The 121,896-nt window shown below is 38.7% G+C and overlaps 3 protein-coding genes across 14 annotated transcripts; 1 reads left to right on the top strand and 2 right to left on the bottom strand.

Annotated features, from left to right (window-relative positions):
* Nucleotides 1-8,982: 8,982 nt before the first annotated feature.
* TUBD1 (tubulin delta 1) lies at nucleotides 8,983-34,938 on the bottom strand. Of its 5 annotated transcripts, none has more exons than XM_058560505.1 (9): nucleotides 34,835-34,938; nucleotides 33,485-33,700; nucleotides 31,758-31,905; nucleotides 30,482-30,698; nucleotides 29,278-29,509; nucleotides 22,161-22,325; nucleotides 13,380-13,520; nucleotides 11,504-11,687; nucleotides 8,983-9,729 (listed from the first exon to the last, which is right to left on the bottom strand). In XM_058560505.1, the coding sequence occupies exons 2-9, from the start codon at nucleotides 33,654-33,656 to the stop codon at nucleotides 9,627-9,629; spliced, it is 1,362 nt and encodes a 453-aa protein (XP_058416488.1). In that variant the 5' UTR covers nucleotides 33,657-33,700; nucleotides 34,835-34,938; the 3' UTR covers nucleotides 8,983-9,626. The 5 variants fall into 5 exon arrangements, with proteins under 5 accessions (XP_058416488.1, XP_058416487.1, XP_058416489.1 ...); XM_058560504.1 differs by lacking the exon at nucleotides 34,835-34,938 and adding an exon at nucleotides 34,525-34,789; XM_058560506.1 differs by lacking the exon at nucleotides 34,835-34,938 and adding an exon at nucleotides 34,315-34,385.
* A 27-nt stretch (nucleotides 34,939-34,965) lies between these two features.
* On the top strand, nucleotides 34,966-88,100 carry RPS6KB1 (ribosomal protein S6 kinase B1). 7 transcript variants are annotated; one of them, XM_058560500.1, is made up of 15 exons: nucleotides 34,967-35,155; nucleotides 44,398-44,447; nucleotides 45,993-46,113; nucleotides 47,609-47,677; nucleotides 57,095-57,242; nucleotides 59,520-59,577; nucleotides 61,029-61,129; nucleotides 62,916-63,006; nucleotides 63,193-63,316; nucleotides 63,792-63,899; nucleotides 64,424-64,486; nucleotides 64,937-65,014; nucleotides 67,787-67,894; nucleotides 70,664-70,776; nucleotides 87,753-88,100. In XM_058560500.1, the coding sequence occupies exons 1-15, from the start codon at nucleotides 35,015-35,017 to the stop codon at nucleotides 87,790-87,792; spliced, it is 1,413 nt and encodes a 470-aa protein (XP_058416483.1). In that variant the 5' UTR covers nucleotides 34,967-35,014; the 3' UTR covers nucleotides 87,793-88,100. The 7 variants fall into 7 exon arrangements, with proteins under 7 accessions (XP_058416486.1, XP_058416483.1, XP_058416484.1 ...); XM_058560501.1 differs by lacking the exon at nucleotides 87,753-88,100 and adding an exon at nucleotides 73,852-75,993; XM_058560502.1 differs by lacking the exon at nucleotides 87,753-88,100 and adding an exon at nucleotides 71,976-72,031.
* On the bottom strand, nucleotides 77,539-88,184 carry RNFT1 (ring finger protein, transmembrane 1). 2 transcript variants are annotated; one of them, XM_058560510.1, is made up of 9 exons: nucleotides 88,095-88,184; nucleotides 86,335-86,792; nucleotides 86,056-86,132; nucleotides 84,830-84,930; nucleotides 83,910-84,063; nucleotides 82,833-82,991; nucleotides 82,058-82,123; nucleotides 79,071-79,172; nucleotides 77,539-78,419 (listed from the first exon to the last, which is right to left on the bottom strand). In XM_058560510.1, the coding sequence occupies exons 2-9, from the start codon at nucleotides 86,735-86,737 to the stop codon at nucleotides 78,285-78,287; spliced, it is 1,197 nt and encodes a 398-aa protein (XP_058416493.1). In that variant the 5' UTR covers nucleotides 86,738-86,792; nucleotides 88,095-88,184; the 3' UTR covers nucleotides 77,539-78,284. The 2 variants fall into 2 exon arrangements, with proteins under 2 accessions (XP_058416493.1, XP_058416494.1); XM_058560511.1 differs by lacking the exon at nucleotides 82,833-82,991.
* Nucleotides 88,185-121,896: the final 33,712 nt, after the last annotated feature.

The raw sequence follows: 121,896 nt of genomic DNA, 5'->3' as shown, positions 1-121,896 counted from the left end.
AGTTAAAAAGATGAAAGCCAGAAGTAACCAGAGGAGGCCTTTCTCTGCCTTTCATTTTTCAGTGCACCTCACAGCCTCATGAGAGTCAGTTTCACTTGAGTGACGGTCCTAAATCTCTTACAGCAGCCAAACTTTCTCTACCTAACCTCACGTTGTTTGGCCATACTCTTGAGGCTCTTCAGACACCTCTGCTCCATTCTGCCCATTGCACTAGCCCCTTCCCACTCCCATGTCCCTGCCATGGCATATTCTTTGTACACTGCTACACAACACCAGCAATCACAACACCTGGGAGATTAGCTCCCAGGAACCTCCTCCAGGTACAGTGCCCTGTACCAGGAAGCACAGTGGATTACTATTAACTTTGATAATGATTGCCTGCTTGCTTCGTACCAGGCACTGTCTTCGGTGCTATTTTACGTGTATTGTATTTAATCATTAAATCCTTACAACAACCCCATAAAGGAATTAAGGTAGAGAGGTTCAGTAATTTGCTGGAGGAAGCAAGGAAGTAGCCGAGTAAGGATTCAAAGCTAGGCATTCTGGCTCTTAGCCACTCAGTTCTGCAGAAAAGTCCAGTACAAAAGTCCAAGCTTCTGCGTACTTGTTTGATCTTGTGATCACAGGTAAGGAAGGAGAAAGAGAGACAACAGAAAATCAAGGCCACAGGCTAAAAAGTTTTGCTGTTTAAATAGATGAGCAGCCTTTGTGCTTCCCTATATCACAGGGTTGGAAAAGCCAGCTCCATTCTTAGCCATCCTGTGTGGGCAGGTTCCCAGAGTGGTGTTCACTATAATTATGATTACAAAGCAATTTCTCTTTGTACAGACCTTTTTTCTTTTTCAAAGCACTTTCACATCTTGAATTTTATTTGATCTTCATAACAACCCTATGAAAGAGTTAGAGCCAGTTGTGGCACTAGTCACATTAGGCAAAAAATTTTTTTAACTCATTTTTTAAATCTCTACTGGTTTAGGGTACTGTGGGGAAGGGACAAAACTGTTGAAAAAATATCTTCCTCCAGGAGCATACAGTCTTCTTGGGGGTATTATGCATATATGCAGATAACTACAATGTAGAGTGAGATGAATGCCAGAAGAAAAGACTTGAGAAGAGGGGGAGAATTGCTGACTAGGAAGGATCAGCAAAGGTTTCATGAGGATGTGGCATTTGAATTGCCAGGTAGGGGTGGGGAGAGGGAAGGTATTCCAACTAGAGAAAGCCCTGTGAGAGAGACCCGGAAGGTGCAAGTAGGGGAGCTATGTGTCCAGTAGGTAGAAGAGACAAGACCAATGAGCTATCTAAAGTCAGTCCACCGGGCCGGCCCTGTGGCTTAGCTGTTAAGTGCGCTCACTGCGCTGCTGGCAGCCCGGGTTCGGATCCTGGGCGCGCACCAACGCACCGCTTCTCCAGCCATGCTGAGGCCGCGTCCCACATACAGCAACTAGAAGGATGTGCGACTATGACATACAACTATCTACTGGGGCTTTGGGGGGAAAAATAAATAAATAAATAAAATTATACAGTCCACCTACCTCCTGTGTTCTTCTTTGCCTAGCCCTGTTTTGTTTCCTTTAGAGTACCTACATAATTCACAACTAGTTTGCCTATTTTCTTGGTTTTGCTCTGTTTCCTCCACTAGAACTGAAGTCCCATAAGGGCAGGCACTGTTGTACTCTCCTTTGTTTTCCCAGAACTGTGAGCCTACCTGGCACTTGGTAGGCTCACAGTGAGTATTTGCTGAATGAATATTCCAATAGTCCAGGTGAAGCAGCAGTGGAGATTCAAAGGCAGGTAGGAGGTGCTGCCTAAGTAGAATCCAGGGTCCTGGGCAAAACGAGAGTAAAAGAGGTGGAGTAAGTGTAAAGAAGGAACCAAAGACCCCTGAGAAGACAGCAGTACTGACTGATCACCGAACCAGGAATATAGGAGGAGGAGCAAGTTTGAGGGAGAGACGCTATTCTGTTTTGAACATACAGAGGGAAGATACTGATCAATAGAATGGTGGGGCTTACTATGCGTCTGTATCTCAGGTTTCCTAACTTCTAAGTTCCTAGTGAATGTGCTACCCATTAGACCACTCCATAACTTCTCCCTGTCAGAGAATAAACTGGACTTTTTCAGAAAATTCTCTAGAGTAATATGTCCTCTGTACTTTCCCATAGGTGATTAAGCCTTGACTTGTTATGTAGCACTATTCTTGAAGAGGTGGCACTGTGACTCGACCTTGGGGCCACAGGAAACTGCTTTAAAATTCCTCTCCCCAGTTGTATCCTGCTTGCTTAACCAATGGCTCCTCCCTAGGAGAACTGGGAGCATGGTAATTCCTGGATAGATTGCCTGTCTTTATAAGGAGAAAAGTTTGGCAATGTGATTTCCTGTATATTTCTACTAGAGTCCAAGATCCCAGTAATGCTAGCCTAGACAGCAGTGGCAACCACCTAGAACCCAGATGTCATAAGTATTCCCAAGTAAGTGCAAGGGCATCCTCCCAGCTGCCTTTGCCAAGCCAAAAGGCAGAATCACCGCTTTATTACACCTTCTAGAGCATGTGGTCAAGGCGGCTTTCCATTTGGCTGCTTTGGTGCTGGGGTTGTTTACATGTCTCACTAAATGAGTTATGCTTATTGAAGTTGGCTGGGTAGGAGTTCAGAATAAATGACATATGACCACAATTATAGCACTCACCAGAAGCACCAGAGTTCAGAAAAGGAGAGATTTGCTTGTGTAATAATCCTTTGGAGAAGAGAGGTACAAAACGTGAGTATTCCACTCTCAGGTGGGTGCAGTTTTCGAAGCCTGGGTGAACTGAGGTGTCACTGGCTTTCTGATGGAATCAGACTTAATTAGATGCCTGTCTGGTAAAGCATAAGTGTGGGAGTGCTTTGCACAACTTCAGGAGAAGAAAAAAGCTGAAAAACAGTGCTTTTAGAAAAAATCAAAGAAATTTTCAGATGTCCTGCATTTTCTTCTTCAAAAGTAAAGAATCCATCTGAGCATAAAAGACATCCCTGGTCTCTGCAAGGAGGAAGTAAAAAGTTCTTTCATACACAAAAGCTTTCCTACTTTATACACTTCTTTTTAGGCGACTTCCAGACGTACGTGTGTGTGTGTGTGTGTCATATATTTATTAGTCTTCCCTGGAGCAGACAATGTTCATTAGAAGAACATGTTGAGACAATAAGACCCCAAAGTTAGTCTTTGTGTGTGTGTGTGTGAGGAGGATCAGCCCTGAGCTAACATCCATGCCAATCCTCCTCTTTTTTTTTTGCTGAGGAAGACTGGCCCTAGGCTAACATCCGTGCCCATGCTCCTCCACTTTATATGGTACACCGCCACAGCATGGCCTGACAAGTGGTGCATTGGTGTGCGCCCGGGATCCGAACCCAGGCCACCAGCAGCGGAGCATGCACACTTAACCACTATGCCATGGGGCTGGCCCCCCAAAGTTAGTCTTTAATTTCTCCCTTCCTCCTCTGCTACTTAAGGAACCTGGAGGATCCATAGTTCCTACACCCTCTTTATGTGATAGTTTATAAAACAATGATGCTGCTTACTGTTTCCACCCCTTCTTACTGCCTTCTAACTCACTTGACTTATTCCTCCATTCTTCAGTCTGTCTCTAGGTGTTAACATCCTTTTAAAAATCATTTGAGTTACTATCTTTACATTGGCGGTGGTGGTTGTTTTTTGTTGTTGTTTTTTGCTTGAGGAAGATTCACCCTGAGCTAACATCTGTGCCAATCTTGCTCTATTTTATATGTGGGTTGCCGCCACAGCATGGCTGACGAGTGGCATAGGTCCGCACCCAGAATCTGAACCCGAGAACCCGGGCTGCTGAAGCGGAACACGCCAAACTTAACCACTATGCCATGGGGCTGGCCCTTGTATACCTTGGGTTTTTAAAGCTTTTTTTTAAAGAACAAAAGAAATGCATGATATAAAAAAAAAGAAGGAAATTCCCTGAGAAATTCACTCCCCCAAAGAAATTACTAGGAAATCTAGTGTGTATCCTTTCAGTCCTGCTAAAAAATGCTCTGAGTCTCCCATTCTTCTTGGTCTTGGGGGCCTGGCAGTGGGGGAAAAGCAGGGGCAGGCAGGATCACTGGGGCATGTCTCTCATCTGTATCTTCAGGGGAGTGACAGATTGCTCCATCCCTGTCCTTACTGAACAAAATCAGACATGACCATATGGACAAACAGATGCGTTTTCTGTAACAACATTCAACAGCCCTTTCTGCCTGCCTTGGCTACTACAGCACACCTAAAGGAAACAGTGGAAGACGAGGCCAAACATTGGATGGCTTAGAATTCCGGGACCAGGAGTTTAGATTTTAGGCAAGACTTACAAACAAAGGCAAGTCTTCATTCTCTTAACGTATTGTTTGAATTTATATTGTCTTAAATGGCTTTTAATTATATAAGATGGCTTCAGAGACAAATATTTTTAAAGATTTTATTTATTTATTTTTTCCCCCCAAAGCCCCAGTAGATAGTTGTATGTCATAGCTGCACATCCTTCTAGTTGCTGTATGTGGGACACGGCCTCAGCATGGCCGGAGAAGCAGTGCGTGGGTGTGTGCCCAGATCCGAACCCGGGCCGCCAGCAGCGGAGTGCGCGCACTTAACCGCTAAGCCACGGGGCCGGCCCAGAGACAAATATTTTTAATTATATTTATATTTCCAGGTAGCTTAGTTTCACCTCATAGTTGTGAGATCTGTTGCTAATACGTGAGCTTTAAGGGGCTTCACTGTAGACCTGTAGTTTTGCAGCTTTATATCTCTTCCATGGTTTTTTAGACATTTATATTAATCTGTTCAGTAAACATGGAGTCTCTACCATGAGCCAGGCATAGGCTTTGTAGCAAAGAATATACCAAATGGGGAACTCCTTAAGGATGGGGCTAGGTTTAACTCATTTTTTTACCCCCCTGTCCTAGCACAGTGTCTTTCCTTGCAGGTGTTCAATGGACGTCTGTTGAATCAAGCTCACATCCTGCCTCTTTCATGTTGTTCACATGAGCGGAGCTTAAGCAAAGGCCTCCTTTTTCAAAAAGGAAACTCCCATCTTTTGCCTTATGTCATGTTTCTTACTATCACGTTCCCATGACCTCTCACCTAGTAACGACAAGTGTCGTTCAACTCCAGTTTCTACAATTCCCAGGACTTTGCTCCAGAAATGTCTAGAATAGACCCGTTTAATAGAAATATAATGCAAGCCATATATCTAACTTAAAAAATTTTAGTAGCTACATTTTAAAAAGTAAAAAATGAGTATAACCAATTTGAATAATTTATTTAATATGTCTGAGGTATCATTTCAACTAATTTAAAATATTAATATTTTACATTCTTTTATTCATGTTGCCTTTGAAATCCAATGTGTATTTTACACCTATAGCACCAGCCACATGTGGCTAATGGCTACCTTATTGGACAGCATGGGTATAGAATCTTTGAATTTTTGTGTACTCACCACGTAAATAATTAAATTCAAACAGGACAAGAGAGCCATAAAAGTATCCATCTTATAGGCTCCATCATCATCAAAGGAGATAAATTCGGGTAAGACAAATATTTGCTAAATGACATGTAATTTAGCTTACTATTTCATTTTAAGCTATTCTTAGATTTTTTTTTTTTTTTTTTTTTTTGCTGAGGAAGATTCGCCCTGAGCTAACATCTGTGCCAATCTTCCTCTATTTTGTATGTGGGACGCCGCCATAGCATGGCTGACAAGTGGTGTAGGTCCGCACCTGGGATCCAAACTTGTGAACCCAGGCCGCTGAAGCAGAGTGCACTGAACTTAACGACTACACCACGGGGCCGACCCCTATTCTTAGATTTTTTCATAGTTAGGTAAAGTCCATAATTCAAAAACCATCAAGTTTTTTGGAAATGCTTGTAAGCTATTAGCAGTTCTTTGGGGGCATCATCAGTTCCCCCACCTTCCTTTTCATTTCTTCCTGCTTCAGTGGCTCCCTGGAGTCTAAATGATTAGGATTTTCTACCTTTTCCCTCTTCCCCCTTGAATGCCATATCTTCTCCAATACTGACCTGACACTGTGTTCTCCAGAAACTCGAAATATTTACATTGTTTATCTTAACTTCTTGTGCAAGCATTCCTGCTGGTGGAAATAGGATTCCATTTATTAATAAGGCTAACACTGCATCATCTGAGACATTTCAGAGTGTAGAAGTAGGAAGTTATGTAGTTAAAAATGTAAAGCTAGATTTTTTAGCTCACATTCCTAAAACCCATGGGAAACAATGTAATTGATACAGATGAGCAAATATCTCTTAAATTAAATAACTGATTATTTGCCAAAAATGACAAGTTAGCGAGTAAAGCCATATTTGGTAGGTAAGTGGAAGAACAAGAAAGGGTTGACTGCCAAACCTTGGGCTCATGGGAAGAGAACAGTGGGATGGGAACATATGGAGCATGTTTTAAAACAAAATTTTGGACAAGAATTCAAGTGTGATAAACATGGTGCTCAGGAAAAGAATCACTGGTGTGTACACTGCGGAGTAGAGTCACAGAGCCAGTGAGAAGCTGTTTCAGACAAATTTAAAGCCAAGACTAGAGCTCCCAGCTCATCGTTCTTTCCCTTGTTCCACATCTTTCCTGTAAAAAAGTTGTACATGGACATGGGCAAGATAGTAAGCAATATTTAGGAAGCCAGAATTGTAGCACCACACATCCAAAGAAACTTAACTATGTTGTCAGCTTCATTTAGACTATGTGGTATTGATCCCTATACATCTTGTTCAGTGTCTGGCACTGAATAGATATTGGTTGAATGAGTGAACTGACTTAGAATAGTGAATTGTGGGCACACTTACTGAGTTCCATGTGACGGGTTAAATAAAATAGAAAGATATTGGGGCCGGCCCCGTGGCTTAGCGGTTAAGTGCGCGTGCTCCGCTACCGGCGGCCCGGGTTCGGATCCCGGGTATGCACCAACGCACTGCTTCTCTGGCCATGCTGAGGCGGCGTCCCACATACAGCAACTAGAAGGATGTGCAACTATGACACACAACTATCTACTGGGAATTTGGGGGAAAAAAAAGGAGGAGGATTGGCAATAGATGTTAGCTCAGAGCGGGTCTTCCTCAGCAAAAAGAGGAGGATTGGCATGGATGTTAGCTCAGGGCTGATCTTCCTCACAAAAAAACAAAAAAGAAAGACACTGCAGATAGACTGGATAATACTGGGGGGAGGGGGACCGAAAGCTAGAAACAAGAGGGAATGAATGGGAGGAAACAGGTTCTACAGTTTAAAGAGCTCTTGAGAAAAGCACAAATGGGGGAGAGTGAAAAGGCTTGAAATAAGCAGCAGTTTGAATTTACACTGTATTCCCTGCCCATAGGGGTGCATCCTGGCTCTGTGGGATAATGTCTGAGTGACAACATAGTATGCCAGTTACCCAGTAATCTAAGAAATTACATATCAAAGCTTCTGGATCTCTATGCCCAGGAAGTTAGGATTCTAATGATTGATCATTTTCTCCACACAAATCAAGGTACGTTTCCAACGCCACCCCTTATCTTGAAGCTTTTGCATCAGCTTCTTGTGTTAATTTTTAAGTTAAAATCACAACTCCCTTAGCAAAAATTTTATATTATTCCCAATAGACAAGCAAAAAATATTTTCCATGTTAATGTTTAAAACAAGTTTGCAAATATTTAGGTATCCACACATATCAAATAATGCAGTTGTGGATCATAAAAAAAGGGTTAACTCACATAAGTAAATGGACACACAGCTCTGTCTAGTTGAGATTTACTTCTAATATTCACCCGCCATTGATTTCCATGAGTTGCCAAATTAGAAATATACTCGTCCCCCTTGGTACCTCATGAATTCCCTTCTCAAACAAAATGACGTCAATTTATGACTTTCTTTAAGCTTAACTTCTAGCAAGGTTCCTCAGAATCAGCTTAACTCCCGGTGAGATAATTCAGTTACAGATCTTCATTAATGCTGGTTTAGTTTGAAAAATTGTCTCAGTCTTTGGATCTCTTCAATGCTAAACAGTTACTTTTAACTTTGTTTTATAAAAATTATGATCTAATTATGTTTCAAGTATACTTGGGTTAACAAAATGCAGCAGTGGGGTGTGCCTTTTAGCAGCTCAACAGACCACTTTTTACATTCCTTAGAAATAAGATATGGTTCGGTATTTTAAATCATAGCAACAGTTGATAAGAAAAACAGCAAAAAGGTAATCATTGCCATATGGAAAGAAAAGGAAGAAACCAGTGAAGTTGTGAACTGTCATTTTTCCATATAAAAATAAGTTACCACTGGTAGATTTGGCAGAAGGGGCAAATGTTCCTATTTGTTTCCCATTTAACATGTGCTAAGACATTGCATGTGATGTGTCGTATTGAAATACACCATTCCCCTCAAACTCAGTTGCCAATTTCCAAGTGTGTTTGTCCTTCTGAGTGAAACCCACATCTGTATGCGTCAGTGTCATCAAGCACAGTATTTCCCTTGGTGAGAATTTTCTCAACTTAGCGAAACTTTGGTGAAAGCTCTTACCCCTTTTACTGCAAAACGTATAACCATTTTCCACACTAGCTAAATACCTGTAAGTAATTTTAAAGCACTAGCTGAATAAAATCAGTTTCTGCTCTGGGATTTTAAGATCTAAGGGAAAAACTGACCCAATTTTCTTTCTTTCTTTTTTTTTTTTTTGTGAGGAAGGTCAGCCCTGAGCTAACATCCATGCTGATCCTCCTCTTTTTGCTGAGGAAGACCGGCTCTGAGCTAACATCTATTGTAGATAGTTGTATGTCATAGTTGCACATCCTTCTAGTTGCTGTATGCGGGACGCGGCCTCAGCACGGCCGGAGAAGCGGTGCGTCGGTGTGTTCCTGGGGTTCCGAACCAGGGCTGCCAGTAGCGGAGCGCGCACACTCAACCGCTAAGCCACAGGGCCGGCGCCTGACCCAATTTTCTGATGCCCCACAAAATTTAAGAAAAACAAACAAACTAAACATTTACTTACTTACTTTTGTATTTAAACGTGATATACATTTATTAACAAAATCCTGACATTTATTTTTAAATAGCTGCTTAAAGTGGAAAATCTTACCCTATTATAGAATAAAATATTTGAAGCAGATGTTCACACTGTAGCATTTGACAACAGCTCCCTCTTGTGGTTCAAAGCATTCACTTCAAAGATTAATATATTTAAATACAGTACTGAACTTTCTGAGCTTAAAATTGTGCTGTGAAAGCTAAGCTCATATTTAGTGATCCTTTTTGGAATAAAGAGGGAAGATATAGGAACAAGGGGACAAAACAGAATATTCCCTTTATTGGATAGTTTCAGAGTTCTAATATCTCAGCAAACTGTTTCCCAAGTTCTTTACAGAAGCATCAATTTTTTTTCTTACAAATGAAAATACCAGGTAGATGTTTTCATTGAAAACATGCTATTCTCCATTTAAAAGGTTTTCCTCCTTTTCTGTGGCTATAGTATGCAGAAGGAATCAGCATTCGACTTTGTTACCTTAGCAGACAGAACTTTGAAAACCTTACAGAGAAAGTAGTATTGAAAATATTTTAGTCCAAAAATGACTTGTTACTTTTTCCCCTTTGTTTAAGATCAGAGGTTGCAATAACTGGAAACAACCTGTTCTAACAATGTGAAACTGTCCAAAAAGTCCTCTTCTTCAATTCCAAATTTTGTGTACTGATGAACGTAGGCTCTGGTGAAAGAAAATGTAAAATAAAAAATCTCAGGCAGATGAAGAACTCTCAAAATCAAACAATAAATAGACTTTTCCTAGCTCGTGAACATTTGACAATGGCAGAATTTCTTAAAAGTCTTATATTTGCTTCAGTATTTACTCCAAAGAGTAGCAAATTTTCAAAGTTTATGCAAGCTCCCTGTCTTTGTAGTGTCCAAGAGAGTGACAATAAGAAGCACACAGGAAAAAGAAGCACGTTCAGATTTGGTTGTCCACTCAGCACCTATTCCACACCCTAGAGGAGATAACCGGGTTCAATGCAAACTCTAAAAAGTGCCTGGGAAGTTTTATCTAAGGCTTCAAACCGTAGAAACACATTGCTCCAGTTCTAGCAATGAAGCGAAGCCTCCCAAGTTTTTTTCAGACATTTAATGTGTAGTTATGCCAGGTGGTCCTCTTCATGCTCCCTACCCCCAGAATGTTCTGAGGTGGGAAAAGTCATGTTAAAAAGAATATCAAGGGCAGACATGAATTAAATTGATGTAATAATGGCTGCTACCATTTAATGAGAGTGGGAAGAGAACGATACCAGAAAAGCACAGAGAGTTCCCAGCCTTGGGGAGTGAGGGTTTATGGAACGCCCAGGAGGAGAGGGTGCCTTGGGAACCCTAGCTAATCAAAGTAGAGGCGTTGTCCAATCATTTGAGAAATTTTCCTTTGACATTAAATAATTGTGGCAGAGGTCAAGAAACCTGATAACACATTTCTTAGTATCAAGTAGACAGTTCTTAGTATCGAGTGGAGTTGAACACAGTATTTCTCACTGAGCAAGATCAGGATCTCTTCCATTCTTCCAAGGATCTTATTTTGGAAAACTATCTTACTGTCCCTGCCTTATAATGAAATTTCTACTTTAATTTCATTTCATTTAGAAACTATTCATTTAGTCAACAATAATAATGATATCGAACAATTATTGAGCATTTACTAGTCAGGCACTGTACTAGGTATTTTTTACATAATTATCTCATTTAATCCTCACCCCATACCCTCTCAGTTTGGATCCATTGTACAGATGGGGAAATGAAGCCTGAAGTAACATGCCCAAAGTCTCATGCCTAAGTGGTAAGTGGTAGCCGTGCTTACTCCATGCTATGGACTGAATGTTTGTGTTCCTCCAAAATTCATATGTTGCAGTCCTAACCCCCAAGGTGATGGTATTAGGTGAGGCCTTTGGGAGGTGATAAGTTTATGAGGGTGGAGCCCTCATGAATGGGATTAGTGCCCTTATAAAAGAGGCCCATGAAAGCTCCTTTTCTCTTTCTGCCATTTGAGGACACAGTGAAAAGACATCACCTATGAACCAGGAAGTAGGTCTTCACCAGACATCAAAGCTGCCAGCACCTTAATCTTAGACTTCTCAGCCTCCAGAACTGTGAGAAATAAATTTGTTTCTTATAAGCTACCCAGTCTATGCTATTTTTGTTAGAGCAGCCCAAACAGACTAAGACACTCTAGGTCCTGCCCGGTATTTTTTGTTTGTGTGAGGAAGATTAGCCCTGAGCTAACATCTGTTGCCAATCTTCCTCTATTTTATATGTGGGACGCCGCCACAGCATGGCTTGATAAGCAGTGCGTAGGTCTATGCCCAGGAACCCATGAACCCTGGGCCACCAAAGCGGAGTATGCGAACTTAACCACTACGCCACATGGCTTGGCCCCTGCCTGGTGTTTTAACATTATATTATCTGCCTAAGATGAGAAAGGTTTGTAGATTTATTTTTTTACTTACTTTGAAGCAAACATATTCCATGCTTTGCCCACAATCTTATCAAGTGGTTTTACTAAGAACTGGCTATTGGTGACCAATGCTGCAGACTTCTCATATTTGTTAAAGGATCGCTGGGTTTTCCACACATTGAAAGCATTAACAGGCTCTAACCAGGAAGTATAGAGAGCTGGATCTTTAAATCCTCCTAGAGTAACACAACAAAAGCCATTGTTTACATCATAAATCATTACTTTTGGAAACAAATTAATAAATGGATATTTTCTTATCCATTTCACCAGAAATCTCCTTTTGTTTTGCCTTTTAAAACTAACTTTATATTGCTTTTGGATAAATGAACCATATTCATCATAAAAAAAGTAATAATTCACACCATTCAGAAAAGTATTAAGGGGCCGGCCCCATGGCTTAGCGGTTAAGTGTGTGTGCTCTGCTACTGGCGGCCCGGGTTCGGATCCTGGGCGCGCACCAACGCACCGCTTCTCCGGCCCTGCTGAGGCCGCGACCCACATACAGCAACTAGAAGGATGTGCAACTATGACGTACAACTATCTACTGGGGCTTTGGGGAAAAAAAAAAAAAGGAGGAGGATTGGCAATAGATGTTAGCTCAGAGCCGGTTTTCCTCAGCAAAAAGAGGAGGATTAGCATGGATGTTAGCTCAGGGCTGATCTTCCTCACAAAAACAAAAACAAAGAAAAAAAGAAAAGTATTAAGAAGAAAATTTAAAAGTCAACTGAACAGCTGACATACCACCACCCAGAGATAATGACTATGAACATTTTGCAGACTCTCTTGTATATATAATTTTATATTTTTTGCTCATTCCTATGTGATTCCTATGCTCTTCTGTAATCAGCATTTTTCATTCACCAATATGTTGTGAACCTCTTTTCCATGTCAATAAATATTACTCATATTTAAAGGCTCTTTATATGAATATACCATAATTTATTGGACACATTTCCTACTGTCGGGCATTTAGGTTGTTTCCATATTTTTGTTAGGGTGAAAGATATTGCAATGAATATCTCTGCAAGAACACCTCTATGTACCTGTGTCATTTGCTATGTGTAAATTTTTGGAAGTTCGCTTACTTTATATACCTTTTATTAATTCTCTTATTTTAAAATCTAAAATGAAGAATATGAAGAAAGTATACCATCTGATTGACTTGAAATGATCTCTTTTTAATTATTACTAGCTTTTTATTAAGGGGTATTACAGGTTTTCTTTATATCACAGCTAGATGCAGCCAATTTGATACTGCTGAAAGCATCAAATAAGGATAATATAAACCTAGACACCTGCCATAGAAACACAAAGCTTATTAATAAGAGTACTTCTCTTTAAACTTCCTGAAAATTTTGTAACAAAATGCTGTCACAGAGACCCCTAGTTCCACAACATGCGTTCTCCCCTTCTTCTTTAGTAATAGAACCCCCAAATTTTAACTGTGCTCATCGCCACCCTTGCAACTAGGTGTGGCATAGGACGCAGTCCCCATCAGAGATGTAAAAACAAGTGTGGTGTGTGATCCTAGGAGGAGGCGGCTTGCCCTTCTTTGCTCATTCCTATGTGATCTGATGGCTGAAGCTCAAACAGATGTTTTGGACTAGAAGGAGGAAGCCACAAGGTGAGGACCACAGAGCAACCAGATTCAGGAAGAAAGAATTAAACTTTTATCTTGTTTAAACCACTTCTATTTTGGTGTCCAGTCACATATTAACTGATACAATGGTTACATTTTGCTACTAAAACACATAGTTGTTATTTTCCTTTCTCTAAGAATAAATTCAAGGACTTTTTTTTTTTTTACCGTGTGTACCACGTACATGTGCAAAATATTCATCTTAATTTTCACATTAACTTCTGCTTACCCAGATCTGCACTGTGCACATCTTTCCCACGAAGGATGAGCAAGTTAGCAATGGAAGTGTTAAAATGAAGCTCCTTGTTGAGAGACATTTTACCAAGAGTAGGAAGTCGTGATACAGGAGGCCGTACCTGCCAGTCAATACCTGCCAAAAGGAAAAAAAGCAAGAGATTTTATAAATGGCTTTGAACAAGAAGGGGAAAATATATTATAGTATGTGTAATTTACATAAATTTTTATTTGATATGTAGAAGTTGTTTTTTTCTGCTAAAAGTTTAAAAATTCTTATCTGGTTGACCTAAAGTGATTCCAACTACTCAATCCTAAAAAGGGCATGAAATATTCTTCATTGAATATTGAAGAATGGTGGTAGGTGCATATGATGGAATCCTACTCAGCAATAAAAAGAAACTAACTACTGATACACGTAACAACATGGATAAATTTCAAAAGCATTATGCTAAGTGAAACAAGCTTGACTCAAAAGATTACATACTGTATGATTTTCATTTATAGGACATTCTGGAAAAGGCAAAACCATAGGAATGAAAGTGAGATCAGGAGTTGCTAGGGGCCAGGGGTGGAGGGAAGAGACTGCCTACAAAGGGGTATGAGGAAACTTTTTGCGATGATGGAAATATGCTATCTCAATTGTGGTGGTAGTTACACACTGTATAAGTTTGTCAAAATTCACAGAACTATACACCTAAAAAGCCTAAACTTTACTGTATATACCTTTATGAACAAACAAACAAAATATACACAAAAATGTTAAGGGATGTAGAAATACAAAAAAAATAGGATTGAAAATTGACTAGCATATCGAAATTATACACAGGATAGAGATAAAATTCAGTGCTGGTAAAAGATTGATTTTCAACAAAAATAGAAATACAACAAATCAAAAATTTTGGCACACTAAACTCAATAATAATAAGACAAACATGCCAGTTTAAAAATTGGGAAGATGTTTGAATAGAAATTTCACCAAAGAAGATAAACAAATGGCTAATAAGCACCTGAAAAGATGCTCAATATCACTATTAGGAAAATGCAAATTGAAACCACAGGGAGACACTACTTCGCACCTATTAGAATGGCTATAGTCAAAAAGACTAACAATATCAGATGTTGGCAAAGATGTGGAAAAACTAAAATCCTCTTTAACTGCTTGTGAGAATGTAAAATGGTGCAGCCACTTTGGAAAAGAGGTTAGCAGTTTTTTAAAAGGTTAAACATAGACTTACCCTTTGACCCAGCAATGCTATTCCTAGGTATACACTCAAAAGATTGAAAACATGTCCACACAAAGACTTGCACAAATGTTCATAGCAGCATTATTCATAATAGCCACAAAGTGAAAACAATCTAAATGTCCACCAACTGTTGGATATATAACCAATATGTGGCATATCCATTCAGTGGAATACTATTCAGCAACACAAAGGATTGAACTACTGACATATACTACATATGGATGAACCTCAAAAAGATTATGTTAAGTGAAAGAAATAAGACACAAAAGACTAGGGCCGGCCTGTGGCTTAGCGGTTAAGTGCGCGTGCTCCGCTGCTGGTGGCCCGGGTTCGGATCCCAGGTGCGCACCGACGCACCGCTTCTCCGGCCATGCTGAGGCCACGTCCCACATACAGCAACTAGAAGGATGTGCAACTATGACATACAACTATCTACTGGGGCTTTGGGGATAAAAAGGAGGAGGACTGGCAGTGGATGTTAGCTCAGAGCCGGTCTTCCTCAGCAAAAAGAGGAGGATTAGCATGGATGTTAGCTCAGGGCTGATCTTCCACAGGAAAAAAAAAAAAAATTATTAAAAAAAAAGACACAAGGGGCCGGCCCGGTGGCGCAAGCGGTTAAGTGCGCGCGCTCCGCTGCGGAGGCCCGGGGTTCGCTGGTTCGGATCCCGGGCGCACACCGACGCACTGCTTGGTAAGCCATGCTGTGGGGGCGTCCCATATAAAGTGGAGGAAGATAGGCACTGATGTTAGCCCAGGGCCGTCTTCCTCAGCGAAAAAAAAAAGAGGAGGATTGGCGGATGTTAGCTCAGGGCTGATCTCCTCACAAAAAAAAAAAAAAAAAAAAGACACAAAAGACTATATGTTGTATAATTCCATTTATATGAAATGTCCAAAATAGGCAAATCTACAGAGACAGAAAGTACATCAGTGGTTGTTTGGGGCTAGAAATAAAAATGGGGATTGAGGGCCGGCCCTGTGGCTTAGTGGTTAAGTGTGCACGCTCCGCTACTGGTGGCCCGGGTTCGGATCCCGGGCGTGCACCAACGCACCGCTTCTCCGGCCATGCTGAGGCTGCATCCCACATACAGCAACTAGAAGGATGTGCAACTATGACATACAACTATCTACTGGGGCTTTGGGGAAGGAAAAAAAGGAGGAGGACTGGCAATAGACGTTAGCTCAGAGCTGGTCTTCCTCAGCAAAAAGAGGAGGATTAGCATGGATGTTAGCTCAGGGCTGATCTTCCTCACAAAAAAAAAAAAAATGGGGATTGATTTACTGCAAATGGACACAAGTGAACTTTCTGGAGTAATGGAAATGTTCTAAAACTGGCTTGTGATCACAGTTGCACAACTCTGTAAATTTACTAAAAATTCATTGAATTGTACTCTTATACTAGGTGAAGTATATGGTATGCAAATTATACCTCAGTAAAACTATTAAAAACTTATGCTATCAAAGCTGAACTTGTTAGATAATTTATCACTCTGTTCAAAAATGTTTGAAAACGAAAAAGCTAAGCAAATAAAATTTAATATGGGAAAGGAAGTAAGTAACAAAAAGGCATTATCAAAAATAAAAATAGGGGCCGGCATGGTGGCATAGTGGCTAAGTTCGTGCATTCCGCTTTGGCGGCCCAGGGGTCATGGGTTCAGATCCCGGGCGTGGACCCACACACCACTCATCAAGGCATGCTGTGGCAGGCGTCCCACATACAAAATGGAGGAAGATTGGCACAGATGCTAGCTTAGGGCCAATCTTCCTCAGCAAAAAGAGAAAGATTGGCAACAGATGTTAGCTCAGGGCCACTCTTCCTCACCAAAAAATAAATAAATAATTTATTTATTTATTTAAATACTAAACATAAAACTATAAAAAATACTGGGAAATAATAGAGAATATTTTTATATCTTTGGGATAGGCAAGACTCAGAATCTATAAAGGAAGATTTACAGGTTTGCTCACATAAAAATGTAAAACTTCCATATGGTGAAAAATGACATACAAAAGACAAAAATGATGGACAAAAATATGTGCAATCTTTTTAATAAAAAAGGGGTATAGATCCATAATAATATATTTCCTTCCGTCTAGGACACCATTGATTATAAGAAAAAAATTGTTGTCAAATTATTCACTTAGACTATTAAATTGTATACGTATTGAAAGTTCTTTTAAATTAGACTTATATTTTTAAAAATCATATATCATTCTTGAGCAGACATAAAAAGATATATAACAAAATAAATTGGTTAAGGTTTTCCAAAAGTGTTTTCACATTCAGTGACTTTCTCATTTTTTGTACTCAGCATTAATGATGCCCATATTTTTTCACACAATATTGTCCTCTGTGCCTCCAGAACATCAGTGATGCAGCATTCCTTCACGGAATCTGCGAAAACACTAAGTTGTTGGCTTTTAAACTGGCTTTACAATCATGTAGAGCACATCTACCTTTGACTCCTGCTTAAGGAATGTTGCTAAACTTGTCTGTTTACCATGATGGCTGCCTCTTCCCTACTCTAGCAGAAAACTAAAGGTTTATTTTCTGGAGAGAATATGATTGAGGGTCTCTGGTCTGGAGAATACCAGGCAGAGTTAAGGGCAGGGTACATACTGAAACCAGAGATCAAGTGAAAACCAGGAAAGCCATGGCCTCTCCCTCAACTTCCCCCAGATCACTGGGCTTTGTCTAAATCCTTTAAGCAGAATACCCAACACAGGAGACAGGCAAAGAGAATATCCAGGATGACAAATGCACACTGGGTGGAGGGGGCAAAAAGTCTAGATTGAAGCAGGTCAGAGGGCTCTAGGAGAGATTTCTTAAAGAAGATAAAACTGATAGAATACTTGAATATATCAGAAAACATTTAGACAAGTAGAGAAACATTTGGGTTGAAAAATTGACAGGTGCATAGAAAAAGTAAGCAAACAAGAAAGCAAGGCAATTATTAACTCCAAAGAAAATAAAAAATTATACAGGAAAGGAAAAGTAATCACAGGATACTACGTGGCTCAGCTGTGAACAGCATGTACTTGGTCATGATGAGGTAAAGCTGAATACTGCTTTAACCCAATGATGACGCTACTACATTGGAAGGAGGAGGAGACAGAAGGGTGTTTGCTGGGCCGAGGGGCCAGTGTGGGCAAAAAGCCGAATCCTAACCCTCCACTTGGGAAGTAAATAGGTAATACCTAAATAACTGAAAAATCAATAAATGGCAGTGAATAAATAAAAACAGTAAAAAGAACCAGCAAAAGAGTTTTGAAAAATGGTTGCCTCTGGGAAGGAGAAAATAGAAGAAGGTTATGGACCGAGAGTTTTAACAACCAGCTTTGTAGAATTACCTGACTCTTTAGTCTCTGTGCATATAATAAATTACAGCACATATATAGTAGAAAACTATGTAGCTATTAAAAAGAATAAGGCATGTCTAATGTATTGAATTGGAAAGAAAGCCGTAAAATATGTTACCTTGAAAAAAAATTGCAGAACAAAAAAATACATGTAATGTGATGCCAGTTTTTTTTAAGAAGTCTGTTTATATATACCCTCAGAACTCTGACTCTCTAGTTCTCACATGCATAAATTAATCCAAACAAGCAAAAATAAATCAATAAAATAAAATGTTAAAATAAAATGTCTTAAATAAAACTTAAAAATAAATAAACAAGTAAAATTATAATTTAGCTTGGTTCAGAAGGCCAAGCCAAAAGCCATGGAAAATTATTCCCAGGCCTTACATTTTAATCAAGAAACTGCCAGCATGTACCCTGCTGAATCGTTATGGACCAATGACCCCCGTGTGCCTTTCATTTGCCCCCTTTTTTATTTTTTTTTAAATTTTTTATTTATTTATTTTTTCCCCCCAAAGCCCCAGTAGATAGTTGTATGTCATAGTTGCACAGCCTTCTAGTTGCTGTATGTGGGACGTGGCCTCAACATGGCTGGAGAAGCGGTGTGTCGGTGCACTCCCGGGATCCGAACCCGGGCCGCCAGCAGCGGAGCGCGTGCACTTAACCGCTAAGCCATGGGGCCGGCCCTCCATTTACCCTTTTGAAAGCGGTATCTACCAGTTATCCTATGCTTGTTCCACCATGGTCTGCTGGGAAGAGGGGAACTACACTCAAAGAGCTATACTCAAGAAATCTCACCTGAGAAGTATAAATCCACACTTGCTTTTAGATGACAAGATTCTGGACTTTAGGCTGATGTGTTAATGGGAAAAAACTTTTGGGGACCTTGGGAGGGGTTAAGTACATTCTGCATATAGGAGGACATGATTCATTATGGGACAGAGGGCAGAGAGTGGTAGCCAGCCTCCAAGATGAACCCCAATGGTTCAGGGTATTCAGGCCCTTGTGTGGTCCCCTCTCACATGGGATAGGCTGACCTTAAGAACCAAAAGGATGTTGCAGAAATGATGGTGTGTGACTTCCAAAGCTGGGTCATAAAAGACATTGTAACATCTCCCTGGCTCCCTCTTGGATCACTCACGCCGCCTGTTGCTCGGACACGTGGAAATAGATACATCGCTGATGGCGATATTAATGGGGTCAATCTTCACACAGAGCAGTCTGAGCATATGAAGAGTTTTAAAACTATATCCTTCAACCTGGTTAGTGATATAAATATATTTATTCATATGTATCGTTCATATATTAATATATATATGAAAATATTTATATGCTCAAAGCTCTATCTACAACTGTGAAAAATGTTGCCACTCTAATGTCCTGCATGGGAAAATGACTAAGCCAACTGCAGTTTATTGATCTAAGAGAGCTCAGAGCAGCATGTCTCACACTACCCTGAGGAACATTGTGTTCCTTGAGATATTAACAGGTATTGCTAGAAAAACAGGTACTATGGCAAAAAAATTGGGAAAGCGTTACTTTAAGATGTGAACTTTCTACTTATTTCCAAACCTCAAGCACTATAATCTAAAATCCATAAGGTATACAAGTAAATGTAGAGGAAATCCACTTTCACAGTATTGAAAGTTATTGTAATTTGTGGTAAAATATATACTACTAAAATAATACATAGTAGTGATATCCAGTTAAACATGACAGACTGAACATACCAGTTTACTGCCACTCTTTCCCCAAATCTCATTAACAAGACAGTACAGGGATTCTTTTTAAAGGCATAAACAAGAAAAAAGGGAATGGGAAACAAGATAATGGCAACAAAATTTTGGAAGTATGAAAGCAATAAAAAAAAAAACAATAGTGGTTACTGACTTAGTAACCAGGGAAAGCTGAAGCTTCTGCCCACAGTGGAGGTCCTGGAAGCAGACCACGCACTTTTAAAAGAGGAAGAAACAGGGCCGGCCCCGTGGCTTAGGGGTTAAGTTTGCGCGCTCCGCTGCTGGCGGCCCAGGTTGGGATCCCGGGCGCGCACCGTCGCACCGCTTCTCTGGCCATGCTGAGGCCGCGTCCCACATACAGCAACTAGAAGGATGTGCAACTATGACGTACAACTATCTACTGGGGCTTTGAGGACAAAAAAAGGAGGAGGATTGGCAATAGATGTTAGCTCAGAGCCGGTCTTCCTCAGCAAAAAGAGGAGGATTAGCAAGGATGTTAGCTCAGGGCTGATCTTCCTCACCAAAAAAAAAAAAAAAAAAAAGAGGAAGAAACAGGAGAATTAATTAAAAATTAAAAATCTGTATGAGAAGCAGTGAGAGTCCCAGAGCCGTCCCCACCCCCTGCAGCAGGGGGAGTGCGCCCTCCATCATAGAAGGTTTCCGCTCAGAAAAGGCCAAACCAGTGAGGCTCTGGCCTCAGCCACATGACATGCTGGGCCACTGTTTCAGGCTCTGAAGATACAGCAGTAAACAAAACAGACAAAAATCTCTGCCCTCATAAATCTTATATTCTACCAAGATAAATGAAAGATCCAAACTAAGGAAGTCCAGAATTCTAGTGACAAAGAGAAAATCCTAAAAGATGCAAGAGAGAACAAAACGGGAGTAGAAATCAGATTGACGTGGGACTTTTCAACAGCAACACTGGAAGCAACGCCTGCGAAATACTTCGAAATACCCAAATACTTCGGATAAAAATGATTCCCAACCTGAAATCCTATACTTGGCCGAACTATCAATTAAATGTAAGGGCAGAATAATGACATTTGCAGCCTTAAAATTTTTACCTTCCCTGTAGTCTTTCTTAGGAAGCTCCTGGAGGGTATGGTCTATTAATATGAGGGAATAAAGGAAAAAAGTGGAAGATGTGAAATCTAGGAAACAGAGGACAGAATACAGAATGAGGCAGAGATGCCAGTGCTGGCTGCTTATCAAGCCTGGGGAGCAACCAGTGCAGACTGGAGAGGAGAATGAAGGGCTGCTAAAGGGACATCTCCAAGCAGATAATGAAAGTAATAGATTACCAACGGGTTTGAACATGTTGAGAAAGGGCTCATTTTTACGGAAGTTTAGGGATAGATTAGTGATAGGTACATAGAATATCGACCAAATAAATATAATTATTAACTCTAGGAGGAAGAAATAAACTGTACATGAAATAAAATGTAACCTGTGTATATAGTATACCACTCAACTGTGAATAATATTTATATAGCAAAAGTATTATAAACACTGAAAACTGATCTAACCCAAAAGTATGTAATAACTATACTGGGAGAAAGAAGGGAGATGACGTGTGTACTTGTGTGCATGCGTGTGTGCATATGTGTGTGTGTGTGTGTGTGTGTGTGTGTGTGTAGAGGGGGTGTAAGATTTAATCCTCAAGTTTCACATTAGGAAGGCTATTGATAATATCTACACCTGGAAAATAAAACAACAGTATAAGCAAGATATTTAGAAATATGGAGGTAAATTCCAGAAGAAACAGCTAAAAACACTGAATGTAGTTTCAGCTGGGCAGTGGGGAAGTATAGGACAGGGGACTGATCTTTTCCTCACTATAAATTCATACTGGAAATTACTTGAGTTCTAAAAAAAGCTGAGATATAATTTACATACAATGCAATATACAGATTTAAGTATACAGTTCAATGAGTTTTGACTACGTACTTGATTTTTTAAAAACTATGGTCATATAACACAACAAAATGTTCAACAAAAAAAATAAAAATAAATGTCACAATCATCTGAAATTTTGGGGGGAAATGAAACTGTGTGATTAAGAAGCCCTCCTGGAGGGGCCGGCCCCGTGGCTTAGCAGTTGAGTGCATGTGCTCCGCTGCAGGCGGCCCGGGTTCGGATCCCGGGCGTGCACCAACGCACCGCTTCTCCGGCCATGCTGAGGCCGTGTCCCACATACAGCAACTAGAAGGCTGTGCAACTATGACATACAACTATCTACTGGGGCTTTGGGGGAAAAAAAATAAAATAAAATTAAGAAGCCCTCCTGGGATGTCCTGGTGAGTTTCTGCAGGAGCCTCCCTGGCCAGAAGAAGGGACCATTATTTCAAGTGACCCAAGCCAGTTTATATTGACAACTCCAGTACAGGCATTTTTCCCACCTTGTGGGCTGCATATTTTTAAAATACCCTTTACCTTCTTCCATTTTCGCATTAGAAATGAGCATCTGTCTCAAATGCTTGAGGAGGCCAGCCCAAGTAAATGTGCTGTACGCCAGTGAGTTCTCAGACATTTGAGGAATGTTACGCACACCCAGCATCTTGAATTCAGGATGGGGAACTAAATTCTCCATTAAATCTCCTGTAAAGAAAAAAAAAATCGCGACTAAATTTTAAAATTTCACATTGTTCCCATTGGCCTCCACACAGCCATGATTTGACGGTTTTGGGGGCCAAATGTGTTTTCTCTTCCAAGGCCAGAATTGCTTAAACTTTAAAATATAAATAAAATTTCAGAGTCAATGTCCATTACAGACCACATATTTGCTTCATTTTGGCGCCTGTTTTAGCATAAGTGATAAAACATGCTTTGCCAAAAAGGAAACAAGAGTACAGAAGCTAAGTAACTGGAAATGTGAACGAAATACTTAGCTAAACCCCAGGAAAACAAAGTAAGCATGCAATCTAATACGCTTTTATTGTCATTCTGTGTTAATATTCCTTTAGAAATTTTCCTAGTAGAGCCAGCCCCGTGGCCTAGTGGTTAAGTTCGGTGCGCTCTGCTTCGGCAGCCCAGGTTCAGTTCCCAGGCACAGACCTACACCACTTGTTGGTGGCCATGCTGTGGTGGCAACCCACACATAAGATAGAGGAAGAATGGCACAGATATTAGCTCAGGGCAAATCTTGCTCATCAAAAAAAAAAAAAGAAATTTTCCTAGATCTATTTTCCTAGATTTATTTAATCTGGCCAAATGATAATTAGAAACTGTTAGCATCAAATTCTACTAGGAAAGAAGACAGGATTAGTAATTCCTGAAGACAGGAATATACCTTGTATTTATGCTGAAACAGAATTAAGGAGAAAAGGCTAAATTGCTTTGCATTCAGGGCTGTTTTATATATTTATAGAAAATACTTAGAGAAGAGAGAAAAATATATTACTATAACATGAAATGTAAATTTTATGATAACATTGAATGCAAATTCATATCCTATCTTCTAATGAAAAGAACAAATTTTGACACAAACATCTACAAAATGCTGCACAAACGATCTTATGGTTAGTGAAGTTTCCTCTAAACTAAGAATTCTTTTCTGTAAAATATCTAGAGCTGAATTCTATTGCATAGCATGAATATAAACAAACAGTTAGCAAATAACTCCTGCGCACTAACACATGAATGATCAATTGTCACAATCTGCTTTCCCCTCCAGCTTTCTTGTTCAGTTACTCTCATCTTAACCATTCTTAGACCTGGTTGAGACCCTGTTATGGACTGAAGGTTTGCGTCCCCACAAAATTCTTATATTGAAATCCTAACCCCCAAGGTGATGGTATCAGGAGGTGAGGCCTTTGGGAGGTGATTAGGTCATGAGTGTGGAGCCTGCATGAGTCTGTGCCCTTGTAAAAGAGACCCCACAGAGCTCTCTAACCCTTTCTGCCATGTGAGGCCGCAGTGAGAAGATGGCCATCTATGAACCAGGAAGTGGTCTATCACCAGACAATGAACCTACTGGTGCCCTTATCTTGGACTTTCCAGTCTCCACAACTGTGAGAAATAAATTTATGTTGTTTATAAGCCACCCAGTCTATGGTTTATAGCAGCCTGAACAGACTAAGATAGACTCTAATCCATGGACCTCCTGCCCTCTCAATCCATCAGTCTTCCCCGTTCTTCACTTCCCTCCTTATCCAGCTTCTTACCCCTCTGTCTCTTCAACAAATCTTTCTGGTGAAAATCCAATCTTGGATCAGCCCCACTAATTACATTCTCTGTGCCTGGCAGAACATAGCTATAGAAAGTCACCCCACATGGCAGACTGGGACCCCTAGGAATTCACAGTCCCCAAACACTGATGCCCATTGATGCTGATGCTTTGTTGAGAGGGGACGTCTCCTCTAACACCTGAGTGGAGTCACATGGATATCTGAGGTCACTTAATGCAGCGACTCTGGGGCACACAACAGGAATACGTGAGGAATAGTGTGGAGGCCAACGTGTCTGGAAGAGAGTGAGTGAAGGAGAGAGTAGTAGGATATAAGATCAGGAAAGTAATGGGAGGCCAGATAGAGCAAAGCCTTATATGTGACTGCAAGGACTTTGGCTTTAACTCTGCGAGAGATGGGAAACCTCTGGAAGATTTTGAGTAGAAGAGTAACAGGATCTGAGTTAACCTTTTAAATACCGTAAGGCCAGAGTTCAGTCTGGCTGCTTCACTTAAGAAAAGGCTGTGGGTTGGCGAAGGTGGAAGTGGGAAGACCAGGTAAGCTGTTCTCCAGCTAACTGCCCACGTGACATCTCCATGAAGATATGGCAAAGGCACCTAGAGCATGAATTACACTCTACACCTCCTCTCTCTCATTTTTCAGATCTAACCCAGGGCTTAGTCCTGTCCATTTTATGCCACCCCCCAATCTCTCTCAAATCCATCCTCTGTACTCTATCTCCATTTGTTTAGTCTCATTTAGCAAGGACCTGCTATACGACAGGCACAGCTCTGAGGATGGGGACACAATGGTGAACGAGACAGACAAGGCCTTGCCTTCATGGAGCTTCTACTTTAGTGGTTAGAAACAAAGAATAAAAAAGGTAATAAATGAACAAATCAATGTCAGAGAGTGATAAATGCTGGGAAAGAAAGAAACAGGATGATATTATAGGCACTTATTTCTCAAACAGGATAATCATGAAAGGCCATTTTAAGGAGATAACAGTGAGCTGAGACTTGAAAGATCAAAAGGCAAATGGTCAGGAGAACATTCCTGGTAGAGGGAGCAGGAAAGTAATGAGGACAGTAAGACTAGACCCCCTTTGAGGATGTTTGTTCTAAAGAATAACAGAGAAATGGGACTAGAGGTGATGTCAAGGGAGGGTGAGAATGAGCTGGGCTATACAGAAAAAATGAGGAGGCCCTGAGGCTGCAGCTCGTGAACAATGGGAGAATGGCAAGAGAGAAAGGAAACTGTAAGACGGAAGAGAGATCACATACAACTGAGGCAATTGTAGGCTTTATTGTAAGAAATCTGGACCTAAGTTTTCAAAATTGAGCAATTGAGGGATTGAGGAAGAAACAGGCTTCTAAGGAAAAGCCAAGAGATCTCTCCTAGACACATTATGTTCGGGATGTCCATGAAATGTGTACATCCAGATGTCAGCAAGGCTGGTGGATACAGAAATCTGGAGCTTGGGGAATTGGTCAGAGTTGGAGAGAAATGGGCAGGCTGGAGAATACAAATGGTGTTTAAAGCCATGGAACTGGCCCAGTCACCTGGGGAGAGGGTCCAACACCAGCATTTAGAGCTCGGAAAAAGGAGGAAGAACCAAAAAAAGGAGAAAAAGAGGGAGTAAAAGAGGTAGTCATTGAGATAAGAGGAAAATCAAGAGAGGGACTGTCACAAAGGACAAAGAGGAGGCTTGGGAGACAAGGGGTCAGCCATGCCAAATTCTACCGAGAGGCCGATGGAAATGAAGACAGCAAAGTGCCCACTGAATTTGGCAACGTAGACATACTTGTGACTTATAAAAAGCAATTCAGAAAAACAACGGGGAAGAAACTAAATCAGAGTGGGTTGAAGAGTGAATAGATGGTGAGGAAATGAGAACAAGAACAGACACCCCTTTGAGGATGTTTGTTCTAAAGAATAACAGAGAAATGGGACAATCACTAGAGGTGACATCAAGGGAGGGTTTTTTAAGTGTGAGAGATGCCAGAGAGTAGTTGTACTGGGAGAAACCCAGGAAAAAGGCATAGGTAAATGACATGGAAGGATAAGAGATGAGTGAGGAATCAAGCCCCTGAGAAGGGAGAGGGAATGGGACCCAGAACCCAAGTGAGAGGTTGGCTTTTGATAGGAGCAGGACACTTCTCCCACTGTGACACAAGGTGAAGTGCAAATGCGGGCTCAGCGCAGTCAAGTTTGTAGACATGGTGGCTGGAGTCAAGGGAGCTCCCATCAACTAACTGCCTTTATGTTCTCAGAGCAGTTCCGTGAGTTCAAGCCATCACAATCTCTCCAGGGAATGAGTGGAACAGACTGCAAACTCAACCTGCAATCAGCCCTCCACAGGCAGTCCAGTGGATCTTTTCAAAACTAAAAGTGATTATGTCACCAACCTGCTTCAGTGGCTTTCCCCTGTTCTAAGGTTAACAAAGAAAGCCTTTAAATGTCTTATAGGACCTGCAAGGTCTGCCCCTGTTCACCATTCACCCTCAAAGTCCAATCATTCCCTATACCATTCTCTGTGTTCTAGAGACATCGGATTTCTCTCTCTTGATGTGCCATGCTTCCTTCTGCCACAGGGACTTTGAACACGCTATTCCCTCTGCACACGCTATTCCATTCTCCCTCCCTTTGCTTAGTCAACTCCAAGTCCTCATCAGCTCTTGGCTCAAGTGTTATTTCCTCAGGGCAGCCTTCTCTGCTCCTTCAGCCTAAATCTGGTTTCATCATGACACATTTTCTTGGAACTGGACTCCTTTCCTTCAGAGCATTTAACTCAGTTTTTAATTATACATTCTTGATGTAATTATTTGTTTAATGTCTCTCTTTCACAGTGAACATTGTGAATGTCTGTGTTGGTTCCCCACCGAATCCCCAACATTTAGCATAGTGCCTGGCAAATAACAGGAAGTCAATAAATATTGGTTGAATGAGCAGATATGCAATATGGTAAGTACTGTGGAATGCACAGAATTAACAAGACACGTCTCCAAGAAAGCTACAAATTAGTGGGGACTACAAAACATGCACATGACAGAATCCCTCTCTAAGGAGGCACATGGTGCTAGTTACAGTGGTTACATCTGGGAAGTGGTGGAAGGAAGACTCAATTTTGATTGCATACTTTTGTACTCCTTGAATAAATGTGTGTGTATTACTTTTAAAGATAAGTAAACACACTCAAAGAAATAATAAAGGCAAAAAACATTAAGTTACCTAAAAGAGATAATGCCACAAGAGTTCAGAGAAAAGAGGGTTACTTCTAGGTAAAGGCCTCAGTAGGAAAGCTTTATGGAAAAAATTATCACTTGACTTGAACTTTGCAAGATGAGTAAGGTTTCAATAGAGGTGAAGAAGGGAGGGAGGAAGTGATTTCTAACGAGAGGGAACTCTAAGCAAAGAGACCAGGGCAGGAAAACAGTGGAGACAGGATGAAAAGGAGGTGGGGATCCATGCAGAGGAGGCAGTAGGTGATGAAGCTAGAAAGTTTGGGTTCAGGACATAGTGTGGAGGCCAGGCTAAGGAATTCTGACAAATCTGGCAGGTAACGCATGAGCCACAGAATAATCGTTTAAGACTACAAAGGGGGCCAGCGCCGTGGCTGAGCGGTTAAGTTCTCACGCTCCGCTACTGGCGGCCCGGGTTCGGATCCCGGGCGCGCACTGACGCACCGCTTCTCCAGCCATGCTGAGGCCACGTCCCACATACAGCAACTAGAAGGATGTGCAACTATGACATACAACTATCTACTGGCACTTTGGGGGAAAAAATTAAAAAAGGAGGAGGATTGGCCATAGATGTTAGCTCAGAGCCGGTCTTCCTCAGCAAAAAGAGGAGGATTGGCATGGATGTTAGCTCAGGGTTGATCTTCCTCACAAAAAAAAAAAAAGACCACAAAGGTTAGATCTGTGCATTGGGGAGGCACATTTGGGATCAGTGTGCAAGACAGACTATAGGGGGAAGAGGTAGGCAACAGGAAGGAAAGCAGGATTAGGACCACTTAAGACAAGTATGTCCATGTAGATGTAAGCTTCTGTTTTTTGTTTTTTTTTTTAAGAATTTTATTTATTTATTTTTTCCCCCAAAGCCCCAGTAGATAGTTGTACGTCATAGTTGCACATCCTTCTAGTTGCTGCATGTGGGATGCGGCCTCAGCATGGCCAGAGAAGCGGTGTGTCGGTGCGCACCCGGGATCCGAACCCGGGCCGCCAGCAGCGGAGCGTGTGCACTTAACCACTAAGCCACGGGGCCGGCCCCTGTAAGCTTCTGTTTTTATGCCAAAAAAAAGTGTGTGTGTGGGGGAGAATACAAACTGGTTTGCTTTGTATTCAGAGAGAGTACGCAATATTAATTGAAAGATATTGACACTTTGAATCAGTATCACAGAGACAGGGAAGTAGGGAAAGAATGCAGGCAGACAGATGGCAGAGATGGCACCAACAGGTGTAAGCATACTGATGAGATATGAGGACAGTGGGAGAAATCCAGGTGATAGGATTGAGGAAGATGGGGAAGGGGAGAGAAGGCAGGAAAAAAATGGTGAATCCATTCAGAACATGATAAATTTGAAGAAGCAGAAGGCAACTAAGAAAACTGCGATAGGCAACATTTTGGGAAAGAGATTAGGACTACAGGATATGATTACAGAGTCATTTGCGTCTAGATGATTTGAATTGATAAGGCACCACTTGAAGAATAAACTGAAAAAAGAACAGTGGGTTTCTTTAAGGGGTGATGAAAAATGATGGTTGTAAAACTTTGTGAATATGCTGAAAAACACTGAATTGTATACTTTAAATGGGTGAATTGTATGGTATGTGAATTATATCTGAAAGTTGTTGTAAAAAAAAAAAGATGAGAAAGGATCCTGAAGAATGGAGTCAGTGGGTATTCATTACTCTTTTTTTTTTGTTTGTTTGTGTTTTGTTTTGTTATTTTGTGAGGAAGATCAGCCCTGAGCTAACATCTGCTAATCCTCCTCTTTTTGCTGAGGGAGATTGGCCCTGGGCTAACATCTGTGCCCATCTTCCTCCACTTTATATGGGACACCGCCACAGCATGGCTTGACAAGTGGTGCGTCGATGCACGCCCGAGATTCGAACCCCGGCCGCCGCAGCAGAGCACGTGCACTTAACCGCTATGCCACCAAGCCGGCCCCGGTATCCATTACTCTTTTAAGAAATTTAGCAACTTCTCAAAACTTTTCCATAAGACAGTTTGGAGAGCTAAGCAGCTCTTTAGGAAGGTTTTTGAGATGAGGGAGACCTGAGTGTACCTTCAGGCAGAGGGGAGGAGCAAATGAAGAACAACTTTGAGGCTTTCAGAACACAAGACTTTCCTACAAATAACATATATAGCGTGACAAATACCTAATGGATTTCTTCTGTAGTGAAATGAGCCTTCTGCAGAATAAGTGGGCTGGAACACACTTCCCAGCTGATGTGCAAGGACTTGATTTATATCGCTGAAGGAGATCTGCTTGATATTCATCAGTTTTGCACAGATCTTATGAACAGCATCATTCTCATGAACAAGGAGGGCGTCTGAAGATCGGTACAAGTGAGAAAGAGTCAAAATGGAGTTGTAGTTCTGAACAATAATCTGGAGAGAAAAAGGTCAGAGAGAAGAAAGACAGAAGAGAATAGTGGTTAGGAGGGTAGATTCTAAAGGCGTCCTGCCTGGGTTCAAATCCTGACTCTGTCACTTTCTAGCTATATGATCTTGGACAAGTTATTTAATCTCTCCACGCCTCAGTTTCCTCATTTGTAAAATGGGGATAATTATTACTCCAGCCTCCTAGAGCTGTAAGGATTAATGATAGAATCCAAGTAAAGCACTTAGAACAGTGCCCTACATATAGTGAGGGCTTAATAAACAGTGACTATTACTATCACGCTTTCTTCCTACATCTTTGCCTATGGTACTTATCTCACCTCCGTTTTATCATTTCCCCTACTAGGCTGATCAACAGGAAAATGGCCTGTATAGAAATTTCCTCTCAAGGGAAAGAAATGAAAATTCTTTGAAGGTTGGCAACGGACACCATGAACCCCCAAATGAGGTAAAGGTCCTTGCTTACATATTGTAGCCAGAGGGACTAACCCAGGAATGGGTTTTTTTTTTTTTTTTAATCTTTTTTTTTGTGAGGCAGATTGGCCCTGAGCTAACATCTGTGCCAATCTTCCTCTACTTTGCATGTGGGACGCAGCCACGGCATGGCTTGATGTGTGGTATGTAGGTCCGCGACTGAGATCTGAACCCGTGAACCCTGGGTGGCAGAAGCAGAGCGCATGAACCTAACCACTATGCCACTGGGCCAGCCCCTAGGAATGGGTTCTTAAGAGAAGATACACATCCGTCTTCTTTGGAATTTTTAAAAACAAGGACACCCCATTTATTTGGAAAAGTTTAAGCAAAGTTAAATGAATTGTTCGTGAAAGTACCATATTGTATAATCACTCCTGATGCAGTACCTTAACATTTCCAAAGAAAGGGTGAGATCAATCTTTTACCTACATTTATTTCACCTGCAAAGAATACAAAATATAAAATTTTCGATTAATATGTTCATACCTCGCCAGTTCCATAAGGCCATATAATCTGATTCATTTTCAAAGAGTGTGAGTACTGGTCTTGTAAATTCTGTGTAACGAAGGCTCCTAGCCCTGATCCTGTGCCCCCAGCCATACTCATTATGATAAAAAAACCACTCAGGGAGTCACATTTCTCGACTTCCTTCCGGATTAGGTTCATTATAGATTCTTCATGCCTGGGTCCATGAACAGAGTAACTGGGCAATGCAAAAGAAACAAATACAAATACCTTTCAATTTAACCAGAGAGATGCAATACAGAGAGAAAGATATAGGATAAATAAGGCTTTTTAAACCTATAGAAGTGGCCGGCTCCGTGGCTTAGCGGTTAAGTGCGCGCGCTCTGATGCTGGCGGCCCGGGTTCGGATCCCGGGCGCGCCCCGAGGCACCGCTTCTCCGTCCAACCCGGGGCCGGGTCCCACGTACAGCAACTAGAAGGATATGAACCTATGACATGTAACTGTCTGCTGGGGCTTTGGGGGGAAAAAAAATGAATAAATAAAATCTTTAAAAAAAAATAAATAAATAAACCTATAGAGGTGAACTAACGCTCATGAAAGGTACAGGTACCCTGATAGACAAAAATTAAAATACACAAGTTAAATATATTTAATAGGTGAACAGGACTGCCAGGAGAGTGAATTTACTGGGTACAGAAAATTCTCTTTTATAAACCATTCCTATAAAATGGAGACTTACCTGGAGACTTCAACTACCAGATAGTTTTGGAAGTTTATGGTACAATATAATATTCAATATTCATAATAATACTCCTAAAGCAGTGGTTCTCAAACTTTGCTGCACATTACAATCATCTAGGGAAACTTTGAAAAATCTCAACATCTAGGTTTCATCCAAAACCAATTAAGCCAGAATTTCTGGAAGTAAGCCAGAAATTGGAATTGGAATTTTCCAAAGAACTCTAGGAAATACTACCACCTTGTTGTATTCCCTATTAGCTGGAATACCTGCCAGATAAAGATATTGTATTGATAACAAATTAGTTGGCAGAATGACAGTGAAGAAGTGGAAAACACTGCTGCAAGAGATGCAAGTTTCATCATTAAGTGGACCTGAGCACAGACATACGTGAGACAGAATGAGAGTTTCTTCTGGGTGAAGTCATACTTTAAATTTTAAAACAGCAATTTCATGATTATGTGCTCGGTGTATCAACTGTGCCACTGTAACTACACTGTGTATTAATCAACTATGTAACTGTATCTAAACAGAAAATCATGAGGAATTATTCTTACCCATATGCCCAGTTGTTTCCTGAACCTTGTTTTTGACAGAAGCATGAATGCTGGCCATATTTCCATCGGCCAGACTGGGCAGCCTTTGATAGTGTTTGATTGATAACTTTAGGTTCCATGTCAACGAGTACAGCCCGGGCAATTGGAACTAGAGAGGGAAAAGAATCAAAAGAAAAATATTTCATATGTCTTCTTTGGGTTAACTCAGAGCATAAACTTCTAGGTCCAAAAAAAAAATAAAAAAACAACCCAAAGGTTGAGGATAGAAAGATCTGTCATACTGCTTTACTGTTTAGAAATCAAGGTGGGCAGCAGCAGGTACATGCAGATGGTTCATAATGCCTAGCATTCTGCTAAGCAGGATGAATCAATGTGGGCTAAAATGATCACTGGGTCAGGTCTACAAACATCTATTAAGTGCCTACAATACGCCAAGTACTGTGCTGGGAACACAGAGATGAAGACAACATCAATTCAGTCCTAGAAGGACTAGAGGGAGAGATAAAACACATCAACACTCAATCAGAGTATGATGTGATATGACCCATGACAAATCCATACTAACGGAGTAGCATATTCAGAGGTACAAAATACCAGGGGCATAACAAGCAACTCAGGATTGTTGAAGCTAAAGATGGGGGTGGAAGAAGTGATGGATAGGGATGGAAAGCGGGCAGGGCTCAGATCTTGGAAGTCCTTGGATGCAATGCTAAAAAGCTTAAAATTTGTCTTTTAGGCAATGCAAAACCAGCGAAAATGTTCAAGCAGGGAGGGAACAGGTAGATGTCTTTTTTAATACACCAGTGTAGAGGACAGATGTGATAAATACAACAGTCTAGGCAGGGAAACTCAGAAGGAGTATTGTGAAACAGTCCAGGTGAGAGAGGACAAAAGCCAGAACTAAGGCAATGACAGTGAAGATGGAAAGCGGAGAACAGTTTCAAGACATATGCAGGAGGTAAATTAAGCAGATCTTGATGTTTGATGGTTTTGGGCAATAAGAGCCTAAGTTTTAAAGGAAAGATAATGAATGCCCTTGGGTATGGTGAGGTTGAGTTTCAGGTGTACATGGTAGATACAGGTGGAGATGTCTAGTAATCAGTGTGCAGCCTGGAAGAGAGGCTAGGCTAGAGATTTGATAGTCACTGGTGTAAAAATGAAGCAAATTATGAGAGGGACTAAAATCACCCAGAGAGAATTACACAAATGAAGACAGAGGAGAGCTTGAGATGCAACCACTGGAGAACAAAAGTTCAGAGATTAAGGAGGGAGTTTTATAGTTAATGTCATCAAATCCAGTAAAGAAGTTAAGTGAATTAAGAAAAGAAAAACAGTCACTGGATCTGATAATTAGGAGATCACTGGAAACTTTCTTAGAGCAGCTTCAGTGGTGTTGTAGGGAGGAAGCAGGTTTATAGTTGGTTCAAGAGGGTTCTCCTTTGAGAATCTTGGATGAGAAGGCAAAGAGATAAGAAGGGAAAAAAAGCTATACTCAAGAGGTAAGTTTTATTTGTTTGTTTGGTTGGTTTTAGACTGGTGAGCTCTGAGCATGCTCACGTGCTGAGGGGAAGATGCCACTGGAGAGGCAAAAGTTCTTAACATAGAAACAAAGGGCAGAGAGCATTCCCTAGTAAGATGGGAAGGGGTGAGGTTCAGACACTGGAGGGTTTGGCCTTGAAGAGGTTGGTTATGTCAGAGTAAAGGAGGAGACTGTGGACCAAACATACCTCCATTTTCCTCCTCACTGAAGAATCTTTCTTTGCAAGATGCTTGATACGCTTCATTCTCTCTTTTAGAGCAGAGTCCCTGGGGACAGTGTGAGTCTCTAAATAAAGCATCAAACACTTCAAAACCAATCTGATTGCCACACTGACCAAGTTGCACTGTTACTATTGACATGCTGAGACACAAATGAGGCCTGTTTCCTGAAAAAAGTGAGCAACCTGTAATAGAAAAATATAGGTTCTGAGAACCACTACATTACTAAAAAATAACGAACAAATAAAATGCCATATGTGTTAATATACATCAATACAAAAACAATTTTAAAATGCCACATATGTATATGGTGTTATAGATTAAATAGCTACGCTGTCTAAGGAGACAAGCATTCAAGGAATTTGTTCTGTTTCTCTATATGGTTTCGGGATTTGGGTTTACTGTACCCAAATCCAATGATACACAGCTCAATAGTTTCCAAAATCTGATTTGTAATTGCTCTTTTCCTAAGCATGCAGTTAAAACAAAATAAAATAAAATGAATGCTGGTTGAAGGAATTCATAGTATACACTTCACACCACAGGGACACATAGAAGGCAGAAGTTAGCTCAACAATCCCACATTTAATTAACATTAATTTTCTCTCCTCTAAATAATGACTCTCTCTCTCCATCAACCACCTTTCTGGTCTGGTAACTATAGTAACACTTATAACAAAGACTGTGTTTAGCTCAGGTAGGACAGGAAGATGAAACTTGGAAAAAGAAAACCAGATGAAACATTAGAGCAAGTCTTCACTATTTTTAACAATGAAAAGAGACAATTTTTGATAAAGACCTCACACCAGGTCTATGCAGCACTGGAAAGGAGCAGTGGCTTGTGAGCCAATTTTCAAGCAACCCTGCAAAATAGGTATCATTATTCTCATTTTACAGAAAAGGAAACTGAGGCTCTGAAAAATTATGTGACTTTTGTAGGGGCACTGAAATAATAAATAGCAAAGCCAAGACTCTCCCTCTCCCCACTAGCCCCATTAACCCCACTCACTGACAGCCCCAGGACCAGCGGTTTCCGTCCTGTTCAAATGTCGGAGGGCCAACCCTCTCACTATGCGCATGCTCATTTTCAAAACTCAAAAAGCTACGGAGAACGAATGCGCATGTTCCACAAACGAAGAGTTTTGTTGTGTATTTTTTTTCCTATTCAGAAAGGTTAATTACGCATGTTCAAATTCAATTTATCAACTTCAGACATGGTACGCATGCTCACTGTCTATCAAAGATTTAGCAGAAAATGCGCATGATCTAGCTCCCAAGAGAGGCTTCGGCTGGGGTTCTGCGCATGTTTCCGCCAGTACCTGGCTCCTGGCGATAATTCTACGCATGTTCATTGCCCACAGTTCGGCTTCACAGAGCCCTGTACGCATGCTCTAGCGCTGAACTTGAGGAGCCAGTCTAGGGCCTAGGCGCAGACGCATTGAGCCCAAGCAGCCGGTGATGGCGGCAGCGGCGGCGGTGGCTGCGGCGGGTCCGGGCCCATGAGGCGACGACGGAGGCGGGACGGCTTTTACCCAGCGCCGGACTTCCGAGACAGGGAAGCTGAGGACATGGCAGGAGTGTTCGACATAGACCTGGACCAGCCAGAGGACGCAGGCTCTGAGGATGAGCTGGAGGAGGGGGTGAGGCCCGGGGTCCCGGGGGGCCCGAGGTGACAGGGCCAGGGCGGCAGCGCGGGCCCTGGAAGCCGGGCGCGTCCAAGAGCGTGGAGACCCCGGGGGGCGCCAGTAGTCTCCAGGAGGAGCTGAGGCGCCGCGCGGCCCGAGGCAGGGGAGCGGGCGGGGCGGACCTGGCCCTAGGTGTGAGGCCGCTGAGGGGCTCGCAGGTGCAGGTCGCGCCCCTAGCCCCAGATCAGCGCAGCCTGGAGCAGTCTGTCTGTGGAGGGAACGAGAAAGGGCGTGTGTTGCATTTCCCGAGCTGTTGGACTGGAGTGTGGCGGGGCGCGAGTGGTGTAAGCATGTGTTGGGGGGAGGGGGACTGCGCTTGCTGGGTGTCCCGTAAGTGCAGGTGAAGTGCGGAAGGGTTTCCCTTGGAGTATAAGATTTCAAGTATTAAATCTTCAGACCTCCCACAACCACCTCTCTTCTCGGCCTGTCGCTTCTCTCCTAGGAAGCGCTCAGCTGTTAGAAGTGACAGCTGAAAACTTCTGTCGGGAGTAGCGCTGCCGCTGCTGTTACAGCCACCAGGAGTTTTATTTCGGGAGCAAGGGGGCTCTGCTGCATCTTCCAGGGTTTGTTTGTTTGCTTTTGTTTTTTTTTTTAACCCCCTTCCGTGTGACTTTTTTAAAAAAACGCATTTATAACGACACACGGCATTTGTAATTTACTTTTCCCCTAGTTGAAGATGTCTACGTTTTTTCAAAATACTTTATGTAATTTTGGGGTGCAAAAAAAACAGCGTTGACAGCTGTGATTTGACTTGCCAAAAATAAATTGCTTGAATTGAGACTTGTGAATGGTGGTGTGAGGGCTTTCCTTGCTTTAATTTAGGGTGCCAAATTTAGAATTGTTTTTCCTAATGCATAGCTTGGTTTTACCTTTGCTGTCTTAGTAGTCTGTTATTCTTTACGGAATGTCTTTTGTCAAGATAAATTTATTGAAAAATCACAGTTGCACCTGACGTTAAAAAATGGTGTTGTCATACTAAATCACTGATTCTGGGTAAATGATCATCAATGATAACCTCATGGTAATTTAGATTCCGTTGTCTAGATGAGTGCATGGGTTAATGACTGATGTCAGAAATTTGCTTTTAACTACATAAGAAGCTTCCCTTTTTTTCCTTCATTTGATTTTCCTCCTCTGGCAAGTAAGTTGTACTCTGCTTGTTGACAAAAGATTGAGATGCTATGTTTAAAGAACTTGGAACACTTTAAGAAACTAAGTGGGCTAAAATAATACTGTTCTTTTCATAATCAAATGAATCTAAATCAAAATCACACAGTTTGGAAGTTGGGTATGAGATGTGTACTTTTTAATAATGTTTGCTGTGGAATTCCAGTTAGCCTCTGAATTGAACATGGGATACACTAAAGATAGAAACAAACGTGAGATTACTTTCATTACATATAGCTTACTCTCATCAGTTATATTGGTTCCATATGGCAGTGGCTTTGGAGCAGGGCAGGGGAGAAAACTGGATAGGAAGGATGTTTTATAAAATCTTCATCAGTTGAACTAGTAGAATTTCCAGATCATGGGTTTATTAGAAGTTAAAGGAGTTGGAAGTAAAATACCATATTAAGATTTGTTATGAACTGGGACCTCGTTGGTGTGTGTTTTGGCCTACTCCTGGACAGTTTGTTTTGCTGGGTACAAGGAAATAGAATCTTGAGAAAATGTGGAGATGAGGCCAGAGAAATTGGTGGAAATAGGAAAGAGAAAGAAATGTGGCTACTACCCTGGGGGGAAGAACTTTGGGGAAAGAGCAAAGATAAAAGAGGATTTTAAGGAAGAGCCTTCAGCAAAATATATCTTACTTAGCAATGCTTTTGGAGTTGAAAATATTTCTTTGGGTGTGTCATTCTAAGAGGTGCCTCAAGGTAGACAAGCGGAAAGAGTTGGAGTGGGATTGGTTTGGCCACTCAAGGAGATTCAGTGACATCCAGTTTTCTCTAAGTTAAATTTAAAAATTCTGAAAAATGAGAGAAGTTTAGATTCTCGGAAAATCTAGCTATTGTGAATTTATAAATAAAGTTAATATTCTATTTGTGAGTTTATAACCTTTAGTGCACAAACTTTTAAAACATTGCTGCGTACCAGAGTAGCCTCACTTTTTCATTTTATAGTAAGGAAAGTGAGGCATTGGCCAGAGAGATGAGTGCCCAAGACCGCATAGATAACTAGTAATGTGTCTTCTGACTCAATTCAGCAAGCTTCATTGCACAGCTTCTTCATTGCCTTTACTAGTCTTGTTCATACTGTACCTCTGTGTTGTGTCAAAAATGAATTCAAATCCCTCCAGCCATGCTGTGACCTAGAATAAATAAATCTCTCTGACACTTTTTTCTTCTCTATAAAATGAGGATTACATGAGATAAAGTATATGAAATACTCTCAAAATATCTTGGCATATTAAGCGGTTAGCTAGTTCATGCAAATATACCTTGTCAGTGTTACTCATTGCCCGGGAACCAATTATTCAAGTTTACCCTCATCTATACATAGAGACTTAATAATAAATGCAGTTATACTAGAAGTGCTGCATTTTTAGAACTGTAGTATCTTCTTTTTTTATCATTGGTCCTATTTAGAGATATATGCCTTTTTAAGTATGTTACACTGAGTGAATCTGTATTAGTAAATAAATATGTATTAGTAAATAAATAGGTATTAGTAAATAAATATGTAAATATATTTACATAGCATAGTTAATTCTTCAGTGAGTAGAAGATGAGAATAAATGAATACATTTAGGTAAAGCTGAATGTGTGCTACCTAACTAAAAAAAGACCCTGATTTAATACCTCCGAGGACTATATTAAAAGCAATGGGTGAGAGGGTTTTTGTGGGGGCGGGAGGAAGGTTGGGGTTGGATCTTTTTTGTTTTGCTGGTGATGATATAATTTGGGGACAGTGAGTTGAAACTAAGGGAAAGTTTTCTTCTAGAGGTTTTCATTAGATTATGAAAATGTTGGAAACCTCTGCTTTCTGTGGAGACAAAGTTAAAAGAGTAATAGAAAATTGTAATGCAATTTTAAAAATACTTAATTTTTACTAATTCAAAATTTGAAATAGTCACAGAGGCTTACTACATGAGTTTCGGATTGGGATATCAGACTTTTATTGAGCAAAAGGTGTAAAATTTTTTAGTGTTTTGAAAAGCAAAGTGCTGTATAAATAGTATTATTCAAATATTCATGATTATGAAAAATTATAGAAACATCTCATTATCAATGCTTCTCTTGCATTGTAGTAGATACTGTAAAGCATTTATTTTTTATTTTTTTTTATTTTATTGAGGTCATATTGGCCTATAACATTGTGTAATTTCAGGTGTACATTATTATATATCAGTTTCTGTATAGACTGCATCGTGCTCACCACCAATAGTCTAGTTTTTATCATTCACCCTACATATATGCCCCTTTACTCCTTTCGCCCACCCCCCCTTCCCCTTCCCCTCTGGTAACCACTAATCTGTTCTTTTTATCCATTTGTTTGTTTATCTTCCACATATGAGTGAAATCATACGATGTTTGTCTTTCTCTGTCTGGCTTATTTTGCTTAACAGAATACCCTCAAGGTTCATCCACATTATCGCAAATGGGACAATTTTGTCTTTTTTTGTAGCTGAGTAGTATTCCATTGTATGTATAAACCACATCTTCTTTATCCATTCATCAGTTGATGGGCATTTGGGTTGCTTCCACATCTTGGCTATTGTGAATAATGCTGCAATGAACATAGGAGTGCATAGATTTCTTTGTATTGTTGATTTCATGTTCTTTGGATAAATACCCAGTAGTGAGATAGCTGGATCATATGGTATTTCTATTTTTAATTTTTTGAGAAATCTGTTTCCATACTGTTTTCCATGGTGGCTGCACCCAGTTTGCATTCCCCCCAGCAGTGTATGAGGGTTCCGTTTTCTCCACATCCTCTCCAACGCTTATTATCTCTTTTCTTGTTAATTATAGCCATTCTGACGGGTGTGAGGTGACATCTCATTGTAGTTTTGATTTGTATTTCCCTAATAATTAGTGCATTGAACATCTTTTCGTGTGCCTGAAGGCCATCTGTATATCTTCTTTGGAAAAATGTCTGTGCATATCCTCTGCCCATTTTTTTGATTGAGTTGTTTGTCTTTTTGTTGTTGAGTTGTATGAGTTCTCTATAGATTTTGGAAATTAATGTAAAGCATTTTTAAATAGCCCAAGATTTGGGGCAAAGTTTACCCCCTTTTCCCCCAATTCATCTGAATTACTGAATCTTATTTTATAAGGAAATGTCTTTGAACAGCCAGGCAAGTGAATAAATGATTTAATGAATCTCTAGATTAAGGGTATTTCACCCAGTCTGTAACAGTTTATTTAAATTTTTATAAAATGTGCTCTCTTTCATTGGGATTTAGGCGTATTCACTTGAATTTATATACAATTTTAATTTAAAACTTTGTGAATAGTTATTCTGGTGGGCTAGTTTGAAACAGTGTATCTTGTACAGTTCCTTAGATGAGTAGGATTCCACTTGGTCAATCATAGTGGCACACACAAAAAAGCATTGAATGGATTATAAAGCTTAAGGCAGCAGAAAAAAATCTGAATAAAGTTTCCTGTGAAAGAGAATTATCAGTGTGTGTTATATAATGTTAGCTTGATGCTTCTGGTGTGAGACTTTTCTAAAGGTAATATTAAGTAGCAGAAAAGAATTGTGCCTCAAATGCGTCAACAGTAGGAAGTTATAAGCAAAGATGCAGGTGGTAATACAGGCCTGGCTGGCTCCGGAAATGAAACAGAGCCACAGGGCATATCTTTCTAGGTGGCTTCAAAGTTATAGTTCAGTGTTAACTACTCTGTGGTCTTTAATTAAGAATTAAGTAAAACTAGCATTAAAGAAAAAACAATTATATAATACCAGTTTTATCACATTTGAGAGAAGTTAGTCTTTTGTCTTTAAATTGAAGCCATCATAGGTGCTTATATGAAGCATCACAGACAAAAAACCTTTAACCATAACCACCTCTACCCCCCCCCACTCCCAAGAAACTGTATCAAGTTGAAACTGCAAGAATTTTTTTCCCCTTGATACTGTCCCATCCATTTGCCTCAGTCTAATCATGAAACATGCATCCCTGGTGTTAAACATCTTCCTGGCTTGTTCATACCATGAGCAAGTTATGACTAAAAACTTGTGTTTTCTTGGGCATTTGAGCATCCATTGTGTGAGAATGCTATCAGTTTTGTCTGTGTATCTTGACTGTGAAGAAAGATGTGTTCACATAAATATTTTTTGAATAATTCTAAAATTTTCAATAAAAACTTCTAAATTTTTATTTATATTTATTTATTTTTTTGGGTGAGGAAGATCAGCCCTGAGCTAACATCCGATGCCAATCCTCCTCTTTTTTGCTGAGGAGGATTGGCCCTGGGCTAACATCTGTGACCATCTTCCTCTACTTTATATGGGATGCTGCCACAGCATGGCTTGAGAAGCGGTGCACTGGTGCGTGCCTGGGCTCCGAACCTTCGAACCCCCGGGCTGCCGAAGCCGAGTGCTCGCACTTAACCGATGCGCCACCAGGCCGGCCCCAAAAACTTCTAATTTTGTAGAGCCTATTTTCAATTAAGTGATATCCTTTTGTTTAAATTGAAAGAGTTCATAATCAGACTGTATTCAAGAATACTCATTTTAAAGCTGTATTTTGTAATATTAATAACTAAATTTCTGCTGCTTGGTTATTATTTTTTTTTTACAATTCAGTGATTTTTAGTATATTTATGGAGTTTTATAATCATCACCACAATTTAGTTTTAGAACATTTCTATCACCCTAAAAGGAAACTTTGGGCCATTTACAGTCACTCCTCATTGCCACCCCTAGCCCTAGGCAACCACTGGTCTACTTCCCATCTCTGTAAATTTGCCTTTTCTGGACCTTCCATATAAATGGCATTATATAATATGTGGCCTTTTGTGTTTTTGAGGGTCATCTATATTGTAGTATGTATCAGCACTACATTCCTTTTTATGGCCAAATAGTATTCCATTGTATGGATCAACCACATTTTATTTTTCAATTCACCATTTGATGTTCATTTCAGTTGTTTCCATTTGTTGGCTATTGGAATAATGCTGCTATGAACATTTGTGCCCAAGTCTTTGTGGAACATATATTTTCATCCCTCTTGAGTAGATACCTTGGAGTAGATTTGCTGGATCATATGGTAAGTCTATGTTTAAATTTTTTTTTTTGTGAGGAAGATCAGCCCTGAGCTAACATCCATTGCCAATCCTCCTCCTTTTTTTTTTCCCCCAAAGCCCCAGCAGATAGTTGTATGTCATAGTTGCACATCTTTCTAGTTGCTGTATGTGGGACGCGGCCTCAGCATGGCCGGAGAAGCGGTGCGTCGGTGCGCGCCCGGGATCCGAACCCAGGCCGCCAGTAGCAGAGCTCAGGCACTTAACCGCTAAGCCACAGGGCCAGCCCTATGTTTAATTTTTGAAGAAACTGCCAAATTGTTTTCCAAAGTGGTTGCACCATCTTACATTCCCGCCAGCAGTGTATGAGGATTCTAATTTCTCTACATCTTTGCCAAACTTGTTATTTTTCCTTTTTTTCCTTTCTTTCTTTTTTTTTTTGTGAGGAAGATCAGCCCTGAGCTAACATCTATTGCCAATCCTCCTCATTTTTTTTCCCCAAAGCCCCGGTAGATAGTTGCACGTCATAGCTGCACATCCTTCTAGTTGCTGTACGTGGGATGCGGCCTCAGCATGGCTGGACAAGCAGTGCGTCAGTGTGCACCTGGGATCCAAACCTGGGCCGCCAGTAGTGGACCACAAGCACTTAACCGCTAAGCCACGGGGCCAGGCCCAAACTTGTTATTTTTCTGTCTTTTTAATTATAGCCATCCTAGTGGATATGAAGTGGTGTCTCAGTGAGGTTTTGGTTTGCATTTCCCTAATGGCTAATGATATTGAATGTCTTTTCATGTGCTTATTGGCCATTTGTATATGTTCTTTGGAGAAATGTCTATTCAGATCCTAACCCATTTTTTAAAAATTGGGTTTTTTTTTATTATTGAGTTGTACAAGTTCTTTATATATATATATTTTTATATATAAATAAATAAATAAATATATATTTTTATATATATGGTTTTTTGTGAGGAAGATCAGCCCTGAGCTAACATCCATGCTAATCCTCCTCTTTTTGCTGAGGAAGACCGGCTCTGAGCTAACATCTATTGCCAGTCCTCCTCCTTTTTTTTTTCCCCCCAAAGCCCCAGTAGATAGTTGTATGTCATAGTTGCACATCCTTCTAGTTGCTGTATGTGGGACGCGGCCTCAGCATGGCCAGAGAAGCGGTGCGTGGGTGCGCGCCCAGGATCTGAACCCGGGCCGCCAGTAGTGGAGCGCGCACACTTAACTGCTCAACCATGGGGCTGGCCCTCTTTATGTATTTTTATTCTGTGGGTTTTCTTTTCACTTTCTTGACAGAGTTTTTTGAAGTGCAAAAGTTTTAAATTTTGAATAAGTCCAGTGTATTGATTTTTTTCTTTAATCATTTGTTCCTTTATTAGTGATGTGTCTTAAGAAATTATTGCTGACTCCAAGACTTGAAGATTTACTCCCTCCTAGGTTTCTTCTAAGAGTTTTATAGTTTTAGCTCTTACATTTAGGTCTGTGATCCATTTTGAGTTAATTTTTGTGTATGATGTAAAGTAGGGGTCCAAAGTAATTTTTTTGCATGTGGATATCCAGTTGTCCTAGCACCATTTATTGAAAGACTGAGTCTTTCTCACTGAATTTTCTTGGGATCTTTGTCAAAAATCAATTAACTGTAAATGTAAGCGTTTATTTCTGGGCTCTCAATTCTGTTTCATTGATCTATATGTCTGTCCTTAAGACAGTACCACATTGTCTTGATTGCTGTTGCTTTGTAGTACATTTTGAAATCAGAATGTGTCAATCCTCCAACTTTGTTCTCCTTTTTTAAGATTGTTTTGGTTATTTTGGGTTCCTTGCATTTCTGTATGAATTTTAGGATCAGCTTGTCAATTTCTGCAAGAAAGGAACCTGGGATTTTGATAGGATTGAGTTGAATCTGTAGACCAATTTGGTTAGTATTGCCATCTTAACAATATTAAGTCGTCTGATCCATGAACATGGAATGTCTTTTGCTTTATTTAGGTCTTCTTTAATTTCTTTCAGCAATGTTTTATAGTTACTAAGTGTACAAGTCTCACACTTCTTTTGTTAAGTTTTTTCTAAGTATTTTATTCTTATTGATGCTATTATGAACAGAGTTATCTTAATTTCATTTTTGAATTGTTCATTGCTAGTGTACAGAAGGTTAATTAAATTTTGAACCCATTTATGCTATGGTCAGAATAAATGTTTCGCCAGCATGACTCCTAACAATTTGAGAGTGTTGCTTAATTATTTTGCTTTGATCAACTACATGGTACACTACAATATCTTGGACTGGGGTGGTTACCTTAGGCTTTTAGTTAGGTTGTAGTTACATAAGGCTTATAGCATTATGTTAGTCTTGTGTTTTGTCTTACTTTTTTTTTTTTTTCTGAGGAGATCAGCCCTGAGCTAACATCCATGCCGATCCTCCTCTTTTTGCTGAGGAAGACTGGCGCTGAGCTAACATCCGGCCAATCTTCCTCCACTTTATGTGGGACGCCTCCACAGCATGGCCTGACAAGCGGTGTGTCTGTGCGCCCAGGGATCCGAACCCAGGCCGCCAGCAGCGGAGCGCGTGCACTTAACCGCTACGCCAGGGGGCCGGCCCCATATTCTTGTGTTTTGGAAGCATGTCAGAATGGCTTTTTGTGTAAATAATTTGATTTAGTAACTCATACTTATAATGTAGTGCCTTTTTAGTTTCATAATACACAAAATATATTTTTTGAATATATGTAATTTTTGAAGGAAAAATCACCTGATTTTGTTTGTAGATCATTGATGAGTAGCATCTGTAGCCTAGTTGTCGTATAAAATTAAAAGTGAAATCCCCATGGTATTGTTTGTGTACCTTATTTTGTTCATTACTGAGTTTGCCTGTTATTAAAGTATAGAGAATTTTTGTGCTGGTTTATTTAATTCATTCTTCTTAAGTAATGGGGTGAAGCATTAAACATTTTTATTTTATGTTTATGAGATTATTTATTTTTAAAACTTTAACATATTTTTCAGGGTCAGTTAAATGAAAGCATGGACCATGGGGGAGTTGGACCATATGAACTGTAAGTTTATATGAAAAGATTTTATTGTGCTGTCTCTTACAAGTAGGTTATATCAGCTCCAGGCCATAGCCATCATGTGATTCCAATAACCTGTTCTTAAATATCTAGTCATATATATAGACTTGGTTTGAGTTTGGTACTAATAAAGTAACATGTCTGTGGTTTTGAGATCATGTATGAATTTTGAGAAAAAGATATTCATTCAAATTCAGTATACTGAATGTGAGCCTGAATGGGTTAGGAATTTTTATTAGTTTAATATAGAGGATCACCTTTTCTTACTGAAATATAAAATTTTTAGAAATGCCTCCAAAAGTCAAATGCTTCTTGTTTTGCTTGTAATACATCATTCAAACCGAGGTTTGTGCGTTCTTAAGTCATTTTAGGAAAGCTCCATTAGGTGAGTATGGTGATTAATCTCTGTGCCTCACCCTCAAGTAAAAAGCCTTGAGTTGGGAGCAAGACTGGAAAGATCACTCATATAGAAAGCATTTAGGGGCCGGCCCCGTGGCTTAGCGATTAAGTGCGTGCACTCCACTGCTGGCGGCCCGGGTTCGGATCCCGGGCGTGCAGAGACGCACCGCTTCTCTGGCCACGCTGAGGCTGCATCCCACATACAGCAACTAGAAGGTTGTGCAGCTATGACATACAACTATCTACTGGGGCTTTGGGGGGAAAAAATAAATAAACAAAATCTTTAAAAAAAAAAAAAGAAAAAAAAAGAAAGCATTTAAGTGACAGACAAAATTGCCATCCTTTTTTTAGTCTTTAAATCAAGCTAACAGCAGATATGAAAAGATGCGTGGGTGTGTATATATATATATTTTTGTGTGTGTGTGAGGAGATCAGCCCTGTGCTAACATCTGCCAATCCTCCTCTTTTTTTTTTTTTGCTGAGGAAGACTGGCTCTGGGCTAACATCCGTGCCCATCTTCCTCCACTTTATATGGGACGCCACCGCAGCATGGCTTGCCAAGCAGTGCGTCGGTGCCCACCTGGGATCCGAACCTACGAACCCCAGGCTGCTGCAACGGAGTGCGCGCACTTAACCGCTTGTGCCACCAGGCTGGCCCCTGGATATATTTTATTAGTGAGAATTTTTGTGCCATAAAGACTTGAACTAATTGGGTACTTTTAGAAAGCTCCCAGATTTTCTGTTGAAGTTGCCAAATGAGGTTGGATAATACCTAATCTAATAGACATTTTAAATGAACTAAATTTGAATAACTAGAAGACTTTTTTCCTTTGTCAACTTAATAAACTTGTTCTGATTTATGTTAGTTTGGGAATGCTCGATGCTTACAAAAATAAATAATCAATAGCACATTCTGTAAATGAGGATAAACAATTATCAAGCCACCCTAATCTTTACCTACCATGTCATTGACTCATTAGTTTACTTAGAGCACAGATACTAAATTTGCTATCATGTACTTTTTTCCTTTTGCTTAATTGGATTACATTTCTCTTTCTCCTCTTTCTAACAATATGCTGAAGGTAATTTAACTTTTTGCAAATTTACTTTTGGTTTTGCTTTTCTCCTCAGTGGCATGGAACATTGTGAGAAATTTGAAATCTCAGAAACTAGTGTGAACAGAGGGCCAGAAAAAATCAGACCAGAATGTTTTGAGCTACTTCGGGTACTTGGTAAAGGGGGCTATGGAAAGGTAGGAAGTATTTTTGAAATGAGAGCTGTTGTCTGTCTTGGGTAGATTAATTTTATACCCTTGTTCCAGCAGTCCTCTTCAGTCTTTGTTTGCTAGCTGTCAGCAAAGGATATGATTACTTACCTGGTATTATTTGAGGGATGTACAGAAGTTCTTCTCTTCCTACGACCATACACTTAAAAACCTGGCACAAAATAGACAGTCAATATTTGTTGAATGAATAGGCAACTGTGCCAGGCAATGTCTATTATTAGAGGATTCATTCCTTCCTTTGGTTAAATGGTATCCTCTTAAAAAAACAAACAAATCACTCCTTACTTTGAAGAGGCGTGGCACAGTAAGTTGTTATCTGTTACTGAGACGTTAATCTGAATTGGTTTTCTTTGACCTGCAGTATCTGGAGCAATAGAGTTAGAGAAGCTGAAGAATATAAGAAGGGAGAAGAAAAATGAAGAGAACTTCTTAGTTTCATAGTTTTTCCCAAGGCTTTCTATTTTTTTTTTGTTTTTTTTTTTGTTGGGAAGATCAGCCCTGTGCTAACATCTGCCAATCCTCCTCTTTTTTTGCTGAGGAAGACTGGCCCTGGGCTAACATCGGTGCCCATCTTCCTCCAGTTTATATGGGAGGCCACCACAGCATGGCTTGCCAAGCGGTGCGTCGGTGTGCACCCGGGATCCGAACCAGCGAACCCCAGGCCGCTGCAGCGGAACGCGTGCACTTAACTGCTTGTGCCACCGGGCCAGCCCCCAAGGCTTTCTAATTTAAGACCTCACCTTTGCATGTTCTGCCCAAGAAAATTTATATCTAGCCATTTTCTATCAAAAGACAGAATTTGGATGTCATTTTAATAGTTAGGATTAAGTTTAAGAATTATTTATGCTATTGTGTAATGTTAATTTTTACAAAGCTTGACATTTGTCATTCTTAGGCTTAAGGACACATTCTAATATGTTCTGATCATCTTGAATGTGTAACACATGCACTTTGAGTCTCACATATTTGAGTTGTTGCATGAAAATGTCTTATAGCTAGCCATTTTAAGGAATGGGTAAATGGTAATTCCTGTCAACTATTATTAAATAGTTTTATGTGAAGCAAGAAGAGTGGCATGCCTGAAAGAAATTTATTAAATATTTTCTAATTTTTATGTTTGGTATTATGCTTCTGGGAACCCTGATTGTAGTAAGCAAACTTGGATTTTATGCATAGAGTAACACGGAGTACTCATCGTTAGACAGTCATTGCCCAACTTTGCCACCAGATGTCAGCAGACCAAACAGGAAAGTCCCATGTTATGTAGTAGTTTTTACTGCTAAATCTTTAATAGAGTCTGCTCTTTTAGATCATCATTTTTGCACACAGTCCTTTGTGGTACTAAGTTTTTATGAGAATATAAACTACTGTATCATTTGTTTCTTATAAACAGGAATTAAGGGAATGTGACTAGTATAGTTTAGCTTTTAATAACAAACAAATACTTTTGTTTTTCATCCAGGTTTTTCAAGTACGAAAAGTAACAGGAGCAAATACTGGGAAAATATTTGCTATGAAAGTGCTTAAAAAGGTGATTCTTTCCCCCCTTCTGTTTCTCCCCCAAACTATATTCTTCTTCATTTTTTTTTTTAATTGAGGTAACATTATATGGGTTTCAGGTGTACATTATAATTCAACATCTGTATATACTACAGCATGCTTACCACCAAAAGTGTAATTTCCATCTGTCACCATATAATTGACCCCCTTTACCTTTTTCTCTCTCTCCCTACCCTCTTCCCCTCTGGTAACCACCAATCTATTGTCTGCTTCTGTAACCCAAACTATATTCTTAATTGCTATAAAAATCCACATTTCAGCCTAAAATAAGTTCTCTTAGAATGTGAGATTTGTTTCATTATTGTTATTCCTGTTCTATTTCTGCTTGGTGAAGGTGCAAAGGAGAGCTCTTTCAATTCTCCTCAGAGGTAACTCTTCTAGCTCTTTGTTCTGGTCTCCATATTTCTAAGTAATAAGCATATTCTGCTCTCACTTAATTCAGCAGTTTTAGAATTATGTATTGACTTTGTATTTTACTCTTTTACTACTTCTTTCCTTCTCCCCATCCTCTCATTTTGCTTCATTTTTTTTGAATCTATTATTATCTCCCCACACCTTCCAACAACTCTGTAAAACACCTTTCAGGCCTATGTTGTGTGGTCACGCTTATTAGATAATATGTGAGTTCCATTTATTTTCCTAGAAACATCCCATAGGAACCTTCTATCCCCCTGTTTCCATCTGTACTGGCAACTCTCTGGGCATAGCTGTCATTGCAGAACATTCCCTTTACCATAATCTTTGGAATCCTCTTGGTTCCTTCATTGTTGGATCCTTTATTTCTTGGATCCCATATCTTCCTTTTTCTCAGTGTATACCCTTGCTGTCTTGTTTTGGTGACCATCTACTAATGGCTTCCTGAGAAAGGGTGCATGAAGGTAAATTTTTTTGGAAATACTGTATTTTTGAAAATTTCCTTATTATGCCCTTATACTTGTTTGATTGTTTGAGTGTGGTTTTGAAATTGAAAATTCACTCAGGATTTTGCTCCATTTTCATCTAGCTTTGAGTGTTTCTGTTGACAAGTCCCTTGCCATTCTGATTCCCAATCTGTTATAGATCTGTTTTTCTTTGAAGATATTTAAGATTTTCTTTTTATTTCTGATGTTCTAAATTTTTACGGTCATGTGTCTTGCTTTAATTCTTACTATTTTATTTATTTTTACACTTTCAATCTTAAAACTTTCAGTCCTTCAGCTCTAGGAAATTTTCTTGTGTGATCTCTGATAATTTCCCCCTCTACTGTTTTCTCTTCTTGGAATTGTAGTTAGATGTTGGACCTCCTGGACTGATCATCTATTTTTCTTATCTTTTCTATTTGTCCATTTCTTTGTCTTTTTATTTACTTTCTGAAATTTTTCTAGAAATATATTTCCTAATCCTTTTGCTGTTTTTTTTTTTTTAGCTGTCCCATTTGTGGTTTCCCAGAGCTCTTTCTGTTGTTTTTTCTTTTTAAAGCAACGTATTTTATGAGTACAGTATCGTCTCTTATCTCTCTGGGGGTTTTAATTATAATTCTTTTAAATATTCTTTTGTTCCATGCACTGTGTCTCTTTTCGAAGTTCCTATTTTCTTTGACTTTGATTTAGTCTCTTTCTTCCATCTCAGAGGCCATCTTTAGATGTTTAGTGTCCTTCATTGATTGTTTATATTTAAGAGTGGAACTCTGAAAAGCTGAATAGCAGTTCTGTGTGTGTAGGCTTCCCTGTAGGGCAATCATGTGGTTAGCTGGCAGTTGACTGAGAACTTCCAGATATCGGTGTCTGTAGGTCTTTTTTCTAGTATGGATCAGTTAATGTTGAGAAAGATCCTCTATTCTTTTGCTTAGAAAAAGAATTCTGGAGCTGGTTGACAGAGAGGAGATGGAGATCTCACCTTCCAACATGCAGACTGTATCTGATTCTTCACTTGTTTTTTTTCTGAAGAGTGCCCTCTCCAGGCAGTAGTTCCCTGGCTAGTTAGTGTGGGGTTGGGAACCTTGTTGGTCTATCTTGTTCCGTATACAGATTTTCAGATAATCTCCCTGTTTTTAGTCCTCTGCCTTCTGCAGTCCCTAATGACTCTAATTTTTTTCCTTTCTTTTTTTTTATTTTTGCCTCTAATTTTTGAACCCTGCTAGAGTTCTATAGATGGAATCAACTTCTTTTGAGTTATTCCTCTTTGCAGGCATTTAGGTTTAATCATACCCCACTCTACTAAGTCACGTACCATTGTTTTATCCCTGCTCTGTCTTCACCTTTTGAGGGCTAGAGTTACATGTGTTTCCTAGTTTTATTGAAGAGGAATTATGTGTGTTTGGTTTCTTGTTCTTTTAGTTTCGATCTTAAAAGATCCCACTAGGGCCAGCCCCGTGGCTTAGTGGTTAAGTGCGCGCACTCCGCTGCTGGCGGCCCGGGTTCGGATCCTGGGCGCGCACCAACGCACCGCTTCTCCGGCCATGCTGAGGCTGCGTCCCACATACACCAACTAGAAGGATGTGCAACTATGACATACAACTATCTACTGGGGCTTTGGCGGGGAAAAAAAGGAGGAGGATTGGCAATAGATGTTAGCTCAGAGCCGGTCTTCCTCAGCAAAAAGAGGAGGATTAGCATGGATGTTACCTCAGGGCTGATCTTCCTCACAAAAACATAAATAAATAAATAAATAAAACTTAAAAAAAAAAAAAAAAGATCCCACTATCTTAAAGCAAGTCTCAGTAGAAAACTATAATAAAAGATAATCAAAATGATTTTTTAAAAAAATTATAGGGTTTGTAATACTTTGGTCCGTACCTTCTTCCTGATTTTCACTTAAGCAGTATAAATGACTTCTTAATTTAAAAGCTGAGGAACAAATACTATGACCACAGCTTTATTGGTGATTGTCTTAAAGAAGCAATTTAGGTATTCTAAATACCAATTTCTGCATCAATAAGTCAGGATTAATCTGCTATGTGACTTTCCCATTAGAATCATTTGAGATTAATGATTTTTTGTTTGCAAAATATGTTACGTGTAGAATTGGAGACAATATAATGCTTGTTCTAGAAATGTTGAAAGAAGTACTGGTTGAGATTTTTAGAGTAATCCATTCCTTTTGATATGTTGCTTACTCATGCCTGATAATCAGGGCTGACCATAATTAGTCATAGTTAAATCCTGAGTAAAGTACATTTCTGGCACAGTTATCTTCAGTGGAAAGAAGAGGGTGTTGTTTTTTTCACTGATGATGAGTGGGCATGGTGTATTGGGAAGTCCATATACTTAATTACTGCCAAATGTCAGGCCTCCTTTTTGGCCCAGGCATCTAAGATCTAGCTTGCTTGCCTCTCCTTTTGCTTAGTTACCACTCCTTCCCACTCTCAGGGTTTTTCTTTCTCCAAGCCTGTCTAGAGAATCAGATACTGCCTCATTCTTTTCCTTGCGGTCCCTGAAAATAAGCTCACAGTAAAAAATTATGAAGGTGAAGAAGTTGCTAGGGTTAAGTCCAGGGTTTTAATTTTTAAATCCCTAGGTAAGATGACTGTATGCTCCCTTTGAGTTTCTTCCTTCTGATTTTATTTTTCTGGGAGCAGAGAGTGATAACCCTCTTGACCTGAGTGTGTGGTAAGAATAAACCTCTTTTTAGCCTTGAAGATGAAATCCATAGAACCAGGTGCCCCCTTATCTTAAATGAGTTGTCTGCATCTGGACAGTCTATCTGGATTTATCAGTTCTCCTGGGATTGTTTACTCCTTACAGGAATGGTCCCATTTGGGTGTTTGCTCCTGGTGGAATGTTGAGTAAAGACTATTTCCAGCACCTATCTCTCTACCCTACCGGTTGCAACAAAAATGTACTCTGGAAGCAAAATACTATTACTGCCCCTGGCATTAGTTCAGCCCACACTATAAAATTTAGAGCCTTTGGCCAAAGGCTTGTGGCTCACAAATTGGTCATACTTCTTTCATTCTTTCTTTTGTTGAACCAGGTGAAAACCTGCAATGTGCCAGGCATTATGCTAGATACTAGGATTTAGCATTTGAAACAAATATAGTCTCTGCTTCTCACTCTGGTTACTGTATATTCAGGGGAAGAACTGACAAACTTATTCTTAAAATTACTCTTCTACCTGTGTCAAAACCCTTTCTACTTTGAGGTTTAAGCCTGTACCACTCTCTCACCTTTTATCAATCTTTTTTCCCCACTCCCAAGTCTTGTCATCCTGGGTATTAAATTGTATTAAATAATCAATAGCCTAGCCTTCTAATTCCTTGATAATCTCGACTCCATCAGCCCTCACCTCCATTCCACTTCACCAGCCCCCATGGCTGTATCCTCCACCTCTGAAATATTGGACTATACATGAACAATAACTTTCTCACTTCTTTATTCCCACAATGCCTGGTCTTTGGCCCTAAGCCCTTTATTTCTTTGATCTTTCTGTTTTTTTATAAAGTTCTTAGCCCTGTTCTTATTTCACTTTATTCTGAATCCAGCCTAATCAACATGATCTGGCATTTTAGTCACTTGCTAGCTCCATTGACCTTATGTTCAGGAAAGTCTTAATGTTAATCAATTTAGTTGTTAATGCTACTTTATCTGTATCTCAGCTACTAAGCATTACTGGCAGAAATCACACAAACTTGTAGATTGCTGCTGGGCAATTTAATAGTCCCCAACTCATTCGGACCCTCAGTGTTTACCAGTCATTTTTCAACATGTCCCTAGACAACTCCTTCCATTCTCTACAACTGTTAGAGCCTTTGCTATCAATCCCTCTACTCCTTTTAGCAGACTACCTCTCTTTCTGTTTGAGGCTGTCACATGTGATTCCCTTTGACTTCCTGTTCTAATCCCTACCCCCAATACCATATTAATCTTCATTTTCACCTATCTTCACTTCCTTCTCTCCAGTCTTAGTGGGAGATATGTTCCTCCTTTTTTCCAAGGCTAAGCCCTCTCTTTATGTTTTGGATCCTGTCCCTTTCTGGTTGTTTAGGGTCTTTTCTCTGTCACTTCTTTCTCTTTTTCCAAATTTCTTTCTTTCTTTTTTTTTTTTTGTGAGGGGATCAGCCCTGTGCTAACATCTGCCAATCCTCCCCTTATTTTTTTGCTGAGCAAGACTGGCCCTGGGCTAACATCCATGCCCATCTTCCTCCACTTTATATGGGACGCCGCCACAGCATGGCTTGACAAGCGGTGCATCGGTGCACGCCTGGGATCCGAACCTGCGAACACTGGGCCGCCGGAGCAGAGCGTGCACACTTAACCACTTGTGCCACTGGGCCGGCCCCTCTTTCTTTCTTTTTTTTTTTCCCTGAGGAAGATTTGCCCTGAGCTAACATCCATTGCCAATCCTCTTCTTTTTTTGCTTGAGGAAGCTTAGCCTTGAGCTAACATCTGTTCCCGTCTTCCTCTATTGTGTATGTGGGTCACTCCCACAGCATGGCTGACAAATGGTGTAGCTCCACACCTGGGATCCAAACCCACGGACCCAGGCTGCTGAAGTGGAGCACACCAAAATTAACCACTACGCCATGGGACCAGCCCCTTACTTCTTTCTTTATTTAAATATATTCATGTCTTTGCCATATTTATCAAAACAAATCCTTCACTTGAGGTTTCCCTGTAGCTTCCACCCTCTTTGCCTTTCATAGCTGAATTTCTTGAGAAGCCATGTTTTATTCTTTTTTTCACTTACTATATTTTGACTTAATGACTCTACTATTTCAGTGAAAATCTTGTCCGCTAATTGTCCCCAGTCTCCTAATTGCTGAATCCAATGGTCTTTACTTAATTCATCCTTAACTTGCCTCTCTGTTGCATTGAAGCTATCGACCACAGCATTTTGAAACTCTGTTCCTGTGACTTCGGTGATTCTACTTTACTAATTTTTTATCTTATCTCTTAGTCCCTTGCTTCTCAGACTCTCTCAAAATTACTTATTTAAAAAATTTAAACCTCCTGAGCAGTTAAAATATAATATCTCTGAAATTTTTCAAACTTTCCAAAGATTTGCAAGACTAGTTCAGTGATCACCAATTGTTAACTTCGCCATATTTTCTGTCTACCCCTCCCTCTCTCCATCCTGCCTCTCTATATATAAATGTATGTATATTAAAATTTTTTATTTTTTTGCTGTACAATTTGAAAGTTAGTTGTAGACATCATGGCACTTCGCCCTTAAATTCATTAGTATGTATCTCTTAAGAATAAGGGCATTTTCATACATAACCACAGTATAATTATCAACTTGAGAAATTTAACATTGATATACAATACTGTTTTCTAGTACATTGTCCATTCTCAGACTTCTCCAATTGTGTCAGTAGTATATTTAAGCTATTTTGTTTTGTTTTTAACATCCAGGATTTAATCAAGGATCACACATTGCATTGAGTTGCCCTGTCTCTAGTTTCCTTTACTTGGGAGCCATTTCCCACCCTTTTTTTGTCTGTCTTTTTTTTTTTTTTTAGGTTTTTTTTTTTTTTATTTATTCATTTTTTTCCCCCCAAAGCCCCAGTAGATAGTTGCATGTCATAGGTTCACATCCTTCTAGTTGCTGTACGTGGGACTCGGCCTCGGGTTGGACGGAGAAGTGGTGCCTCGGGGCGCACCCGGGATCCGAACCCAGGCCGCCAGCATCAGAGCGCGTGCACTTAACCACCAAGTCACGGAGCCGGCCCCATGTCTTTCTTGACATTGACGTTTTTTGAAGAGTCCAGGCCAGTTGTTTTGCAGAGTATCTCTCAATTTGGATGTGTTTCATTGTTTCCTCCTGAAAACATGTAAATTTTAAATTTAGGTTAAATACGTTTTGCAGAAGTATTGTGTCCTCAGTGCATGGGCTCAGGAAGCACAGTGTGTCAGTCTGTCCCATTATTTGGCGAGATTGAGTTTGATAACTTGGTTAAGGTGGTGTCTTCCAGACTTTCCATTGTACAGATACCTTTTTCCCTTTGTAATTAATAAGTATCTGTGGAATGATAGATACTATGTGAATATTCTGTCCTAATAATCTTTTACCCAATAGTTTTATCATCCATTCTTTCTTATACAAATCAAATATTACTATGGTGATTATAAAATGGAGACTTTTCTATTTTTATCATCTTTTTTCTATATTAGTTGTCATTCTTCTGTAAAGAAGAGCTTTTCATACTTATTTTTTTTAATTTAATTTCTTAAAAGTCACTATGGACTTTTTTTTCAATGTGTTATTCATTTCTTTCTTGATTCATTTTGGTCCTCAAATTGTCCCAAATTTTGCTAGAGAGAGCTCTAGTGAGATGGCTTCTATGTCCTTTTAGCATATTCCTGTCAGTTTTTGAGTAATTCCTTACTTTCTGGTACAGTAGAGTGCTCCAGGTTTACCTTGCACTTTCCTTGACCCTGGCCTAGAACCATCCATTTCTCCAGGGAACGCTGGTTTCTTTGGGTAGAGAAACCAAGATCTGGGTGCCAGCTACTAAACTGTCCTCTTTCAGTGGACAGAGCTAGGAAGTTTTTCTTTTAAATCATGGCTTCATACTGATACCCCTAATTCCAGTCTAATTCCATAGGGTTCTTCTTCCCTCAGTCCATATTTGCATCTTTGTTTTTCCACAGTGGGAAGCCAGGTAACATCATCAACAAATTTACTCATTTGCTCAGTTGTACAATCTATATGTAATAGTTTGAGGATAATACCAATACTACTAGCAGCTACAAACCTACTGAGTGTGGTTTAAGATTTCTTTGCAATTTTTGTTATGCTTACATATATGCCACTAAGAATGTGCAGTATCAAGTTATTTAAATATCTTTTTTCTCCTTCTGTGGTAAAATTATCAATGTAATATTCAATTACATTTCTGTTTTTCTGTTGTATTCAATTTGATTTTCCTCCCCATTCTTGTTGATTTAATTTTATTTTTGGAATGTATAAAATATTAACATGGTTCAGAATTCAAAATCTCCATTTTATAGTCACAATAATAATATTTAGGTAAGGAAAAAAATGAATGATAAAGCCATTGAGGTTTTATTCAGAAAGATAGACTCAAAAGTCCCATTCCCTCTCCCACCTCTCCACTGTTCTTAGCTTTTGGTTTATCCTAGTTGTGTTCATTATTGCATATATAAGCAGATATGTATATATTCTTACTTCCCCTTTATTACACAAAAAGTAGCATACTCTGTATACTGCTGTGCCATATACTCTCTTTTGTGTCTTGCTTTCATAGAGATGTTCCTCATTCTTTTTATAGCTTTTTTACACATTGCATAGACAGGCCATAGGTTTTCAGCCAGTATCCTATGCATGGGCATTTAGGTTGTTTCTGATGTTTCACTTTTATAAATAATATTGCAACTAATAACCTTGTGTATATGCTTTTTCATGTTACTGGAGGTGTACCAGAACTTAGTCCTAGAACTTAGATTTAACATGTCTAAAACAATGCATCATTTTCCCAAACTTTTTTCTTTGCTTCCATTCCCTGTTATTGAATGACATCATTATCTTCCCTATTACTTAAGCAGAAACTGTGGTATCATCATTTCTTCTCTTATTAGCAAGTGCTAATAATGGACCTTTTCCCTTTCTTTTTTTCTTTCCACCTTCATTTTCTTAGTTACACGTCTTACTTCTTGCTTAGTTTACTGTACTAGCCTCCTAACTGGTCTCATTTCATCCCTAAAACTCTGCACTGCCACTAGAACTGTCTTTCTTAAAGCCAAGAGTTACTCATTTCCCTTACCTCAACATTTCTTCTCGGCCCCTAAGATAAGATTTAAACACCTTTGCCTAGATGCACAGGCCTTCCATTTCCTGGTCTCCACCTACATCACCAGCCTCATCTCTAACCACTCCTAACCATACTGAACTACTTAGGGAGTCTCTAGACATGTCCTCTTCTGTCAAGCCTTTTTTGCACTGGAATGCCTTTTTTTACCCTCCATATTTCATCTTAATAACTTTTCATGATACAGCTTCGGTATCACCACCTCCAGGAAGACTTCTTGCCAGGTCAGATGCAGTTCCCCTGTTCACCCATATAGCACCTTGTGCTTACCTTCATTGACTTATCTCTTCCCTGAGACTTTGGCCTCCTATGGGCTAGAGACTCCTGTTAGTTCTGCTTTCTTGTTACAGAGCCTGGAGCATAACAGACATTCAGCAGTTAATAATGTATGAATAAATTTGATCTGTTTACATTAAAAAAAATCTTTACGTTTTTATTCACATGTTCACTGCAAAAAATCCAGACAATGCAGACGTATATGAGAAGTGAATGTCTTCCATTACCCCATCTCAAACTCGCTTGGGAACTATGATTAATAGTTTAATATTGGCAAGAAAAGCACAAAATAGATTTTCCAGTTAACTGTAGAATAAAAATGTCTACTATTTTGTTCTTATAGATCATCTCTTTTTCCTTTAGGCAATGATAGTAAGAAATGCTAAAGATACAGCTCATACAAAAGCAGAACGGAATATTCTGGAGGAAGTAAAGCATCCCTTCATTGTGGATTTAATTTATGCCTTTCAGACTGGTGGAAAACTCTACCTCATCCTTGAGTATCTCAGCGGTCAGTACACACAGTTGGGTGAATTTATTTGCATTTGCTCCAGAAACTGGGTCAAAACATTATTTTCTAATGGAAAAATGCTTTTTCCCAATGTGATCAAATAGTTCTTAAAATTGATAAATACATTGACATAAGGAATTCAGATGTGACCAAATGTTTTTTTTTGCAGACAAACATGAAGGAAACTTTAAAGGTTAAGTTTTTTTCCCCCATCTGTAAAATTTTCCCTTAATCCCTTTATAATCAATTACTTAGTAAAATAATGAACACCTTATTGCTACAGAGCCATCAAATTGACTGCACTTGGGTAAGATACTATAAATAAACCATTAAAGTATTTCTTTCTAAAATGAAAAGGAAAACTTACTGAGAGTATTGTTTATTTTCGGAATTGCATCTTTAAACAGAAGAGTAAAATGTAGCCTTATTGGTAGATTATGTAGTTTACATTGCAAATCATACTCTCTAGGGTTTACCACCTCTTAGGAACTTGTTGCTCCCCATCTCATTTCTAGATCACAGGTATCTATTTCCAGCGAACACACTTGAGTTTTCTGAAAAACAGTTTTACAATAGCCTGTAACATGGAACAGAACGCTGCAGAATTTTGTAACTTTTTTGTGACCGTTGCTATTTTTTTCTTGTAACTTTATTTTGACATAATTTCAGATTTACACAAAAAAGTTGCAAGGATAGTTCAAAGAATTCCCACATACCCTTCACCTAAATCCCCTGTTATCATTTTACCATAAATGTTTTATTTCTTCCTTCTCTTTCTTTCCCTCTCTATGTATATGTGTATATATGTATCTGTGTATATATGTGTATATACAGACATGTATACATATATATGTAATTTTTTTCTGAACTGTTTTATAAAAGTGTTGCAGACATTTCTCTTTACCTCTCAATATTTCAGTGTATATTTTCTAAAATCACTGACAGCATCTTACATAACTCTACTAAAATTATCAAAAATAGGAAGTTAACATTGAAACAATAATATCTCTCCTTAGTTTCCTTTAATCTGGAACAGTTCCTCAGTCTTTCTTTGTCTTTCATGACCTTGACATTTTTGGAGAGTACAGACCAGTTATTTGTAGAATGTTAATTTGGGCTTATCTGATATTTCCTCAGGATTAGATTCAGGTTATGCGTTTTTGGGAGGACCATCGGAGTGACATTGTGTCCTTCTCTGTGTGTTGGATCAGGAGGTACAGGATAGTTATATCTTTATCTCATTACTGTCGGTGTTAACTTTGATCACAAGTATAAGGTGCTGTCTGCCAGTTTTTTCCCTGCTGAAGTTTTCCGTTTATAAGTATCTTGAGGAGATATTTAAATAATCTCAAAGTATCTCGTGTCATCAAACTTTCACATACAGTTTTAGTATCCATTGATTCTTGCCTGAGACAATTATGATGGTTGCCAAGTGATTTTTCTTATTCCATCATGCCTCTTTCATTTATTATTTGGCATTCTACGGTAATGAAGAACTTTTTCTTTTCCCCCATTTTAAAATGTATTTATCTATTCATTGATCTACATTATTGTAGACTCATGGATTCTAAGATTATTCAGTGGGATATAACTTTATTATCATTATTTATTTTGATACTCAAATCATGCCATGCATCTTCTAAGACCGTTGCCAGCTTCATCCAGTTTAAGAGTTCTGAAAATATGGAAAATATGGGCCGGCCCCGTGGCTTAGTGGTTAAGTGCGCGCGCTCCGCTGCTGGCGGCCCGGGTTTGGATCCCAGGCGCGCACCGATGCAGCGCTTCTCCAGCCATGCTGAGGCCGCGTCCCATATACAGCAACTAGAAGGATGTGCAGCTAGAATACAACTATCTACTGGGGCTTTGGGGGAAAAAATAAATAAATAAATAAAATTATGAAAACATGGAATATGGACATTCGCTAATTTGCAAGGGTGGTTTAATTATATACTAACATTTTTCTACTTATGGGTAAAATGTTAGAGAAGCTTAATCAAAAATTTTTTTCACTTCAGGTCTGGAATCTATAAATATTTGAAGTTGAGAGATGTAAAACCTGGAATTCCAAAACTCATATATTTTACATAAGAATAAGAGCACTACTACAAATAGAATCCTGAGGACTTAGTTTTAAACCTATAATTTTTAGGATCTGTTTTTTATTTTTAAGGGGCTGATGTCTTTTAATTATGGTTATAGGAAGGCACAAACCCGCATTAGAAATGGGTTACAAATAAAGATTGTTTTATTTCTAATGTCTTTTTCTTTTCTTTACAGGAGGGGAATTATTTATGCAGTTAGAAAGAGAGGGAATATTTATGGAAGACACAGCCTGGTAAGTGAAATTTTTGTGTTTGCATGGATTCAGGTAATAATTTACATAATTAAAAGCAAAGCCCTATTCCCATTGTGGGCAGCCAAATGATTCAATAAATTATTCTGGAGCCAGTCAGTCACTCAGGACTTCAAGGGGGAGAAGCAGCTTTGGGACTGGGCAGTTATTGGAGGTCACATCATTCCTTTGCCCCCAGGCCTTGGGTGGAACGCTGTTCACGCCAGTTCCTAACAGAACCATTCTCATTGGGGCTTTCTTTCCTTGAATTGGTAAGCTGTCTGCCTTGGCTATGGGTGAGTGTGGTTTTCCACTGAAACTTTATGTGTGGAACAATGGAAAGTATCAGAAATCATCTCCTCTTTTTTTTAGACTTTCCAGTTCCCAAGGTGCTGTCGTAGGGAGGTGATAAACCTGCACACATCATCTGTGGATTGATTCTATGGCCAGGATGGGATCTACCCTCCTATTTCTTAAGATGGCATCTACTTCAAATTAAAAATATACACATCCTTTTGTGAGATGACAGTATTGGGTAACAATAAATCAGTTTATCTGACACATTAATTGAATAGAAAACACTTAAATGTTTTTTCTACCTTAATTACCAAACTGCATTCCATTGTTTAATTTCAGGCCTTTTCTAACACAGAAGCTGCATTTAAGAGCCTTAGGGATGAAGTGCCCTTTTTTGGAGGAGGCTCTCTGAGCTGTGTTGGAGGCTGTGTTTGTGGTGGTGCTGGCTGTGAAACTGCCTCAGTCCTCTAGGACACACCCTCTCCATCCTGGAGTAATCCCTGCAGGATTGCAACATTGTTATGCAGCCAGTATTGCAGTGCCTTGTGCTTTTCGAATCCAGACAGGGTTGACTCAGCCCTTTATTCTTTTGAGGTAGATAAATTTGAGTGTCACACAGTTTATAGTTGTGGGCTGGCTGGCAAGAGGGAGGGCAGATACTGTGGGCATGAGCTGTATATAAATATGCAACTATATTAAGTAAGGGATAGTGGGTTTCTAAGGGTCAGGTTATAAGGTAGCTTTTGAAACTAACACTGTTGATTTTTGAGAATGACAAAGTTCCTATTTCCTATGGGATTTTAAAATTGGGAGTGGGTGGGAGAAATTTGCTTTGATCTGAATGACTATTGGCCCACGTCCTACACGACAGAACAAAACATGACCAGTGACAGTTTGGCATATTCTGGACTTCTTTGCAATTTTAGCAATATGTTCTAATGATGAAATAAAACATTATATAGTTTCACTAAATAAGTGAAAGAAATGTCTCCATGCCTTTTGGCAGCATCCTGTGCCATCTCTTTCCCCCATAGCCTCCCCACTCCCATGAATTTGGTCTTTGGTGCATGTCTGTTTCTTTCAAGGAATTTTGCTCCATACATAAACTGCTTTGAGTAGATTACTCTTTAATTTTATTAAATCACTTTTGTTTCCAGCTTTTACTTGGCAGAAATCTCCATGGCTTTGGGGCATTTACATCAAAAGGGGATCATCTACAGAGACCTGAAGCCGGAGAATATCATGCTTAATCACCAAGGTGGAGATAAACTGTAAACAATTCTATAGTAAATAATCATCTTAAAATCCTCCCACACAGGTCATGGTCATTTTCAAAAACCCATATTCATGTGTTTATTATTATACATTTCTCCCTCAGAATTTATGGCATCATGATACTTGCTGAGATTTAAGTATTTAGGTACTTATGGTTGATGAGATTAGAGGGAGTTGAGGATAACTGGCCACTCAACTGCCTTTTTTGGTTTAATCATTACTCTTCATAGCTTGTCATTCTTTTGAAATCCTTACATAAAACGTGGTGAGCCAAAAGCCAGTCCAAACACTAATTTCACTAAAGTGAATCTTAAGTTTATAAACTAAATTTTCTTTAATGATGAAAATACATAAATATTAGAAGCAGTACTTTTTATGATAAATTTTATTAATGCTGTAAAAAAGGAAAGGATTAGAATTGAACGAAAATATTTGATGTAGCCTTGGAAATAAAATATTTAGTAGGCATCAGTTTATTCTTGCTGTTTGTTTGTGACAAACATAAAAATCAGACGGATATTCTATACAGCTATAGGTACAGCAAAGTGAGCCTTGATTACAACTGCATGCTACTACAAACAGTTCAATTTTTGTGAGAGTAATCTGGGCTGAGTAGATTTGGCAGTTCATTCACACCCCAAAGCAGCAACCAGCCAACTAGGTATCTGGGGGGCTGGTAGCAGCTGCTGATCCTTAGATGTCTACAAAATGATGCATGACATAGTTAATGGTTTTAAATTCTTAGACAGAAAATGGTATATGGACAACTGATGCCAGTATAAATGTTTCAAATTGTGCTTTTTTTTTTCTTTTTATTTTTTTAGGAGAAATGCTATACTTAACCAAGTACATCATGGGAATCTATGTATCTCCTTTCCTCCCAGTTCTGCCGCCTTCCCCCAAACCTGGATTCTGATTCTGAATTCTAAAGCATAAGATAGAATAGGGAAGTGACTAGTTAACTTCTTTGATCCATAAGCTTGAGTGTGTCAGGTGGTTCTGTGAAAATAAAGATCATATTTCTTCTTTGTCAGAGTACACATTTACATTGGAATCAATAGGCCATTGCCTTTTCTTTTTTCTGAAATAAACCTGGAATAGTAGGATTCCTGGAGTTGTTGAACCCCTGGATATCTAATGACAGTTCAGTAAAGCTAAACGTGAACTGAAATGTTCTTTTGTGTTATGTGGTGTTTTTTTCACTTTCTGGATCAGAGATGATGGTCCCATGCCATGTAGCAATTTCATTTCTTTTTCCAAACTGGTAGCAATCGACAGAATAAGCTAACTTGTTATAGTGACTTTCTGAGACTATTTTAAGAACTGTCAAGCCACAGTTCACTGTGATAAAAGCTATATATTTGAAGTACAGAGTCACACCTTTGGTTAAAAGGTGCAGAATATCTTTATTAGGGTCTGTGTACTTAAACCAGACTTCATGAAGTTTTCCCAGGACTGACTTTCTCAGGATGGTAGAGGATTCTAAGTATAGGTAAAGCTAGAGTCTTAGACAAGCTGTTTCACTTTTCCCCTCATCTTTATTTTCCTTGTACTAGATATATCATTGGCAAAAGATGACTCTGCTCTAGCCTTAAAAGAGTTACCATTCCATTTTATGGGTGGCATCTCACTAGTTCTTGATATCTTCAAAAAAAATTTAAGGCAGAAAAAGTTAAATGGAAGGATAGATTATTGTCTTGTATGATATGTTCAAACACTGCATGTACTTAGAATTCTCAGAATAACCATGCTATAATCTTTCATTGTAGGTCATGTGAAATTAACAGACTTTGGACTATGCAAAGAATCTATTCATGATGGAACAGTCACACACACATTTTGTGGAACAATAGAATACATGTGAGCTGCATGTTGAAAGATATATAACTGGTTTGGGGGGAATAGCTAACTTTTACCTGGTTTAAGTAATAGTGTGCTAAATTTATTCTGTAGCATCATTTGGCTCTGTATATTGTTTTTAAAATTCTAATTCAGGTGATATGCAAATAGGTGAATTTTTTAGGCATATTATTTTTCTCATTGTAGGGCCCCTGAAATTTTGATGAGAAGTGGCCACAATCGTGCTGTGGATTGGTGGAGTTTGGGAGCATTAATGTATGACATGCTGACTGGAGCAGTAGGTGCACAGTTAAAAGCTGCATGTATTATGGTCTGTGCTGAGTAGTTATTAAATCACTATAGCAAGAGACCTTTCCTGTGCTTTTTGAAAATGTTACCAATGGAGTTATTTTGAAAAATTTAACACTAATAATGCTTTATAGTAGTAGTATAGGCCCCCAATACTTTTAAAAACATTTTCATTTAAATGATCTATTTCATGGCAGTCCTGTGAAACAATTGTAAAATAGATACTGCCTTTATTTTATAAATGGAGAAAGTGAAGCATAGAATCACATGGCTCACTCATTATCACACAATTAATGCTGGAAACCCAGTTCTTTCCAGGACATTGCTATTTCTTCTGTCCCACTGCAGAGAACCTAGAGGTCTTGAGCAGTGAGCCCATATCACAGCATACATTTCTGATCTCTATGCATAACTGACTAATTCAGAAAATGGAAATTCTGTTATTTAAAATTTGATTATTTTATGTGCTAATTTTTCTCACTCTCTTCTACTCTTAGCCCCCGTTCACTGGGGAGAATAGAAAGAAAACAATTGACAAAATCCTCAAATGTAAACTCAATTTGCCTCCCTACCTCACACAAGAAGCCAGAGATCTGCTTAAAAAGGTAGGGTTCTTAAATAGGCACTCGAACTGTAAGCCTCAACTTACTAGGATTTAAATAGATAGAATTGAACATACATTTTGAATAAAGAATCTTATACAGATATTGAACAAAAAAGCCTACAATTTTTGCAGGCGAAGTATAAATTTGTTTATAGATTTTTTTTTTTTAAAGATTTTATTTATTTATTTTTTCCCCCCAAAGCCACAGTAGATAGTTGTATGTCATAGTTGCACATCCTTCTTAGTTGCTGTATGTGGGACGCGGCCTCAGCATGGCCGGAGAAGCGGTGTGTCAGTGTGCGCCCGGGGTTCCGAACCCGGGCCGCCAGCAGCGGAGCGCGCACACTTAACCGCTAAGCCACGGGGCCGGCCCTGTTTATAGATTTTTTTCTTTTTATTCCCAAACCATATTTAGTAGTAATTAATAAATCATATTTTCTCAAGGCAAAATAGACAAAATTCTATAAAGAAAAAATAATCAATTTGACTAAGTAATATTCATCAATGTTTTTTTCCTCCCTAAAGCTGCTGAAAAGAAATGCTGCTTCTCGTCTTGGAGCTGGTCCTGGGGACGCTGGAGAAGTTCAAGTAGGGATTGGCACGTTTGGTGGTTTGAGGGGAAGATAATGCTAATTTTATGTATTTGCGAATATTGTATGTCGTTGCTTTTATTTTTTATTTATTTATTTATTTATTTTTTTTGTGAGGAGATCAGCCCTGTGCTAACATCTCCCAATCCTCCTCTTTTTTTTTTGCTGAGGAAGACTGGCCCTGGGCTAACATCCGTGCCCATCTTCCTCCACTTTATACGGGACGCCGCCACAGCATGGCTTGCCCAGCAGTGCGTTGGTGCGCGCCCGGGATCCGAACCGGCGAACCCCGGGCCACCGCAGCAGAGCGCACACACTTAACCACTTGCACCACCGGGCCGGCCCCTGTCGTTGCTTTTAAGTATAGCTTATTTTGTGATTGGTAACTTCAATTAGGCAGTTAATTTATCAGTCCAGTGAAGTCTTTTCTTCTGCTCTTTTTTCCTAGGCTCATCCGTTCTTCAGACATATTAACTGGGAAGAACTGCTGGCTCGGAAGGTGGAGCCCCCCTTTAAACCTCTGTTGGTATGTATTCATGAAAGCCTATAATTTGAGGGACCTGGTACTTTTTTAGAATCAGAAAATCTCAGAGCGGTCAGAAACATTATATTTATTAACAGTTCAAAAAGCTTTGGTCTATCCTCTCTTCTCTTTAGAATCTTTATTCTGTACAGTCTTTTCAAGAACTACTGCCAGCAGCAACTGATGACTACATTAAATATTTTTAAGTTGGTTGCCCAAGACAATTAAATATTTCAAGTAGTTGGGACTTGTGTTTTCTTTTGCTTAATTCAACCCTATTTTAAATTTGATTTTCCTGGAAATTTTTTTCTTCAAAATATAGAATATAGGTGTATTAGTTTGCTAGGGGTGCTGTAACAAAGTGCCACAAACTAGTGGCTTAAACAACAGAAATTTATTGTGTCATAGTTCTGGAGGGTAGAATTCTGAGATCAAGATGTTGGCAGGGTTGGTTCCTTGTGAAGGCTGTGAGAAAGACTGTTCCATGCCTCTCTCTTAGCTTCTGGTGGTTTGCTGGCAATCTTTGGGGTTCCTTGGCTTTACAGGCACATCACCCGATCTCTGCCTTCATATACACATGGCATTCTCCTTGTGTGCAGGTCTGTGTCCAAATTTTCCCTTTTTATAAGGACACCAGTCATATTGGGTTAAGATCCCTCCCTACTCCAGTATGACCTCATCTTAAATAATTACATCTGCAATGACCCTCATTCCAAATAAGGTCACGTTCTGAGGTACTGCGGATTAAACGTATGAATGTTAGGGGAACACAACTCAAACCATGACAATATGTTTATGAGTAAATGAGTTAGTGTGTTAGTTCTTTTCTTTCTGCTATCTCAGAATTTGAGAAAATATAGTGTCTTTTTCTATTTCTTGAGATGAAGGTGGAGAAGGAGGAGGATAATGATGATGATTATTTGGTCCTGGAGCACAAGGTGACTTGCTTTAAAATTTCGCCATATATAATTGTAAGGATAATTAGCCCTCATGTACCAACTACCCAGCTTCAAAAATTATCAAGTCATGCACTGCTTGTCAGGCCACACTGTGGCGGCGTCCCATATAAAGTGGAGGAAGATGGGCACGGATGTTAGCCCAGGGCCAGTCTTCCTCAGCAAAAGAGGAAGATTGACATGGATGTTAGCTCAGGGCTGATCTTCCTCACACACACAAAAAAATTATCAAGTCATCTTGTTTAAACATAAACAGAACCACTAAAAAGCTATCATCACAACTAAAAAGCTGACAGTTTCCCCAGTTGTTTCTTTTTTTTCCTGCTGGTTTGTTTCAATAAGGATTCAGTCAAGGTCTGTACAGTTTGGTTACTATGTCTCTTAGGTCTCTTTCCATCTATAGGTGTCCCCTCTCAATTCCTCCCCTGGGGACTTATTGAAGAAACTGGACCATTTGTCCTGTGGAGTTCCTCACATTTTGATTTTGCTGATTTTAACACCATGGTGTCATTGACCATGTTCATCTCTTCCCTATATTTCCAAAAACTGGTAGTTAGATTTAGATACTTGATCTGATTCAGATTAAACTTTTGATGTTGTATATTTTGATCAGGAGATATAATGTGTATTTGTGTTTCTTTTAGTGATGTTAGTGGTCATTGATCATTGCCTACATCAGTGGTTCTCAGGCAGGGTCAATTTGGCAATGTCTGATACAAGTTGTCACAGCTTGGGGAGGGGTGCTACTGATACATAGGAGTGGGTAGAGGCCAGAGATGCTGCTAAACATGCTATAATACATAAGACAGCCCCCTACAAAAAGAATTATCAGGCCCAAAATGTCAATAGTGCTGACATTGAGAAACTCTGGGCTAGTTCCAGGATTTCATTAGGGGTTTGCAAAATCATCTTATTCTAATACTGTTATTCATTCTTCATTTATTACCCAGAATTCTCCCATAAAGAGAAACTCTTACATTAGTTTTTTGGTTACCTGAGGTACAGGTCATACAGGAAAGGCAGGATAAATGTTTGTTTCTTTCCCAATTTTCAAAATAATGAATTAGTTCCCTAGCATCTTCCAAAATTGACCACTGAATTGTGTGATCTTTTAGCATATTTATGTTTCAGTCCATTGCAGTTATTTTTATTGATGTTCAGTTTTTCCCATCTTTGGACACTGGGTGCTTCTTCATGTTGGTTCCTGAGTTCTTTTGACATGACCACATGGTCTGATGTTGTTCCGGAGAGAAGGAATTAAACAGATCTGGTGGTTAGATTTAGGTGATAATATTCTTTCACAAGAAAATACACTCATGCAGAATAGAATAATAGAATATTATTTTTGCTCCTTGAGAAATCTGAAGGAATGAAATAAGCTATGGGAAGAAACTTCAACTAGAGCATCTTACAAATGTCTTTTGTGTTTAAACTCTGCTTCAATAGTTTTTCAGGTTTATTACAAACCTCCATTGGCCAGCTGAGCAAATTATCTCTAAAAAGGGATATAGCCAGTGGACTAGGCACACTGAAGCTTTGTGACAGGGAAAGATTGATATTCAGATTTTTAATAGGAATGATAACTGTACTAAAATCTATTTTATTATATGTTTAAAATTTGAGGATGTAATTTGACATTTGATACTTTCCACCTGTATTCATTCTTCAGTCTGTGCCCGCTAAGACAATTCTGGTATTACAGTCAAACCCTGTGGAAAAAACGCTTATCCAGAGCTTTCTCTAATGTATGTAATGTGTTTGATTGATATGTATAATATAGACTATTCATCATTTTCTAATCATTTTGTTTTTTATAAAGCAATCCGAAGAGGATGTGAGTCAGTTTGATTCAAAGTTTACACGTCAGACACCTGTTGACAGCCCAGATGACTCAACTCTCAGTGAAAGTGCCAACCAGGTCTTTCTGGTAAGTGAAAGAATTTCCATGTAGCCATGGGAAATTCAGGTATGAGGATGGGCCCTTTTCATTAAGAAAAGCCATTTTCAATAAGAAAATTCAATTTGTTTTCTTTACAGTCCATGTTAGATAGTCTGGGGTGCTATTTTTTTTTTTAAGTTATCCCTTTATAACTTATTGATAAGTTAGAAAATTGATTCCCATGATCTGACATTCCATTTTAGCAATTAGAGTAGGAATGTATGATTAATTTTTTGGATGGGCCACTGACTTAAAATGATGGTTGGCATAGCATCTCAACCGAAAGCCACACAGCCAGAGCAGTAGGAGAAGAGCCATTTTAACTATTCCTGAAACAGCTACAGATTTTTGGTACTCTTAAGTCTGTAGGGGATTTTTAACCTGTTAATTGTAAATATTTGGCATCAAAATATATTGGTTCATATGTGATAGTAAATAAATTAGTCCTTGTAGAAGTATCTGTATTGATTTATACCTTGTCTCCTCAGATAGAAAAGCAAAGCTTTGAGATTTTGATCAACAAGATGATAGATTTATATCTGATGACCATCGTTGCATATTATTTTGCCTAAGTATCATATATGCTTATGTTTATTTTATTACTATACTTATGTCAGGTGAACATCTGCTTCATTTTGTAACCTTTGTTTTCTTTGTCATTATCCTTTGTCACTTCTTTTTGGACTACTTCTAGGGAGAATGGAATATGGGGAAAGTAATTATTTGGAAGTTTTTTTCTCCCCCCATTTGTTTCTGAGTTCACTGGATTTGTCATTAACTTAATTCTCAAACTACCTTTTTTTTTTTTTTTTGTAAGGAAGATTAGCTCAGGACTAATCTGTTAAGATCTGTTGCCAATCCTCCTCTTTTTGCTGAGGAAGATTGGCCCTGAGCTAACATCTGTGCCCATCTTCCTCTATTGTATATGTGAGATGCCTGCCACAGCATGGCTTGATAAGCAGTGCATAGGTCCATGCCTGGGATCCAAACCTGTGAACCCTGGGCTGTGAAGCGGAGCATGTGAACTTAACCACTACGCCACCGGGCCGGCCCCTCAAACTTTTTTTTTTATACTGCTCACAGTATAATACACAGTAGTGTTGTATCTTTTGGAGTGGGGAGGGTTAAGTTCTAAAGTTAGCATAGAATGCAAAAATTGTGTATGGTCAAAATTACTCTTAAATCATCGTAGTACAGTGTAGTTTTGAGTAAACACTGAATAGTAATACTATTAATGTATGATTATATCATGATATAATAGAGCATATGTACAAAATATAATTTTACAGTATTTTTAATTACATAAGAGATGAAAGATGAATGCATGTTGTTAAGTTTATGTCTACATGATGCAAAGTCAGTGTATCCCCCATAGTAAAATCTCTCATGTTCAGTTAGGGAAGTATGCATGATTCATTTTAATTCTGGCATTGCTTTCTTTTTTTCTCTGTGATGTAGAATTTTGTTTTCTACCAATGTGGAATTTATACTTTTGATTTAACATAGAGACCTTTTCTTCAGTTGGGTATTAGAGAGTTTCAACTAGTTTGACAATTTTTTCCCCATAAAAAACAGTCTGGAAACATGTTACCTATCTACAAAGAAATCCCAACTTGTGGTGGCAAAAGTTACATAGTTAAGCTTTCATTGCCAGTTCAAGTATTGTTAACTTTTCTTAATATTGTTAACTTTTCATAATTCATAGCCAATTAAATTGGCTAACTAATGAACACAAGAACAATTAATTGGTTAGGTTGTAGCCAGAATTCTATACATAAAGTGGATCTCCTTAAAAATTAATAAAATATTGTAACATCCCACTTAGCTGGAGATTGTGGTTGTAGCAACTTCTGTTCAATAAATATTTAAATTCCTATCACAGAATTTAGGAAATTAAAAGATGATTAAGGCACAGCCTGGTCCTCTTGGAACTTAGAACTTTAGCCCATGAGAACATGTCGGGAAATGGCCTCTGAAGTCCACATGTAGCTGTCACAAAGCATATTCTCTATAGAATTGCACCTCACTCTTTAGGACTTCACCCAGAGCCTTATTGAGTCTTTTTACTGTAATTCATAATGCCTACTCATAGGTGACTAGAATAATAAAGAGAAGGGAAGATAAGTGGAGGACTGATTTTTAAAGGGATGAACATTAACAGCAAGAGAAATGACAGCTGGTAGCCTAAGAGCAAGATCCAAGAAAAAGCTAAAGCTAACAAAACTGCATTATTGCCTATTACAATTGAGGATTTTCACAATGCTGACCCTTATTCATCAAGAAAATACCAAATTTATCCAATCATTGGTGTAAAACCAGAAAGATCACATATGCCAAGTTAGAGAATTCTATTTTTACTTTGGCCTAATCATGAGAAACTTTTGAGGGGATGATAATCTTAGTTGCTTATATGCATGTGGCTAGAAACACTAAAATTTTCTTTGCATTTATCTTCGTATTTAACATTTTAATGTGGGGCCTACATTTTCCGGTTTTTTTCTATTCCTTTCAATAGAGTGGAATTTTGTTTGCCAGCATATGGGGCTCAATAGAATTCTGCTTTCTTGAGGTTTGTGCCCCAAGAAATGGCTGGAAAGAAGTTAACAGATGTGTAATGAGATTGAGGAGATGGGAGAGCATACAGACTGGTGATTTTAGGTGTGCATTGTTGTGTTGGGGTGTCAGAGAATGAACAAACCACATTTGCTTGATGTATGACAAAATGCCATTCTGTAGTCCATTCTTACTATCTTCCAGGGTTTTACATATGTGGCTCCATCTGTACTTGAAAGCGTGAAAGAAAAGTTTTCCTTTGAACCAAAAATCCGATCACCTCGAAGATTTATTGGCAGCCCACGAACACCTGTCAGGTATTCAGATTTTGTTTTTCTTTTTTTTTTTTAAACCTAGAAGAGCATTGCTTAAGATTTATGCCAAGTTATATAAATGCAAGATCTGTCATATTCTCTTTGGTTGACATAAGCACAGCATCTACACCTTCTTATATTGCAAGTGACTTGTCTGTGAGTAATCTATGATAATATGCTGTGTAGTTTATCTTCCGTCCTGAAAGTAAGCTGCTGCACTGGCAAATGTCCTCTTTACCCATTCTTTCAACATTTTTATTGTGTACCAGGGGCTGTGCTGCATGCTGAGGTTGCATGATTAACACAGGAATTGTCCTTGTCCTGATGAACCTTATAATTTAGTGAGAGAGAGTCACAATAAACAAAGAAGGAAATACAAAAAATGTAATTCCAGGGCCTGGCCCGGTGGCCTAGCAGTTAAGCATGCGTGCTCCGCTGTGGCAGCCCAGGGTTCAGAGCCCGGGCGTGCACCAACGCGTTGCTTGTCAAGCCATGCTGTGGCAGAGTCCCATATATAGTAGAGAAAGATGGACACGGATGTTAGCCCAGGGCCAGTCTTCCTCAGCAAAAAGAGGAGGATTGGCAATGGATATTAGCTCAGGGCTGATCTTCCTCACTAAAAAAATATAAAGAAAAGCCTGGAATATTAAAAAAAAAAAAAAAAATGTAATTCCAAGTAGTATCAAGTGTTATAGTAAAAAAAAAAAGAGTGTTGTGGTAGAGAGCAAAGTATAAAAAGGGTACTCCTATTGATGGTGGTCAGAGAAAGGCCTCCCTGGTGAAGTAACATCTAAGAATGAAGAGAACGAGCCAGCTATACCAGAAATAGAAGTACAAGGGTGTTATAGGTAGAACAGCCAGTGCAAAACCCCTAAGGGAGGTTTCTTGGAAATGAAAGGGACATCACTGTTCCTGAAGCGTGGTGAGTGAGGAAGAGAATGGCAAAGGTTTGGAGAAGCAATGGGAAGCTGTTTTAAGTGGGGGAGTAAAATGATTAAAAAAAAAAAGTATCATTAAGGGTTTTATAGAGGCAAATGTAGAAGTTTAGAGACCAGTTAGGAAGAGATGGTTCAACTTTTGCCTTTGTGCTAATCCACACAAAAATAAAATTAAATGAAAATAAATGTCATATTACCACACTCCCTTTAAATGTAAGGAAAATATTTCTTGTTGAGATAGTCCTTGAGACAAATGAATGATAGCTCTTCCTTGTCTTAAAGCCCAGTCAAATTTTCTCCTGGGGATTTCTGGGGAAGAGGTGCTTCAGCCAGCACAGCAAATCCTCAGACGCCTGTGGAATACCCAATGGAAACAAGTGGAATAGAGCAGATGGATGTGACAATGAGTGGAGAAGCTTCAGCACCACTTCCAATACGACAGCCGAACTCCGGGCCATACAAAAAACAGGCTTTTCCCATGATCTCCAAACGACCAGAGCACCTGCGTATGAATCTATGACAGAGCAAGGCTTTTAATGAATTTAAGGCAAAAAAGGTGGGGAGGGGATGTGTGAGCATCCTGCAAGGTGAAACAAGAAGACTCAAAATGACAGTCTTGAAAGAGTCAGTGTCATTACATAGAACACTTTGGACAGAGGAAAAATAAACATGGATTTTTAAAAATCAATCAATGGTGCAAAAAAAAAGACTTAAGCAAAATAGTATTGCCGAACTCTAAGGCACATCAATTAATTGATTCCTAGCAACATCTTCTCAACCTTATCAAGGATTTTCATGTTGATGGCTCGAAACTGACAGTATTAAGGGTAGGATGTTGCTTCTGAATCACTGTTGAGTTCTGAGTGTTGAAGAAGGGTTATCCTTTCATTAGGCAAAGTATGAAATTGCCTGTAATACTTGCAACTAAGGACAAATTAGCATGCAAGCTTGGTCAAACTTTTTCCAGCAACATGGAATCAAAGACAAAAGAAACTTATCAATTGATGTTTTACGTGCAAACAACCTGAATCTTTTTTTTATATAAATATATATTTTTCAAATAGATTTTTGATTCAGCCCATTATGGAAAACATCCCAAACTTTAAAATGCGAAATTATTGGTTGGTGTGAAGAAAGCCAGACAACTTCTGTTTCTTCTCTTGGTGAAATAATAAAAATGCAAATGAATCATTGTTAACCACAGCTGTGGCTCGTTGGAGGGATTGGGGTGGACCTGGGGTTTATTTTCAGTAACCCAGCTGCAATACCTGTCTGTAATACTAGGAAAAAAAAAAAAGAATCTATTTAATCATTTCTACTTGCAGTACTGCTATGTGCTAAGCTTAACTGGAAGCCTTGGAATGGGCATAAGTTGTATGTCCTACATTTCATCCTTGTCCTGGGCCTGCATTGCACTGGAGAAATATCACCATCTGTTTTTATACCAGTATTTGGTTCAAGACGCCAAATGTGTTCAGCCCATGGCTGAAGAAGGACGGAAGAGAGTCAGGATAAAATGCACACTGAGGGCGGCAAAGTGAGGGAGATAGGGAGATCCAGGGGAAGAGGGTGTTCCCATGATTCACTCTGTCTAGTCTCTACAGCAAATTGGTAAGGTTTTAAGTTTTACTTCTTTTTACTGCTTTTGCTGTCTACCTTCCTTACATTTTTTCCTTAACAGTTTCAAAAGGAAAAAAGGTATTTTTTTCCTCCTATACTGGGGCTACATTTCTTGATTGTAAAAATATTTGATGGCCTTTTGATGAATGTCTTCCACAGTGAATACGAAAACTTAGTGGCTTAATTTAGGAAACATGTTAACAAGACACTGTGTTTTTGAAATTGTAACAAAATCTACATAAGTAATTTACAGGTACAAAGAATAAAAATAAAGGTAACTTTACCTTTCTTAAATACTTCCTGCCTTAAAGAGAGCATTGCCATGACTTTAGCTGGTGAAAGGGTTTAATATCTGCAGAGCTTTATAAAAATATATTTCAGTGCATACTGGTATAATAGATGATCATGCAGATGCAGTTGAGTCTTATCACTTCTTTTTGTTTGTCTTTTATAATGTCTTCAGTCTGAGTGTGCAAAGGCAGTTTGTAATATTTTGCAACCCTATGATTTTTTTAAACAGATGCTGCTTGCTATGTTCTCCAAACCTTTTTGAGCCATAGGATCCAAGCCATAAAATTCTTTATGCATGTTGATTTTAGTCAGAAAAGAGCAAAGCTTTGCTTAAATGGCAAGTCAAGTGAGATGAGATGGAATCCTGACATTAAGCAAAAATAGAACCATGAAAAATGATTGGAAATATACCTTTTCAATTGTGGCAATAAATGAAAGATTTAATAACAGTTCTTCTTTGGACAGAAAGCCTTCTTTTTTTTTTTTAAATCACTCCCTCTAGACCCCCTTCTCCCTTATTGCAGCAGCCTACTGAGAACTTTATAGCTAGTAAATTAGAAGCTACAATAATAAGGGCAGAAATTGTACTTAAAGTGCAGATCTTTGTTCTCTGACAGTTTATGATGTCTGAAAAAACAGAACCCAAAAAGCTATGGTGATATGTACAGGCTCTATGTCAGACTGTCAATGGCTTGTGCTACTCTGATACTTGTTTTCAAATGTGTTTACTAACTGTAGTGTTGACTGCCTGACCAAATTCCAGTGAAATTTTACACCAAAATATTGTTCCTCAGTCCTATTGGCTAGTAACATTTGCACTGTGATTGGCTGGCTATTAACCACCCCATAGTTAAACCGTTTTCATAATTAGTACTGCCAGCAATAGTGGCAAACACTGCAACTTTTCTGCATAAAAAGCATTAATTGCACACCTACCATCCACACAAATACAGTTTTTCAAACTTAACATGAAGTGAAATAATTTCCTATGCTGTGGCAAGTTACTGAGAAATTGTATTTCATAAATGATATCCCTACTATGACTGTGAAAACATGTCAAGTGTCACTTTAGTGTCACAGACAGAAAGCACACACCTATGCAATATGGCTTACCCTATATTTATTTGTAAAAATCCAAGTATAGTTTAAAATATATGATGTCAATATTACTAGTCTTGAGTTTTTAAGAGGGTTCTTTATGATTATTCCAGGTAAGTGTATAATAAAGAGATTAAGTGCTTTTCTTTCATCACTTGATTATTTTCTTTAAAATCAGCTATTACAAGATATTTTTTTATTTTATACATGTTGTTTTTTAATTGAAATATAATCACTGAGAACTGAAGTTTACTAATTTTGATTTTATAAGGTTTATAGCATTACAGAATAAACTGGGATTTATAAACCAGCTGTGATTAACAATGTAAAGTATTAATGATTGAACCTGAACCAGATTTTTAGGAAAATTATGTTATGTCTTTTTCCCCTTTATGGTCTTAACTAGTTTGAATCCTTCAAGGATTTTTCCATACTATTTTTTGAGATAGAAGATAATTGTGGGGAGAAGAATGCATGTATGATACTCCATAAATTCAACATTCTTTAAGTAATAAATGATTATAAATAAAATGTCTTCCATATTAATATACTGAGCCTTGGATTTTTTATTTAATATAGGACCTAAAAATTTTGGTTACTCAGTTAAGTCATATGGTTCCTAGCTTCTAAGGGCTAGATCTAAGATTACTCCCATGAGAAATGTTGAATTTATGAAGACTGGATTTTGAGGCTTTGAAAAATGGTTAATTTCTCAAAAACATCAGTGTCCAAACATCTACCTTTTTTCATAGGAGTAGACACTAGCAAGTTGGACAAAACAATCAAAAGTATTTGTCACACCATGACCTGTGGTCTGTTGCTGATTGATACAAAACTTTTCTTGCGTGATTCTTAATTTACCACTACAGCACAAGTATTACCTCAGTGGATTATCTGAAGTAACATCTGAAAGATGGGTTCATCTGTGTTTGCTCTTTAAACTATTATTTTTTTTCTATCCCAAGTTGGCTTTGCATCTATCAGAGTAAATAATTTCTTCAGCTGCCTTATTAGGAGTGCTATGAGGGTAACACCTTTTCTGCTTTTCATCTTGTATTTAGTTTACTGTATTAAGTATTTGATTTCGGATTGATGAATGTAAATAGAAATTAAATACAAATTTGAATGAACATAAAACAGAAGTGATTTTTTTTATTATCCTAAGATAGGAAGAAATAACCATCAGGTGCACAAATGGTTTCAATAATTTTTTTCAATATGTCAGATGTGTTCAGGTTCTCATATTTAATAAACTGCATACATATATGAGGAATGACAACTGTAAAACTGTTTTTGCTGAGAAATTGAAGCTACATAAATATATAACAGTTTTAGTACTGATTTTATATATTAGATTTTACCCATCTGTGATTTCCAAGTTCTGTCAAATAGAATTGAATTGGTTGCTTAAAAAAAAGTTCATGTGAAAAGTTATGTGAAAGCTAGCTTCATATAAAAACATGAAGACTTTCTTGTGCTAACAATCAACAGTTCAGCCACACTTGTCAACTACATTTGATTATTTGATGTGTATGCACAAAATAATGTAGTGCACAAATCTGTTTTTTAAGTAATGTCTCAATATATCTAGTGTAGGTTGGTTGTTTTGTATAAGCCACTTTTTATTTGAGGTAATTCTATCACACTTGCCAAGATTTCCCTATAGAAGTTCTCAAACTGACTTAACTTTTTTATAAAACCTAGTAGCAATTCTTAATGCTGATAAAACAGTCTTTGAGGGTGTGATCTGAATTCACAGAATAAATGGGTTTTTGAATCCCTATTCCCCTGTTTTTGAGGTGAAGGAATAGAAGTAGAGAAATGCTTCCAGTTCATCAGCATTGTTAGTGGATGGCATAGGTCTCCTATTACATTTTCCCCCTTTTAAATTCATATGCGAACTGTTTCTTGTTCATAAAAAAAAACAACCCCACTGTCCATGGACCTCCTTTGTTATTAAACCATATTAAGAAACAAAGCTATCCATATAGCCATAGGGTAGGCCGGTATTGTAATAGGGCTGAAGTAACTCACATCGTTAGATGCCATTCTTGTGTTTTTAATAAGAAGTCAGCACATCTATCTTTTACACCCCAATTCTAATCCCAAATTGCCTTTCTCACCCATCCCCTGCTGTATACGTAAGTATTAGCTTCACCACAGCCAGGAAGGTGATTTAAGGCCAAGTAAGCTTGTTTCAACATCTGCACTGGTTCTCAAGGTAGATAATAGAGTTAAAGACTATATCATTGCTGAATGAATAGAAACAGTTGTACTTATAACCTGGCAATAGTTAGCTGGGAAAAAAGTTACAGGCTTTCTAATGTTCTTTTGTCAATAAATGACTTAACCTGTAGCTGATTGGCCATATCCTTGTTAATCCATATGCTGGCTTAGCCTTTTCTTATCAACACTGCAAATTTGTTTTCTACCTCTACCTCCTAACTTCTCCTTCCCCCTATCTTTTCCTTGTGTGCAAACTGATAGATGGTAATAGAGAAAATGGGCCGAGGCTTTGTACTCTAAACTTAGAACCAGTCCTTCAGACTTCTGTTATATACTTCCCCTTCGAGTTTTCAAGGGGAGAGAGGAAGTGCCTCACTCCTTTTTCCACCACCCTGCACAAATACCTAGAGGCAAACAAACCACACTATCCAAAGCTTTTGGTTGCCTCTGAGTGCAAGCTTTAATTTCCCAAGTAATGGTGATTCAAGCATAAGATTCCAAAACTTCTGGAGAAGACTCGTTATAAGGGGAATTCTTTTCTAAGAGTTTGAGTTGGTCTTGTCATACTATTCAAATCATCAGTGAAGCCAGCTGTTTGTAATCCATGTGAATTATTTTAATAGTTACTTCAAGATAGTCCATGGCACTATACAAAAAGCAAGATCATGAACGTTAAAGCTGACAGCAGAATTGTACTATAAGGTCCACAAACACAATGAATTTAAATCATCTATTTTCATTGATTCCTAATCATAGTACAGAGAATAATAGAATACTAAAATATATCATCCTCAGTAAATTAATCTTCACTTAGAAAATCTGATTGTTACAGGTAAAATATAGCATTTAGAACTTTCATTTAAAAATACAAATTTTAAGAATGGCAATTATAAAAGTCAATGCTAAAGAAAATTCTACTTTCAGATTTTGTGTATCTTAAAATACTATGAAAAATATTCTTTATTCTAAAAACAATGTCAGGAAAGAATACCTGAGTTCCTCTGAAACCACTAGTTCTAGTTATCCAATTGCTATTTTGGTAGCATTAACCAGAAACACATTTACAATTTAACACTGCAATGACCTGTCAAATAGGATAGAATAAATGTTGCATATGCATTAGGTTGAACATTACTTATATATTTTTTTAAACACAGGATTCTTTCATTTAATCTTTTGATAAATTGGACTACACTCTTAAGTCTTATTATATATTCTAAAACCATTTGGAAACATTTTCTTTAACTTCTAGCACTGAAAATCCATTCTAATATCTTTATCAATAATCACTATAACCAAAAGAAATTAGTGTTTTGTGGTCTTAATAGTTTATACAGCTTAATATATTTGAAGGTGTGATGAAGTAGCTCCATCTTTCCATTTGTTTATATGGTCTGAAATCACAGTTCTGCACAGCGGACATGTTTTCTCTCTGTTAAACCATAAAGTAATGCACTCTTCACAAAATATATGCTGTAAGGGAATTAAGAACTAGATTTTATACTTGGTAACATTTTAATTTTAAATTCATCACATTGCAGAGAATCATACTCTTTAGAGCTGAAAGGGATTTGGAAATCACTAATCCCTTCATTTTACAAATGAGAAAACAAAGTATGACATTCAGGAACACAAAGAGTGGTGTTAGTGGTAGAGCCACTAGTGTTCTTTTGACTGTGCTATCTGTTTAACCACTTTTAATAAAATATAAGCTCTCCCTAGGTGATAACTTTAAGATCAAGTATAATGGCTTAATAGTCTTTGAGAGTAACTGCCATAAAGTCTACGAAAGGGCATTATATAATTCAATAACAAATGCTGGTATTCTAAAAGATTAGTATCTAACTATTAAAAATAGCCTGTTTTCCAATCACTTTGGTATCCAATCTGCCATTTGAAATTTTTCCCCATCATACACTCTGCATAAATATCATTAGAACATAAGAGACAAGATTTAGCTAATCTACCAAGTCCCTAAATCACAAATAAGAAATTACTAGTATATGCCCTGAATGCTACTTTCTGCTAAACATTATAGATTTTTTTTCCTTATAACCAACATAAATGTGACTTCTGCGAGTCAGGGAGAAGTGTTGTATTTACGTTGCTTAAAAATATAATTACCTGACAGGTGAGAAGAATTGGCTTTTGAAATTCAGCTTGACATATTGAACAAATATCATCCACATCTGAACACTGTCTCTTGCTGGCAGCCACTCCGTAAGTCTATGAAGATAATAAGTTCTGTTCATCTACAAATTTCTTTCTTTCCTGTTCTTCAAATACATAGGTGATGCTGTATTTCTCAAATCTCCCTGGAACCAGGCATTTGAAAACTCTCCCAAAGGATACAAACATTTCAAAGCTCAACTACATATGCAGAACCACGTTTTGATGGACTGCATCAAGGTGAACTCACTAAATAATACATAATAGGATCTTGGAAGATTATTAGATTCACTAGATTCCTAAATAATGATAGTGTTTCAAATTTAGCTGGCTTAAGAGACTAAGCAATCTGAAATATAACTAGTATTATAAAATCTATATTCATGTATTATATGACCTAGTATTGTCAAATTAAGCCCATTTATTACCTATGGCAGTGGTTCAAAAAAGTCAATCCAGAGCTTGGCTGGCTGAATGTAACTGATGTGGAGAAACTGCTTTAAAAATAGATTGCTGTGCTCCACACTGGAGATTGAGTCAATAGGTCCAGACACACTGGGATGTGACCCAGGAATCAGTAATTTTTGAAAGCTCTCCAGGTGAGTGCAATGTGACAAGGGTTTGGGGACCACTGAATAGTGTCCTGCCACTAAATCTAAAAATAATTTTAATTATCCTTAACTATCACAAAAGTCAGAGCATTTAGTACTAGGAAAGAATGATAAACAAGATTTTACAAAAGAACTGCAGTTGCAAAACGTAACTTGGGTAGAGTTACACTGTCAAAACTAACTGAACAATAATGCAATTCTTTGAATTTCCTTTTCCTCGAAAGTCCTAAAAAAAAGTTTCTGATCTAAGATCTTAATAACTTCCTCACCAAAATCAGGAGAATTTTGTCATTAACTAGATGTGACAAAATATTATAAATTAGATCAGCTTTCTGTAGAAATGATGGGGAAAAGGTGGCTGAAGAGAAGTAAGAACACCCAAGTTCAGGGCTGGCCCCGTAGTTTAGCAGTTAAGTGCTCGCGCTCCGCTGCTGGCGGCCCGGGTTCGGATCCCGGGCGCGCACTGATGCACCGCTTCTCCGGCCATGCTGAGGCCATGTCCCACATACAGCAACTAGAAGGATGTGCAGCTATGACATACAACTATCTACTGGGCATTTGGGGGGAAAATAAATAAATAAATAAAATCTTTAAAAAAAAAAAAGAACACCCAAGTTCAGTCATGGTAATGACAGCAAAGCATGACTTGACTCAACACCCTGAAGCTATGATCTAAACTTCTTGTACTAAATATCAAGGGTTAACAAAATCAAACTAAGACTCAATGGATAAAAATATAAAAAGATTTTTTGAGACTAGTGATGTTCAAGATTCCAGAACCAAATCGGGATACTGATGGATGATCTTGGTGCTGATTTCCCTTCATTAAAGTGTTATTTAGCAGAGTACACTGCAGATACTTATGATGACAAGCTTTTAAAACAGTACTTTTGTCTAGCATTTTGCACACTCCCTTCAGGTGAAGACTTATCCTGATGGTGACTGCCTGGCAAAGTTAAGGGACATGTATATACACGTCAAGGCTAGGTATATATTCCTGAGAGACTCAGCAATAAATCAAAGAGTGTTGATGACTGTGATCTTCTCTCTCTGCCTCACAGAGAAAGAATATCAAAGTATTTTAGCACAAGCCTTACTAGATTAATGCTGATTATCACATAATAAATTGAATAAACTTGACCAAAGCTGACTCTCAATTTTATTATGTCTTGTCTAAAGAAGTCTGAATAGGATGAAGCAAAACTTGTTACTACGTTACTAACTCTATCTTAGGGAAAGGGTGCCCTGGCCAGTTAGTTTGGTCCACTTTAGATATAATCCTTTTTTTTTTGCATACAGACATTATTGGTATTCTTGTCAGATCCTGTGAGTTCTGACCAAGTAATTGTTTAAGTACCAAATGGACTGCAAAATTGAGGATCAAACTCTGATATCTGGTGGCCACACCTAAGTACTAAGAACCTTTGAGGCTACTAAATAGCAAATGAGCTGATGATACCCTTTCTCTGCAGTTTGTAACATCAGCAGAATCACATAATAATCAAGTTTATAACTGACATTGGAGCCTCAATTTATTGTTAAATTCCATGCCATGAACTTACTTATGCATAAAGAATTGAGTATGGGTGAGGAAGTTTTTCCAGTAAGAAAATTTCAAGAGAGATAATTTTTGGTAATGAGCTTTCTTCATATAAATAAATTACAGTGGAAGCACTTTCATAGAAGCTGAATAATAAGTTAATAGATATACACCAAGCTACCATTTGTGGATTAAAAAAAAGAAGAGAAACAAAAGTTCATGATAAGATTTTTTTTTTTTTTGCTGAGGAAGATTGGCCTTGAGCTACCATCTCTTGCCAATCTTCCTCTTTTTGCTGAGGAAGATTGGCTCTGAGCTCACATCTGTGCCAATCCTCTTCTATTTTATATGTTTGATGCTGCCACAGCATGGCTTGATGAGTGATGTGTTGGTCCGTGCCCAGGATTTGAACCTGTGAACTCCGAGCCGCTGAAGCAGAGCGCACGAACTTAACCACTACGCCACCGGCTGGCCCCCATGTCAAGATTTTTAAGGGAATGTTTATAAACTCTTAAGAATGTCAAGTGATTTGGAGGGGCAAGAAGCACATTCAAATACGTAAGCACTGCATCAACTATCAGGGAGGTGGCTGGCAATGTGCAAGAAACTGATCATTGAAATAAAACTCCAAAATCATTATCAGAGCCCTAAGTGCCAAAGTACTAGAAAAGTTTAAAAAAATCAAGTAATTATGAAATCAACACTTGTAAAATTACTGAAATAAAACAATTTTTATAATGAAGAAAGAGAGGTAAAAAAGTGTTTTTTCTTAACTCATAAAAAGTACTTACTGGTCGTGTAAAAAATATTCTCAAAACCCGTTTGAAAGTTCTTAGATGTCCAAAAAAGTCCAAAAGCTGAAAGAGGAAATAAATGAGAGAATTCATTAATTCAAAGAGCCCTATCTGCTAAACCTAGAGATCAAAGCTAAAATCCCACATCATCAAATACTGATGTTAACTTAATGCTTATTGCATATTACAACTAATCATTTCATTTTATTTAAAGTCTAATTATGGAATATTTTAATTTATAGATTTCAGCCAACTCTTAACCAAAATGAAGTATATTTGAATACCGAGAGTTACAATTTGGTCAAGACAAATATAAACTTATGTATGTAAAAGACAAGGCAATTTTACCTGGTTCACATGTTCTTAACATATTTAGATTTTAAAGTTTCATAAGTAATTAAGTTGAGGGGAGCAGGCATAGAGGCAACAGAACAAGATACTCCACTAGTTTGGGAATTAAATATGTATGACAGACGCTATTGTTGGGGATGGGTATGTTCTATTCTACTTGTCCTCCCGCCTCCCCACCTTTAGATAATCCATGCTTTGTGGAGGTCCAATCCCCTAATAAAATCTGAGAACCACTGGATTAAAATAAAGATATATATTTCTGTTTCTCCATTTCTAAGTAGATAGAGAACCTGCCATTACTTCAAACTAGTGATATGAAGATAAACTATAAAACAGTTAAAGAGAAAAGCAGTGGTATATAAAATCTGTAATCATCATCATATGAATCATTATGCATGACAAGATTTATAATGTTACCTACTTTTAGTATGAGGTAGAGTAAAGCCAGCAATATCCCAAGACTCCATCTAGTTACATTACCAAACTCCCCATAGCTTATAAGGTAACGAAACCAAACTGGTATGGGAACAAAAGTTCGGTAGTACTGACATAATTCTTCTAAAAGCATATACCAGTAACCCTAAAAAGGAAGGGAAAAGAAAACAAACAGAGCTACCCAAGCTATTTACATACACAGCACAAAACTTCATATTGGATGAAGAACATCCTAAGTGTATGAATAACACATGACTATAAAATTATTCTCCATAACAATAATGGTCTTTGCATATTACAGAGTGGTTTGTTTTCACAGAATTCCTAAGAATGACAAAGTGAAAATGTTTTATGTATACTACAAGTAAAACATATATGTTTGTTTTTGCTGATTATAAAAATTTAAAGTTTTTATTGAACACGGGAAAAACACTGAATAACTGCAGACAGTTGGTTATCACTTACCAGTTGATAATACCCTGGAGGAGAACAGAAGTACAAATCTAAATAATATTTTTCCATATAACGTGGGGACTGATTTTTTTTTAATTTAATTAATTAATTAATTAATTTTTGTGAGCAAGAACAGCCCTGAGCTAACATCTGTGCTAATCCTCCTCTTTTTTTTGCTGAGGAAGACCGGCTCTGAGCTAACATCTATTGCCAATCCTCCTCCTTTTTGTTCCCCAAAGCCCCAGTAGATAGTTGTATGTCATAGCTGTACATCCTTCTAGTTGCTGTATGTGGGACGCAGCCTCAGCATGGCCGGAGAAGCGGTGCGTCAGTGGGCACCCGGGATCCGAACCCAGGCCGCCAGTAGCGGAGTGCACGCACTTAACTGCTAAGCCACAGGGTTGGCCCAGGGGACTGATTTTTAGATTGTTCTGAAGCAAATATAATTCTGATTTTATTGGAATAGATTAACTTCAAGTTGCCAGTTTAAAATAATAAAATTAGGTTATTTAGAAAACTGAAAAATTATAAAAGGAGTCATTTAAACAAAAACTAAATAGCATTAATGTGGTTAGCTAACATTGTCCAATAAAACATGTTAGTTTCTTACCTTGGATTTAAAAGGCATGATGAAAGAAGGCACCAATAAAATAAGGCATTTTAAGCCCATGAAGAGGAATTTCAGAATGAAGTCTGTAATTCCAACAATCCAGAGTACTTCCCAGAAGCTTGAATAGTCCAAAGTAGGATTCAAAAAAATTAAGCTACCAAGAGAAAAACATCAAAACTTACCAGAGCAACACATAAAGGTAAAGTATTGATAGGGGTTTTAAATTTGCTACCAGATATTTTACTTTAATTTGATGTGTAGAAACTATGAATTTGGCAAGATGTTAGAGTTCATGTAAACAGAATGGAAGACCATTTTGCTTATTTTAAAGAGACTTTTTAAATGTTTGAATTTCAAATCTTTCCTCCGTAGAATAAAGAAAAAGAACAGTCTTTTCAGAACATTTCCATCTGACATGGAAATTTAGCAACTACTGTCCTTCAGCAAGTCTTCTCCTTACTTCTAGAAACAAAGATCCAGTGTTCTCATTACACACACACAAGCTAACTAAGGGAGGTGATGGCTATGTTAATTAGCTTGATTGTGGTAATCATTTCACACTGTATATCAAAACATCACATGTACATCTTAAATATATACAATTTTTATTTATCAAAAATCAAAATTAAAAAACAATAAAAGACCACCACCAACAACCTAATGGTATTTAATAATGATTGATTATATAAGTAAAAATTTAAGTAGCAAAAATTAAATATTTATTGAGCACCTGTTTTGAGCCAAGGCACTGGGTATACAAATCTGAATAAGTCACTTAGAGCTCTAAATCTTGGAATAAGACAGATAGGTAAAAATTGAACTCTAACAATAATAAGTATGTACAAGTAAGATAAATGCGAAGTGCTATGAAATATATGATTACATAAAAAATGTGATTGTGTACTTGGACCTCTAATTACCTGTAATAAAGTGACTGAGAATGAAAGGTGTAATATAAAAGAACAGAAGATCCTGCTAAGAATACCAGTAACCAAGCACACTGAATCTTTGAGCACCTTTCCTGAAAAATAAACAATTTTATAATTTGTTATTTTGAATTATGCCAGAATTTTAAGTATCATTAAACTATTTTACTTTAATGACTAATTTAACTTAAAACGTTTTAATAGATGAATCTTAATAAAAACATAGAATACGTGTTAAATTGTACATCATCACACTCTATTTTATGTATCTTTAGTAAACCCAACTCAAACAAATTTTTAAAATACAAATTTCTTCATTGTATAAAAACATTATCTATGTTTCAAAGAAGCCAAATCTTCTACAAGCTGACATAAAGGACCTACCCAAATGCAAACTTCACCTCTGCAGCTCCCTATTTTTGCCTCCCTGGCAAAATCATTTTAAAAAATGCATTTCAGTTATCAGAGTTTATAAGTATAATTTTTAAAATTCTCAGACCATTCAATAAGAATTTAATAAGGTAAGTTGTTTTTAATTTCACTTAAAGTTTTAATTACTAGTTTTCAATTGAAAGTCTTACTAGTTTTAAAGCCTGAATTAAATTTTTATGGTTTGATAGGTTCTAACTACAAATTTCCAGGTCAGAATGCATGATTCTTTACACAGCTATAGCCCTTTAAAGTTGCTTGAAGGAGAAATTTTATAAACTAATCCTGTTTTCCCCAATAATTTGTATGAATAGGACTCTTATAACTTATGTAAAAACTTCTTGGGTTTAATGTTTTTTAAATAAGAGAGCTCTAAATAGTTCAATATCCATTTAGTCAATGTATATTTTTTAAAACTATTTTAAATCTTACAGTGTAACAGCTGAAGTTTTTAATGATTATATTACTTAGTATGGTCAAATTAACTGATAAAACATGAAGGCACTTGACAAATCAGATCAAATAGTGCATTCTCAATGTTTTAATCCTTCTGTCTAGTTTTTCTTTATCAGGAACCCGACATACAAAGAAAATAAGGTGAAACAATCAGCATTAGGACAGATCATTTATTCTAGGTCATTTAGGTAATAAAATTTAATATATCATGAATGTTACAATATATATACTTAAATAATTGTCAAACTATCTCAATTCCTATTTCTCTCAAAAGTGAGTATATAATTCTACAGAGAGAAACATTTAATGACTTTTTAGTTGTTTATTATACTTACTCTTAGAAAAACCTGATTTACAATGCTTTTGTTTGCATACATAAAAGTTGTAAGCAGCCCAATTCCAAGAGAAATTCCTGTTAGAAAATAAGTTCTAGTTAATTGAAAGAAAAAAAATCAAAGACCTAACATAATGACATAAATTTAAAGGAAATATATACAATTTTAAAAGCTAACAGAAAATAAGTAACTGAAATACACAGGTTAAAGTAGATTACCAAAAAAGAAATAAAATTAACTGAATTTACAAATGAAACTCAATGTTTTATTATACTCTACCTGTTATATGCTGCATAATAAGTTTGACACCCAGAATTAAAATATATGGAAGACTTTTTTGCAACCACTTGAAGAGATACCGGAATTCTGAGAAGGAGCTACCACCATGATCTCCAGACTCCGTGGCAGGATCATCAGGCTGCCTTGCTTCATTGTGGGAGTGACTTCGTAAGCGACTATGTACACATCCATGGGTACGGCTATGGACACCTGACCTTATATTTCTGGAGCTTGGATTTTCAGCACATTCTTTAGGTATGGAGTTTATCTGAATATGAACATCTCCAGAATGAAGACAAGAATTTTCTCCTGTCAATCTTGTATGGACACACTGGGAGGCTGAGGCATCCTCACTGCCTGCAGCTCCTGGAGGACTGTGCAGTTGGCTACAGTTGGCTTGCATGACCTTTGAATACTTTTTCTGTGATCCAGATTTCTTTGCTTCAGGGCTCTGTCTCCTAAAAATCGAAGAGCAGAAAATATTCTAAGTAAATAGTTAAATACAGGCAATATATTGCTCACTAGGAATCCTTTATTCACTAAAGGAGAGGCTGATAATCACAGATGAATTATTTTCAGGTTATCTATCACTTGTACTGGACTCCTTCCTCCTCCCTTAATGCCAAGGTTCTGCTGCCCTACACAAACTATCTTTTAGGGAACATAATGCTACAAAAAAAAAAAACAACAACAAAACTGAGCTTCTGATGCCTCCGGTTCTCTAATGACAGAAGGAATCAGCAAAATAGTCAAAGTATGGGTGCCTAGCAGATGACAATAATGTGAGTACTAGTACTCATTCATACTTCAATACATTTATTCTGCCCAACTGAAGCAGTTTCATCTCTGATTTAGACTGTACATTTCATAAGAGTGAGTCAGTATTTTTTAATGCTTGGTAAGGCTAGGAAGAAAAAAACATTAAATCTTAATGCCTTATTATGTATCATCATGGAGAACTAATAATAAATATTTCACTTAAGTGACCTACAAATTTCGTTTTATGCTGGAACAGCTTTCCCAAAGCTAATAAAAAGGTTTCCAATAATTAATACCAGGAGTATTACCTCCTCCCAAAAAAGAATGTTACCTAAATACCTTTAACATAGGGAAATTCGAGGAGTCACCACGTAATTGCTAGGTGATTCTCTAGTCTGAATAAGGATAGTTACATAGTCTGCCCATTAACAATGCCACCATCGGTTGCGGAGGGAGGTCAGAAAAGAGGATACTGGCAGGGAAAGATCCCTAAATGACCGGTGTGGGCGGCCGTCAAGGATGCCAGAGTCAGAATCCCAGCTGAGAAAACGCAGACCTTATCCCAGATTGCCATTTCTGTGGGAGGAAGCTAAGGTTAACATCAGGGCATGTTCTGTGTCATTCTATTTCACGCCTAGGTTTGAATTTTTTTTTTTCAGTGACTGTACGGCGGTTTGGTTTTTAGTGCCTTTCAATTAAAGGCTTTCACCGATGCTCCGACGCCACGGGTGCTACGTATTTCCTCAAACCTCTGAAGACGGATGTGGTACGGGACGTTTCAGTATCTTTTCCATAAATTAAAATATAGAACCCTCCCACTTTCCTCCATGCACGAACAAGAAAGGGGAGAAAAAAGGGAGAAAAGTAAACGCAAACAACTCTTCCGGAACCCCTAGGACAGTTTTCCTCCCACGTTCGAGCTTCGAGTGCCTCAGTTCTTCTCCCCAGAGCCCATTCGCCGCGGCCCCTCGCCTCCTCCGCCCGCTTTCCCCAGGCCTGACCTCTCATGACGATGAGCGGACCGACGCCTCGGCAGAGACTGCAGGAACAGCGAGCGACGGCACCACAAGGCCTGCAGTCAGGGCCATCACCTTCAAATCCCACTACCGGCAACTCCAGCCCAGCCTGGTGGTGGGGGCGGCGGCGGGGGCGGCGCGCGCGCTCCCCGGACGTCCTCACGCGCGCGTGCCCGCCCCCGCGCGACGCCCCGAGGGATGGGCTGCGACGAGGGTGCCCGGCGCGCGCGAGGCCGCCTGGGGGTGTTGGCTGTGGAAGGGAGTGGGCTGCGCCTGAGAACGGCCTGCTGGCGTCTGCAGTAAACAATAAACCGCCGTCACGTATGTGCGTATATACGTGTAATCCGCCACACGCCTCAGAGATCTGAACGTTTTGGGATTAAATGTTTTGGCTTCGGATCCTGCCCTCGGAGGAGGGGCGTGAAGCTGGAGGCTGTCTTGGTCCCGCCCTCGGCTCGCCCAGCTGGGTCCTGGGCGCCTTCCGGGTGGAGTCTGCCCATCCCCCTGGTCTCGATTCATGCTCATCGGCCGGGACCGAGTTGGAGGAGCCAAGCTGGCGAGGGGTTCGGCGCGTCCCTGGAAGAGCGGGGCTGGGCTGGGCGAGAGCGTTAGGGTTTCCGCGTTCGGGTTTCGCGAGCTTAACTCTTGACCCAGTCGTGGCCGGGCGGTGAAGTTTTAACTGAACAGGGTTTTCGTACAATCCTCAACTTGCACTGTGTGAAGTAGGCCCTGCCTAAACGTGAAGAGATCAGAAGCAAAGAGAAGTAGGGGAGAGTTTAGGTAGGGGTGGAAGTAGAAGTTAGATTTTAACAACCTTGTCTTGTATGGGCTATAGGGAAGGCTGTACTGTCTTCGCTATAATTCTGTTAACCCAAAACTGTTCTAAAATAAGTTTACTAAGAAAAAGTTTAAACAATAGACAAAAACCCTGCCTCTTGGTCTCCTGCTAAAATAGATTTTAAATGATACTAAATGTATTCCATGAATCTCCCCCATCCACCACAGCCAGCGATAGCCTTTCCATTATGAACCGCAAGCTTTTTTACCTTTAACTGATAGAAATTGACGTCAACTAAATAACTCCTGATAGTCTTCCTACAGTTCTTGAAATTATTCCATGCCATTTCGACCAAACTAACTTGGGCGTGTCTTTGCTCACTTGAGAGGATAAATTTGCATACATGTACACACGTGTATGAGTTGAATGAATATCTGGTGGAAAAAGTGATAATTTGTCTTTTTATTGGTCACTACCTGATTTGAAACCATTCACAACAACTTAGCCTGAGTTAGTTTGCTGGTGTGTTATTTTTGAGGCTCCTTAACCATGAAATTGTTTGCACTTTATTTTCTCCTGTATCACAACTAAATCTACTGTTTAATGTCAATTATCCACTTTGAGGCTGTACTTGGATTAGTTCCATTACCAAACTATTTCCCTTGGTGAGAAAGGCACTTACATCCCCGGCCCCCCTTCTCGCTGTGGATTAAAATATTGGCTTTTTTTTTTTTTTTTTTTTGTATTCATAACTCTCTGTGAGCATGACTAATGTAAGTCTTCCTGACAAATTAGGTTTCTGGGTCAGTAAGCTGTCTTAGTCTGTTGGGCTGCAATTCTATAGACTGAGTGGCTTATAAACAACAGACATTTCTCACAGTTCAGGAACTTGTGAAGTCCAAGATCAAGGCGCTGGCAGATTTGGTGTATGGTGAGTACCTGCTTGTTGGTTCATAGACAAACATTGTCTTCTCAGCTGTGACCTCACTTGGGGGAAGGGTGGAGGAATCTCTTTGGAATCTCTTTTATAAAGGCACGAATCTCACCCCCCCATCCCCACCTCCTAATACTACATGTTGGGGGTTAGGATTTCAAAATACAATTTTTGTAGGGGACACAAACATTCAGTCTGTAGCAAAGGCTGAGGATCAAGATCTGGATTGTAATGAATTATTCAAGGAGACTTATTTATCTTCTACCAATCCAACTACAACATGGATTTTTTGTTTTTTGCTTCTGTTTTTCTTTTTTAATTTATTTAATTGATGTCATAATAGTTTATAACATTGTGAGATTCCAGTTGTGCATTATTATTTGTCAGTCACCATATAAATGCGCCCCTTCACCCCTCGTGCCCACCCCCCAACTCCCTTCCCCCTGGTAACCACCAACCCATTCTCTCTGTCCGTGTGTCAGTTATATTCCAGATATGAGTGAAGTCATACGGTGTTTGTCTGTCTCTGTCTGGGTTATTTCACTTGACATAATACCCTCCAGGTCCAATAACATGGATTTTTTTGTGTGTGTGTGAGGAAGATTAGCCCTGAGCTAATCCAATGCCAGTCCTCCTCTTTTTGCTGAGGAAGATTGGCCCTGGGCTAACATCTGTGCCCATCTTCCTCTACTTTGTATGGAACGCTGCCACAGCATGGCTTGACAAGTAGGGCATCAGTGGGATCCGAACCTGTGAACCCTGGGCCACCGAAGCAGAGCGCACTGGTACTTAACTGCTGTGCCACCGGCCTGGCCCAGATGTTTTTATTTGAAACTTTGAAATGTATGAGAATTTAGGAAACAGAAATAAGAGACTCAATTTCAGATAATCCAGCTATAGCCATGATGGGCTATCAGTATGTTTTATTTTTTTAAATTTTTATTTATTTATTTTTCCCCCCAAAGCCCCAGTAGATAGTTGTATGTCATAGCTGCACATCCTTCTAGTTGCTGTATGTGGGACGCGGCCTCAGCATGGCCAGAGAAGCGGTGTGTCGGTGTGCGCCCGGGATCCGAACCCGGGCCGTCAGCAGTGGAGTGCGCGCACTTAACGACTAAGCCACGGGGCCGGCCCTATCAGTATGTTTTAGTACATTGATAATTTTAGTACATTTATAAATTTAATACGTTTATACACCTTAAATGTAATGTTTAAATTCTCATTTTAACATATTCATAACATAAATTGAAGGAATATTGGTGCATATTGAAAGTTTATTAGTACACTTGGAACTGCATTCCACTCAAATAACTTGACAGAAAAGTAACATTTGAAGAAGAGTACTGAGTTGATGACAAGATTTGACAGTGACAGACTTATCCGATCAATTTTCTTTCTAGTGGCATCTAGAATGTTGGAAATGAACATTTTAATTGATTGATTCAAAAAGCATTTGCCGAGTATTTACTAAGTGTCAGGGTATTAGATGTTGGAGAGATAGACATTAAGAGAGACAGAATCCCCATCCCACAGTGAAATAAGTGGTTAGACAGGTCTCCAAAAAAATAATTATGGTATGTTGGAATAAACACTATAATTGAAGGTTGTATGAGATGCAATGGAAGCAAGAAGTGGGAGCATTTAACTTTGTCAGGCAAGAAATGCTTCATCAAATTTGTGGCATTTGAGGTGAATCTTGAAGAATAAGTTGAAATTTGCCAGGACACAAGCAGTAGTAGTACATTCCAGATAGAAACAACATTAAGTGGAAAGTTGTAGTATTGAAATACCATGGTCCTTTGAAGGACTTAGTTTTTTGTTTCTGAAAGAGTAGAGTGCATATGAGGGAACAGTAGGAGTAAGAATAATTAGGAGTTAGAAATGAAAAAGAAATGGATTTTTTTTTTTTTTTTTTGCTGAGGAAGATTCACCCTGAGCTAACATCTGTGCCAGTCTTCCTCTGTTTTTTTGTATGTGGGTCGCTGCCACAGCATGGCGGCTGATGAGTGGTGCAGGTCCAAACTTAACCACTAGGCCATGGCGCCAGTCCCAAGAAATGGATCTTATTTAGGAACCTAATAGTTTATTCTAATAGCCAAAGGGAAGCTATTGAGTTTTAGGCAGCAGAGTTATGTGACCAGATTTGTATATCCAGAAAATTTGTGTGCTAATAGCTTACAGCAGTGCAAGGTCAATTAGGAGACTACAGTCATGCATCACTTAACATGGGAATATGTTCTGAGAAATTCGTCATTAGGTGATTTTTTCATTGTGTGAACATCATAGAGTATACCTACACAAACCTAGATGGTATTGCCTACTGCACACCTAGGCTATATGGTACTAATCTTATAGGACCACCATCATATATGCGGTCCATCATTGATGGAAATGTTATGCAGCACATGACTGTATTACAAGTAGTTGAGGTAGGAAATGAGAAGTTCTCAAACTCCTCAGTGAAGTGGGATTCAAGAGGAAGAATGAGATTCAGAGGTTATAAGGAGATAGAATCAATAGGATTAAGTGTGGTAGATTGTTGCAGTTATGCCCCCCTTCTCAAGCCAATTTTTCACACCTACCTGTATCCATACCCTTTGGTAGTCTGCTCCCAAACTGACTAAATTCATGTGACTTGCTTTGGCCGTTGGGATAATAGTAATTGTAATTTAGCAGAGGCTTGAAAAATGTTTGTATTCTGGGCCTTGCCCTTTTATTGCTGGCAGCCGTTCTGCCACTATGGAATCAAATCAGGGCTAGCCTCCTAGAAGATGAGGGACCACTTGGAGAGAGGCCCCAGGTGTCCTAAGCACCTCAGTCTTCCCAGTTGAGGCCCCTAACACATATGTGAGGCCATCCTAGACCATCCAGCCCCAGCTGAGTTAGTTCAGACCAGAAGAATCAGCCAGTCAACCCACAGAATCACAGGAAATAATGTTTTGTTTTAAGCCTCCAGATTTGGAGCAGTTTGTTTCCATAACAGAGGTTAACTGATACCCTAAGTGACCTAGTAGTTGTGGAGTGGATAAGAGAACTTCTAAGATGAATCTCCATTTTATAGCTTGGGTGAATGGATAAATCAATATTGGAAAGCTATAAATATTAGAACGAGTAAATTGGGGGCATTACCAAAGAAAATAGGGAATATATTTTTTAAAGACCAAGTTTAGAGGGATAACAATAAATTCAACTTTGGAAATATTGAGTCTTAGGAGTTCTTGGGACACACAGGTGAAGATATCCAGTTGGCAGTTTGATATAAAGATCTGGAGATAGAAAATTTGGAGTAAAAGCTGTGGCTTTCAGTGACATTGCCCATTTCTCATTTATTAGTTTTTGGAGCTTTTTTTGTAGATTCCTTGGTATTTTACACTTCGACAGTGTTGTCTACAAATAGAGACTGCCTCTTCCTTTCCCATCTGTATTCCTTTTCTTTCTTTTCTTATTGTATTGGCTAGAACTGCAGTAACATGTTGAATAGGAATGGTGAGAGTAGACATCCTTGCCTTGTTTCTGATTTTAGGGAGAAAACATTCAGTCTTTCACTATTAAGTGTTAGCTATAGTTTTCCTTTTGTAGATGTAATTTTTCAGGTTAGTTAAGCTCCCTTCTTTTCCTGGTTTACTGAGAGTTGTTATCATGAATAGATATTGAATTTTGTCAAGTGCTGTTCCTGCCTTTATTGAGAAATCATAATTTTTTCCTTCTTTAGTTTTAATATGGTGAATTATGTCAATTAATTTTTAAATCTTGAACCAGCCTTGCATTTCCAGGATAAACCTCACTGTGTTGTAGTGTATTATCTTTTTTATACGTTGCATTTGATTTACTAATATTTTGTGGTGGATTTTTGCATTGATGTTTATGGGAGATACTGTTTTTCTTATAATGTCTTTGTCTGGCTTTGGTAACAGGGTCATGCTAGCCTGAATTGGAAATGTTTCCTCCCTTTCTGTTTTCAGAAAAGATTGTACAGGGGCTGGCCCGGTGGCATGGTGGTTAAGTTTGGTGTGCTCCGCTTCAGCAGCCCAGGGTTCGCAGGTTTGGATCCTGGGCACGTACCTACACCATTCGTCATCAAGCCATGCTGTGGCAGCAACCCACATACAAAATAGAGGAAGATTGGCACAAGTGTTAGCTCAGGGTCAATCTTCCTTGCCAAAAAAAAAAAAAAAAAAGAAAAGATTGTATAGAATTAGTATGATTGGGCCGGCCCCGTGGGTTAGCGGTTAGGTGCCTGCGCTCTGCTACTGGCGGCCCGGGTTTGGATCCCAGGCGCGCACCGACACACTGCTTCTCCGGCCATGCTGAGGCCACGTCCCACATACAACAACTAGAAAGATGTGCAGCTATGACCTACAACTGTCTACTGAGGCTTTGGGGGAAAAATAAATAAACAAATGAAAAAAAAAATTTAAAAAAAAAAGAATTAGTATGATTTCTTACTCTATGATTTGTTAGAATTTGGCAGTGAGGCCTTCTGGCCTAGAATTTTCTTTATGAAAAGATTTATTTATTTATTTATTTATTTATTTTTTTTGATTTTTATTGATATTTTAATGGTTTCTAACATTGTGAAATTTTGGGTTGTACATTTTTGTTTGTCCATCACCCCATATATGACTCCCTTCACCCCTTGTGCCCACCCCCCACCCCCACTTCCCGGGTAACCACAGTCCAGTTTTCTCTGTCCATGTGTTGGTTTATATTCCACATATGAGTGAGATCATACAGTGTTTGTCTTTCTCTTTCTGGCTTATTTCACTTAACATAATACGCTCCAGGCCCATCCATGTTGTTGCAAATGGGACGATTTTGTCTTTTTTTATGGCTGAGTAGTATTCCATTGTATATATATATACCACATTTTCTTAATCCAATCGTCAGTCGAGGGACACTTAGGTTGCTTCCACTTCTTGGCTATGGTGAATAATGCTGCAGTGAACATAGGGGTGCATAAGCCTCTTTGGATTGTTGATTTCAGGTGCGTTGGATAGATTCCCAGTAGTGGGATGGGGGATTTATTTTTTTTAAATAATTTTATTTATTTATTTTTTTCCCCCAAAGCCCCTGTAGATAGTTGTATGTTATAGCTGCACATCCTTCTAGTTGCTGTATGTGGGACGTGGCCTCAGCATGGCCGGAGAAGCGGTGCGTCGGTGCGCGCCTGGGATCCGAATCCAGGCCGCCAGCAGCAGAGTGCACACACTTAACTGCTAAGCCATGGCGCCGGCCCAATGAGAAGATTTTAAACTACAAATTTAATTTCTTTAATAGATATAGGATTATTCAGGTTATATATTTCTTCTTGAGTGAGCTTTGGTAGTTTGTGCCTGTGGATGATTGGCATAAAGTTGTTCATAATGTTCCTTGATTATCTTTTAAATATCTGTAGCATCTGTGATGATGTTACCTCTTTTATTCCTGATCTTGGTAATTTGTGTCATCTTTGTTTTTTTTTCTTGATTAGTATGGCTATAAGTTTATAGATTTTATTGATATTTTCTGTGAAATTTGGTTTCGTCTATTTTGGTTTTATTTATTTTTCTCTGTTTTCCTTTTTTAAATTTTATTTTTCTGATCTTTATTATTTCCTTTTTTGTTTGCTTTGGATTTAATTTGCTCTTCTTTATCTGGTTTCTATAGGTAGAAGTTTAGAGATTTGAGCCCTTTATTTTTTTCTAATATAAGCATATAATTTTAGGGGCCAGCCCTGTAGCTTGGTGGTTAAGTGTGCGTGCTCCGCTGCTGGCGGCCCGGGTTCAGATCCCGGGCGTGCACCAATGCACTGCTTGTCTGACCGTGCTGAGGTGGCGTTCCACATACAGCAACTAGAAGGATGTGCAACTATGACATACAACTATCTACTGGGGCTTTGGGGAGAAAGGGGGGAATAAAGGGAGGAGGATTGGCAATAAATGTTAGCTCAGGGCCGGTCTTCTTCAGCAAAAAGAGGAGGATTGGCATGGATGTTAGCTCAGGGCTGATCTTCCTCACACACACACACAAAAAAAAGCATATAATTTTATACATTTCTCTCTAAGCACTGCTTTGGCTGAATCTCATACATTTTGATATGTTGTATTTTTTGTGTATGTGTATGAGGAAGATTGGCCTTGGGCTAACATCTGTTGGCAATCTTCCCCTTTTTGCTTGAGGAAGATTGTCCCTGGACTAAGATCCTTGCCCGTCTTCCTCTATATTGCATGTGGGACACTGCCACAGCATGGCTTCGTGAGCGGTGTGTAGGTCTGTGCCCAGGATCCGAACCTGTGAACCCCGAACTGTCGAAGCGGAGCACACAAACTTAACCACTACGCTGCTGGGCCAGCCCCTGTATTTTTCATCTTGCAAAACTGAAACTCTATACCTATTAAGCAACAACTCCCTATTCTCCCTCCCTCCAGCTCTACTTTCTGTTTCTATGAATTTGACTACTCTAGATACCTCATATAAGTGAAATCATACAGTATTTGTCTTTGTGATTGGCGTACTTCACTTAGCATAATGTCTTCAGAGTTCTTCCATGTTGTAGCATGTATCAGAATTTCCTGCCTTTTTTAGGCTAAATAATATTCCATTGTATGTATATACCACATTTTGTTTATCCATTCATCTGTCGATGGACACTTAGGTTGCTTCCATCTTTAGGTTATTGTGAACACTCTGCTATAAACCTGGGTATACAAATATTCTTTGAGACCCTGCTTTTAATTCTTTTGAAAGTGAAAGTGGAAATAGAATTGCTGTATCAATTTTTAATTTTTGGAGAAACTGCCATACTGTTGTAGCAGCTGCACCATTTTACATTCCCACCAACAGTGTACAAGGGTCCTAATTTCTCCCCATCCTCACCAACATGTTATTTTCTTTTTCTCTTCCTTCCTCCCTCCCTCCCTTCTTCCCTTCCTTCCTTCCTTTCTTTCTTTTTGATAGTAGCCATCCTGATGGATATGAGGTGATATCTCGTTGTGGTGTTTTTTTTGTTGTTGTCATTGTTATTTTTGTGTGGTGGTTTTTTTTTTTGTTTATTTATTTATTTATTTTTCCCCCAAAGCCCCAGTAGATAGTTGTATGTCATAGCTGCACATCCTTCTAGTTGCTGTATGTGGGATGTGGCCTCAGCATGGCTGGAGAAGCGGTGCGTCAGTGCACGCCCGGGATCCGAACCCGGGCCGCCAACAGTGGAGCGCACGCACTTAACCGCTAAGCCACGGGGCCGGCCCGTGGTGGGTTTTTTTAATCAAACTTTATTGAGATATCATTGACATGTACTCATTGTGGTTTTGACTTGCATTTCCATAATGATTAGTCCTGTTGAGCATCTTTTTATATGCTTGTTGGCCATTTGTATATCTTCTTGGAGATGTCTTATTTTTTAATGGTTACTCTAAGGATTATAATATACTTCCCTAACCTTTCACAGTCTACTTGGAGCTAATCTTCTATAACTTCAGGTAAATTGTCAAAGTCTTATATCCAAGTAAGTCCCTTTGTTTTCCTCCCGTCTGTTATAATTGTCATGTTTATTACATTTATGTCCTTTGAGAACCACATTAGACAATGTTATAGTCTTTGCTTATAGCAGCTATAAATATTGTAAAGAACTTAAGAGAAGAAAAATAGTCTTTTATATTTATCTAGATATTTACATTTATTTTGCTTTGCTTTCACTCCTAAAGTTCCAGGTTTTCCTCTGATATCATTTCCCTTCATCCTGAAGAACCTCCTTTAGGATTTCTATTAGGCCAGGTCTGCTGGCAATGTATTCTTTTCGTTTTCCTTCATCTGATAATATCTTTATTTTACTTTCATTAATGAAGGCTATTTTGATTGATATCTAATTCTGGGTAGACAAGTTTCTTTCAGCATTTTACAGACATTCCACTGTTTTTACTCTCCAAGGTTTCTAATGAGAAATTCAGTCATTCAAATCATTGTTCCCTTATATGTAGTGTATTATTTTCATTTATCTGCTCTCAAGATTTCTTCTTTCCCTTTTTTTTTTTTTTGGTGAGGAAGATCAGCCCTGAGCTAACATCCGAAGCCAATCCTCCTCTTTTTTTTTTTTCTGAGTAAGATTGGCCCTGAGCTAACTTCTGTGCCCATCTTCCTCTACTTTATATGGGACGCCGCTACGGCATGGCTTGACAAGCGGTGTGTCGGTGCGCGCCCGGGATCTGAACCTGTGAACCCTGGGCCCCTGAAGCGGAGCATGCACACTTAACTGCTTGTGCCACTGGGCTGGCCCCAAGATTTCTTCTTTATCTTGGGGGGTCTCCAGCAGTTTTCTCTTTCTTTTAATTGAGGTATGATTGACATACCATATTAGAATAGTTTCAGATATACAACATTATGACTCGATATTTGTATATTGAGCAGTTTTATTATGATGTCTTTGGGAGTGGTTTTTTATGAATTTTTCCTGTTTGAGATTCGCTGAGCTTCTTGAATCTCAGCATATCTGTAAATTTATGCTTTCACCAAATATGGGAACTTTTTGGTTATTATTGCTTCAAATATTTTGTATGTGTGTGTACTAAACTCTTTTGCTTGTAGTAAGTTGAATAATGGCTACCCAGAGATATCAAGACTTAATCCTAGAGTTCGTAAGTATTACCTTATTTGGAAAACGAGTCTTTGCTAATGTAGTTAAGTCAAGGATTTTGAGATGAGGCAATTACCCTGGATTTTCCAGGTGGGCCCTAAATGCCATCACAAGTGTCCCTATAAGAGAGAGCCAAAAGGAGATAACACAGAGACACAGAGGAGAAGGCTGTGTGAAGATGGAGCAGAAGGAGATAGAACCACAAGCCAAGGAATGCTGACAGCCACTGGAAGCTGGAGGAAGACGAAGAATAGATTCTCCCCTAGAGCCTCCTGAGGGATTACAGCCCTACTGACACCTTAATTTCAGGCTTCTGGCCTCCAGAACTGTGAGAGAATGAATTTCTGTTGTTTTAAGCTGCCATGTTTGTGGTAATTTGATACAACATCCACAGGAAATTAATATACCTCTCTTTCTGGAATGCCAATGACGTGAATGTTAGATCATCTGATATTGTCCCATAGGTCCCTGACACTCTCCTCGTTTTCTTTTCAGTCTTTTTCTCTGTTCTTCAGACTGGATAATTTCTATTGATCTATCTTCATGTTCACTGACTCTTGCCTCTATCATTCTGTTATTGATCTCATCTAGTGAAATTTTTAATTTCAGCTATTTCTCAGTTTTAAAATTTCTCTTTCTTCTCCATAGTTTCTTTTTCTCTGCTGAGAACTTATATCTTTCCATTCTTTATAAGCATGTTCACTTTTACCTTATGGAGCATAATGATAATATCTGTGTGACATAGTAAGAAATATATATTTGGTCTCAGCCCCTGGTTCCTAACACAGAGTTTTCTGAGACCCTCGTAATTTCTTGAATTATGGGGGTGATAGGAGCATCTTACATAGAGGTCCTAGGCCCCTTGGAATTTCCTGGATGATAGGAGTATCTTTTGTTCTAATGAGATGACTCTGATCAGCTCCTGGATAGCTCCTGGATAGCTTCAGAATGGGGGCTGGTCACCAGAAATACCAAGCCATGATTAGTAGCTGGGAACTTTCAGTCCTACCCTCCATCCTCTAGAGAGTGGAGAGGGTATGGAGATTGAGGTGATGATCGATTATGCCTACATGATGAAGCCTCCATAAAAATTCCTTAACTATATGGTTTGGAGAGCTTCTGGGTTGATGAACACATCCACATTGCCAGGAGGGTGATGCATCCGACTCCATGGGAACAGATGCTCCTATACATGGGCCCTTTTACATTTCACCCTGTGTACCTCTTCATCTGGCTGTTCATCTGTATCCTTTACAATATCCTATATAAGAAACTGGTAAATGTAAGTAAATGTTTCCCTGAGTTTTGCAAGCCATTCTAGCAAATTATCGAACCTGAGGGGGTGGGTATGGGAACTCCTGACTTTGTAGCCTAGTTGGACAAAGGTGGGGGCACTCTGGGGACCCAATACTTGTGATTGGCATCCAAATTGAGGGCAGTCTCACAGACCGAGTCCTTAAGTCTGTGGAGTCTGACACTAACCACGTGGAGTAGAATTGAATTAAATTATAGAACACCCAGTTGGTGTCCAGAGAGTTGGAAAGTTGTATAGTTGTATGTGTGGTGTATGGTGAGAAAACCCCACACACTTGGTGTCAGAAGTGTTCTGTGGGTGGAGAAACAGTTCTCCTTTAATTGGTGTCAGAGAAATGGGGTTTGCTAGAACAGCCCCTGGCTCAAGGAAAAGTGGTTTGTGAAGAGAAAGGATGGGGGATGAGGAAGCTCTGATCCCTGGATGGCTTCCTAATCACCCATGGTATGAAACTGCAGCTGCACTGCAATCAGTTACTAAAGGTAGAAATTACCAGTGGAATTTAGAAATGATGGTAGACCCGACTCCTGAGGAGTTGGCTTGTTTGTTATGTAAGGAAATGCAAAACAAGAAGCATGCTAACCATGCAATCCCTTGGTTATTGTTATTGGTAATAGCTAAAATGAAAGAAAGTGCTAGGTCAGGCCTCGATGCTGGATCAAGCTCAAATTTTGTTCCGTCTGAGCTTTAGCCACTAGGCTCGAAGCTGCCCACAAAGGGAAAAATTATGCCAGAACAGCAGAAATTACATCTAATACCTCTGGTCACCAAGAAAGTAGTCAGCATGGGGGGAGGGCAAAACCAAGAAACTGTTGAAACCAGGGGATATAGCATGAAAGAGCTGTCTCATTTTGTAGATCAGTATCATCAACTTCCTGAAGAACTTTACTAAAATGGATCACAAAAATAACTAAATTAGGAGCAGTATCTTTGGTTTTAAATGCTACAGAGTAGAAGAGTTTTTTGGGTTGATACAGGACATGAAGCTCACTATTGAGCAATCACAGATGGCTGTATGTGATCCAGACACACAGGAGGTTATTCCCTAGGGAACAGCCAGCCTGGTGTGCACTGGGTAAAAAAAGCCCTTGTAAAGTGTGTTTATCCTGAGAAGGGGGACTGCCCAACTATAATGACCAAGTGGAATACTCCAGATGAAGCAGCTGCTATGTATGCAGATCACATGGGACTGGCTTTATGATGACTGGGATATTCACCCGCTGAGTATGCCCTTTACTCAGGTTATGGTAGATGCTATGATGAAGGGGACTGCTGTTGCATGGGCACCCGGTGTAACTTTACTGCTGCAAAATCAAACAGTCTTGAGAAATCCTATCAGATTTGCTGTCTCAGCTTCCCAGTATGGGTCTTACTGAAACCAAGATCATTGAAGTAATTAACAAGAAAGTGAGGGAGAGACAGAGGGGAGAGTAAAGGGACTTGTTTCAGCAGAGTGGAAATTTTTAAGTGGTTACTAAGAAATGGGATGAATGTGGCGGACATTGATGATGTTGAAACGAAAGTGTTTATACAGCACTGTCAAGGTTGGGTGGACCAGTGGAACCCCCTACTACTCCCCCAACATTTAAAGACTCCAAAAATTCAGTTTCATTTACTCCAGTTTGGAGGAATTTAAAAAGCCAGAAGGCATACATTACTATGAGAAACCCTACCCAGAATTGCCTGGGGTGATGGTTAGGTAGGTTAGTCAAGGTAAAGACTTACCAAGGGGCCAGGATCTTCTGGCCCAACCCCTGATGCCATATGTACTTGTATGAATAAAATGGTCAGGGGGTAGAGAAATTTCTGAGCCTCCCTTACAACAAAGCCCCATGCAGTGTGGTATGGAAACCCATTTATGTAGCCCTAACTTGTACTATAGTCAGATTGAGAAAATATAGAAATGTAAGAGTTGATAGGATTATAAAAATTGGAATGTTTAAACAGGCTTTATGTAAAGAAATTGTCTTTCCTTTATCTGAATGTTTTAGGGGAATGATTATTATCCATTTGGGGAATGCCTCCCCTGGCTAGTATTGTGAAACCAGAACCTGTTGATGAAGTCCTAATGGAGGCTACAGCTAGGAATGTAAGAGTTGATGAGATGAAGGTGCAAGTTTGGAGGAGAATTGGTATGTTTGAACAGGCTTTATGTGAAGTGGTTGTCTTTTACCTGATTGTATCATGGGGATGAACATTGTATCTGACTGGGGAACATGTCACCTACCTAGTACATTCTTCTCTCTGTATCTGCCGGGGACGGTTCCAGGACCCCCTCCACCCCGCCTCAGATACCAAAATCAAGTCCCTTATATAAAATGGCGTAGTATTTGCATATAGCCTATGCACATCCTCTCATATACTTTAAATTATCTCTAGATTACTTATAATACCTAATACAATGTAAATATTGTGTAAATAGTTGCTATATTGTATTGTTTAGAGAATAACGACAAGAAAAATGTCTGTACATATTCAGTACAGACACAACCATCATAGGCCTAACTACATAGTACACATCAGCAATACTGTAACATTTACTTTCTTTCAACACTTACACGTTGCTTTCATTTAATGACTTGAAAGAGGAATACATAGAAAACACAGAATATTTAAAATACAAGTACATATAGAAAATATAAATAGAGAAAATATAATTTCATTCTCTCTTTCCCTCTCTCTCTCTCTCACTCGTACGCGTGCGCGCATGCTCACACACACACTGTGTTAACACTCTCACCAAAACCCTGGTTCTTCTCTCTTGATAACCTTTGTATGGTGATGATGATGACAATCATGCAATGGTGTATGGTGCCTACAGTGCCAATGTGGTGAGGCAACAAGGTGTGTGGCACTGTGGGTAAGCAGTGAGATAACAGGCTAACTTGAACCTTCTGACGGATCATCTGTGTTCATCTGTGTTGGAAGAAACAGGTTCTGACTGCAGACATTGACGCTTAGGAGGAGGCTCAATAATACTAATGTCAGGATTTGTGGAGGTTACAGGTCGAGGATCTTCAAGCGTTGAAGGTTGAGGCTTCACAATTGCCCGTGCTTAAGTTAGAAACATTGTTAAAGGGAGCTGTTTCTTCTTTTTCTTTGCATCATCAAACAAATCTCACAGTGGTTGTAGGCATGTTGTTATCCCTCGGGTGACACAGAGGGATAACAAAGGATCATACTCAAGGATCATATCCTTTAACACTTGTGCCTGTTGGAAAACTGCCGCAGATTTTTCAAGTGTTCAGATTGATAGCTCTGCCTCCTCTAAATCTACATTATCATCATCATCTGTAGAGGATTTCAGCAGATCTTCAAGTTCCTCATTGGTAAGGGTTTCTCTGTGCTCTTCTGTGTGTTCCTTGACATTGTCCTCGATCATGTCAGAGAAGCCTTCTCCACCAACTTCCCTTGCAATATTCAAGATATTCCTGAATTCTGCATCAGTGGTGTGGAAGCTCCTGAAATCATTGACTACCTCATTCCGTACTGGCTTCCAACATGCATTGACTGGCTGGGGCTTTAGCATATCTATAGCCTCTGCAGTAAGCACAATTGCATCTGCGACTGTGAAGCTCTTGCATAAATCCATGATGTTGCAGCCAGGGTTAGCATCAAGGGCAGCACGAGTCCTCCCGAAAGTGAGGCGGGTTTAAGTCACCTTAATGCACTTGATGGTGCCTTGATCAAGTGGCTGCAGCAGTGACATAGTGTTAGGAGGCAGGATTATCACTTCCACATTCTCCTTGGCAAAGCAGAGAGATTGGGGATCACCAGGAGCATTGCCAGTTATGAGGAGGACCTCGAACGGCAGCCCCTTCTCTTCAGGTATTTCTTCACGTCAGGAATGAAGCACTAGTAGAACCATTCCAACAACAAAGTGGCTGTCACTCAAGTCTTCTTGTGTTACCAGACGTGGGCAGGCAATTTTTGTTTTTGTTCTTAAGGGTCCGGGGATTGTTTGCTTAGTAGGTGAGGCCTGGCTTGATCATGTGATCTGCTGCGTTGCCACACAACACCACAATAAGGCACTTTTACTAGGCCTTGAACCCCAGGGCCTGCTTGGCACTCTTATGGTTGTAGGTACTATTGGGCATCTTCCAGAACAAGCCCGTTTCATCACAACTGAAGACTTGCTCTAGAAGGTAGCTTTTCTCTTCTGTGAGTTTCTTGAGTTCTTCTGGGAACGCTGTTGCTGCCTCGGCATCAGCCGATGCCGATTCCCCCGTGATCTTGAAGTTCTTGAGGCTGTAGCGCTTTACATAGCTGGCCAGCCAGCCATTACTAGCCTTAAACTTTTTCCTCTCACTCTCCTCAGCCCCTTCAGAGTAGTGCTCAAAGAGGCTAAATGCTTTTTCATGCATAATTTTTCCATCAGCAGGGATATGCTTCTGTGACATGTCCTCTAGCTACACACTTAATGCTTTCTCAGTCTGTGCGAGCACTTTATTGTCAACCAGAGAGACCATTTTTGCTGTTGTAGGGGCAGCACTAACACTGCCACGAATTTCAGCTTCTTTCTGCTTTCTTGTCTGAATGCTCGATTTGTTCTTACTGACCTTACTTGGCCCATTTTGGCAAGCAACATGCCACTTTTCAAAAGATCTAAGATTTTTATTTTCTTGTTGAGAGATAGCATTTTACGATCTCTCTTAGCCTTTGAAGGATTGCTTTGACTACTTTGTTGCTTTTTAGGAGCCATTTTTTCACAGAAACAAAGGGTGCACACAACACAAGTAGTGAACAAATGAGACACAAAGCAAACAATGCTCAGACAGTGAGTGCTGGAGAGAGACTGAGGGTCTGTGAAATGGTGGGAGGCTACACAGAATGCCTGGCCATCACTTGATTTGCATGAGTTCATTGTAGTGCTTGGTGCGTGGCAAACTCAAGTTTTACTTTTTGAAACTTTCTGGAATTTTTTTTTCAAATATTTTTGATCCACAGTTGGTTGAATCTGCAGATGTGGAACTCACGTATACAGAGGGCTAACTGAATTTTAAAACAGAAGGCATAAAATCTGCTGCCCCTCAAGCAATATTAATTGGATATGCTAAGTGGGAACCGATAAGATTGCCTGAGTCGGAATAGTATAGAGTAGAAGCTGAAGTGTTGAAATGGAGAACTTCTTTGTGTGGTAGCTGTATGTGGAACATAGACGAAGGCTTATTGCAAAAGCACCTCCCAGCATCGACTACTGGGACTTTGGTCTAGAGAAGTCCCATTTGAGGAGCAATTACTAGCTTGCTATCAGACATTAATTAAAACTGCCCCTATGACCAAAGGACGTAAGATAATCTTGAAACCTGTAATACCTGTGATGTCTTGGGTGATGTCAGAAAAACACTCTAATGGGGAGGCCAATGCCCAGAAGAGTTCCGTAATGAAGTGGAAATGGTTTATATAGGATCGTGCTACCCCAGGAATGCAAGGATGATGTACTTACTCACAAGCAGTGAGCCTCTTTTCGCCTAGGACTGACTTTGAAACTGTGTGAGGAGCTGCCAAGTTCTGTCATCACTTGGACAGTGTGCCCTATAAACAGCTCTCAGCTGACCCACAAAGAGCTGCTTGGTTTATTGATGGCGGTTGTAAGGTAAACGGACAACATCCTCTTTGGAAGGCCACCACTCTGATCCAAGAAGGTAAAAACAAATCAGCTTGGTGGGCTGAATCGCATGCTGTTTTCCTAGCAGTGATGGAAGAATTGAACAATGATAAAAGCCCCTGTGTTTTGATTTTTACCACCTCATGGACGATGGCCAATGAAGGGCAGTGAAAACCTGGCCTATTCAAGGAATGCGTGTATGGGACACAGCTCTGTGGAGATCACTATGGAAATCTGAGGGGTACATTAAAGTAGGACATATCGATGCCCATCAGAAAAACCCCCTTCTTGGATATTATAGTGTGATACTCAGGATCCTATTAAAATCTTCTGAAGAATGTTGATTTTTGTTGTTGTTTTCAGCAATCAGTCATCCTGGTTGGATTGAGACTGCAAGGTCTATCTTGCCTTTTTTTCCTGTGTGGCTTCCAATGTCAGGACAGTTTTCAAAGCCTATGCTGTATTGCTTTGGTTCTGTCCTACATCTCTGCTACTCAGGGCTTAGTCTTGGACTTGTGCTTTGCTTTATATTGTTGTTCAGTTCTCAAGGTCTTTGCTATGCTGCTTTGGAGTGTTCTTTGTATGTGTACCTCAGAAATGAGCCCTGGACGTATGCTGATTCATACACAGAAATAGGAGAACCCTTTTTCCAGCTCTCTCTTCTCTGGAATCCTCCTCAACTTCCTGCCTCTGTCCTATAGCTAGAATGATGGAGTTTCTCTAGGAGTTTTAGTTGCCTGTGCTACAGCAAGAGAAAAAGAGAGAAGAAGAAAGGATTTCTCCTCCACACCTCTCTGAACTCCAGGAACCAATTTTCTCTGTCTCTAGGAGTTTTAGCTATCTGGGCTGCCACTGCCACAACTTTACTGGGCCCCTGCTCTCAAGTCAAACTCACACACACACACACACACACACACACGCTCATACACTCACACACAAAGGGACACTCATTCCTGTATGGGCACCTTCTCCAAGTTTGCCTCTTCTACTCAATACTGCTTTTGTTTACTTTTCAGAGTGCTCAAGTAGTTGCTTTTTGTATTTCATCCAGACTATGTGGTTATAATCAGCAATAGAGACAGGCTTTAGTGGACTACTTCATGGCTGGCTCTGAAATCTCTAAATACTTATTTCTTAAATTAGCTATTTAATGTCTGTCTCTTCCACTGTACTCAATGTCAGCAGGGACTATTTTGGTTTTGTTTATTATTGTGTCGCCGTGCCTAATAGTTTTTGGCATATACTAGGTAGCCAATAAATATTTATTGAATAAATGAATGAATGGACACTTGTCAGATCTCATCTTACTTGGTATTTTTGCAGCATTCTATACTGTAGATTGTTCTCACCTGGAGTCTTTCTTCCCTAGGCTTCCATATTACTCTATTCTACTGGTTTCCTCACTTCTCTAGCTTTCCTTTATTAGCAAGTTTCTGTTTCTTTATGAACCTTACAGTTTCAGAAATTGCTTTTGAAAGGGGGACACCTACATAGTCAGCCCACATAGGCACAAGTACAACCTTAGTAATAAATGCTCAGTCACCATTTCTTCATCCTAGAACGGAGTAAACATTTAACTGCATGTGGCATTCCTTTGCTGTCCTCTTGTTAACTGCTGTTAGGTCCTCTACAACTCTTTTTTACCACTTATCTAGCTTATTATTACTTTCCTATATGAACTCTTGCTAGAATATAATTTTCAAAAAGTTAAAAACATGACTGTTATTCAAATATAAAAGAAAAATATTTCAAGTATTTTATTCAACTTATTAATTAATGAGAACATATAAGATATTAAGACTGGTTCAAAGAAAGATTCAAGGAACAGAGAATTTATATAGTCAAAGGAATGCTGAAATAAATTTGTCAATAGATGCAAATTCCTGCAAGGCAAAAGACATAATATTTGGGGTTATGTTTGTCACCAGATGGAAAACAATTAAATCTCTACCAGGAGATTTGTATTTGCATTGCTAAGGACAGGAATAATTTGCACTGCTGTCTGACAGGAAGAATAGTTGCCTGGTTATCAGTTCTCTACATGTTAACCACTACCCCTATCAAGTTGTAAAATAGCCCAGTCAATGGAAAGTCAAGTTAAGATGCACACCCCTATATAATGAGATAATCCCCAGAGAGTCTGCTGAATTACATCCTGCATTCCATTGAAAGGACCCCCGTAATCTCTTCTGCGTATTTCTACGTTTTGGATATTTTTTCTTAATTTTCTTTACCCTGGACAAGAAAACTTTAATTTCTGCAGGGGAGCAAAATTTGCCACCCCAGAATGTGTCTCTTTGGCATGAGGATTATTTTAAGCTGATTATTTTTAATGAACAGAAAGACTCAGGAAGTTTTATTTTTTACCTCCTCCTTAACTGCCTAAAAGAATTTCAATCAAAGGCCTGTTCCAGGAAGAAGAGCTATCACCAGAGATATCTACAAAGAATATGAGCTAGATTTGGTACACTGGGGAAAATTTAGCAAGGCCTGTTTGATCAAAGTCCTCTCTGTGTCCCATTGTTTCTGCATAGCACAGCAAACTTTTGTTTACCAAACATTTGCTTTTCCCATCTTCTTGTAAATTGTCTTCCTCCCCTTTGAAGTCTCAGACCCCTACCCCACCTTCTCCTTAGCTAAGGACAGCATATAAGCCTCAATTGCCTGAATGTCTGGGAACCTCATATCTTTGGAGTTCCTGTACGTTCGTAATTAAATGTGATTTTCTCCTGTTAACCTGTCTCAAGTCAATTTAATTCTTAGACCAGCCAGAAGAACTTAGAAAGGGGGAAGGAAAAATTTCTTCTCCTCCACCATTTCTCTTTTCCTTTGTACCTTTCCCCCTTCGCTCATAGAATGTTTTTTCCTGTCCTCATGCCCAGTTATATCTCTTACTTTGTTTAAATCTTGGCTTCAGCTTGCTTCCTTTGAACACAAATTTTTGTTTTTTCCTTCTTTCACCCTCATGCAATGTGGCTGATCCTCAGTTGTTCATTCCCTAAACATTTGGAGAGTAATTTGGAATGTTATTTTTTCACTTATTGGGATAATAAGATGGTATTATTTTTATTAAAAATGGTCGTTATTGGTTTGGCATATGTATATTATATTCCTAGTTTTACTTTAAGCTCCAGGTATAAACTACAATTGATCTTTTTTTTTTTTTTACAGAAATTGTATACACTAATTCAGGGATGGTAAATATATGTCACTTGTGCTACCACTCTACTTGCCCATACCTATGACAGATATTGACAATTGATATCAAACTCATTCTTGGTTAGCCTGAACTCAGCCTCAGATTCCTTCTTAACACAGAATTCCAGGCATTCACTATCAATCAGTTGAAGTTGGCACAAGGTGGACATGTTTTAAATAAATGCTTTTAGGAAAAATGTCATAGAACAGTCTGGTTGTGGAGCTGGTGTATAAGGAAGCAATTTTTGTCTCTCTCCACAAAATAAAAATGTCTTTTGGGAATTGTTCTAAGGTAATTAGTTGTATGAAGCCGATTATCTTTATAATCTTAGAAAGTGTGTTTTCCTTTGCTTTTGTTTAGCTTAAAATCCAAATTATCAAAGTAGATTAATTTATTATATAAAAATTTATTTCTGTCATGTGGCTCAGTGGCTAACTATCTGGAAAATAAAGATATGGATTTCTTAATCTATTTTCAGTGCTTTTTTTTTTTGCAACTTCACAACTTTTATTTGTGGTGCCTGTGCTTTGTCTCAAAAATACCTTCTCTCTCTGCCCCAACAGTGGGCAGGGAGGGGGTAGCAAAAAATAGAAGACATCCCTCCCTATTGCACAGGTACCCCACCTGACCGAGCCTGGGGGGACATGTAGTACATTCTCAGATCCCCGTTCAGGAGGGGGATGGATGACTGGGATGGCGTCACACGTGAGAGGGGGACCTCCAGGGCAGCCACTCTGGTCCTGGCGCTTCTTGGTCTTTGGTGCCTTCTTGGTCCCGCCTCCAGCCCCAGTTTTCCCTCATTGATGTCTCCAATGCATCTTTTTAAATGTATTTACATTAGATCCTAAAGAACTGTGCTTTAGATTGAAAATTTGTTTGGATTCATTAAATCTGGAAAGTTTGTCCTAGATCAAAGTGAGTTCAAACACAGAAATTAGTTACATCCTTTCTTGTAGAAGAACTTTACAATAAACTTTAGATGTATCATATGTCCAAAGGAAGCACTTGCTGTCTTATAGAGGGCAGTTCACAACAGGCGGTACAAGGGATCTCTTAGCTTGTTTAATATTCTCCTCAGAGCTCTTGATATATAGAGAGTAATTATTAAAAACGTGAATTGTGGTGCTAAACTCCCTGGATTCAGCTTGAACAAATTGCTTAACCTTGGTCTGTCTCAATTTCCTCATCTTAATGGGGTGGTTGTGCAGATTTTTAAATTATTTATTTACATAATTGTGAGTAACACACATATCAATATTCATATACACACACTCATGTATAGCATTTAGAACAGTCTAAAAACAGTAAGCACTGTACATCTTAGTTATTATTTATCTTTGTGAATTAAACTTAATACCATTTCTCAAATGCTTACCAGTTCCAGATCTTTTCTCATGAAAGAGTATTAAAATTTATTTTAAATGTTTATATCATAATTACATAAATTTTGTTTCCTTTTGTAAATAGATTTCTTGCAAGAGCTGTTTGCTCAAGAAAAGAAACTCTCAATTTGTTCAAATCCAGAAAGAATAGATCAATGTGAAATATTCTTCATACAATAGCTATAAGAGGCAGCAGTGTTAAGAAAAATAAATTTATGAACATAGCCACATGCTTTTTTTCCTTTCAGTTTGATTTAAATTTAATATCCTCCCACAATGGAAAATGATTTACAGTAAAGAGATGAAATGGAAGGAATAGGAAAATGGAAACAAGATGTCATTTCTTTTTACTATCCAACAGATTTACCAACTCTTTTAAAATGATGTTTGACCGTCTACAGTAAATGAAACAAAATGCTTTTTAAAAATAATGTAACACTTTAAACTATTTTTACTACCCAACTCTGCCTCCCCTGTGAACACATTCATCTTACTGAGCAAAGGTTTATTTAAGCTCCACTTACATCTATGTTGTTTTTAGCTCATTTCCTTTTTGAAAAAGCAATTGGTGAGTTTATTTCCCAGTTTAGCTGTTATAATAAAATATAAAAGGCATTTTTGTTTTGGCCTATAGTATAGCATTATTGAAAGCAACAAAAGTCACAGCAAAATATAGGACAGTATAAAATTAGAAACTGCTGGTGTTTCTTTAGTAGCAGTTACTGCACTTGGAGTTTCTTCCCCGTCTTGGTACTAGCACAAATCTGCAAGTCACCACTGTGTACCAGACAACACACCCTAAGTGTTTTTTTAATAACAGCTTTATTGAATTATTATTCACGTAGCATAAAATTTACCTTTTTTTTTTTGGTGAGGAAGACCAGCCCTGAGCTAACATCCAATGCCAATCCTCCTCTTTTTTGCTGAGGAAGACTGGCCCTGGGCTAACATCCGTGCCCATCTTCCTCTACTTTATATGAGACGCTGGCACAGCATGGCTTAACAAGCGGTGCCTCAGTGTGTGCCCGGGATCTGAACTGGCGATCCCTGGGCTGCCGCAGCGGAGTGCATGCACTTAACCACTTGCGCCACCGGGCTGGCCCCAAAATTTACCCTTTTAAAGTATACAATTCAGTGAATTTTAGTACATTCACAGAGTTGTATAATCATCATCATTATAAATTTAGAACATTTTCTTCAAAAAGAAACTCAGTGGCCATTAATAATTGTTTCTCATTGCCCATCCTCCCAGCCACTAGCAACTATTAATCTACTTTCTTTCTCTATGGATTTGCCTATTCTGGACATTCCAAATAAATGGAATCATATAATATGTGGCCTTTTGTGACTGGCTTCTTTCACTTAGCATAGTGTTTTCAAGGTTTATCCATGTTGAAGCATGTATCAGTACGTCATTCCTTTTTGGTCAGTAATATTCCATTCTATGGATATGCCACATTTGTTTATCCATTTACCAGCTGATGGACATTTGACTTGTTTTCATTTTTCTTAAGTGTATACATAGTAGTGAAATTGCTGTCATATGATAACTCCATGTTTAACCTTTCGAAGAACTGCAAGACTATTTTCCAAAGTGACTATACTGTTTTACATTCCGACCAGCAATGTGTTGAGGGTTCCAATTTCTTCACATCCTCTCCAACACTGTCTTTTTGACTGTAGCTATCCTAGTGTGTGTGAAGTGGTATCTCATTGTGGTTTTGATTTGCATTTCCCTGGTGGCTAATGATGTTGAGCATTTTTTCATGTTCTTATTGTCCATTTGTATATCTTCTTTGGAGAAATGTCTTTTCAGGTGCTTTTTTTAAAAATTGGGTTTTTCGTCGTCTTATTGAGTTTGACTTCTTTATATATTCTGGATACAAGTTCCATATCAGATATATGATTTGCAAATATTTTCTCCCATTCTGTAGGTTGTCTTTCACTTTCTTGATGGATTTTTGAAGCATTAAAATTTGTTATATTGATGAAGTCCAATTTATCTATTTTTTTCCTTTAGTTGCTTGTGCTTTTAATGTCGTATCTAAGAAACTATTCCCTAATGTAAGGTCATGAAAAAAGACTTATATTTTTTTTTTCCTAAGAGTTTTACAGTTTTAGCTCTTAAATTTAAGTCTGTGATCCATTTTGAGTTAATTTTTGTATATGGTGTGAGGTAAGAGTCCAAATTAACTTTTTTTGCATGTGGATATCCAGTTTATTTGAAAGACTCTCTCTTTCCCATTGAATTTTCTTGACATCTTTTAAATTTTTTTCCCCCCAAGCCCCAGTAGATAGTTGTATGTCATAGTTGCACATCCTTCTAGTTGCTGTATGTGGGATGCAGCCTCAGCATGGCCAGAGAAGTGGTGCGTCGGTGTGCACCCGGGATCCGAACCCGGGCCGCCAGCAGCGGAGCACACGCACTTAACCGCTAAGCCACGGCGCCGGCCCTTCTTGACATCTTTATTGAAAATCAGTCAACCATAAATGTAAGGATTTATTTCTGGGCTCTAATTCCGTTCCATTGATCTGTATGTCTGTCCTTATACCAGTACCACACTGTCCTGATTGCTGTAGCTTTGTGATATGTTTTGAAATCAGAAAGTGTCACTTCTCCAACTTTGTTTTTCTTTTTCAAGATCGTTTTGGCTCTTTTGGGCCTCTTGTATTTCCATATGAATTTTAGGATCAGCTTGACAATTTCTGCAATTGTGTGTAGCTTTCATATCTTTATTTATGTATATATAAATATATCCTCTACAAGACACATTATATTTTTCAAAATTACAATAATATTATGTTTGTCTGCAACTTTCTTCCCTCCACCAACATTTTATTATGAAAAATTTCATATATAGAGATAAGTTGAAAGAATTATGTGGTAAACACCCATGTACCCCTCACCCCCTTGGTCTATATTCTACAGGTAACATTTTGGTATATTTGCTTTATCATGTAACTAGCCATTCCTTGCCATAACCAGCTAGTCTGTCTATCCATCAAACCATCTTACCATTTTGTGCATTTCAAAGCAAACTGCATATATCAGTACACTTCACCTTTAAACACTTCAGCATATATATTGTTAACTAGGGTTCAATTTTTTTTTTTTTTTGTGAGGAGATCAGCCCTGAGCTAACATCCGCCAATCCTCCTCCTTTTTTGCTGAGGAAGACGGCCCTGGGCTAACATCGGTGCCTATCTTCCTCCACTTTATATGGGACGCCGCCACAGCATGGCTTACCAAGCAGTGCGTCGGTGCGCGCCCGGGATCCGAACCAGCGAACCCTGGGCCGCCGCAGCGGAGCGCGCGCACTTAACCGCTTGCGCCACCGGGCCGGCCCCTAGGGTTCAATTTTTTTTTACAACTTTTTAATATAAAGCAAAATGCAGAAATCTTAAGTATACGTTCGGTGAGTTTTGACAAATACATTCGTTTATGTAGCCCTAACCCTTATCAAGATGTAGAACATTCTCATCATCCCAGAAAGTTCTGTGTGCTCCTTCCCAGTCAATTCCTGTCCCTAGCCCTTGCCAAAAACAATCATTGTTCTGATTTTTTCACCATGGATTTAGTTGTTATAGAACTTCGTACTCTTGTGCAAGGCTTCTTTCATTCAGCATAACGTTTTTGAGATTCATTCATACTATTCATTCATGCATACTGTTTGAGATTCATTCATACTGTTGTGTATCAGTAGTTTGCTTCTTTTTATTGGTGAGTAGTATCCGTTGTATGGATACCCCACAGTTTATTTGTTCAATCTTCTCTTGATGAATAAATTTCCACTTATTTATACCACCACAAAGTTCAGATAACTGGCTTTTGTTTACATTAAAAGTTATGATTGTAATAATAATTGTGATAATAATCATCTGGAAGCTTTGTAAATGTAGAAGTACTTTCTGAATTAAATAAATGCTTTTGTCAGAGTCCTTAAGTAACATGCTAGAGATTATGCAGACTAGTTGTGTTCATTTACCACAAAGGACTGAAATCTAAAACTAAAACAGCAGAGGAGTCTTATTGACCTCCTTAACTTTATCACTTTCTCTTCCTTTACAGCAGGACTTCTCAAACTTTCATGTGCATATGAATAACCCCAGTCACTAGGGAATCTTGTTAAAATGTAGATTCTAATGTGGTAAATTTGGGGCACAGCCCAAGATTTTGCATTTCTAATAAGCTCCTGGGTGATGCCAGTGATGGTAGTCCATGGAATAGCAAATATCTCTAGCCAATCTGCACTGCTTATCTTTCTCTGAACGTATCGTAAATTCCCATTTTCATGCCTTAAAATAAGTATGTTTAAAATATTCAAGGATAGAAAGGAAAAGAATCCATAAGACGAGAATAGGACATTATGATAAAAGAACAGGCAGAGTTTTAAAAGTATCAGGTATTCTATAAATGAAAAACATTTCCATTAAAGTTAAAAAATAAAACCTCAATAGAAGGGATTGAATCTTCTCCATTTATTTATCCATATTACTCATTTAGGACTTAAAATGTTACCTAAATTATTACATAATATTTTTATAAATCTGTCCTCTTTAATTAGATCCTAAGTCTCTTCAGAGAAGGACAATGGCTTATACTTCTTTCTTTGTTCATTGCCGTATATAATGGGTACTAAATAATGTTTGATAATGAAGAAGATGAGGATGTTTTAGACTGCAAATAACAGAAAATCTACCTCAAAGTGGTGTAAACAATTTGGGAATTTATTATCTTTCTTATGTTACACAAGAATTCTAATATGATCAGCATGCTGGCTCTATTTCTCTGTGTTTCTCCCGGCTTTGCCATCCTCAGTCTGTCAGCTTTGTCCTCATGTTTGCTTTCTTCATGGTGGCTAGATGGCTGTCAGCAGCAGCTGAAACAGCAATTTTCCTTGCTTATGTCCTGCAGGAAACATAAGCAAGGAAACCTGTCCTCTAACCATGGAACAAAAGCCTTTCCCTGTAGTGTAATTGGTTTTAATACACAGTTGCTAGGGAAATGCCACGCACAACAGTGGGATAGATCACCTTTCCCTGAGTTAGTGTGCTATGTGGGGGAAAGGAGTGAATACCTGAACAAATAATTTTTCTTTCCAGAAGAGAAGTAGAGGAATGAATGCTCAGTGAACGAATGAATGCTTCAGCAGCCACTGGAGAGAGATTAGCGCAACTCTTTGCATCCGAAGCCCACATATTCCTGGATGTCCTCTGATCCACCCAGTTTAATTCAGATGCCCACCTCCAGAATTAATGGTGGCCAGAGGTACAGTGTTACATTTTGCAAAATGGTTGCTCCCACAATAACAATATGGGTGGGAGTGGAGGTTTGCTGGACCAATAATACCAAACGTGTCCTGTAAACTGATGATGAAAGATTTAGGATATTCAGTGTCTTCATGTTCTATCCCCCACACAAAAATGACACTTAGTACAGACGTGGGGGAGGGGATTAGGAGATTGCATATTTGGTTACTAAGTAACATTAGGTTTCTAAGTGGCAAGCTGATCCCATATATTTCATTCCCTGGTAGAATAATAATTGGGAGCAGGAAAATGGCCTTACTTGGAATAAGAAAGAAGGAGCACCAAAATGTTCAAAATATATGTTCAAAAATATATTCCACACATTCTGTAAGTTAAAAATTGTGGCTTAATGAGTCTGGGTCTGTCAGAGCTGATATTTAATAAATGTTATTGGAATTAAATATTTAAAATGAATACTTGTTTTATATAAAAATGTAACTTTTTAAAGTTGTAAAAAAGTAGTATGTGGTTAGAGTTTAAGAAATGCAAATGGTGCAAAAAGACCTACCTTAAAAAGTAAAATTCTGGGGCCGGCCCAGTGGCGTCGAGGTTAAATTCACGTGCTCTGCTTTAGCAGCCCAGGGTTCGCAGGTCTGGATCCCGGGTGCAGACCTAGTCACTGCTTATCAAGCCATGCTATGGCAGGCATCTCAAATATAAAGTGGAGGAAGATGGGCACAGATGTTAACTCAGGGCCAATCTTCCTCAGCAAAAATGGGAGGATTGGCAACAGATGTTAGCTCAGGGCTAATCTTCCTCACCAAAAAAAAAAAAGTAAAATTCTTCCTTCATACTGACTCCAGAAGTAACCTCAGTTAGGAGCTTTTCGTGTGTCCTCCTTTTTATCTCCTTTTTATTTTATTTTATGCTTCTTAATTGACTTTAAAAAATAATTTTAAAATTAATATACCTTTATATGAAGCTAAACAATACAAAAATGTATAAAGAAATATAATCTCCCTTTCCTTCCAACCTCAATTGGCTGGCTGGCAAAATAATTTTAACAACTTGGGTTACATTCTTCCACTCCATTCTACATGCTTATATACACTTATATGGCTTTTCTTTTTTTTTAAATAAAAAAGGGGTTGTGGAGGGAATCATACATTTGAATCTGTAACTTCCATGTATCATGGACTGTTTTCTAGACTTTTGTCATTCAATACAGTGGTCACTAGCCACATGTAGCTACTGAACGCTTGAAGTGTAGCTAGTTGAATTGAATTGTGCTGTAAGTGTAAAATATACACCAGATCTCTAAGACTTAGTACAAAAAAAGAGAATGGAAATATATCACAAATAGATTTTTTTAGTGATTACATGTTGCAATGATTATATTTTGGACATATTGAGTTAAATAAAATATAATATTAAAATTAATTTCATCTATTTCCTTTTCTGTTTTTAATGTAGCTACTAAGAACTTAAAATTACACGTGGCAGACATTACATATCTATTGGACAGTGCTGCTCTGAACTAATAGATAAAGATCATAACACTTTAATAGTTGCATAATAGTCTGCAGTAGGGATGTAAAACAATTTGTTCACCAGTCCTCATTGATTACTTTCGGGTTTTTTGTAACTTGTTTTATTTGTTTGTATATTTCACTACTGTTTCAATTATCTTTTGCTGTGAAACAAATCATCTAAACTTAGTGGCTTTAAACAACAAATGTTTATTATTTTTCACAATTCTGAGGGTTGGGTGGTCAGTTCTAATCTGGGCCAGCTCTGCTGGGACTGGATGGTTTAGGATGGCCTCACACACACCTGGGGCCTCAGCTAGGACGGTTGGGAGAACCAGGGCCTTCTCCATATGATCTCTCATCCTCCGGGAGGCTGGTCTGGGCTTGTGTTCACATGGTGGTGGAAGGGTTCCTAGCAGCCAGAAAGAGCAAGCTCCAATATGCAATTACTTTTAAGCATCTGCTTGTGCCACGTTTGTGTCATCCCATAGGCCAAAGAAAGTCATGTGGCCAAGTCCAGGGTTCAAGGGGTAGAGAAATAGACTTTACCTCTCAATGGGAGGAAGTCACATTGCAAAAGAGGCAAGCGTACCAGGAGGTGTGAACAAATTAAAGGCCATTGTTAGAACAATCTATGATAGCCACAATAAGTAATACCAAATGTCCTCAGTGTATTTATCATGAGTATTGATGCTTTTATTTCTGTGGGATAGATTCCCCCAAACTGAGACTATTAGCTCAAATATTTTTTAGATTGGTTGAAGAAATTTATATTCCCGCCTTTACTCATCCTTTCCAATATATATTATCACTCTTTATAATTTTTGCCAATCAGTGATAAGTGGTATCTTATTTTTGTTTTTATTTGCATTTTCCTGACTAGTGAGGCTGAGCGTCTTTTCATATTTTTATTGACCATTTGAATTTCCTCTTCTGCAACTTGCGTATTTGTATTCCTTTTCCATTTTCATTTGTGTCCAGTTAATCTGTAGAGTTTTTTTTTTTTTTTGGTGAGGAAGATTAGCCCTGAGGTAACATCTGTTGCCAATCCTCCTCTTTTTGCTGAGGAAGATTGGCCCTGAGCTAACATCTGTGCCCATCTTCCTCTGTTTTATGTGGGATGCCGCCACAGCATGGCTTAACAAGCGGTGCGTAGGTCCACAGGTCTGCACCGGGGATCTGAACCTGCAAACCCCAGCCTGCCAACGCGGAGCATGCGAACTTAACCACATGCCACTGGGCCGGCCCCTGGAAACTTTTTATACGTTAGGGACTGTAACTCATATGTTATAAATATTTTCCCAGTTTATTGTTTCTTTTGATTTTATTTATGCTTTCACCATAGAAAAAATTGAACTTTCATATAGTCAAAGATTTTACTTTATGATTCTTCTTCCTTAAGGTCTCCCCACACACACCTCCATATTTTTATTATTTTATATTTAGATACCTAATTCATTTGAAGTTCATTTTTGTACATGATAATGAGATAGAGGCTGAACTGATCAGAATTTGCAATCAGCTGTACATAATGGACTTCCTACTACAATGCCTCAACCAAATAGGGTTTTTGTTTTTTTTCATGTAACATGAAGTATGGAAGTAAAAGATCAGGACTGGTGTGGTGGCTCCACCATGCCATCAAAGATCCAGACTTCTCCCCTTCTGTTCCACAATCCTTAGATTATGATTTTATTTCTCATGCAAGACAGTTTCTGTACTCTATGTGTCACATTTATGTTATAGACAGGAAGAAGATGTCAAGGTGAAGGGCAAGAGGCAAATCTCTTTTTAGCAAGAAAACAATAGCTTTCCTGGAAGTTCTATTCATTAGATTATTAATGAATAATCTTCATTTTCAAGAGGGTCTGGGGAGGTGAATAGTTTTGAGTGGGCACATTGCTACCCTAAACAATATCAGGGTTCTGAAAGGAAATTGGGTAGGCAACTATCAGTGTCTGCCTTAAGAACTAGGTTTATTTTCTTTTAGATGTATACTTTTTATTTGCTAGCACGGTATAATAAATAAAGCCAACTTGGTCCTTTGTTAAATTCCTATATATAGTTTAATCAGTTTCTGCACTCTCCATTGTTTCTGCTGATCTATTTGTCTATGGCTGTGCCAATATCATACTGTTTTGTTTACTATAGCTTCATTTTAAGTTTAATTATGGTAAGACAAGTCTCCCTTCGCTGGTCTTCCTTTTCCAAATAGTCTTGACTATTCTTATTTATTCTTCCATATGAATATTAAAATTACCGTCCAGTAAAATCAGTATATGAATCAATACATTATTGATGTAAAATCAATGTAGTCTGATTGGAATTGCATTTATATGTTAAATTGGGAAGAATTGGCATCTTTATGATTTTAATTCTTCCTATTCAAGAACATGGTATGTCTCTTCTTCTTCTTCTTTTTTTTTTTGGTGAGGAAGATTAGCCCTGAGCTAGCATCTGTTGCCAATCCTCTTTTTGCTGAGGAAGATTGGCCCTGGGCTAACATTCCTGCCCATCTTCCTCTACTTTTTTTTTTTTTTAATTTTATTTATTTATTTATTTCCCCCAAAGCCCCAGTAGATAGTTGTATGTCATAGTTGCACATCCTTCTAGTTGCTGTATGTGGGACGTGGCCTCAGCATGGCCGGAGAAGTGGTGAGTGGGTGCGTGCCCGGGATCCGAACCCGGGCCGCCAGCAGCGGAGCGCGCACACCTAACCGCTAAGCCACAGGGCCGGCCCTCCCTCTACTTTATATGTGGAACGCCTGCCACAGCATGGCTTGATGAGCGGTGTGTAGGTCCATGCCTAGGATCTGAACCTGAGAACCCTGGGCTGCCTGAAGCGGAGTGGGCGAACTTCACTATGCCACCAGGCTAGACTCTCTTCTTTTTTTCTTTAAGGATCTAAATTGACTTTATTCAATGATTCATGAATCGGGCAGCATCCCATCTAGTTAACAGAAAGGCATTCCCTCTTTTTTTTTTTTAAGGTAGTATTTTTATGTCCTTTAAAAAGGTCTAAGTTTGATTTTTATGTAGCCAAAATTTATAAAAATTTTTCTTTTATAGTGTCTGAATTTGGTAACACATGCTTGAAAAAGCCTTTTCCACTCCAAGATTATAAAAATATTCATCCATGTTTCCCTTAGTACTTTTATGGTTTCATATTTTATCTTTAAATTTTGATACATACAGACTTTATTTTAGCTTAAAGTAGTGATTCAGCTTTAAAAAAATGTCTAACCAGTTGTCGTATTACATTTATTGAATAAGCCATCTTTCTCCCACTGATCTGGAATGCTAGTTTTATTGTATATTGAATTCAGTGTGTGTTTGGGTCCAGATTTGGTTTTTGCGATTTGTCTGGTTTCTATACTAATACGGTAAACATTTAGCCTCTTCAGAGTGCTAGGTGATTTCACCAAGATGTTTAACCTTCAATTTCTTGTGAATTCAGTATTTTTCTTTCGTTTTGAGATAAAGAAAATGAGCTTAGAGAAGATAGGTTATTTCTCATGTCTTTGGATGTGGTAGAGAAGCCTCTTATCCTTTCCCCAGAGACAACAGCTAGTCTTCATTACCTTAGGGTTAACAATGAACATCTATATTAGAGGACACAGATGAGGTTCTGAGGTATTTTTATGGTGTCAATCCAGAGACCAAACCTGGGTCCCCTCCTCCCTTTGATGTTCCAGTCTGAGGGATATAGGGAGCTACATACAAGGAATGAGAATCCACTAACTCCCACTGCAGAGCTCTGTTATGTTGAACTTTTTCTCCCTTCTTCCTGAAACTAACAAGGCAGAGTCTGAAGAGGAGGCTGTAGTAAGAGGCACAAAAGAAGAGAGACCTAAGTCAGGAAGAAGAAGCAAGTATGGCCCAATGAATGCCTTGGACTCTGACCAATTATATTAACCACTTCTAAGAGCTCAGGGGCCCAAGAAAGCCTTTTTGGGTTGGTAGCATGATGGAGCAGTAATGTTCCCTTCCGTGAAATCTGCGAAAGTGAACCATATACCTCCAGTGTAACAAAAATGTTCCGGAGATTAAAAATTGAGATGAGTTGTGGTTAGAGCCATTGTCCCCTTAATCTTTTTGTGTTCTCAGCCTATGAATTTTCACAACTTTTAAAACTCCAGTTCTTCAGAATTTCTCACTAGAAACATCAAGAATTACCTTTAGGGTATTTGACCTCCTAGCTGCTGCTATCTTCCATAGTCTCTGAAAATATCATTGTTTCAAGATCTTTCTTGAGGTAGTTTTGCTAGGACATAATTCTAGGTTGACAATTATTTTTCTCTCAGACTTTAAAGATGTTACACCACTATCTTCTGGCTTCTACTGTTGCTATTGAGAAATTTCCTGTCATTTTCATTTGTTCCTTTGTAAGCAAGCTGTATTTCTTTCTAGCTGTTTGAGGTTCTTTTTCCTGTCTTTGGTTTTCTCTAGTTTCACTGTGATATGTCTTGATGTGGATTTCTTTTTATTTGTTTAGATTGTGATTCATTTCATTTCTTCAAACTAAGAATTTGAGTTTCATTAATTCTGGAAAATTCTCAGTCATAATTTTTCAGATATGGCCTCTTCTCCATTCTCTCCATTTTCTCCTTCTTGAACTTCAGATGTACATTGGACCTTTGCACTTTATTGTCTATGACCCATAATCTTTCATCCTTTCCATTTCTTTGTCTCTATGTTACATTATAGGTAACTTCTTTGGGGCTGTCTTCTAGGTCGCTAATTATTCAGCTGAACTATTCAGCTGTTTAATCTTTCCATAGATTTTATACTGTCAAATATTATATTTTTTATTTCAGAAATTTTGTTTGATTCTCTAATCACTACTTTTCATGGGATGCAATGGAGGATTCTGAGTGGGTAGAGGACAGCAGAAAGGGAGGCTGTGGATATGTGGGAGACAGGAAGGGGGAAGTTGAAAGTAGGAAATGGGTTCTAACCTATGGTGAGAGGACACCAAAACAGTCTATTCAGTCTTCCACAGGGCCTAGAATCAAGGAGTCACTAAGAATCATCTCATATGCTACCTTCATTTGAATATCGTTGGATTGCTGATGTTTCGTTTCCGGGATTTTTGAAAGGTGAAAACTCTGCCTTCTGCCAGGGTAGCATCATTGCTCCATTCTGGCTAGTCTATTATAGCCAGTCTGACCTCTTGACTTAACTGGT

Source organism: Diceros bicornis, chromosome 18 (assembly GCF_020826845.1).
Source record: "Diceros bicornis minor isolate mBicDic1 chromosome 18, mDicBic1.mat.cur, whole genome shotgun sequence".
Lineage (NCBI taxonomy): Eukaryota > Metazoa > Chordata > Mammalia > Perissodactyla > Rhinocerotidae > Diceros > Diceros bicornis.
Note: the sequence above shows the minus strand (reverse complement) of the source record. Positions and strands in the feature narration are given on the sequence as shown.

What these genes read in the sequence shown, in the direction of transcription:
- TUBD1 (XM_058560504.1), bottom strand. Translation starts at nt 34,600, where the DNA reads ATGAGCATGCGCATAGTGAGAGGGTTGGCCCTCCGACATTTGAACAGG. An exon ending in CGCTGGTCCTGGGGCTGTCA is followed by an intron (nt 33,701 to 34,524) that starts GTGAGTGGGGTT and finishes TTTCTATTACAG; the next exon opens with GTTGCTCACTTTTTTCAGGA. An exon ending in TGTGCACAGTGCAGATCTGG is followed by an intron (nt 11,688 to 13,379) that starts GTAAGCAGAAGT and finishes GTGTTACTCTAG; the next exon opens with GAGGATTTAAAGATCCAGCT.
- RPS6KB1 (XM_058560496.1), top strand. Translation starts at nt 35,015, where the DNA reads ATGAGGCGACGACGGAGGCGGGACGGCTTTTACCCAGCGCCGGACTTC. An exon ending in TGTGGAACAATAGAATACAT is followed by an intron (nt 63,007 to 63,192) that starts GTGAGCTGCATG and finishes TTCTCATTGTAG; the next exon opens with GGCCCCTGAAATTTTGATGA. An exon ending in CCAGAGATCTGCTTAAAAAG is followed by an intron (nt 63,900 to 64,423) that starts GTAGGGTTCTTA and finishes TCCTCCCTAAAG; the next exon opens with CTGCTGAAAAGAAATGCTGC.
- RNFT1 (XM_058560510.1), bottom strand. Translation starts at nt 86,737, where the DNA reads ATGCAAGCCAACTGTAGCCAACTGCACAGTCCTCCAGGAGCTGCAGGC. An exon ending in TCTCAGTCACTTTATTACAG is followed by an intron (nt 84,064 to 84,829) that starts GTAATTAGAGGT and finishes TTCTCTTGGTAG; the next exon opens with CTTAATTTTTTTGAATCCTA. An exon ending in TCATGCCTTTTAAATCCAAG is followed by an intron (nt 82,992 to 83,909) that starts GTAAGAAACTAA and finishes CTTCCTTTTTAG; the next exon opens with GGTTACTGGTATATGCTTTT.